General features: G+C 46.0%; 3 protein-coding genes and 2 pseudogenes across 8 annotated transcripts; 2 read left to right on the top strand and 3 right to left on the bottom strand.

Annotated features, from left to right (window-relative positions):
* Window positions 1-37,214: 37,214 nt before the first annotated feature.
* On the top strand, window positions 37,215-66,745 carry SLC2A1 (solute carrier family 2 member 1). The gene is made up of 10 exons (XM_082616394.1): window positions 37,215-37,482; window positions 49,160-49,255; window positions 61,356-61,516; window positions 61,671-61,911; window positions 62,577-62,739; window positions 62,826-63,013; window positions 63,241-63,345; window positions 63,777-63,878; window positions 65,079-65,282; window positions 65,649-66,745. Exons 1-10 carry the CDS (start codon window positions 37,465-37,467, stop codon window positions 65,847-65,849), a joined length of 1,479 nt encoding a protein of 492 aa, XP_082472520.1. The 5' UTR covers window positions 37,215-37,464; the 3' UTR covers window positions 65,850-66,745.
* ZNF691 (zinc finger protein 691) lies at window positions 42,172-122,543 on the bottom strand. 4 transcript variants are annotated; one of them, XR_014293604.1, is made up of 6 exons: window positions 122,498-122,543; window positions 116,892-118,025; window positions 116,217-116,294; window positions 87,848-87,907; window positions 71,850-71,912; window positions 71,069-71,139 (listed from the first exon to the last, which is right to left on the bottom strand). XR_014293604.1 is itself a non-coding variant. In XM_082616395.1 (2 exons), exon 2 carries the CDS (start codon window positions 118,014-118,016, stop codon window positions 117,159-117,161), a length of 858 nt encoding a protein of 285 aa, XP_082472521.1. In that variant the 5' UTR covers window positions 118,017-118,025; window positions 122,498-122,543; the 3' UTR covers window positions 116,532-117,158. The 4 variants fall into 4 exon arrangements, 1 of the variants encoding a protein (XP_082472521.1); XR_014293603.1 differs by lacking the exons at window positions 71,069-71,139; window positions 71,850-71,912 and adding an exon at window positions 42,172-44,702; XR_014293605.1 differs by lacking the exons at window positions 71,069-71,139; window positions 116,217-116,294.
* LOC309801515 (protein BEX3-like) lies at window positions 71,905-73,713 on the top strand (annotated as a pseudogene). Its single transcript has one exon. The product of its transcript is annotated as a protein BEX3-like (transcript).
* A 3,486-nt stretch (window positions 122,544-126,029) lies between the features above and the next one.
* On the bottom strand, window positions 126,030-136,273 carry ERMAP (erythroblast membrane associated protein (Scianna blood group)). Its single transcript, XM_082612129.1, has 8 exons — window positions 134,754-136,273; window positions 133,906-134,097; window positions 133,005-133,037; window positions 131,926-131,982; window positions 129,307-129,327; window positions 129,188-129,214; window positions 129,054-129,080; window positions 126,030-126,819 (listed from the first exon to the last, which is right to left on the bottom strand). The coding sequence occupies exons 1-8, from the start codon at window positions 134,848-134,850 to the stop codon at window positions 126,095-126,097; spliced, it is 1,179 nt and encodes a 392-aa protein (XP_082468255.1). The 5' UTR covers window positions 134,851-136,273; the 3' UTR covers window positions 126,030-126,094.
* A 5,073-nt stretch (window positions 136,274-141,346) lies between these two features.
* Window positions 141,347-142,224, bottom strand: LOC309800914 (peroxiredoxin-1-like; annotated as a pseudogene). Its single transcript has one exon. The product of its transcript is annotated as a peroxiredoxin-1-like (transcript).
* Between the last annotated feature and the right edge of the window lie 1,499 nt (window positions 142,225-143,723).

The following is a 143,723-nucleotide window of genomic DNA, read 5'->3' as shown; positions in this document are numbered from 1 at the left end:
GCGGAATTTGATGTACAAGAGCACTCAAGTACACAAGTCTGCGCTCCGGAATGTCTTATCTAGGAGTCAACCCAGATGGATCTGTCTCCAAGCAGCTCTTTACGCAAGATCGTCCAGTCCACATCAAAGGAAGGGAGAGGCGCCGATATAGGTTAGAGGGAGACCAAAGCCTTCTCAAGCCATCCGTGGCTCCACCTCTGCACGTACCCATGCCCAGAGGATGCCCTCGTGGGCGCTCACAATCCCGCAAACACACAGGTAGCCCCGCCCGCGCATGCGCCTGTGTGTTGTCCCCACAGACCCGTGTTCCCATCTGATTTCACACATGCACGCGTACGTTCGGGCGGGGAGCCACCCAGATTCTGAAAGTCAAGGAGGGCTGGAGAATGAACCCTAGAATGATCCTTTGGGATTATCGCTCCTATTCACTCCCCAGACCCTCACTTTGTGCTCCATGCAAGGCAATCCTGGGGCAGGTGGGAGAGGAGAATTCGGCCAGGCTAGTTGGAGATCAAAAGCACTTTGGGAGGGAATGTCCTCTGGATGGGAGCGGCTGCCCTCTCCCACCACACCAGCCCAGTGCAGAGGGACCTCCCATCCCCCATCAAAGCAGGCCAGAGGACCACCCAGGATAGGTGTGAAAGCCACAGAAGAACTGGGAGCTAAGAGACTAGGCCCCCTTCCAGTTGTAGGGGAGGGGAGGGAGTGGCTGCCTCACTTTTCTAATCATTACAGTGGGGAAGAGGGCTGTTCCCTGTGATTGGGGCCCCTCCAGTTCTGCCCTTCTGCTTTGGAGCTGATCAGCAGACCGAGGGAGTGGGGCCCTTGTGCTCACATACACACACACTCCCCCCATCCTTGCAACCTGGCCTAGAGCCCCCATTCCTGGAGGAGGAACCCTGGGAGCAGCAGACAGAAGCTCTGAGGCAAGGCGCCAAATAGCCTGGTATAGTCTCCCCTTTGTCAGCTAGAGAGGAGTGAGACCAGGCCCCTGCCCTGCGGGTGTCTAGACCATGAGTAACAGGCACGTACACACATGCAGGCGCCTGGCTGCAGCCCAGGTGCTGAGGGCTCAGGACCAGTGTTCAGAGAGGGAGGGAAGACCGCCCCCCTATCCAAACAGGCACAGGGCTGGGTACACAGGTACACTCAATACTATCTGGTGACTGAATGAAAGAACAAATGAGTGGGTGAATTCAGTGGATAAATGAATGAATGTCTGAGGCCATTAATTTATTTGGGTGGAAACCCCTCGGCATGCCCAGGCTGGGACTTTTTGTGGATCGTCACTGGTCTTGCCCTAGTATGTGTCATCACCCCAGCAGGCTACAGCTCCCCCAGGGGCCAGAAAACCCTTTGCTTGAGCCCCAGCCTAAGGCCCGACATTCACAAGGTTGCCAAGCGGTGCTCGCAGTGGGTGTTGATGTGTCCACCTCCCCACCAGACTGAGAACTCTTCACAGGAGTCTTCAGTATCCGGCTCAAATTCCTTCCCATCCTCCACCCCAGTGTCCCCTCCAGTGAAGGGCCAACTGTGCCAAAAGAGAAGGACCTAGAATGAAGGCGGGCCTGGCCACTTCCTGGCTGGGTGGCCTTAGGTAGTCATTTCTCTCTGCGAGCCTTAATTTCCCTGTCTGAAGAATGGAGACAAGATGCCTTCTTTGGAAAATAAAGAAGGCCTTCTTTGCTTTGCTTTACAGGATGTGGGGTCACCTGCAGCACCACCCCTCTCTGAGCGCCCTCACTCAGCACCCAGCGTTCTTTGTTCACCTACACACCTCTTACCCACCGCTCCCTTTATATCTGCCTTTGTACCTGCACTAGCAGTTCCCCAAAGACAGGAATTGGGGCTCCCTCTGTCTCTCTGGGCCCTCTATTGCCCAGCAGTGCCCAACACATGGTGAAACACGTGACAGTGAGTGGAAGAAAAGGGTCCTTGAATGGTAAGTGATGAGTGAAAGCGTTTTGTTAACCAGACAGGGCTGTGCGAATATGAGGGCTTTGGTCATTATGACAGTAATTTAAATCATAGAGGTTCAGGACATGAACATATCTTACAGGTTAACTGAATCCTCCGTTAGAAAGATGAGGAAACTGAGGTCCAGAAAAGACTGCCAGAGATCACTCATGGAGGATGTCCTGCTTGAACCTCAACTAAAAAAAAAAAAAAAAAAAAAAAAAAAATCTCCTAACTCCCAGGGGAGAAAGGATTCCTCCATGGCCCCTCCCCCAGGCCATTCTCCTCAGACCACGCTCCCTCCCCTGCTGGGCTCAAGCCAGCACAGACACAGGGAAGCCCTGAAGAAAGGGCCCAGTCTTCCTTCCTCCCGTGACTGCCTTCTTCCAGACACCTGAGAGTCATGAGTGTATCTGGGGTTCTTGAGGGCTGAAGACGAGGTGCTGCTGTAAAGAAGCTGTGAAGTCTGAGTTTGCACTTCAGTGGAAGGCAGCGGCAGTGAAAGCAGCGTGTGTGGAGGGGAAAACTGGAGGCTTAGCTCCGAAGTTCCCAGTGGAGCCCGGGGCAGTGGAATCAGCATGGACTCCAGAGCCAGGCCAACCTGGTTTTGAATCCTGACTCTGACGCTCAGCTTGGGGGGGGGGGGTCACTTGGCAAGTTACTTCATCCACGAGCCTCAGTTCCCCTCACCTGTCATGTAGGAATACTAATCTCTACCTGACAATATAGTTGAGATGATTCAATAAGAACATAAGCATTTTGGCATCGGGGACAGGCAGCACAGCCACCACACCGGCACTGCCTACAGCCTGTCCCGTCTCCTAGGAGGGGTTTCTTTCGGACCACAGATCAGCTTGCCCACAGTGAGTGGGAGGAAGCAAATCGGAGCTGCTTAAACACAGGCCAGATCACTTAAAGGGACCCGCCCTCTTTGCCAATCTCCCAGCTTTCAAAGGCCTCTGTCCAGCAGTGGATCAAACACCTAGTAACTCACCCAGGGGCAGAGTGGACATGTATAGTTATAATCAGACAAAGCAGTGAAGTTGTTTGAAAAGAAAAATAAAGACCACCATAAGAAGCTTAAAAAAAATACTTGATCTACTTGCTTCTGAAAGGTCTTTTATAGGATTTCTGACCTCCTGGGGCAGATTTCTTCTTAAGGTATTACATGGAGGATCTCGAGACAGGCATGGGAGTGGATGATAAGAACCAATGAGGCGCATTTTCCATCGTGAGGATGTTACATATACATCACCAGTATATGCTTCAGCCACGAATGTATATCCTTTCTACAGGAAAAAAGAATTACACAGAAAGCTTATGACCACCACCAAGAACCATCTAGAGCCACCACCTTGAGGACTGGATGGACAGAATTAACTTCAGGACCAATCAGACTAGTTAAAGAGGGGCACCATGGTGCAGTCATTGCTTCACGGTTCCCTGCAGAAATTTTGAGGAATGGCCCAGCAGGAATGGCATGAAAATGGGGTGAGAAACTGTTGAAAACAGATGAAACTGACTTGCCACCTTAACACATTTACTTCTTGCTGACCTTCTCCCAACCTTCCCGAAGCCTAGGGAAAGTCTCTTCTTAATGGTGTTTCTACCTGAGATAAAACCATGACAAGAAAACTTGTCTGGTTAAATGGCAGTCTTGGGAATGATCATGTATGGCTCTGAGGATCTTGAGTCTCTCTGTTCTTGGACCAGTCTATATCCCCTTTTGCTTCTTCATTAGAACTGAAGAATACTGGGGACTGGATGTAAGCCCCAGTAATTTTTATAAGATGGAGGAGTTGGTAATGCCAGGGAAATATGCGTTCACAGACTAAAATAACTAAACACCTAGGGAGTTAAATCACCTAAGAAAGAAACAAACTGCTTCCATGTCTTGGCTATTGTAGATGGTGTTGCTATGAACATTGGGGTGCACGTGTCTTTTCACACCTTTTTGAATAAATGTCCAGGATATGTATCCAGGGGTGGGGTTGCTGGATCATATGGTAGCTCTACTTTTGGTTTTTTGTGGAACCTCTGTACTGTTCTCCATGGTGGCTGCGCCGGTTTGCGTTCCCACCAGCAGTGTAGGAGGGTTCCCTTTTCTCCACACCCTCTCCAGCATTTATTATTTGTAAGCTTTTTGATGATGGCCATTCTGACTGGGGTGAGGTGATGCCTCATTGTGGTTTTGCCTTCCATTTCTCTAATAATTAGCAGTGTTGAGCATCTTTTTATGTGCCTGTTGGCCATCTGTGTGTCTTCTTTGGAGAGGTGTCTATTTGGGTCTTCTGCCCATTTTTTGATTGGGTTGTTTGTTTTTTTGACGTTGAGTTGTGTGAGCTGATTGTATATTTTGGAGATTGACCCCTTGGCAGTTGCATCGTTTGCAGATATTATCTCCCATTCCATAGGTTGTCTTTTCATTTTGTTGATGGTTTCCTTTGCTGTGCAAAAGCATTTAAGTTTGATACATGCACCCCAAGGTTCATAGCAGCACTATTTACCATAGCCAAGACATGGAAGCAACCTAAGTGTCCATCAACAGATGAATGGATAAAGAAGGTGTGATATAGCTAGTGGGAAGCAGCCACATAGCACAGGGAGATCAACTCAGTGCTTTGTGACCACCTAGATGGGTGAGTTAGGGAGGGAGATGCAAGAGGGAAGAGATATGGGGACATATGTATATGTATAACCGATTCACTTTGTTATAAAGCAGAAACTAACACACCATTGTAAAGCAATTATACTCCAATAAAGATGTAAAAAAAAAAAGTAAAAAATCAAAAAAAAAAAAAAAAAAAAGAACATAAGCAGAAGTGTCTGTTATGGACTGGATGTGTCTCCCTAAAATTCCTATGTTGAAACCCTAACCCCTAGTGGGGCTGTATTTGGAGATGGGACTCTAAGGAAGTATAATAATTAAGGTTAAATGAGATCATAAGGGGGCCCTGATCTGATAAAGATTAGTGTCCTTAAAAGAAAAGACATTAGGGAATTCCCTGGCAGTAAGTACTGTGGTTAGGACTCCACGCTCTCACTGCCGAGGGCCCGGGTCCAATCCCTGGTCAGGGAACTAAGATCCCACAAGCCGTGCCCGTGCGGCCAAAAGAAAAGACACTAGAGAGCCTCTCCGCCACCCCCGCCCCAAGTACAAACAGAAGAAAGACTATGTGGTGGGTGACATGGCAACAAGGCTGCTGTCTACAACCCAGGCAGAGAGCTCTCACCAGAAACCAACTACACTGGCACCCTGACCTCAGAGTTGCAGCCTTCAGAACAGTGAGAAAATTAATTTCTGTGGTTTAAGCCAAAGAGTCTGCGGTATTTTGTTATGGCAGCCCAATGTAATACAATGACTAAAGAAGTAGGAGGCCATAATTGTTCTCCCTCTTGACATCTCCAGTTTCCCCTCTACTCTCAGGACGGAATAAGGAAAGAGCCTGCTGCTCCTTCCCACACAGTTCAGAGGCCACTGGAAGGAAGGTAGTGGTGTCGGGTGGTGAAATTGGTACCCCAAAGATATCCACATCAAATCCCTGGAACCTGTGAGTGTTCTCTTATAGGGCAAAAGATGTGATTAAGGTAAGGATCTTGGGAAGAGGAGCTTATCCTGAACTGTCCAGGTGGGCCCTCAGTGCCATCCCAACTGTTCTTATAAGGCAGAGGCAGAGGGCCGGAGAGAGGAGAAGACATACATACACAGAGAAGGGAGCACGAGGACAGTGGGAGATTGGAGCCATGTGGCCACAAGTCAGTGAACGCCTGCGACCACCAGAGGCTGGAAGAGGCCAGGAGCAGATTCTTCCCCAGCGTCTCGGGAGGTAGCGGGGCCCTGCCAACACCTTGCTTTCGGACTTCTGGTCTCCAAAACCGTGAGAATACATGTCTATTGCTGTAAGCTAACCAGCTTATGATACAGCAGCCACAGGTAACTAAGATAGGGTTATTGGTCCTGCCTTCAACTCAGCCAGCCCCCTGCCTCTGTACCTTTCATCTCCTAGCCACATCTGGACCTGGACCTCCCAGGCACTCGCCCACTAAGCCCTAAAGCCCAAACCTAAGTGGGATGGGACACCTGCCACCCACAGCGTAGGCTGAGTCACAGCTGCCACCTGAATCCACTGGACTCAGCACCAGTTCTCTGCGCCATCAGACCCCAGTAGGAGTAGGAGGTGGTGTGCCTCCTGGGGCCAAGCATGGGTTAGTGGGGAAAAAACACTAACTTGGGAAAGTCAGGGCGTCTGTATTTAAATTCTGCCTCTCTATGAACTTGAGCAAGTCACTTGAGCTCTCCGGGCCACAGTTTTCTCATCTGTTGATGCCTGGATTGAAGTGCGTGATTTTCCCGGGCACGTGCAGTTCTGACTGTGAATAAGCAGAGAAAAGGATGGGAGGGTTTGGGAGGGAGGAGGAAGATAATCAGTGCCGAGCGTAAACGTGTTCAATTCTATAAGTGGGGTTTGGGTTTCTCTCGTGGATTGGATGAGAAGCAGTGTCACACAGGGATTCGAGGCTTGGAAGGAAGGAGCACTTGGGGTTAGAGGTCTGCATGAGAGGTGTCCATCAAAGGCCCACCCTGTCACACCCCTTTCCAGGGAGGTTGCTCGGTCTCCAACCCCCACAGCCCAAGTGGGTACATTCAGACCGTGGAACTTTGTCTCCTGTGGACAGAACCAACTGGAAGAAGGGGGCACCTGAGGAGAGGGCTGCCCGGCAACCAATGACACGGAGGGAAAAGATGAGATGGGCCACCACATTGTCGTACTTGGGAAGTTGAACTGGGAAACATAGGAAAATGTGATAGGAAAATGGAGACAAAGAAGTCACACTATAGAGAAGTGCAGAGATCCGAGCCTGGTCAAGCCAGTGACTGAAAAGAGAAATTAAAAGAAGTGAGTTAGTAGCCAGCAGAATGAAGTGAAGCAAACTGGGATGGTAGTCAAGTCAAGTTAATGTTAAGTCCCATTAACACACTGGGATGTGTTAATGTTGAGCTGTGAAAGTAAAAGTCCATGCACTCCTGCAGCTGGCTGTCCTAAAGGGTTCTAGCACTGGAGGGGAAAGGCCTCAGACTTAGAATTAGTGAGAACTCTATTTATTCAAAGTGCACTGCAGGGAAGAAGGAAGAAATGCTCACCAACCAGAATTGAGGACTACCACGCTAGTTTCTTTTCTTTTTTTTTCTTTTGTGGGATCTTAGTTCCACGACTAGGGATTGAACCGGGCGAAAGCTCAGAGTTCTAACCATTGGACCACCAGGGAATTCCCAACCATGCTAGTTTCTTAACATATCAAATCTACAGACTTCTAAGCTACTGGGACTGAGTTCAGCAGGGTCACAGGATACAACATCAATATTCTAAATTCAGTTATATTTCTATCTACAGCCAATAAGCAATTGGAAACTGAAATTTTTAAAACAACTTTTTAAATAGTATCAAAAAACCGTCAAAGACTAGGTGATACATTTATCAAGATAGATGCAAGATATATATATTAGTTATCTATTGCTACATAACAAATTATCCCAAACTTAGTGGTTTAAAACAACATACATTTCCTATCTCAGTTTCCAGGGATCAGGAATTTAGGAGCAGCTTAACTGCCAGATGGTCTGGCTCAGGGTCTCTCATGAGGTTGCAACCCAGATGTTGGCCAGAGCTGCAGTCATCTGAAGGCTTGATGTGGCTTTTAGCAGGAGGCCTCAGTTTTGCATCACATGAAATGTTCCATAGGACTGCTCACAACATGACAGCTGGCTTCTCCCAGAATGAATGATCCAGGAGAGAAAGGGCAACCCAATTAGAAAGCCACAGTGCTTTTCATGACCTAGTCACTGAAGTCCCACACTGTCCCTTCTGCTTTATTCTGTTAGAGCAAGTCAAATCACTAAGTCCAGCCCATACTCCAAGAGAGGGAAATTCATCTCCACCTCTGGTAGGGAGGTGTATCAAATAATCTGTGAACTTATTTTTAAAATCACCATAACCAGTACACTGGAAACAATAAAACATTGCTGAGATAAATCTTTAAATGGAAAGATAAGGCATGTTGGGCTTCCCTGGTGGTGCAGTGGTTAAGAGTCCGTCTGCCAATGCAGGGGACACGGGTTCGAGCCCTGGCCCGGGAAGATCCCACATGCCGCAGAGCAACTAAGCCCATGTGCCACAACTACTGAGCCTGAGCTCTAGAGCCCGTGAGCCACAACTACTGAGCCCACATGCTGTAACTACTGAAGCCCACATGCCTAGAGCCCACGCTCCACAACAAGAGAAGCCACCGCAGTGAGAAGCCCGCGCACCGCAACGAAGAGTAGCCCCCACTCGCTGCAACTAGAGAAAGCCTGTGCACAGCAACGAAGACCCAACACAGCCAAAAATAAAATAAATAAAAAATAAATAAATGAAAAAACAAAAGCTGATGACAAACAAAAAAGAAAGATAAGGCATGTTCATGGATGGGATGACTCAATATTGTTGAGAAATCACTTCTCAGATTGATCTATAGATTCACTACAATCTCAATAAAACACCAGCAGAATACTTTTACAGAGATTAACAAGCTAATTGCCAAATTTATATGAAAATGTGAAGGTCCTAACATAACCAAAACAATTTTGTAAAGGAAGAACAAAGTTTGAGGATTATGCTACCTGATTTCAAGACAATATAAAGCCACAGTAATCACTTTGATATAGGGATGGATATTGATGTGATATAGGGATAGATATATAAATCAATGGGCTAGAACAGAGTCCAGAAACAAACCCACACATATGTAGTCAATTCATTTTTTATAAAGGGACCAAGAGAATTCAACTGGGAAAAGATAGTCTTTTCAATAAATGGAGCTGAAACAATTAGGTATCCATATTCAACAAAACAAATCTCAAACATCATGTCAAATACAAAAATTAACTCAAAATATGTCAAAAAATTATAGGAGTTAACACTATAAAGTTTCTAGAAGAAATGTAGGAGAAAATTAGTTTTATCTTAGTTTAGGCCACTGTTTCTTAACTTGGGGCAGTTTTCCCCAGGGAACATTTGGCAATGTCTGGAGACATTTTTAGTTGTCACAACTGGAGGGGTGATGCCACTGAGTTAGTGGGTAAAGGCCAGAAATGCTGCTAAACATTCTACAATACACAGGACAGCCTCCTACAACAAACCATTTTCTAGCATAAAATAACAACAGTACTGAAATTGAGAAACCCTGGGCTAAGCAAAGATTTCTTAGATAAGACACAAAAGTCAGAAACCATAGAATTTGAAAAACGCAAAAATTAAACTTTACCCCAAAAAATAATTTCTGCTCTTTGAAAGACACCATTAAAAAAGCAAAAGGCAAGTCACAGATGGGTGAAAGCATTTGCAAAACATATTTCTGATAAAGGACTTTTATCCAGAATATATAAAGAACTCTTACAACTCAAAGTAAGAAGATGACCAGTTTTTTTTAATAGGAGAAAGATTTGAACAGATACTTCACCAAAGAAGATATATGAATGGCCAGTAAGCACACAGAAAGAAACAAGTCATTAGAGAAACGCAAACTTAGATCACAATGAAATGCCATTGCACATCCATTAGAATGACTAAAAAATTTTAAAAACTGACCATACCAATGTTGGCAAGGATGTGGAGAAACTGGAAGTCTCATAAGCTGTTGGTGGAGATGTAAAATGGAACAACTTTGGAAAATAGTTGCTTGTAAAGATAAATATACACTTACAACCCAGTAATCCCATTCCTAGGTATCTACCCAAGACATACTTACCAAGAGAGGTATTTACCTAGAGACTTACAAGTGAATGTTCATAGCAACTTTATTCATAATAGCCAAAAACTGAAAGTAACCTAAATGCCAATTAAGAGATAAATGGGTTAACAATCTGTGGTACATCCATACAATGGAATTTACTCAGCAATGAAAAGAAACAAACTGCTCAAGAATATGGATGAGGGACTTCCTGGTGGCGCAGTGGTTAGGAATCTGCCTGCCAATGCAGAGGACCCGGGTTCAATCCCCGGTCCGGGAAGAGCCCACATGCCGCGGAGCAACTAAGCCCGTGCGCCACTACTGAGCCTGTGCTCTAGAGCCCGCAAGCCACAACTACTGAGCCCACGTGCCACAACTACTGAAGTCCATGTGGCTAGAGCCTGTGCTCCACAACAAGAGAAGCCACCGCAGTGAGAAGCCCACGCACCACAAGGAAGAGTAGCCCCTGCTCTCCACAGCTAGAGAAAGCCCGCACGCAGCAACGAAGACCCAACGCAGCCATAAATAAATAAACAAATAAATAAATAAATAAAATGGGAAAAAAAAAAAGAATATGGATGAATCTCAAAATCATTATGCGGGGTGAAGGGAGCCAGACACAGAAGACTGCATATGGTATGATTCCATTTATAAGAAATTCCAGGAAATTCAAAATTACAATGATTAGTAGTTGCCAGGGGCTGGGAGGAGAAAGAGGGGACTGACTTCAAAGGGGCACAGGAATATTTTGGGGTGACAGAAATGTTCTGTATCTCAATTGAGGAAGGGTTTACACAACTGCATACATTTGTCAAGACTCATGATATTTTATACTTGAAAGTGAGGAATTTTTATTTCTATAAGTTGTACCTAAACAAAGACTATTTTTTAAAAACTACAGGCTAGTAGTTAAACTAGTTGAGAGTCCGCCTGCCGATGCAGGGGACACGGGTTCGTGCCCCGGTCCGGGAGGGTCCCACATGCCGCGGAGCAGCTGGGCCCATGAGCCGTGGCCGCTGAGCCTGCACGTCCGGAGACTGTGCTCTGCAACAGGAGAGGCCACAACAGTGAGAGGCCCGCGTACCGCAAAAAAAAAAAAAAAAAAAAAGAACAACAACAACAAAACTACAGGCTTCTTTTTATAACTTCTTTTTATACCACCTCCAAGATTCACCTTGGGGTCAGCAGTGGAGGAGGAGCCTTATAACACCAGGTAGGAAAAACGACAACTTGGGGAATTTAGCCAAGAAGAGGAAAGGGCACTTAGCACTCTAATTATCAAAAATTTTAAATCTGAAAGGAGTTCTAATATACTGTACATTTGAAAGAGTTTACTGTTTTTTTCAGGTAAAATATATATGGGTTATAGTGTTTGTCCAGTGAAGATTACCCATCAAAGATCTATAAAGGGGGTCACACAGCTTGTCCAGGGAATAAGTCATTTAAGAATCTCTTCGTTCATTGAGATTTCTGACGTTTAGCACCTGACATGGAGTTCTGCTGATGAGAGAGGGGCTGCATTCCTCATTTATAGGGGCCCACCTCCACGTAGAGTTCCTGAAGCCCATGCTATAGAATCTTTGTAATAGGGGATTTCACTCACTGCACCGTACATACTCTTATACAAATGCCCCCTTTGTCCTTTGTTTCTTGACACTAAAAGCTTTTCACTAGAAAAGGACCAGGGCTTCCCTGGTGGCGCAGTGGTTGAGAGTCTGCCTGCTGATGCAGGGGACATGGGTTCGTGCCCCGGTCCAGGAAGATCCCACATGCCGCGGAGCGGCTGGGCCCGTGAGCCATGGCTGCTGAGCCTGCACGTCCGGAGCCTGTGCTCCTCAACGGAAGAGGCCGCAACAGTGAGGGGTCCACATACCGCAAAAAAAAAGAAAAGGGCCAGAGTTCTAGTTTATGACTGAGGATTAGGTTAAGATTAAATTGAGGACTGTGCTCATGGAAAACCTAATAGATATTGCTCCTAAAACTGTGTCTAACACACAGTGCCAGTATAAATTGGTCACATAAATAAATGAATGAAAACTGGTTTAAACAAAAGGAATGTTAGTTGGCTTCAGGTGGCTCAAATTATATCATCAAGAATGAGGAAGGGGTCTCTCCCTCTCTCTGCTCTGACTTCTGCAGTGTCAGTCAAAGCCTTCCTACCACCCACCATCATTCTACTAAAAGCCCCCTTGTCCCTCCCTGTACTGTTCTATAAAAGGGAGTCTCCCTGGTAGCCCTTTCTCAGGAATCAGAAAAAGTCTCCTTGTTTTTCATTGTCTCTGCCTTGGTTGGGGCCAACCCTCGACAACGGCTGTGGATATACGGATTGGCTAAAACCAATCAGAACCTATTATCCTTGGTGCTGGGGAGTGAACTGCTTCCTAGAGACGTAGGGAGAATGGGTGCTTGGTGGTCAAAAATGATAAAAGTCACAAGGAATTTCAGGGTCTGGACTGGAGTTCCAGGAAGGCTCCGGCTTACACTAAAACAGTAAAAAGGTTGTGTTTTTTTAGATCAAGATAAGTAGGAAAAAAACATGTCACACTTTGCACCCTGCAGCCTACTCTTCAGACTTTGCCTAAAAACAAAACATCACCTAAGAGCTGTTCTTAGTGGTGTTTCTTATGTAGAAGAATATAAGACCACATGTAAAGATTTAAGGTTGGGATCGGGGAAAGGGAAAACATTTTTTATGTACGTTATTGAATTATGGTGGTAATAATACTTTTTCATAAGGATAAAAAACATGGAAAAATAAAAATCCTTAGATGTGTGAGGATAGTCAATAATGTACAGGGGTTGATTGAAAGCAATTTAAATTTTTTAATTTTGTCTTCCACAAATATCACAATGTTTGTATAATCATAAGAACCAATCAGAACAGAGTTTGAATTAGATTAGGGGTAAATGCTGGGGTGAGGACTCAGTCAGATGACATTTCCTTGGAGAAGTAATTTAACTGCTCTGAGCTTCAGTTTCCTCATACGTAAAACAGAGTTAATAATATAGCATCACCTCACAAGACTATTGTAAGGGTAAAATTTTAAATTCCATATAGTGTTTAGCACACAGTACCTTGTGCATAATAACCCACTTAATGCACACTGGCAGTCAGGATGAAGATACAGGGTCAGGGATACTGTGTAAAGACCAGACTGGCCGTGACTGCTCAGAACTGGCATCAGATGTTTTAAACAGTTTCACTGAGGTATAATTAACATTCAATAAAGAGCACATGTTTAAATTATACAATCTGACAAGTTTTATCACACGTATACACTCTTGAAACCATTGCCGCCGCCACCAAGATAACAAACATATCTGTCACCCCCAAAAGTGCCCTCTCATCCCTCTACCACCCTCCATCCCAGGGAACCCTTCGTCTGCTTTCTGTCACTGGAGATTAGTTTGCATTTCCTAGAATTTCATATGAATGGAGTCACACACATTATGTACTCCCTCTTTTTGGCTTGTTTTTTTTGGTCTGACTTCTTTCATTCACCTTATTTTGAGATCCATCTATGTTGTTGCATGTATGAACAGTTCCTTCTTTTTCACTGCTGAGAAGTACCCCATTATATAGATATATCACAATGTGTTTATCCAGTCACCTGTTGGTGGACATAAGGATCGTTTCCAAGTTTTGGTTATTACAAATAGAGCTTTCATTTACCAGTCTTTGGGTGGACATTTGCTTTCATGTGTCTTGGGGAAATACCGACGAGTGGGATTGCTGAGGTGTAATGTTAGTATATATCTTTACAAGAAACTTCCTGGCAGTAAATGTGGTGTTCCAAGTGTGGAGTTCCCTTGGAGAGGGTTGGGAGGCTAGGGGTAAGAGTCAGGGGTCTCTCACACCCCCTCCCCACCGTCTCAAGCTCTCTGTTCAAATCTGGTATTCCAAAAGGGCCTCTCCCTGCATAATGACACCCTGTCCCCATATGTGGGTGGGCATCAGAATCTCCTGGGGAGCTTTAAACATGGTCCCACCTGAAACCTACTACTGAAAATATTGCCTGGTGAGGCCAGGTATCTGTGTTTTTTAAAAATGTCTCAGGTGATTCTGCCATGTAAAACGGCAAAGGAACTCCCCACCTACTGGAATGAGTTTAAACCCCCAGGCAAAGCATTCTGCACCCAATGCCGCCCCCCCCACCCCAGAAGCCTCATGCCTTGCCCCTCACCCCAGACATGCAGCCTAATGAAAAGGCTCCATATTCCCAGACATGCTCAGGCTCTCTCACCACCAAGCTTTCACTCATCTCTCTACCTTCCCCCTTCTCTACCCAGGGAACTTCTACAAGTCCTTTGAGACCCAGAAAAGGCCACTCCCCCCTACCCCAAGCCTTCTACACCCATCCCCCAGCCAGGCAGAAATTTTGTCTTCCTCCTGAGTCTCACAGCACCACCCCCACCTATATCATAGCATCTGTCACTCACTCTGCCCTGTAATTACTGTCAGCCCTCCAGTCCACGGACTCTGCATCCACAGCTCAACCTACAGCGGATCGAAAATATTAGAACATAAAAATTCCAGAAAACTCCAAAAGGCAAAACTTGAATTTGTCATATGCTGGCAACTACTTACATAGCATTTACATTGTATTAGGTATTATAAATAACCTAGAGATGATTTAAAGTATACGGGAGAATTGCCAATAAGTTATGTGCAAATACTATGCCATTTTGTATAAGGCACTTGAGCATCCTCTGATTTTGGTATCCACAGGGGTCCTGCAACCAATCCCCTGCGGATACCAAGGGATGACTGTATCTAATAATACCTCTGCCAGACAGTTTGCATCAGCAGCCTTGCTTAAGCTTTCTAAGAAACCTTTGAGGTAGGTCATGGTGACGATGATGCAAAGACTGATTAGGTGAAAAGTCTGCTACAGTCCTTCTGCATATGCTGCTAGACCTCACAACAGACAGATGAGGTAGGTACTGTTATTATCAGGCCCATGTTACAAATGAGGAAACTGAGGCCCAGAGAGTTAAGTGGTAGAGCCAGGATCTAACTCAGGAAATGCTCCAGCCCTTTTACAGATAAGGACACTGACACTCAGGGAAAAAATTTGCCCAAATTCAACATTTTCTTAAGTAGCACAGTCACAATTTGCACCCAGGAGCCGCTGATCCCACAAGGCCCCTGTTTAAATCTTCTACTTAGTAATCCACAGGCCAAGCCCTTCTTTTTTCCTGGTCCTGGAACAAGGATTGTTTCCAGTTTGGGACTATTACAAATAGGGTTGTTATGAATATTCATGCACAAGTTTTTATAATGCTTTCATTTCTCTTGGGTAAATAATTGGAAGAGGAATGGCTGAATCACATGGTAGGTATACACTTAACTTTTTAAGAAACTGTTTTCCCAAAGTGGTCAAACCATTTCACACTCCCACCAACAACATCTGAGAGTTCCAGTTGCTCCACATCTTCACCAACACCTGGTATGGTCAGTCTTTTTGATTCTAGCTACTCTAAAAGACCTGTAGTGGTATCGTATTGTACTTTAATTTGCGTTTTCCTAATGACTATGATATTGAGTTTCTTTCCACGTATTTATTAGCAACCATATATTTTCTTTGGTGAAGTGTCTGTTCAAATCTTTGCCCACATTTAAATTTTTGTTTTCTTAGTGCTGATTTGTGAGAGTTCTTTATGTATTCTGCAAACAAGTCTCTTGCCAGATATGTAGTCTTTGTTCTCCCAGTTGTGGCTTACCTTTTCATTTTCTTAACAATGTCTTTCAAGTGGTAAGTTTTAATTTTGATAAAGTCAAATTTATCAATTTTTTTATGGATGGTGCTAATTTATCTCAGCGATAGTTTATCATTTTTACTGTATAGATCTTACATATATTTTGTCAAATTTCTCCCTAAATATTTCATTTTTTTGATGCCACTGAAATTTTTTAAATTTCGATTTCAGACTGTTCATTGCTAATGTGTAGAAATGTAATTGTTTCATATATTGATCTTATAGCCTACATTCTTGCTAAACTCACTTATTAGTTCTGGTGCCTTTTTTTTGGTAGATTCCATAGGATTTTCTACAAACGTAATCATATTGTCTGTAAAGATAGTTTCACTTCTTCCTTTCCAATCTTAGTTGCCTTTTAAAAAAAAAAATTATTGTACTAGCTATTTGGCTGTTCAAAGTTGTCCCACAGTTCACTAAAATCTTGGGGATTTTTTTAAAGTATTTTTTCTCTCTGTGTCTCATTTTGCATAGTTTGTATAACTATGTCTTCGAGTTTACCGATCTTTTCTTCTGCAATGACTGATCTGCCATTATTTCCATCCACTGTATTATTTATCTCAGACATTGTAGTTTCCATCTCTAGAAGTTTTATTTGGATCTTTTTTAAAATTAAAAAAAAGTTTTTAATTTAAAATTAGAAGTGCCGCTTTTTTTTTTTTTTTTTTTTTTGCGGTACTGGGCCTCTCACTGCCGTGGCCCCTCCCGTTGCAGAGCACAGGCTCCGGACGCGCAGGCTCAGCGGCCATGGCTCACGGGTCCAGCTGCTCTGCGGCATGTGGGATCTTCCTGAACCGGGGCATGAACCCGTGTACCCTGCATCGGCAGGCGGACTCTCAACCACTGCGCCACCCGTGAAGCCCTTGTTTTTGTTTTTAAATTGATTATGTCTCTACATAGGCAACCTTTCTTCTGGTTAAACATATGAAATACATCTGTAATAACTATTTTAATGTTATTATCTATTAATTCTACCATCAGTGTTGCTTCTGGGTCAGTATCAATTGATTGATTATCTGTTCATTATGGATGGTGTTTTCCTGCTTCTTTGCATGCCTAGTAATTATCGATTGGATGCCAGAATCTTACCTTTTTGGGTTCTATATAGTTTTGTATTTCTATAAATAATCTTGAGTTTTGTTCTTGGAAGTAATTAAGTTACTTGGAAACAATTTCATCTTTTTGATAGGTGGGACCAGAAATGTGTTTTGTTAGGGTTACTTTTTCCCCAGTACTCAGCCAAGACCCTTCTTAGTACTCTAATTGATGTCCCTTGAATTATGAGACTTTCCACTCCAGCTATCAGGCTATGAGGAACAGGCTCTATTTCTCAGGCTTGTGTGAGCCCTGAGCACTATTCCCTCTTATCCTTTTGGGTGGGTCTCTCTGCAGCCTCAGATAATTTCTAGTTGATTAATACTCCGCTGAAGGGTGGAGGGGTACCCGCTGCAGATCTCCAGGGCCCTCACTCTTGCAGGCTCTCTCCCTACAAATTCTAGCCTCTCTGGCATTCCCCAGGTTCCCAGTTATGTCTCCTTAATTCAGGAGACTGTCAGGCTCTGCCTGAATTCCCCTACCCCTGTGCCATGGCCTGGCAACTTTCTTCAAGCAGTATGATCACTGTTTGTCATTGCCTGATGTGCAATGTCTTGAGTGCCATTTTGTGTGTGTGTGGGGGGGCTCTTTTGTTGTTGTTATTTCAGATGGGAAGGTAAATCTAGTCTCTGTTACTCCATCTTAATCAGAAGCAGAAATTCCTGTCATCAGAGTTGGTACCGGAATTGGTCATGGTTGGCTGTGAGCTGCATCTAGGAGGTTTTTCCTCTCTTACACCATGTGGCACAGCTGGCCCCAGGGAAGGGCTGATCCTAGTGTGCTCTCAAGCTCTCAGGCACTGGGTGCCAACCAGAGCAGTAGCCAGGAAGAGGAGGTAACCAGTATGCCCCATGGGAAGTCGAGCTGGGGTATTTCATTATAACTTTGTCAACAAAATGATTCCGCACTGAGGTTCCAATGCCTTCCCCTCCTTCTGCCATCCCAGCTGGAGTCTCTGACAACTCTGACCTCTTCTCTGGTTACTGGCTAGGGCTGGAAGGGGTTGGCACCTGCAGCCTCCCAGCTGGCAACATTAACTACTACTTAGCAACAACAGTAAGAATTTCCTTTTTTAAAGCAACTGCCATTTTCCTGACCGTGGGCTACTTAGTAAGAACCTGAGGCTGGAGGATATAAAGAGACCCCCCTAAGGTCACATAGCTAGAAGGGGCAGAATCGCGGTTTAGCACTTACCTCCAGAGACCTGGTGTCTTGCCTGCCAGGAAAGAGCCTCCAATTTGGCCCGGGCTCCTGTGTCTAGTTCTGACTTGTGTCTGCCTCTGGGCCTGAAGCCCTATCTGGAACCTGCTTAGTTATGGGAGGTGACATGGGGGGAGATGGGTGGGACACACACTGGCTTTGTAATCAAACAGACCCAACTTCAAATCCTACTTTCTAATGGTGTGAACTTGAGGGAGTCACGTACTCTTGCTAAGCCACAGGGATCGCTACTACAAAATCAAATAATGGTATTACTTCACAGTATTGAGGTGAGGATTAAATGAGATATTTCTTAAAAGTACTTACTAGAGTTCCCTGGTAGTCTAGTGGTTAGGATTCAGTGCTTTCACTGCGGTGGCCCGGGTTCAATCCCTGGTCAGGGAACTGAGACCCTGCAAGCCAGGGGGCGTGGCCCCCCAAAAAAGTTTCCAGTCCAGCATGCAAAGAGCTTGGAAGTCATCGCTCCATACTAAAAACAAGTTAAAAAGCTGGATAAACTTTGAAAAATCAACAAGTCTTCTTAGACTTGTCAGAGAAGTGAGGTCACAGGGCAAACCACTGCACTGAAAATTGGAGAGACAGACAGGTGAATGCAGGGATTCACAATCTGCCACAGTAGAAACCTATGTGTAGACACTTCCACAAAACTAGCACTGGATGGGAAAAGCTAAGCTGTCATTGAAGAACTGCCGAAGACTCCGTGCAGACATGGAGAGTTTAAAAGCCCAGGTGGGGGCCCAAACACAGGGGGACCCCACATGTTTGTGAATTTTACCTCCGGAGCTCTGCCCCTCTGCTTCTGGCAAGGGCAAGGGAAAAGGAACATTCTGCTCTCCTTAACAAGACCTGCCCTCAGGAGAAACTATTTTACCAATGCCTAACCTATTGGAGTTTTATCAGAGCCTAACCTACATGGAAGGGCAATACCCAACTCCAGCCCCCTCCAGCCATCCTATCCTGTCCCACCTAAGGGGGGGAAACTGAGAAGCACTTATGAAGTTCACAGTCCAGGGGTGCAGGTTCTCTAAAAGACAGAGATCTAACCATAGGGCTACAGAATGCCTCTCATCCCCCATACCTTTACCACCATATCACTAAAGGTCTATTTACTGGAGTGCCCTCTACCCAGTACATCATATCCGGCTTTCAGTAAATAATTACAAGGGATACTAAAAGGCAAACACAGTTTGAAGAGAAAGAGCAAGCATCAAAACCAGACTCAGACATGACAGGGATGTTGGAATTATCAGACTGGGAATTTAAAACAACTATGGTCAATAGATTAAGAGCTCTAATGGAAAACGTAGACAGCATACAAGAACAGATGGGCAGGGAATTCCCTGGTGGTCCAGTGCTTAGGACTCCACACTTTCACTCTCCAGGGCCCAGGTTCAACCACTGGTTGGGAAACTAAGCTCCCAACAGCATGGCCAAAAAAACCCCAACCAGATGGGCAGTGTACACAGAGTTGGAATTCCTAAGAACAAAAAGCAATGCTAGAAATCAAAAACACTATAACAAAAATGAAGAATGCCTTAGATGGGCTCATTAGTAGACCAGGGACAGCTGAGGAAAGAATCTCTGAGCTTGAGGATATTTCAATAGAAACTTTCAAAACTGAAAAGCAAAAAGAAAAGACTGGGGAAAAAATGGGACAGAATAGCCAAGAACTATGAGACAACTACAAAAGGTGTAACATACATGTACTGGGAATACCTGAAGGAGAAGAAGAGAAAGAAGCAGAAGCAATATGTGAAGGAATAATGACCGAGAATTTTCCCAAATTAAGGTCAGACACGAAACCACAGATCCAGGAAGCTCAGAGAACACCAAGCAGAATAACACCCCCCCACCCACCCAAAAAACAACAACCCTGCACCTATTATGTTCAAACCACAGAAAATCAAAGATAAAGAAAAAACCTTGAAAGAAGCCAGAGGAAAACAACACCTCATCTGTAGGGGAGCAAAGATAAGGATTACATCCAAATTCTCATCAGAAACCAGGCAGGCAAGAAGAGAATGAAGTGAAACTGAGTGCTGAGAGAGAAAAACCACAAACTAGAGTCTGTATCCTGTGAAATTTCCTTCAAAGTGAAGGAGAAATAAAGACTTCCTTAGACAAACAAAAATTGAGAGACTTTGTTACCTGTAGAACTGCCTTGCAAGAAATATTAAAAGAACTTCAGAGAAAAGGAAAATGATGACAGGTCAGAAATTTGGGTCTGCATTAAAAAAGGAAGAGTATCAGAGAAGGAATAAGTAATAGTAAAATAATAATAAATTCAATTTTTTAAATTGATCTTAACAGATGAAAGTTTCAAAATAATAACAGCAACAATGTGTCTGATGATGATAACATGTGTATATGAAATGAATGACGGCAATGAATATAAGGGATGGGAAGGAAGAATTAGAAATATTTGTTATTATAAGGTACTTGCACTACTGTAAAGCAGAATAGTGTTATTTGAAAGTAGACCTGGATTAGTTGTAAATGTACATTGCAAACTCTAGGGCAACCACTAAGAATATTTTTAAAAATTATAATTGATATGCTAAGAAAGTAGAAAAAATGGAATCATATAAAATGTTCAACTGAAACAATAAAAGGCAGAAAAAGAGTGGAAGACAAAAATAGGAACAAAGAACAGGGCAATGAATAAAAAACTAACAAATATGGTAGATATTAATCCAACTATATCAATAGTCACTTTAACATCAATGGTCTAAATATACCAATTAAGAGACAGAGATTGTGAGAGTAGATCAAAAAACAAGACCTAACTATATGTTGCCTTCAAGAAACCCACTTTAAATATAAAGATACGTGTAGATTAAAAGTAAATGGATATGCTTCCCTGGTGGCACAGTGGTTAAGAATTCGCCTGCCAATGCAGGCGACACAGGTTCGAGCCCTGGTCTGGGAAGATCCCACGTGCTGCAGCGCAACTAAGCCCGTGTGCCACAACTACTAAGCCTGTGCTCTAGAGCCCGCGAGCCACAGCTACTGAAGCCTGTGCGCCTAGAGCCTGTGCTCCGCAACGAGAGGCCACAGCAATGAGAAGCCCGCGCACCGCAACGAAGAGTAGCCCCCCGATCGCCACAGCTAGAGAAAGCCCGTGTGCAGCAACGAAGACCCAACGCACCCAAAAATAAAAAATAAATACATAAAAAAAAAAAAAAAGTAAATGGATAGAGGAAGATATTCTATGCTCACCCTAATCAAAAGTAAGCTCGAGCAGCTATATTGATTTCAGACAGAGCTAACTTTAGAGCAAGGAAAGTTATCAGGGATAAAGAGGGGCATTACATTGTGATAAAGGAGTCAACTCTCCAAGAAAACATAATAATCTTTAATGTGTATGCACCTAACAAAAGAGCATCAAAATACATGAGGCAAAAACTGATAGCACTGCAAAGAGGAATAGATGAATCCACTATTACAGCTGGAGATTTAATATCCCTCCATCAGAAATGGATGGATCCAGCAGGCAGAGAACCAGTAAGGACACAGTTGAACTCAATAGCACCATCAATCAGCTGGATATAATTGACATCTATCAACTACTTCATCCAACAAGAGAAGGATACACAGAATACACATTCTTCCCAAACTCACATGGAAAATTCACCAAGATAGACCACATCCTACCCCATAAAACATACCTTCACAAATTTAAAACAATAGAAGTCATACAAGATCTGCTCTCAGACCACAATGGGATTACACTAGCAATCAGTAACAGGAAGCTGGGCGGGAAGTCCCAAATTACTGGGGGATTAAACAACACACTTCTAAATAACACATGGGTCAAACAAGAAATCTTAACAGAAATTTAAAAATATTTTGAAATAAATGAAAATACAACTTATCAATACATGGTAGCCATCACCATTATCCTCATTCTCTGGCTGCAGCCCTGCCCCAGTCATAGCTGAGCTCACCATGATTATCACGCACTGGATCACTCAGGTCCCAGCTCTGGGGTCTAGCTAGTTTACTGCATCTTGGTCTTGCCAATTGTCATTGCTCTAAAAACTCGGCACACCTTGAGCTGGAGTCCACCTGTGTTATCACAGGTACAGAAGAAAGTTAATTAGGGACTTCCTTATTGCAAGCATTTCTACAGGCAGCTAATGTCGTAATCTAACAATGGAATGGGCCACCTGGTCAGAGAGTAAGAGCTGTGTTTCAGTAGAGACGTCCTAACAGTCAGAACAGCTGCCAGCCATGCTGTTATAGAGGAGATGCCTGCACCGAATAAGGTGTGGACTCCAGGACCCTCTATGGTTCCTTCCAACTGCAAGATGTGGCGGATTCTAAAATTCTCCATGAGTCTCAGAATCTACAATCCTTAGGCTAGATTATGCCAAGATTCTTCTTCTAAGATTATTTGATTTTAAAGTTCTCTGAGTCTGGGGTTTCATAAGTGGTACTAAATGTGATGAGGTATACAAAAATTATTACCTAACACATGGCCCAGAAGTCCTTTTGGGAAGAGAAGGAATTATCTTTGTGGAGGAAATGATTTGATAAGGGTAGAGACCCCATAGAGAGCCTGGACTCCTGAGGAATGAACTGGAAGGGAGAGAGGGAGTGGGGTGGGGGGGAGATGTAAGGTGGGGAAAGGGAGCACATGACCCATCATACTCTCTAGATGCCAGCAGGCTGAGCTCCGTAAGATGTGTTCCTTCTCTGGAGCATTCCAAAACCCCTGTAAAGTCTACTCTCAGTATTGCTTGGGAGGAGTGATTTTGTTTTTTATATGAAATCCAAATAAAAGTGTGAGTTTTATCACATTCAAGTCAGTGTGGTTCAGGACAAAGCCAGCATGGTTTGCTGGGGGAAGAGGGTACGGGGATTAGTGTGAACCCCCTGACATTTAGCAGGCTTCTCTGGAGAAAGTGGGGCCTCCCTGTGTGGTGGGGCAGGCATCTAGGGGTCAAACGGCATCTAGGGGACTCCATTCCTATCAAAGTCTATGTGGATGGCTCTCTCTAGAGGCATATAGTGCACGACCTGAGCAACTGAATGTGACAGCCCTGGCCTGAGGCATTAGAGGAAATTTCACCTCCATCTGAAGAAACAAGGAGACTCACCCAGCTAATATTCAGGCTCTATGTTTTCTTTAGGTTCTATTCTTAAGATTGTAAGATCCTAGGGTTCTATGACTCCAAGAATCTAAGAGTATAACAGTTTTATAATTCTAAGGCAACAACCACTACCACCACAGCCAATGCTACTGTGTTACCACATGCCAGGCACTGTGCCAGGCACTTTACCTGTATTATCTCAATTAATCCTCAAAATCTATGAGATACACATTATTCTCTCCATTTTGCAGATGTGGAAACTGAGGCATGGAGAGTTAAGTCATCAGTCCCAGATCACAAAGGCAGGACTGAAGCCAGGTATTCTGACCATGGAGGCTCCTTACCTGTGCCCTCTACTGCTGGCATTCCTTCAAGCATCCTTGTCCCTCACAACCCTTTTGCCTATGATCTGAGCATTTTTCCAGCTTAGGCCCCAGAGATCTGGAAAACAGACCTGAGATCTGAGATGTGTTGAGTTGAGCTGGGTCCTGTTGAGTTGTGTTGTTATGTTACAATAGGTTGTGTTGTGTTTAGTGTGTTTGTCTGCCTCCATTGTACTTTGACAGGGCAAAGACTGGATCTGATTCAGTCCAGGGACTGGCACACTGTGGGTGCTTAGATAAATGCCTATAATACAAGTGACTAATTGGCCAAGCGGGCTCTAGGTAGTGAGCTCTTCCAGCCATACACCCTGAGATCATCACCCTGTGATTGTATCCTGAGGGGGGGCTGGCGAGGTGGGCACACTCCCAAAGGCACCTGAGCAGGTGAAGCCAAGCCAGAATTCATCCTCAAAGAACCTTGGAACCAGGAGTACGCCAGATCCGTGAAGACTTCGGGTCCCTAGGCCAGGAGTAGATGGTAACTGGAATCAAGATGAAGAGTCTGAGGGGAGCCTTATGTGAGGGGGCCAGGCATGGGCAGGAAGACAGCCCCAGGTGCCCCCATAGTCCATCTTCACAGGTAGCCAGAGAAGGGAGGTGGTCCAGGAAATAAAGGTGCTGGAGCATCCTATGCTGCTTTGACTTGTAGCTTCTTCTCCCTTCAGGACCAGGGCACCATCTGACAGCCAGCCTGGCTCATGGGAACTCTTCTCTAGGGCTGGACCTGGCCCTGACTCCTATGTGTGGACTGGGGTCCTGCTGTGGACACTCTTAAGTCTCTAGACACAACCCAGCTGCATCTGCTGACCTTGAGCCTGCTCAAGCCCAAAGCCCAGGAGCTCTTGGAGTTCCTGCCTGCCTCAGCCTCTCTTTGACCTCGAGCCCTGGAAATGCCCAGCTGCCCTGAGTGGGGCCAGCTCTGCAGCCCATCTGCCCCGTGCCCACCTCAGTTCTTCCACCCAGAGGTGCTCCCGCCTGCTGAGCCACCTGCCCTTGCCTTGGCTGCTCCTCCCTGGACTATGTCCGGTCCTCTTCACTGGCTGCTCGGCCCGGCCTCTCCTTCTCCGGCCCATTCACCCAAATCAGCTTCCACACCACGTTCTGAGATGCAAATCTGACCGTGTCCCTCCCCCGCTCACAATCTTCCAATGGCTCCCCATTGCCTATGGCAGAAAGTTCTAGTCCCTTAGAGCCCTGCATTCAAGGCCCTTCATGGATGGCCCCTCTGAGCTCTCCAGCCTCCACTTCCTCTGTCCCTTGGCCCTTCCCGGTGCCGGAGTCATTGCAAACATCACTCCTTTACACGTGCCGTTCTCACTGCTTGGCATGCTCTCCTTAAGTTCCTGCTCATTCGTCAAGGATCAGTCTTGCCTTCGTTCCTCCCTGGGTTTATAGCAGCCTGCGCACAGCTCCACGGTGGCCATAATCACCTTGTATTAGAGTATTAGAGCTCTTTGTTTGTTTGTTTGTTTTTCTTTTTTGCGGTACTCGGGCCTCTCACTGTTGTGGCCTCTCCCATTGAGAGCTCTTTGACTGTGTTTGTTTCCCTACCCGGTGGGAGTTCCATGTGAGGCCCGATTGTGCCTGCAGCTTCATCCTCACTGTCTGGCACATGGTACCTACGTGCTGAACGAATGAGGGAAGAAATGAACGGATGGCAGTGAGTGACAGTGACAGTGACATCCGCAGCACCCACACTGGTGACGGTGAGGGTGGGGCTGAGGTTGGCAAGGGATGATGATGAAACAGAAGAACAGAACAAAAGCATGAAGCCACAAGGAGACGGCTCCAAGACAGAGGCAAGGAAGTTGCTGCAACATGGTTCTAACTCCATCTCTCTGCATGGGTCCATCCTGTACCGGAGCTGTGTGCTCTGAAATCCTGGGAATCCCTGTCATTTCCTCCTGTTTGTTATTTCTGCTGCCCCTGTGAGGAAATGCTCCGTGAGTTGCTCAGGCCTTACCCAAGGCTGTTGCCTTCTCTGTGGGCGGGGTTGAGGTGAGGGCTGCACAGATCACCCCCTCTCCTGAGCACCAGGACCCTCCTGGCAGGGGGTATCCCAGGGATGGTCTGGGAGTTGGGCAGGCAAGGCCTGAGCCACCTGGGACAGGAGACTGGGCCTGTGAGACGAGGGGAACCAGGAAGCCAAGGGGCCTGGAGGATGGACCACTGCTGCTGCTGTTTGAGCCCCCGGGTGGGTTTCCTGTCCCAGCTCTCTTGTGCTCAGCCACATTCCCAGTGCACTCCAGGCTAGCCAGCTGAGGGAGTCAGGACTGGTGGAAGGTTCTCTAGGGGGGCACGGAGTGTCCACTTCGTTCACCCTGTACCTCCATGATCCAGCACCATGCCTGGCAAGTGGCAGGGTGGGGAACTAAAAAACTGTATTGAATGGATGGACAGATGGATGGATGGACAGATGGACAGATGGGCAGAGAGAAAGAAGGTTGTCCTTCCTGGAGCTAGAGGGCTATAGGGCAGTAGCATCTCTAGGGTCCATCCCTGGTGGCAAATGTGACCATCAGAGTGTGGACTTCCTTGGGGAGGGGTGGGAGGCTGGGGGTCAGAGTCAGGGGTCTCTTACACCCCCTTCCCATCTTCTCAAGCTCTCTGCTCAAATCTGGTATTCCAATAGGGCCCCTCCCTGCATAAAGACACCCTGTCCCCATACGTGGGTGGGCATCAGAATCTCCTGGGGCGCTTTAAACAGTATAGAGTCCTAGGTCCCAGCTGAGGCCTGCTACTTAGAATATCGCCAGGTGGGACCATGGATTCTGTGTTTGCTTTTTGTTTCGTTTTGTTTGGCCACGTCACCTGGCTTGCGGGATCTTAGTTCCCCGACCAGGAATAGAACCCCGGGGCCCTCAGCAGTGAAAGCGGGGAGTCCTAACCACTGGACCGCCAGGGAATTCCCGGACTCTGTGCTTTTTAAATGTCTCAGGTGATTCTGCCATGTAGACAGGCATAGGAACTCCCCACCTACTGGAGTGAGTTTAAACCCCCAGGCAAGGCGTTCTGCACCCAGCACCTACACCCTCCCCCAGGCAGCCTCATGCCTTGCCCCTCACCCGAGACACGAAGCCTAATGAAAAGGCTCCACATTCCCAGACATGCTCCGGCTCTCTCACCACCAAGCTTTCACTCAAGTTCATCTCTCTGCCTTTCCCCTCCTCCACCTGAGAACTTCTACACGTCCTTTCTTCGAGGCCCAGAAAATGCCACTTCTCCCAGGAAGCCTTCCACACCTATCGTCCAGCCAGGCAGAACTTTCACCTTCTTCCTGAGTCTCACAGCACCTCCTACCATCTACATCGTAGCACCTGTCACTCTGCCCCATAATTACAGTCGGCCCTCCAATCCACAGGCTCCAGATCCATGGCTCAACCAATAGCAGATCAAAAATATTCTGGAAAAAAAATGGCAGAAAGTTCCAAAAAGCAAAATTTGAATTTGCCACATGTTAGCAACTATTTACATAGCATTTATATTGTTAGGTATTATAAGTAATCTAGAGATGATTTACAACATGTGGTAAGATGTGTGTAAGTCATATGCAAATACTATGCCATTTTATATAAGGGACTTGAGCATCCTCCGATTTTGGTATCCACAGGGGTCCGGGAACCAATCCCCTGTGGATACCAAGGGGCGATGTATCTAATAATGCCTCTGCCAGACAGTTTGCATCAGCAGCCTTGTTTAAGCCTCCCAGGAAGCCTTTGAGGTAGATGATGATGATGATGATGATGATGATGATGATAGCAAAGACTGATTAGGTGAAAAGCTTGGAAGCCTACAAATGCTGCTAGACCCATAAATCTTCACAATAACTGGGTGAGGTAGGTACCATTATTATCAGGCCCATCTTACACATGAGGAAACTGAGGCCCAGAGAGGTGAATTCACTTGCCCTGGGTCACACTGATAAGTGGTAGAGCCAGGATCTAACTCAGGGAATGTTCCAGTCCTTTTACAGATAAGGACACTGACGCTCAGGGGAATATTTGCTCAAACACACCATTCTCATAAGCAGCACAATTATAATTTGCACCCAGGAGCCTTTGACCCAGAGCTCCATATTCCCACATGGCCCCAGTTTAAAACTTCTGCTAAGCAATCCCCAGACCATGCCCCATTCCTGGCCTGTTCCAGGCTCCCTTCCTCTTCCCACAACCTCCCAGAGACCTGCCCTCTCCTCTTCCCAGACTGGCCTGCCCTCTGATCTCACTTCTACCCAGCCTGCCCCACCTTGAGTTCCCTGGAACACCCAGCCCTTGCAGAGGTCACAACTCAGCTGGCAGGCAAAGGTCCAGCCCAGCTGGCAAGCTTTTCCCTGCAACTTCCCCATCCGCATTCCAGACGGAGCAGGCTGAGGCAGTAGGGGGAGCAAGCCCCCTCCTCTCCCTGGGCCTCAGTTTCTCCATCTGTTAGGCAGACAATAGCAGGGTTGAAAGGAGGCTCTGGTGATCTTGGGGTAAAAGGCTTCGTAAACATTGGTGGTCCAGCCCTGACTGCCTCACTCCCGAGTCCTGGTTAGGAGGGTGGCATCCCCTGTCGACCTGGAATCCACCTCCGCCACCTTGGCGGTTACCTGCCCTCCTAACATCCCCGCGCCCCTGCTAAAGAACAGGATCACAAACAAAGCATATACAGGGTGCTTCACAGAGTAATAGCTCCATAAGTAAATAGCAGCAGTAATTAAATGAAGGACCTTGCCTCCCTCTGTGGAGAGAGCAGACTAAAGCCGAAGTATGGCTGTTCAGTCAGGCACCTTTCTGGAGAACTCGATGGGAAACTTGGCTCTCCAAGGTCGGTCCCCAGCACAGCCATCCCACCCACTAAGCATGACTCGAACCATCCAGAGGGTGACGGCAGGTTGTAACTGCAGCTGTTTTGGACACACGTTGCACAACTCTTTCACATGCCCTTTTCTCCTCCAATCCTTTACAAAGCCTGTAAAAGGAGCTGGCGTGGGCTTTGGTTCCAGGCTGACCTGAGCTCATTTCCAGCTCTGCCACTTATTTGCTGCATGATCTTAGGAAAGTTATTTCTCTTCTCTGAGCCTCACTCTGCCTCATCTGCAAAGTGGGCACAATACTCCCAACCTTTGAGGGTGCTGTGAGAGTTACAAGGATCAGGCACAGAGGAAATACATAATAATCCTTATAGCTCTATTACTCCCATGTTCTAGATGAAGCAGTTGAGGCTCAGAAAAGCTCTATTGTTTGTTCCACAGCTAGTGAGAAGCAGGGCTGACTCTGAGTCCAGGACACCTGCTTCCACACAGGAAGATGTCCCCCAGTTCATGAATTTGTGAGGCCAGGAGGTATGGCTCTGGATGCTCAAGGCCAAGGGCCGATCTCAGGGTCCTGCTTTATATGCCTCACCTTACAACCATCATTAGTCATAGCTGGCCAGGTTCCAGGCCTCAGCGTCAGGCCCTCTAGAGTGGGTCAGAGTGGAGAGGTTCAGAGTCAAGATGGGACTCTCAGCCACAAGGCCAGGCCTCTGGGAACCAATAAAAAGAACACCCAAGATAGACTAGTGCCCCAGCACCTTCTATAAGCCACTTTCCAATACTGGGTACACAAGCTGGAATGGCAGCTGTTTGAGGGGAGGGCTCTAGAGCCAAGCAGTCAGGGCCCTCCCTCGATGACATGGCCCCCGCCTTCCAGCCTCAGCAGCAAACGTCTGTTGGGCTCCTGCCACATGCAGGGCACTCACTGTGCGAGAGGCATAGGTGCACACGACGTATAAATTTCCATGTGTGACTTTAGGCAAGTCATATCGGCCTCTCTAGGCCTCAGCCTTCTCATCCGTAAATGTGTTGAAAAGCACAATTCTAATGTCTTTCCAGCTCTCACACCTACAAGTCTAAGCTAGGGTCCCAGCATGCCAGGAAGAGGGCATATATAAAAAGCTCTAGCAGGGGCATTGGACTTTCCAAACACCTCCCTATCCACTGTCTCCTGTGAGCCTGCCAACAGCTCTGCAAGGCTGGACTCATTAGGCCAATCTTAGGGGTGTGGAAATGGGAGAGGCAGAGAGGTTAAGCAACCTGCCTGGGGGTACACAGCTGTTGAATGGAAGAACTGAAACTTCAATCCAAGTCTGAGCCAACTGCCCACTGGGAGAAGGATCCAATTACCCTTGACATTGGTTATCACAGTTTTGTTGTTGTTATCACAGTTTAAAGACAAGGACAGGGCTTCCCTGGTGGCGCAGTGGTTGAGAGTCCGCCTGCCGATGCAGGCGATGCGGGTTCGTGCCCTGGTCCGGGATGATCCCACATGCCGCGGAGCGGCTGGGCCCGCGGCCCATGGCCGCTGAGCCTGCACGTCCAGAGCCTGTGCTCCGCAACGGGAGAGGCCCCAACAGTGAGAGGCCCGCGTACCGCAAAAATAAATAAATAAATAAATAAATAAAGACAAGGACTGTTTAAATGAGGCACCTAGAGTAGTCAAATTCAAAGAGACAGAAAGTGGAATGGTGGCTGCCAGCGGCTGGGGACAGGGGGAGTGGAGAGTTATTGCTTAATGGGTAAGGACTCTCGGTTTGGAAATATGAAAAAGTTCCAGAAATGGATGGGGGTGATGGTTGCACAACAGTGAGAATATATGTAATGCCACTGAACTACTATACACTTAAAAATGGTTAAAATGGTAAATTTCATGTTATGTGTATTTTATCACAATTTTTTAAAATGAGGACACTGAGGTCTAGCAGGGTAAAGGTCTAGCACTTATTATGACAAGGCTTCTCAACCCAAAGCTAGAAAGGTCTTGGAAGTCACCTGTTGCAACCCCCTCATTACGAAACTGAAGAGACTGAGGCTTAGAAAGGGACAGTGACTTGCCTGAAGTCACCCAGCAAACCGGTAACCGCCCAGAGTGGAGTAGAACCACTGCCTTCTGAGTCCAGGGATGTCCGCCTCCAGTGCTTTCCCTTTCTTAAGAGCTAAACTGCGTGGGTTTGGGGCATTAATTTCAAGCCTCAGTGAGGAAGGGAGGGCTTCTCCAGGCTTTCAGTGTCTCACTTTCCATCTTCTAAAGTGTGAGTCAGCTCCGGTATAATGTGGTGAGTCAGCCGGCTCCTCCGTGATGAATGTACATGTGACTGCCAGGTGGCAACCAGGTGGGGCTGGGAGTGGGGGAAGTGGGCACAGCGGATGCTGGCTGGGCCATGGCCGCTCACTCAGGAGGTGAGGTGTGTGCTTTCTTTTGGCTCCAAATTGCTGCATGGTGGTATCTGGAGGTTAAGAGGTCCACGTCTCACACCTTCCATTTGCTACCCAATTCCTCCTTTGGTGTGACCTCAAGCAAATGGCTTTAACCTTGGTGTGCCTCGGTCTCCTCACCTGTCCAATGGGCACATGAATAAATCTGATCTTGACCTCCGCACAAGGTGTGGGGAGGACCCAAGGAATGACACTGAGAAGGTGTTTTGCATGGTTAAAAAGTTGAACCAGCATAAACGGCATTGTTATTTCACTTCTCGGGAGAAATAAAGTTCTAAGAACAAAACAGAGCTCAGCCAGGCTATTTATTTGCTTTTCCCATCAGTCCTTGGACTTCTTAGGGTCTGAGAGTCTCTGGTCTCCTTGCTCTTCCCCAGGGCGCCAACCTTAATGGAGGGCGTACCGTGGACTAGGCCCAGGGACAAGCCACTGAACCCTCCCCAGAGCCCCACAAGGTCAAGATTATTCTGAGCCCCATTTTACAGAGAGAAAAGTGAGGCTCACAAAGAAGAAGCAACTCATCAAAGATGGCACCACCGGAAGGGTAGAGCTGGGCCCTAAGGCCAGACTTGCGGACTATTCCAGCACTGGTCCTCTCTGTGGGTTCAAGGAGGAAAGCTCCTGGGGTCTGCATCAGGTCCCCTGCTTCCAACAATACACGGAAATCGAAAGAGGTAGATCCCTGCCACCCTAAAGTAAATCAGGCTTTGAGAATGTGAAACACTGGAAAGAATAACAATAGTTACCATTTTTCAAGAATCTATTATATGCCAGTCACCTGACAGTCATCTTCTCACTTCATATTCTCACCAAATCTTTGAGGCAAGTACTGATATTATTCCCATTTTACAGGTGGGGAAATTGAGACTCAGAAAGGCCGAGCAATAAGCCCAAAGGCACACAGCTAGCAGATCTGCCTCCCCAGCCTGTATTCCACCCACCGTATATCACTGCCAGCCTCCTCACTCGTTCGTTCTTTGCTTCATTCATTTATTAAACATTTAGAGCCTCTTCTCTGTGCTATAAGTAACTAGCTGGACAGAGGGAAGACAGGGATGCCTGAGCCCCTACCCCAAGGAGGTCATTATCGGGAGACAGAAACGGCTCAAATAACCAACCTCAGCGGTAAAGAGCCAGGCCCTGGTGCACTGCTGATGCTGGCGCTGGGCCAGGTGACGGAGCAGGTGCTACAGGTTAGAGTTTCTGTTTGTTTATTTTTTTTAATCAAGGTGCTAGAACTCATACCTCCTACCTCTGTGATCTTGGGCAAATCACTTCACTTCCCTAAATCTCAGTTTTCTCTTTTAGAAAATGGAGAGAAAAAGACTCATCTCACTGAGGTCTTGTGGGGATTAAATTAACTGGAAGAAGCCAGGTACAATTTTGGGTGCTGGGGATGCTGGAAGAAGCAGACAGCAGTCATTCCCTTGGAACCACAGAAAGAATTTTTTTTAAGTCAAAAAATTTTTTTAATTGAAGCATAACATGCACACAGGGAAGTGTAAAAACTGTAATTGTCCAGCCCAATGAGTTTTCACAAACTGAACACACACATGTAACCAGCACTCTGATTACAAAACATCACCAGCAGGGGCAGGACTAGGACATGGCAAGTGAGACACTCACCTCCTGAGTAAAATTTAAGGGGGTACCGAAAAGCTCAGCCATCAAGATAAATAACGTTTTAATGCAATTTTTTTTTTTTTTTTTTTTTTTTTTTTGCGGTACGCGGGCCTCTCACTGTTGGGGCCTCTCCTGTTGCGGAGCACAGGCTCCAGACGTGCAGGCTCAGTGGCCATGGTTCACGGGCCCAGCCGCTCCGCGGCACGTGGGATCTTCGCGGACCGGGGCACGAACCCGTGTCCCCCGCATCGGCAGGCGGACTCTCAACCACTGCGCCACCAGGGAAGCCCCAATGCAATATTTTTAAAAAATCAAAACTAATGCAAGAAAATCCATGATGACAAAATATTAAACTTTTAGATAAAGACAGGATTAGTAACAATGTTGTGTTGAGTCACATTAAAACTCAGGGCAAAAGGGAAATATCAGTAATATTGATCCTGCCTCACCTGCCTCACCCTAGTCCCAGCCCCGATTACCAGACCTCCTGAGGGTCATTCATCCCTCCAAGGGTAACTAATGCCCAGACTTCTAATCCTATAAATAAGTTTTGCCTGTTTTTGAACTTTGCATACATGAAATCACACTCCTTTGCATATGGCTTCTTTCACGCAACATTGTGTCTGTGAGCTGTAGCCACGTTGTTGTGTGCCAGGGAAAGATGCTTAAACAAGGAAATGACCATGTGCTGGCTGGATGTTTGACAGAGACCATGGAGGTGGCAGGTGGGAGGACGGATGAGCAGAGCTAGCACAGGACCAGTGGAACGGAGAGACGGGGATGGAGTCCAGTGCTATTTTGGAAGGGCAGAGTCCACAGGATTGGCTGGATATTGGGGATGAGGGAGAGAGAGGAGTCAAGGAAGATGCCAGGACTCTGGCTTGGGCTATTTGGTGGATAGAGGAACCGTCTCTGCAGTGGGGACCAGGAGGGATGGGAGAGGATAATGAGTTTAGACTTAAACATGGTGAAGGCCAGGTACCTATGGGGCATTCAGAGGGCTGTCCTGGAGGCAGCTGGACAGACAAGCCTGGTGCAGGAGAGAATGGGGGGAAGGAAGTGTTCCCTCAATATCCCCCAGCATCCGGCGAGCAGGTGGTGGCCCTGATGAGAGTGTGTGCAGAGGGACGGGGAGGGGCTTGTGAAAGGATAAAGGAGGGAAGCTGAAAAGTTCTCTGAGAGCAGGTGGTATGAACTGGTGCGCAAATCAGAATAAAAATATTAAACATACAAAACTGTCCTCCCTGGCCCATCAGGACTTCCAGGAGTCCAACACAGTGTGTACCTGCAGCCTGTAAGGATCGGGGTTGCAGAATATCCTGCGGATCAGGGGCTCTCCGGTCCCAGTCCCTGCCAGCCCCACTTGCATCAGCTGCAGCTGACTCAGCAAAGCCTTTTCTCCTGGCTGCCAGAGACACTTGCCTTTAAAGGCAAAAAAAAAAAAAAAAAAGTGCCTTTCCCCGGGCAGCCCTTACTCACTCCAGACTCGGGACCTGCTGCTACCACCCCCTACCCCCTCACCCCGCCCCGCCCCCAGCGCGCACAGCGAGCCCAGCGCGGCTGGGGACCTGTAGCGTGCAAGCGTGCGCGCAGGCACGCACCAGGCCGCCGGCATCCATCTGGCCACCTGGCACCGCCCCGCCAGTCCCAGGGAGCTCTTTTCCTCCGACTGGCTAGGGCTAGAACTGCTTGGAATCCAAAAGTCCGAGTTCCTTCCTGGGCTAAAGGCAGCCTCCAGCGAACAAAGCTGCCAGTGTGAGAGCAGCCTGGGGAGGTGGGCACTTGGTCCTTCCAAGCGGAGCCCAAGGGCTCCACCCCAGCCTCCTCACCCTCCCCTTTAAAGCCTCGGGGTAGGGAAGGCTTGAGCGTAGTCTGAGACTTCCTCAGGTCGTTCCCCGCTCAAAAACCCTCCATGGCTCCCCACTGCCCACTGAATAAAGCCCTAACTCCTATACCTGGTATTTGACCCCTCCTCAGCTTCTTCTCCAATCAAATTCCCCCTAACTTCATCTCTTCTTGCTCCCAATCCCCTGCACTCCCGCCTCAGGGGCTACTTAGCCTGGCTCTCTGGCTTAAGCTACACCTCCATGAGCCCGCTCTGGGCATTTGCTTTCTCTTCCCAGGCATCCCAAACTTCCAGGCTCACTTCCTTAGGCTTTCTCTGGTGCTCCCTCTCTGGTTGCAGTTAAATCCGGTTGCCCAGGACTCAGCCATCCAAAAACTAAACTAGCCCACCTGTGAATCTAATATCTGATCAGTGTCAATAGCTTCTGATGAATTTACCTCTATACTGTACCCTCCAGGGATCACAAAGCTTTTACACAAAGAACATCTAGAAATGCAATTTCAAGCAGATAATGGGAGTCTGTTGGGGCAGGTATGATGGGGTAGGGCGAAGGTAAAACTGTTTTTCTAGCCACTCTGCTCTGTCTTCAAGTCCCACCCTGACCATAGGAAGGGGGTTTGATTGGACTTCTGACATCATGAATTAATACTGTTTATTTGGATAAACTTTTATACACAATCCGTTTTCCTCTGGCCAAGTCAGGAGGGGACCGTTACACCCATTTTACAGATGTGAGTCTTGAGGCTCAGAAAAGAGAAAGGATTTGCTTGGCGATGTTTGACAAGTAAATAGCAGAGCTGGGACTCAGGAGTCCAAATCCAGGGCTCCATCGTCAGTCTCTGAGTGTGGTCTAGAGATTCTTTCTCCCCTTCAGCAGTCACTCTCTGCCTGTCTACTGTCTTCGCACATGTTCTTCCCCTTGCCAAGGATGGCCTTCCCTCTGACCCACCTGGTGAACTCATATTCAGCCTTCTAAACCCTGCTCAGCCTGCCCTCTCCCTTTCCTGAAGCTCTCTCCACTCCCTCTCCTTCCTCTGTGGTACAAGTTCTCTCCCATACACATTCTTAACCATGCACACCCAACTTGGTACTGTTGCTGTGCATCTCGCTGCTTCATCCTCTCCAGTTTGGGGGCTCCATAAGGCTAGCAACAGGCTTGCCTGCCTCTGTCCCTGGGGAAGTGGCCAGCACAGGGCTGGCCTGGAGAAGGAAAGGGAGCCTGATGGTGAGTGTGCCCCATGAGTTGGGTGGGGTGTACCCAGAGCTGGGAGGAGGCATACACAGTAGACTGGATGTGCTCAGAAACAGGGAGCGATGGAGAGACTTTGAGCAGGGACGTGGCAAAACCCAAAAGGTACTTAAGGGAACACTGGTGTTGGCAGGAAACAGGCAGACTAGCTGCTCATATGTTCATTCATTCCTGCCTTCTTCCTTCACTCCTTCACCCCTGTGTCTCAGCTACAGAAGCCATCCTCAAGATGCTCAGTCTGGAGGGAGACAGAAAAGACAGCAGCACACTAAGAAGCATCGAAGGGTAAAGGAGAGAACAAGCTCTTGGAGGACTCAGGGACACTTCCCGGAAGGTGCCCCATTCTAGGGGTGCTTTGTGTCATCAGAAGCATTTTGGCTTGGTGAGGTGGAGGTGGAGGGAGTCAGGCAGAAGAAACGATCTGAGCAAAGGTACAGATGTGGAAAGTGCTGGTGTGAGGGGTGAGGCTGAGCCTGTAAACTGCTGCCCTGAGGGCCTTGCTAGACAGGCTGGACCTTGCTGCCTCTATGGCAACGTGGGACATACAAACAGGAGAGGGTCAGCACTAGAGGACATGAGGCCAGAGGCACTGGAGGCCCTGCAGACAGAAGGAAGGGAAGGAGGATGAGATGGCACAGAAGGTGAAATCAACAGGACTTAGGGGCCCTTGGCACCAGAGGAGGAGAGAGGTGGCCCTAAGCTTTCCAGGCTGAGCAGCTGGGAGACCAGAGAAATAGGAGCCATGGGCAGGGGTGTGCCCAGAAGGAGCAGGCCTTCCCTTCCAGGGCTTCTTGGTCAGCCAGGGTGCCCCCTCCCAAGGCCAGCACTGGACCCACAGCCCAGACAGAGGACTCCAGGGGTCATGAGGTCAGCTCAGGCTCCTCCTTCCCAACAGAAAGTAGCCCCTCCCTGGGCCCCTCCATAGGGAAAGGGACCCTCAAACTAACCTCAGGATTTTGTCCAGACCTTTGGACTGGGGGGTCTTTCCTTTCACTGTGTCTCAAGTAAGACACGGGTCTAGAAGAAGAAACGAGGTGAAATCAGATGAAATAAGGTGAAATAATACCACTACCACTAAAGGGGGACTTACCGCGAGTTAAGCATGTGCTGAGTATTTCATGAGCTTATCTGGACATTGTATCTCTCATGATAGCACATGAAGTTGGTAGTCATGTTCATTCCGTTTAACCCAGAAGAAAGCTGAGCCTCATAGGCCAGCACCTTGCCTAGGATCACTCGAGGGCTGGTCTACAGTGGAGCTGGTTCAAACCCAAGTTCTCCTATGTTCCTACCGTTCATATTTTTCACACTTACCTGTCACCATAGAGTCACATGTACTGTCAGGAGTGGAGAAAGGCTTCACAAAGGGGGTGATATTAAAGTGCAAAGAAGAGGTGGGCATAGGTTTCCAGGCAGAGGGCCCAGCCTGTGCTAAAGCAAGGCTTGGCTTACAAACAGGAATGCGGGGATGGAGAGGGGAAGGGAGAAAATCGCGGAGCGAGACCTCCCGTAGTCTAACAAATACTTAAATACCACTTACCACGTAACAGAAGCTGTTCTAAACACTTTACAAATATTAACTCACTTAATCTTCATAACAAACCTATGAGGTGGTTCTATCATTACAGCTAGTTTCCCGAAGTTATCCGGTGGCGGAGTGAGGACTCCAGTCCTTGCTCTTAAGCGCTACCCTATGCCGCTCCTATTTTGTCTCACAGCCGGTACGAGCTCCTCCATTTTGCTACAGGCCGCCGAGGCTCAGAGAGGTGCGCACACTTGCTGAGGGTCACACAGCGAGGGAACTCCCGGGACCCAGAGAGCAGGGAAGACCCTCAGCCACAGCGAGGTGCCCGCAGGGCGCCCTCCCGCCCCACTACCCCGGCCCTGGCCCCCTCCCAGCGGAGCCCCGCCCCGGACGTGCCCCAGTCCCCGCCCCCAAGGCTCTGCCCACCCCTCCTCCCCCGCGCACCCCAGCCGCCCCAGCCAATGGCTGGGGTCCTATAAACGCGAACGTCCCAGCGCTCAGAGGTAACCCCAGCGAGCGTTCAGATCGTGGGCCGCAGGTCCCAGGAGCTAGCTCGCTAGGGAGCGGGAGGCCAAGCGACCAGAGTCGGAGTCAGAGTCGTAGTCGGAGTCTCGGGACCAGAGCCGGAGCCTGATCCGCAGAGTGCAGCCCGCCCGCCCGTCGCCGCCCGCGCACCCGGCGCTGCCAGAGCCTCCGGCGCAGCGCGGCCATGGATCCCAGCAGCAAGGTGAGTCGCGCGCCCGCGGGCCCTCCCCGCCTGGAACAAAGGCGGAGACCCCCGGTCACCCCTCCGCCGGCCTAGGCCTCCCAGTGCCTCCCCGGCGGCCCGGACGCTCTGTGCGCCCGGGGCCGGCGGCGCGCCTCTCAGAGCCATGCTCGGCGCGGGCCTTGAGCGCAGCGCCCTGCCGCTGCCGGGGACGCGGGCGGGGATGGGGTCGGGATCTGGCGGGCGCGTGGGCGCCGCGTGCGTTGTTGGCGCCCGCAGTGAGCAGCTAGCTTCCTTCCGGGGGCGCCGCGCCGTCCACGCGGCCCGGCAGGGCCGGGGGACCCAGGGCCCGGGCGCGGCACGTCGCTCACGATCTCCTTCTCAGCGGCCCTGCTCCGACTTCTCCCGGGGCGGGGGAGGGGGCCCGAGCGCGGCGCCCATTGGCTGAGCCGGCCGAGCCCCCGGCCGGGCCCCGGCCCGGGCGCTTGGAGGAGGAGGGACCCGCCCCCGCTCGGCCGGCTCGGAACAGATGCTCCCTTTTCCTGGGCGCCCCACTCGGCTCGCGGCCTGGTGTTGGGCGTTTTCCGCGGCCTCGCGCAGTCCCCGCGCCGGTCCTCCGGGGTTCCAAGGCGGAGGGCACTCTCTTAAGGCCCGGGCTCCAACCCCAGGTTGCCTGGCTACAGGGTTGAGGCGAAAAGCCTGACTTCCGAGGCCCTTCTTTCCGCGTAGTGCAGGCCCCAGAGCTTTTGCCAGGACCCGGGGAGATGTGCTCTGAGGTGGCACGTTTCCCTGCTCGGGCGGAGCTGATGGCAGGACGGAGAGTGTACCCCAGGGGCCTCCGCCGCGATCCCGGGGGGGCCGAGGGTCGGGAAGGGGCCCCTGGCTGGAGTGGAGTGGGAGTAGCGCGCTCCAGGGAGCTGAGGGACGCGGGACTGAATAGATGAGGACTCTTCCTTCCCCCGGGAGCAAACAACTGCCTAGATACGATCTCTTTTTTTCATCTGTAAACGGGCTTGTCCTACAGGGGATCTTTGTGACTTTCCCAGAACGGTTCCTTTCCGACAAATATTTATTGGTCCCCACCTTGTGTGTTGTAGGGCATTGTTTCTTTCCTCCCTCCCTTCCTCTCCTTTCTATAGAATATTTTCGAGTGACTTTTTTCTTTGAAATTCGGCAGGGAAGGCACGAGGATGTCCGTTTTTCCACCTGGCATGGGGGGTTAGCACTGAACTCTGTACTGCCCTTCCTATGGGCTGTGGAGGTGTCCGGTGGAACTGAGCAAGGTCTTGGCTGGGCGGAGAGGTGCGTGACGGTGACGCCAGGCTGTACCCTCAGCGGGAAAAGGCTCCTTTATGCCTGATGAATTCAAACAACTTGCTTCACCACCCTGCCCTGGCCTGAAGGGAGACCCTGAGCCCAGAACACATTTCCTGACAGTCATAGGTGAGCCATTATGCTGGGATATAACAAAATAAAAATAAAATGAGAAGCTATTTTAGCTAGTGGTAAGAACGTTGCCACTGCAAAGCTTAAATATTTGCTGTGTTACCTCAGGGCTCTGGCAGGTCACTTAACCTCTCTGGGCCTCAGCTTCACTGTCTGTAAGAGAGGGAAAACTTTTTTCGCTCCTTCAAGGGTAAGAAATGTCTGTTCAGCATGTGATGCAGGACCTGGGTGTTCATCTGTTGAGTGGATAAGTGAATATTCTGAGAGAAGACAGAAAAGTGGAGGAGAAAGTCAACAGTCACTTGTAGTTCACTAGGCTCTGGGCTCAAATGCTTTTCAGTGTCACTGACCCTCCATATATAGCTCTGCTGGTTCAGGGGCCTAGAGCTCGGAGAAGGGAAGTAACTTACCTGAAGTCACACAACTAGTAAGTGGCTGAACTGGATTTGAACCCAGGCCAATCAGAAAGGGCTTTCTGTCTACACTATCCCTTTTCACCATAGACTTGCTTGAATTTTGAGCTGAGGGGAGAGGGTTTGCCTAACTTCGAGGGTGCCCATGTGCCAGCCAGTTCTGTAGCAGGTAGGTGTTTTTCATGCAGTACCCTCCAAACTTTTTTTGTTTTGTTTTGTTTTTGTTTGTTTGTTTTGTGGTACGCGGTCCTCTCACTGTTGTGGCTTCTCCCGTTGCGGAGCACAGGCTCCGGACGCGCAGGCTCAGCGGCCATGGCTCACGGGCCCAGCCGCTCCGCGGCATGTGGGATCTTCCCGGACCGGGACATGAACCCGTGTCCCCCGCATCGGCAGGTGCACTCTCAACCACTGCGCCACCAGGGAAGCCCCCTCCAAACTTCTGATTGCCGGCTCCATCAATAAATAATTTTGGAGCACCTCCTTCCCTGTATTTATAAATTCATGTATGTGCACTGTTATAATAATAGATTATATGCCTACATAAAGTAGAAATTTCAAAAGACAAATACAGATAACAGTTATAGTAAAACATTTTTTTTTTAATTTTTTTTTTTTTTTGCTAAACTTTCTATGGATCATCCTGTATACATTCTAGAAAAAAGCCCTTCCCTTTGGAGCTGCTGATTCGATCAGCAAGCCCAGCCCTTATGTGCAAGAGGTTAAACTGAGGCCTGGAGAAGTTATATCACTTGCCCAAGGCCTTAAAACCAGGTGTGTCTAGTTCTGAAGTTCCTTCGGCTATGTTCCTCCTCATCTCCTCAGTTGACTCAGCTGACTTTCCTGCGTTCTGTCGTGCTCCTCTGCGGCTCATCGTGCTGAGTTTAACTGAGTAGGAAGTAGGGAGGAGACAGGTTGAAGACCCTCCTGTCCCAGCCAGCGCTTTGCTCATGCTCCGTCCTGGGCAGCAGATGAGGGTGAGCCCTGCCCCCAGATGTCTCACCCAGCCCTTTGTGAAGAACTCCCAATGAGTCCCTCCTGGCACCCCAGTCGTGCCCCAGGACTCTGCCACTCCGCCCTCCAGACAAAGGAGAAATGAGAAATCCGTGGGGTTCCTCAGCCCCTCAGTGGTACGGAAGAGCATAGGCTTTTGAAGTCCTGCATTTGTGGTTTTGAATTCCAGCTTAGCTCAGTGGCCACGTCTGCAGAATGATGTCATTTTCATCATTAGAGTGTCTGTATAAGAATTCGGAAATAAATGTGTCTTGTCTGTCCCCATGGGTGCTCCATAAATATCCCTTGCTTCTCTGGATTCCCGTGATGCACTGCACCTACCTGGGCCCCAGGTGACCTGCTACCTGGGTTGCAGCCTCTGTCCAGGAGTCTGGCATTTGGGCAACATGAGCTTTTGGGGAGTCCCAGGATGCCCGGGCTGTATCGCTTGGTCGGGTAAATCATTAAAGTTCCCGCTGGCTAGTTCTCCAGTAGGGGTTTTGTCAGGAAGCTGGTTTGCAGAGTAGCCCATGGGTGAGAATGCCAGGCCCAGAGATGGGTCAACTGATGTGGCTGCCCTGCCTCCCCTGTGAGGGTGATAACAAGTCATGATGACATCACAGCCCAATGGAAAATGACTTTTCCAAGGTCACATACTAGCCTCCCACCACAAAACACCTGCCAGCCTTTCTAGGATGGCATAAGAGGATAAAAGAAAGTCCCCAGCAGGAAGGGACCTTCCAGTGCATGGCCCAGCCCTCTGTTTGACAAATAGGAAACTGAGGCCAGAGAAGGAAAGAGGCTTAGCCAAGATAAGGCTGTCACAAAAAATTTGAGATGTTCTTCAGTATTTTTTTTAAAAAACATGTTTTTTTCTGCACATCCCTGTCCTATGTGCCACCTTCCACTCACTCCAAATGAGCAGGAGTTCCCAGACTTTCCAGCCTCTTTCTGGGTGCAGTCTAATAGCTGGATTAGATATAATTTGACAACTGAAAGCCTTCTGTGAATGGAAACAAAACACATCCTCATAAAACTATGACTTTGGGGAAGTGGACATCCTCAGAGCCTCGCTTTTCTTCCGTGTAAAATGGAGGTTCACTCCGCATGGTAGTTGTGGCGAGACTGCCCAGTGCCCTCAAGCAGGGTGGTGGCTATTTTCAGTGGAATGACCCTTTGCACGTCCAGTTTGGGTGTACGGACATCGTAAACATCTCCGTGATGATCCCTGTCCCATGCTGAGCCATTCCGGGACCAACCCTACCTGGCCTGGAGCTGGGTCAACCCCCAATCCCCCTGTAATCAGCTTGTGACTTCGAGGAGCTCAGCTTTCCCCATTGCCTCCTGGTCACAGGATGTCAGGGCCTAGAGCTCTGCTCCAGCTGCAAGGGTACAGGCATCCAGTTCTCTCCCCCTGCCACCCTGGCTGGCAGAGCTGGGGAGGCCTGGGACAAAGGGAGACCGTGCAGCGTTGGCTTGGGACCTGCAACCTCCCCCCTCCCCCACCTCACTCCTGGGCAGAGAGGTGACAAAGCCACTCAGTTTGGTAACCTGCATCCCAGAATGGTAGAGGTTGAGAAGGCTCCTGGTTGGACCTATGGGCTCAGAGAGGCTGTGTCTAGGCCTGGTCACTAAAACAAACCTCCAGTTGTTACCAGCCTCCTCCGTGGGAGGCATGGAGTGGAGCCTAAGGCTCTGCCATCCAGCCTCCAGGCCAGGGAGGGAGTAGCTCAATAGCTAATGCATAAACATTGGGGTTTTGCAGTAACGGAGCAGGGCTCCCAGACCTTGAACTCGTGCAGAATGAGGGCAGTGTTCACCCTTTCTAAGACTTCAGCACCACCACCTTGCTGGCTTTTGCTTCCCCAGGTCCTTGGTACCCTGGAAGGGGAGAGAGCTATCGCCAGACCCCAACTTAACGAGCCTTTGGCTACTGAGGCCTCTGCTGGACAGGACATCTGCCCAGAGCGCCTAGCCCAGAGTTCACCCCCACTATTTTGGCACTGGGGAGTGAGGAGGAAAGGGCTCCACCAGAAACAGCTCTACCATTTGACCTCAGACCAGCCACAGCTCCTGTTGGAGCTAATTCCCTCAACTGTAACAGGGATTATACCTACCTCTCTAGGTCAGGTTGCAGGGTTTTTTTTTTAATTACAGAAGTACTGTAATGGAGCCAACTATAGAGAAGCATGCAAAGTAAGAGAGTAAACATCTTCTCCCAGTTGTAATGGTTTGGTGTTTACCCTCACAGACCTCTTTTTGTGCATGTGTATATGTGTGCCTATAAATGGAATTTACTGTAATTGGATCGCGCTTTCTACATAGTTCTGTGCAGTCCAGTGCAGCCCATCCTGTTCACCTACCAATACTTGCAGTGTTTCTGCAAATATAAGGAAGTGCCACTATACAAGTTCATTGTCTCTTCCTTCCTTACACAAAATGTACATTGTATACATTGTTTAGTACTTTGCTTTTTTACCTGGCACTCTTTTCATATCAAGTACATACAGATGTGTTGCATTCTTTCCAATAGGTGCATAATATTCCATTACAAAATGTCCCACCGTGATTAAGAATTAAGTGATTGTCCTCATCACTTTCTTTCTTCATACCACTCACCACCTGATGTATTTTAGGTATTTATTTTCTACCCTTCCACCCTACCCCCTGCTGCCAGCCCCCAACTAAAATACCAAATTCCATATGAAGCAGGGATTCGGTTGAGTTTATTGCTGAATCCCCATTGACTAGAATAGCGTTGGGAACATGCACTCAGGTATTGTCTTTCCTTAGTAATATAATTTCTTATTCGTAGGAAACCTCTCTTATGGAGAACAGGAGGTCTTAGGGGAAGAGGATTTTTCAAGGTCACGCAAGTGGGGTACTTAAACTTGTCTGCTGAGAGTGTTGGGGACCTTTACATATTCCCATGGTCTTATCAAATTAATCTTATCATAGTCAAATTGGTGCCCACCTCTCCACTGAATGGGTACCTCTCTGGGGTGTCAGCTTCTCCAGGTGCCCGGGTGCTGACTCAGGGAGTCATTTGTTTGCATTTAACACCTTTTTGGAAGATGATTTGGTTTTGCCTGGAAGGCTTTGAAAAGTCCTGTGCAGCTCGTGTGTTGGGTATGCACTTGGCAATTCAGAGCACCTGGGGCTTAAAGCAGAGATGGGCAAATTTTTTCTGTAATGGGCTAAATTGTAAGTAAATATCATCAGCTCTGTGGGCCATATGGTCTGCATTTGTAGCACAAAGGCACCCATAAACAATATAGTCTTCACAAACAAGTATGGCTGTGTTCCAATCAAATGTTATTAATGGTAACAAATTTGAATTTTTTTTTTTTTTTTGCCAAGCCACACGGCTTGTGGGGTCTTAGTTCCCCAAGCAGGCATTGAACCTCAGGCCCACGGCAGTGAAAGCACTAAGTCCTAACCACTGGACTGCCAGGGAACTCCCCTGAAATTTGAATTTAATACAGTTTTCATGTATCACAATATATTAGTCGTCTTTTTTTTTTTTTTTCCCAGCCACTTAAAAAATGTAAAACCCATTCTTAGCTGGCAGGCTGGATTTGGCCACAGACCACAGTTGACCAACCTGGGCTTAGAGCAAAATCTACCCAAGCAACCAAGAGGTTTCTGAGCCTTGGGCCTGGGCTGTCCTGGCTCAAACTGGGCAAGGCCCAGCGAGTTGCTGGAATGGAATTTGACCTACATAGGAAGGAAGGAGCAGATAGAAACCTTGCTTCCTTTGGGGATGAAGCAGGCGAGGACATGAGCAGGAAGGGTTTGGCAGCAGAGACCCCTCAGTTTGAAGCTTCCAGCAGCCGAAGGCCTCCTGATCATCTGCCTTTTCCACTCTGAGTCTCACATTTTCTCATCCGTGAAGTGGGAGCCATCTTTCCCCCAGAGCCTGGTGATGGTGGTTAAATCAGGATGTGGATGCAGCCCCTGGCACGTTGCCTAGGGCCTGCCCGGTGCTGCTGGTGCTGATAAAAGCGGCAGCTCCCTCTCCTCTCTGCTTTTAAAGACTGATGAGCACCTTCTGCCTCCAGGGCCTCTGCGGGGTGCAGGGGAGGCTCAGCCATGCAGAAGTCCTGACATCACTGGAGGACTTGAAGAAGATGGCTGAGAGGAGTAAATGCCTGAGGTCACCTGAAGGTCAGCCTTCACATGGTTATTACTCTTCTTCTTGAAAAGACCTGACAGGCTGGAAGAGTTCAGAGGGTAAAACGCCTTGTCCAGGAATCCAAAGAACTCAAGTCCCAGAATTGGCTTTTGTTTGCTGAGTATCCTGGGCCCCTACCCTCTGACCTTAGGCTCCCCATCAATCTCATGAGGGTATTACAGCAATTCTGCAGTTTCTTGGGCTTCTTTTTTCATCTCCTAGAATTTTGTTCAAATGAAATCTTAGAAAATTAAATTAAAAAATAAATTAATTAATAAATAATAAAAAGGGAGCTGTCACGGATACCATAAACCCCTGCTCCACCCTGCTTAGAACTGGGGACCATGCAGTTACAAGGTCCTTGTCCCATGCTCCAGTGCACCCAGGGCTACTCAGGAGCTGTGGGAGGAGGAAAGGATGTGAGTGACATCTGGCTCATCCCTGCTCCAGGACCCTCCTCCCATTGGGAGTAACCTACCTCTGAATGGCGTGGCCACATGCCCTCCCTCAGCCAGTACTGACTGGGAGAGCCAGGAGCTGGAGTGCGTGCCAGGGAAAGGCCCGGCCCACGGACGCAGGTCGAAAGGCCACGCACGGTGCTTGGCAAGTTACATGACCTGGCTAGGCCACCCGGCATCCCCGTGTGTGGGAGGAGAGGTTCTGAAGCCAACACTTCATCAGTGGCTTCCTGGGAGAAGGAGAGCTCTAAGTGGGCCTCAGGACCCCCAGAATTGGGATGGGGTGGTGAGGGGTGAGGGCATGAGAGCCTCCTCGTGCAGGACCCTGAGCCCAAGCACTTGCTGAACTGAGAGGCCTGGGGCACCCCTAGGAGAATCAGGATTTGAACTCGGGTCAGAGGTCTTTCCTCCACAGCCCTGTGGGTTGGGGTGGGGGACTGGAGAGTTACTTTTAGGCTGTTTCCAGCTCTCAGGGCTGATGTTCCAGTACTCATCAGGGGTTTGCTACATGGTCGAGTTCAAATCTGTTAGGATGAACACTGTTCTCAGAGAACAGATACATGCAGAGCCAGTTTTGCCCAAAAAGCTAATTTCAGAAGTGACAGGTTTGCTTTGTATACATATTCAGCGCTGCACCCTACTCTGGGCACCCTAGGTACCATTCTTAAGGAGTTCCCAGTGTGGTGGGTGGACAGCAGATGGGTATTCCCAACTGCCTGGAGCAGAAGCTGGAGACTGTAGAGCACACAGCAAGGGCAAAGGCCTGGAACAGCACGGGATGTTCTAGGAGGTAGCCCCATCCCCAGGGGTGGTGATAGGGGGCCCTGGTCACAGATTCTGGACTCTCCCTTGCTCCTCCACCCCTATAAAAGGCTTCCACAGAAAGCCGTGAGCTGTGGGGCTCGTACCCCTTCTTTAAGGCATCACCAACGGGTCCATCAGCTTGGCACCTAAATATATACATGTTGAATCAATGGACTTCATCACCGCCTTTCAGTTCCAGCCAGGGGACTGGTGGGGGCAGATGGTGCCATGGGGACTTCCCATTCCTCCTTGATTCAGCGAACACCTGTCGAGTGAACCCTGCCGGCTCCATGATGCAGAGCTTGACAGCAAGCCTTAAGGGAAGGCACTCTTATCCCCATTTCTTATGTGAAGAAACTGAGACCCAGAGTCAGGGCTACCACTTATCCCAACTCCAAGGTGAGGGAAGCAGCTCGATGCCTTTCAGCCTGGGTCTCCTGATTCCAAGTCCTGTTGTGAGCACGCTGGGGGCGGTGGGGGCGGTGGGGGCGAGAGGTGGTGGGTGCTGCTTGCCTACCCAGGAGCGGGGGCCATGCTCCTCCCCTGGATCTAGCATCCAGCTACACTGAGCACCCCGTTAGATCCGGCCTTGCAGAGCGCCCCCTTCTTCCCCCTGCACGTACTGTTCTGTCTACCTGGAATGCAGTCTTGCCACCGCTTCTCCACTTGGCAGACTCCCTGCATGTCCTTCACGGCCCAACTCCAGTGTCACCTCCCAGGAACCCGCCTTTGATTGATTGTCCCAGGCAAAATTACAAGTCTGTCCCTGCAGGGCTCCCGCAGTGCCCCGGTTGAAGCTCAGACCACACTAGCCTCCCCTTCCCAATGGACCTGATGCCTCTTCCTTGATGTCAGGCCCGGGGCCCGGGGCACGAGTCACTGAGCCTTTTAGTAGTTCTTGATGCAGCAGCCTTCCTGGGTGGATGTGGATATAACCCAGCCGGTGGGTAGGCAGGTTTTCTAAAGCAGAGTTTGACCTTGACCTGCCAAGTGGCAAAGTCCAGCAGAGGGCTTTGTCCTTGGCTCCCAGCAGCCCCCACTCTCAGAGGCACAGCTGCTCAGCAGGGCCCCAAGACTGACTTCAGAGGCCCAGAGACCCCTGGCACACCAGAGCCAGACTGGAGACAGGGCTGTAGTAATAGTACTGCCTCCCAGCAGAGCCCCTTCTGCGAGGGCATTCATGCAAGGGCACGATTTTTACCAGATCTGCATATCATATGTATCATTTTTCACTTCTATTTTTATTTAAATTGCTGTGTTCTAAATAATATGAAACCACAGGGCTTGTAAAAAATATTTTGAATAGGTGATACATTCATGTGGTTCAAAATTCAAAAGCGTACAAAGGGATATAAAATGGAAATTCTCCCTTCTACCCTGCCTCTGCCACCCAGATCCCCAAGGTACACTGTTACCTTTCTTGTGCATTCTTTTAAGGAAGTAGATGTGTATATTCTCCCCCATCCTAGCTTTTTTTTTTTTTTTCCCCACACAAAAGGTAGCATACAACACACTGTTCTGAAGATTTGCTTTTTACTTAATATAACTTGGGGAGTATGCCAAATCAGTACCTAAAGAGCTTTCTTTGTTAAGTACTCCATTATATAGCTATGCCACATTTTTTCAAATCATAGGTTTGCATTGCTAGTTTTATATTTATTTGAGTGTGTACTAGAAAAATATATACCTTGTATACCATTAGTATCAGACAATGGCCAACCTCAAGGCCAACCCTGAGCCGTGACACATGTGACTCACCAGGCAGAAAGTCCCCACATGGGGGTTCAACAGCCGCTGTCATGCCGTCCTTGTGACATCCTCTTACTTAATCCCAGTGGTCACCCAAGGAGTTGGGCTTTGCCGGGGTCCACCAGAGGAGGCCTGTCAGGTGCTCACCACCCACTCGGAACCAACAGCCTTGGGTCTGAAGGCTCCCTAAGGAGTTGAGAGGGAGGCTCTGAGGGGTGCTGGGCAGGGTGGGCCGTGACAGACAGGATTTACAGGGAGTGCAGCCCGCTGGGAGGAAAGCCCCAGCGTCTAGGATGAATGTCCAGAGTTTGGCCAGGAAGGAGCCTGTGGGAAGGAAGGATCCAGCTCTCCCTTGACAAGGAATGGGCTCTGAACTCCTGCTGGCTGAAAACTTCCTCTTAGCCTCTGACGTGAGAACCTTAGCTTTCGCAATCGTTGGCCTGACGGCTTCTAGAGAATGAAAAGACCATACTAGGAATGTGTCTGATTAACAGCTAAGCCCAGCGCTATCTGTGAGGATCTTGAAGTCAGGGCTGCTTCTGGGTTCCGGGGTCGGGGGAGACCAAGGCCATCGCCAAGCTGAGGTTCTCCCCTCCACAGGTAGGTGCGGCTCAGGATCTGTGCCTCCACCCCTCTCCTCCAGTGCCCAGCCCCGTGTGGTGCACCTGGTGAATGCCCGCCCGTCATTTCTTTGGCATCCCTCCCCCCGGGCCCCGTTCTTTCGGTCAGTTAAGGGCCTGCCTTAACTGTCATACATCTTGGCTTCTTCATTTTAAAAGCAAACGAAAGTCCTCTCCCTAGCAGGGCACCTTGCTCTCCCCGGGCCCTCCTGCCTGCTGGCCTCCTCCCTGCCTGCCGCCTCCGGCCCTTGGCTTCCAGGTGACAGAATCCCACTGCCCTTTTTCTCCCCCAGCCCTTTGCCCATTGGAAACACCTTGACCCAGCACTCTTACTCGCCTTGTGTCATGTACTTTTCCAAAGCACATTCCTGGCTGGTATGTCATCTGTGTCCCAACAACCCTGGGAAGCTCGTGGTCTGGGGATGGTTGCCCCGAGCTTCAGCCTGGCTCTCTGCAGACCCCTGAGTAAGCTGGAACTTGTCTCTGCCTCAGTATCTGCCCTGTGAATGGAGGCGAGGGTTTGCAGACAAGCAAACAGACGGTCCAGGAGGAGTGGGGAAGGGGACTCACCTGCTGGAATTCACAGAGCAAGGAGGCAGGTGGGCTGGAATTAGAAGCCAGCATCTTGGGCTCCAAATCCAGGGCACTTCGCCCATCCATGCCACTCCTCCCACGTAATTGGGTCCCCCTTGCCTTGGTTCCTGGGCCTCCCAGCCAGAGAGTCTGGAGCCACCTCAAGCCCAGGCATGGCTTCAACAGGGGAATGAGACCCTGGAGAATGCCAAGCCCTGGCTACAGAGAGGGGGAAGACCCTAATTACCCTCTCTCCCCAGGAATGAGTCTGGCCAGCCCAGTGTCTAGAAGTTGGCAGGGCTGGTTTGGGCACCTGAGGTTGGGAAGTGGCCAGGTTTCTTCAGAGAAGGGCTGGTGTGGTGCCAGGAGTCAGGCAAGCTATCTGAACAAGGGAACCTGCCAGCCCAGGCCCTGCCCTCTAGTAACCTGGGCCTGACGTGCCTCTAACAGTGTGGGGTTTTCTCTCCGCAGAAGCTGACGGGCCGCCTCATGCTGGCTGTGGGAGGGGCAGTGCTCGGCTCCCTGCAGTTTGGCTACAACACTGGAGTCATCAATGCCCCCCAGAAGGTGAGTGCTGTGCCATCCTAGGCTTCTCGAGACCAGAGGGCTCTGCTGTGCACCCCTGCCCCCATCACACACACACGCACGCTCACCCTGCCTCTTGGACGTTGGAGTCATTTACATCAACTCACCATCTGCCTTACCAGCCAATATTCTGGCCCTGAACGGGTTAGAGACTCTTAGCTTTGGCCTTGGAATCTTGGGGCCCACAGATCCACGGGATCTTTATAAGTCATCTTGACCAACCTCCCACCCGACACAGACATTTGTAAAAATTGAAGCTGTGTTCGGTGTAGTGGTGCTGCATTCGTGCAGCCCTCTGGGGCTACAGAGGGCTTCCATGGTGCTTTTCTCACCTGCTCACACCGAGCCCTAAGGCAGGCAGGCAGCCGTGCCCACTCCTACCCTGTAGGTGCGGGCAATGGCCAGAACCTGCCCAGCATGACCAGCTAGTCAGGGATGGAGCTGGTATACGACACCAGTCTGCCTTGGCGCCCTCCCTACCAGGTGGTCCCCGAGCCCGTGCTCTCACCCATCCACACGCAGCACACTCCCTTGTAAGGGAGCCCGTTCTAGGCTGAAACTGTCTACCTCCCTGGAGGACCCGGGCCAGGCAAAGCAAAAACGGCGTCTTGCCCTAGGGAACTGGAGGGGTGCAAGTGTGCGCTTATTCCCTTCTCCCCACAGCACAACCCAGATCTGTCCTCACGTGCTCACCGGAGTGTCAGGACTGGGAGGCGCCCCAGTGAGGGCCTCCAGCGTAGCCAGCCCACTGCTCTGGGGAAGAGAGCAGAGGACGGGGGCGGGAAAGGAGACTGTAACGAGTTCCTTCTCTGCGCCAGGCCTGTTGTGTACATTCATAAGGTCGGGCGGTGATTTCCATTTTATACACCGGAAAACCGAGGCCCAGGGCAGGTGAAATGACCAATGGGCTCAAGGTCACATAGCTAGGGGATGGTGGAGTCAGAAGCCAAACTCTGTTGTTTACACAACCTCAGGCTGTCTTCTGGACCAGCCACCTGGTCAGCTTAAAAGTCTGTACCTTCCTGGGCAGGACAAAATGAGAGTGGACCATCCTGTCAAGGCCACATTCATGGTCCAGACAGGTGAGGCCAGGAAGTGAGTGTGGCTGCTTCCCGAGGATTGGGGCCTGTTTGGGGGAGCTGGGCCTCCTCCAAATAGGCGGAGGGTGGCCATGGGGGCCACGCCCGATGCTGGGGAGCAGGTCCCCAGAGCGGCCAGGCCTGCTGAGTCATGCTCAGCTGCAGCGGACGTGATGGGGTTTTTCCAAGCTTGCGGGAAATGGCAACCGTGGGCCCATGCTTGAAACAGTTCCCAGCCCTGCTTTTGCTAAGTGCTCTGAGCAGATCTTGCCAAGCTGTGTGCCTCGGAGCTGGCTCCCTTTGGGAATCCTTACAGATGCAAAGTGTGTACAGTCTTAGAGAGAAGTTGAGTTCTCCACTTGATTGCACATCAGTAAGTGTCCCCTGACACTTACAGAATCTGACATCATTGGTCTGGGATGCTGTCTGGGCATCTAATTTTTAAAGCTCCCCAATTGATTCTAATGTGCAGTCAAAAGATGAGAAGCACTGGATTATGTGATCACAGTCAGGGGTGATCACTTGACTGTGATCACATAGTGAGTTATGCACAGTGACAGAACTAGGACTCTAAGAACAGGATAGAGGTGTTTTCCAGAAACCGAACAGGGTTGTGGTAAGCAGGGGCCCACAGGTGGGGATAAAATGCCCAGAGGAAAGAAAGTCTGTGTGTCACTAGGGTAAATGGGAGGAGGGAGAAGGATGGGAGGGCGACAAGGTAAGCCAGGAGCTGCCCACAAAGGGCTCTTGTGGTCGGTAGTTTCATCTGCAGAATCTTCAGCCACTGGCACAGCGAGAATGGGCACGTGGGCACCAATGCGTAGGCCGAGCTGGGGAGTGTGGACTTCAGAAGTCCACTGAAGAGGATAGACAGGATCAGATTTGCATTTTAGGAAAATGATTCAGGCGTCTGGTGCAGTGGGATGGGTCTCAGAATGTGAAACTAGAGACAGGGAAATCGTGAGAAGGCTGTTGTTGTAATAGGGGTAGAAAAACCAACACCGAGTAGGAAGAATGGGCAGGAGCTGGTCATCAGTTCAGCCTGAGGATGAGAGAGTGGGGTTTAAAACTGGCTTCTAGGTTTCTGGCTTGGGCGATGTGGGTCTGGGGGCAGAGCAGGGAGGTGCCGTGGGATATGCAGGAACTGAGGTTTGGTGACACAGCGGACAAGCACTTGGACACGGGGGTCTGTTTCTTTGGAGGGTAGTCAGTGGGAGAAGACCGATAGGTTGGTCACCAGTATCCATAGTGATAGAGAAGGATCTCCCAGAGGGACTGCAGAGTAAAAAGAGAAGTAAGGGTCAAGCCCTGGAGAGCACACCCACTGACGGAAGATCCTGGGAAGGAGGAGGAGAGCTGGTACCTCTACGCCAGGAGACGAGACCCTTCTGAGCCAGAGGAAGGATGGAAGCACCTGAGGATGAGCGTCCATGGCCATGTCCTTCGTCCCTAGAGCAGTGCCCGTCCATAGGAACAGGCACTCGGATGTGGACGGAGTGAAGGGATGCTATCCGGTGCTCCGGAGGCTGACCTGGGCAGATCAGCTCCATATTGCCCAAGGCAAAAGACCCTCCAGTGACCCTGCCGTGGCAAAGGCTGTCCAAGTGGAGTCCTGTGGGTAGAGAAGGGAGATGGGGGAAGAGCAGAGACAGCCCTTCCAAGGGACTCAGTAGAAAAGGAAGAAAGAAGGGTGGTCGCCAGAGGGGTTGTCTGGCTCAGGTTTTTTTTAATACGAAGACTTCTTTTTTTTTTTTTTTTTGCGGTACGCGGGCCTCTCACTGTTGTGGCCTCTCCCGTTGCGGAGCACAGGCTCAGCAGCCATGGCTCACGGGCCCAGCCACTTCATGGCACGTGGGATCTTCCCGGACCGGGGCACGAACCCGTGTCCCCTGCATCGGCAGGCAGACTCTCAACCACTGCGCCACCAGGGAAGCCCAAAGACTTCATTTTTTTTTTTTTTTTTTTAAATAAATTTATTTATTTATTTATTTTCATTTTTGGCTGCGTTGGGCCTTCAGTGCTGCGCGTGGGCTTTCTCTAGTTGCGGCAAGTGGGGGCCACTCTTCATTGCGGTGCGTGGGCTTCCCATTGCGGTGGCCTCTCCTGCTGCGGAGCAGAAGCTCTAGGTGCGCGGGCTCAGTAGTTGTGGCGCACGGGCTTATTTGCTCCGCGGCATGTGGGATCTTCCCTGACCAGGGCTTGAACCCGTGTCCCCTGCATCGGCAGCCGGACTCTTAACCACTACGCCACCAGGGAAGTCCCGCAAAGACTTCATTTTTAAACGGCTTGTAAGGAATCAGCAGAGGAGGAGAGGGTGAAGATAAGGAGGGGGGTGGTCCTTCAGGAGGCCGGTGGTGGTGGAGCAGAGGCAAAGGGGTTGCATTTGGCCGGAAGGGACTAAGACACTTCCAAGGGTGCAGACGTGGACAAACCCAGAGTGATGTTCTCGAATTCTTGGGACTTCCCATCTAATCAGAAACAGGCGAAAGGTGAGAATTACAGCGGAAGATGGGCGGGGCAGTGGGCAGGGGGTCCGGGCAGCACAGAGGGCCCAGCGGTAAACATTTATAGGAGCATTTCCGAGCACCTGTCCAAAGGTCACTTGGGCAGCCGGCCTCTGAGGACCTAGGCGAGAGACCTGCGTGGCGTTTCCAGGGTGTGTCCTCAGGCACTCCTCCGCCTGTTTACTCTTGTACTTTACAGACACTTCTCATAAGCCTGGCCGTAGTTTTCCCAACCGGGAGCAAACGTGATAAACTTAACATGTGAAGAGGGGAGAGGACAACACTAGAGGAAGAGATGAAAGCGGGGCTCAGAGCCGACGGCCGTGCCTCGGGAAACACAAGCCATTGTCCTGGGACAGCCCAGTGATTGTGCCAACACCGTCACTCAACGTGGACTATGCCAGGCACTGCCCTAGATGGGGGGGAGAGAGAGAGCCGAGAACACAGCAGGCTCACCCTGGCACTCAGGGAGCTGCCTGACACATGGTCAGAGCCGGGCCCTGTCCCTGCCCTCCAAAGATTCAACCATCCAGAGTGCAGGGGCGGGGTGGGGAGGGGAGACCCCTTGGGAAAAGCCGTAGTATTATTATTATTTTTTTACATCTTTATTGGAGTATAATTGCTTTACGATGGTGTGTTAGTTTCTGCTTTATAACAAAGTGAATCAGCTATACATATACATATATCCCCATATCTCTTCCCTCTTGCGTCTCCCTCCCACCCTCCCTATCCCACCCCTCTAGGAGGTCACAAAGCACCGAGCTGATCTCCCTGTGTTATGCGGCTGTTTCCCACTAGCTATTTATTTTACATTTGGTAGTGTATATATGTCCATGCCACTCTCTCACTTTGTCCTAGCTTACCCTTCCCCCTCCCCATATCCTCAAGTCGATTCTCTAGTAGGTCTGTGTCTTTATTCCTGTCTTACCCCTAGTTTCTTCATGACATTTTTTTTCTTAGATTCCGTATATATGTGTTAGCATACGGTATTTGTCTTTCTCTTTCTGACTTACTTCACTCTGTATGACAGACTTTAGGTCCATCCACCTCACTAAAAATAACTCAATTTCGTTTCCTTTTATGGCTGAGTAATATTCCATTGTATATACGTGCCACATCTTTTTTATCTATTCATCCGATGATGGACACTTAGGTTGTTTCCATCTCCTGGCTATTGTAAATAGAGCTGAATTGAACATTTTGGTACATGACTAACGGAGGGCTTCTCGGTGCTATGGGAACGAAGAGAAAGGAATGACTAATGCTGGGGGTAGGGCTGATGGGAGAGACAGAAAGGGCTTCGTGAAGGAGTTAGCAGCTGTGCTAGACCTTGAGGGCAAATCGGGCCCCAGAGGGAAGGAGGGGCGGGTATCCCAGGCAATAGGAACGGCTTGTGCAGAGATGCGGTGGCATGAAGTGTTCCACTGATGGGGAATTGCTAACGGCCCGCGCTGAGCAGGCCAACCCCCCCTTGTCTGTCTAGAGGCACTTACTTCCCTTAGGAAACTGCACTGTGCTGGCCAGGTTGGCCTACTTGCTAATGGAGACCTTGCCCCACTAGAGGTGAGGGTGCCAGTACTGCTGTTAATTACCAGAACCTTGGTCTCCTCCATAAAACAGGCCCCAAAGGGCTTCCTCTTGGAAGTGGTTAATTAATCATAACATTATCTTAAATGTTTACAAAGCACTTCCTAATAAGTAACCTCCTCACAGCAGCCCCACAAGGTGGGTGGGGCCGGGGTTATCTTCCCCTCATAAAGGAGGCACCGAGGCTGAGAGAGGTCACCTGGAGAGTGAGAGGCTGAGTTACAGATGGACGCCAGGCCTCATGCCTGATGACGACATCCCTGCCAGGCCTCCGGCCTCTGCAGGGGAGGAGGGGAGCCCAGCCACACAGAGAGCAGATAAATGAGCAAGGGCATCCTGACCATCATACTGAGTGGAGAGAACTACCTCTCCCCTCCCCAAATGGCTGAGCTGCCAACAGAGGTGACTAAAGGCCATTGAGGAACCATGAGTTCCTGGCCAAGGGACAGTGTCAGGCATGTCTGAGGCATCCTCAGAAACCAGACCACTTGGGCTGGAAGGGGCCTGACAGTCCGCAGGCTCAACGTTCCTTGTTTGCCAATGGAAGAACTTGGTCTAGAGAGCAGGCAAGGTCTGCCCAGGACGACCTGCTTGGTGAGTGAAAGTACTGGAGGCAAGACGGGCTTCCCAGCCCAGGCTCCAGGCAGCCTCTCCTTATCTCTGCCTAGATCCAAAGAGCTCTGGGCCCCCTCTCCCCTTCGCCCATCTCCGCTTATACGGACTCTCACAGCTTACAGCTCACTTGTCACGTGCCAGGCATTGTTCCAAATGCATTAGAAACAATAATTCAATTGTCCCATATAATATAACCCCACTAGGGAGACACTATAATCCCTGTTTTATAAGAAACTAGGGCACAGAGATGTTAAGCAATTAAACCAAGGACACACAGCTAGTAAGTGGCAGAGCTGGGATTTAAATCCAGGGAGTCTGGCTCCAGCCTGTGTCCTTGACCACCACAGAAGAAATGGCAGTTACACTTACAGGCACCGAAACCCCCTTTTACATGCCAACAACTGCTACCCTGCTGCTCTCTCCTGCTCTTACTTCAAGCTGAGTCACGCACAGACATCCCAGTTTCCCACACACAGTTGCACAGCCTCTTACACCACGACACCCTGCCACAGCTCCGTCATCTCTTAAGCCCCTCCGGTTCATGGCCTGCTTATCAATTAGTGACAATGCTTTCTACCTCCAGCCCTGTGCTGGGACCCAGATGAACCAGACTGTCCCTCTGTTGGAGTTTAGTCTAGAGGGAGCACACAGTGCCTCATAGTTAGCTGTCTGGGGCAGTGATGGAAACATGGACAGGCTGGTGTAAGCAGACAAGGGGGAGGGAGAGGGTACCTGGCCCATAGAGGAGGGTTTTTTTCAACACCATAGACATTTGTGGCCAGATGGTTCTTTGGCATTACGGAGGCTGTCCCATGCATTGTAGGATGTTTAGCAGCATCCCTGGCCTCTACCACTGCCAGTGTAACAACCAAAAATGTCTCCAGACATTGTGGGGGGAGCAAATTGCCCGTTTGGGAACCACTGCAGTAATGAAGAGGTTATGAAGGCTCTCCAGAGGAGGAATGGCGCATTCTCTGGAAAGTGACCAACAGCTCACCAGGCAGAAGGCGAAGCAGCAGCAAAGCAAAGGTGCAGAGGTGGGGGGTGCCCAGGCAGCGTGGGGGCGTTGCCATGTCGGGTGGGAAGAGACACTTCATCCTGAGGGTGGTGGGGAGACAAGAAAAGCTGTGAGCAGGGGAAATGAAGATCCTTCTGTTTGCAGGGGAGACCCCAGAGGCCAGGGACTAGTGAGGAGGTCAGAGCAAAGGCTTGGAGAGAAGCCCTATCAAGGCTCTTCCAGAAAAGCAGCCAAAGCAGCCAGGGTGGTCCGATCATCTGCTCTGGGGTTGGGGCCCAGCTTCTAGCTCCATCTGGCTGCCTGGGCCTCTTCACCAGGCCCCAGGGAGAGGCCCTGAGGAACCCAGAAGTTATCTGTCCAGCCCCACCTGTATCATCTGTCTCCGGAACTCCCAGCTGACCCTGGGGCGTGGCTGAGTTGCTATGGAGACATACCACCTGGGCTGAGGGGCGGGGGCAGCCCCAGCTGTGGGGGAGGGGTATGTAGGGAACAGGAAATAGGGGTCAAAGCCAGGCTGAGGGGCTGAACTGGACAAGCTGGCCCTTTCTTCCTCCCGACTGGATCTCAAAGCTTGGGCGGCTGTTTAACCCCTTCATCCCCACAGTATATCTAAGAGAGAGAAGAAAGGGTTGAGAGAGAGCTGATTCCCTCTCAGGATCTAGAACAGGGGGCCCCAACCCCCGGGCCAGGGACAGGTACCGGGCCGCACAGCAGGAGGTGAGCGGCGGGCGGGCGGGTCAGCCGCTCCCCACCGCACGCGTTACCGCCTGAATCACGCCCACCGCCACCCCCGTCCGTGGAAAAACTGTCTTCCATGAAACCTGCCCCTGGTGCCAAAAAGGTTGGGGACCGCTGATCAACGAGACCAGGCCTCTCCAGGGAAGACGTGGAGAGCAGCCAGAAATTCCAAAACATATACCCCTTCTCTTGGCAGTGGTCTGGAATTCTAGAACACGGCTTGGCAGGGGGACCAAATCCAGCTAGCAGCCTGTTTTTGTATGGCCTATGAGCCAAGAATGGGTTTTACGTGTTTAAAAGGTTGGGGGGGGAGGGAGGGAAGGGAAGAAAAATAAGCAACAGAGGCCATATGTCGTCAGCAGACTCTAATATTTTCTATCTAGCCTTTTAAATAAATTGTTTATATCAATCCCTGATCCAAACTTTGACTTGTATGCTCCCTGCTGACAGGGGACTCACTATCTGTAACATGGGTAATCTCATCCTCTGAAGCCTAGAAAGCTCTTCTTTCCCTTGAGCTGAAGTCTGTGCCCTGGGGCTCTGCAGACCTGCTGGGTCCCTCGGCCTGGGGCAGCCAGCAAGGTCTGAAGATCGAGCTTTACTGCCCAAGGCAAGCCTCTAGTTCCTTCAGGTTCTTTCTTGTACTATAAATTCCTAGGTTAATGCTTTGTCTTGCAGTAATTTAAAAATGGAACTCTGTCTTTAATGTTCCTCTCAAGAAGATGGCTTCTCTCCTTGAGAGAACAGTGACACAAGGAACAGCTTACTCCATGTGCCAGGCAGTGGGCTCCGCCTCACACCCACAGCCTCACTACAGACGCTGCCCTGACACAGAGGAAGTCAGAACTTCCGCTCTAGACAGGCAGACGTGTGGTCCTTCAGCCACAGTTACCCAGGCAGGGAAGGGAGGGGGGAGGACAGACACGACACAAGCCTCTCCCCACCCTCACCCCCAGGAGAACTGCTGGGATGAGGAATAGCTCTTTACTGGAAACCATTCAGTCCAAGGGATGGCAGCTGCCCAGGGCCATCCTGCTTCTCCATGCTGGCCCCTACAGTGTCGCCAAGTGAGCCTCTGCCCTCTAGGTTCAATGAGGGGATGCTTGGACAAAGAGCTCTAATAGCCCCTCGACTTCCAACAGGCTGATGCCATGGCTGACCAGGGCCTGCCCTTTCTCCCCAGCACGCGTGCACTCACACCGACCCTTGGCAGGGAGAGGGGTTGGGAATGGGCTGGGAAGGGAACAGAGACAAACGGAGGGCTGAGCCTGGTCCACTTAATGTCCAGGGCTTGACTGCCAAGTCAGGGAATAATGGGAATCGGAATCTGGCTTCGGTGGATGGGAGGAGTCAGGAGCAGAATCCAGGTGAGAGCCAGGGCAGGTGCTGCGTGAGTAGAGAGGAGGACCAATTAGGAGGTAGAATTTTATGGACAGGACCTGGTGAGTGACTGCATGTGGGGCAGGGGCAGGATCAAGGGTAGCTCCCAGGCTTGTAACCAGAGTGTGAGGAAAGAGCATTCAGAAGCAGCATGTGTGAGGCCTCGCCTCAGACGTGAGCCGGGGCTGAGGAGGCCGCCGGGAAGCTCGCTGCGGAGACCGGGCCTGTGGGATCCTGTTAAGGGAGGAGAGCAGTAGGGAGGCTCTTCTTCCATGACGGGCGCGCAGCCACTGCTGGATGATGCTCAAGGCAGCGGCTGGGTGCAAGAGGTGACCCCAGAACTTCTCCCCACGCAGGGTTCTCCTGTTCTCCAGGGACCCACCGCCTTTCCTGGGCCAAGGGCCAGCTTCACCCCCCACACAGGGCATGGACCCGAGGGGAGAGGACAAAGAGCCCACACACCGCCCGCAGGAAAGGAAAACCACACTTAGCTTCTGCCCACAACTCTCAAGCACCAGATCAAGAGGCAGGAACCCAGTGGGCAACCTCGGCTTGGCCAAGAAGTGCTGCTGGAGGGTGAAGAGGATGAGCCTGGGGCCAAGGTGGACAATGCTGGCTGCTCACCGTCCCTCAACCCCATAAAGTGGTCTAAGCAGCAAGGGGCTCAGGAGCCATCAAGGAGCTAGCCGTGGCCAGGGTTTGGCCCCTCTGACTTGTTACCACATGCAGGAGACTTAACTGGGGAGGCTCTGGTAACACCTCACTTACACAGGGTTCCTCAACATCTCCAGCCAGATCCCAAGGAGAGGGTTAAAGACCTCAGCTTCACACCCTTAAACCCATTTAGGTAGTAAGCACTTACTGCCTAAATACTACACGTATTGGCTCTGCATACAATTCAGACAAGTTCCATTAGCCGACTTGGCAAATTTTAAAACGAGATGTGGAGAGTTCTGTGAGACAAGCATCTGAAACACAGGGGTCAGGGGGTGAGCCTGAGAACTACAGCACGCAAAAATTAAGTGTCATCTGGGGCAAACACCTCTCCTTGCCCCTGTAGAGAGCCCCAAGGACATCAGTGCCCCGGAGCCTGCTTGTAGGTCTGGTTGCTCAGGGCGGCAGAGTGTGAGGGACAGGAGGGAGAAAGATTTCCAGCCAGATGATGGGCCCTCCAAGGGGTGAGGGCCATCTATCTGGGCAGGTCCCTTATCCAGGACAGCTTGCTCTCTGCAGAGCCTGATAAGTGGAGCATCACTGTTCCCAACCAGTCCTCCTCTGGGGTTGGTTTTGTCCCTTGAAGAACACAAGCACTTTGTGTTTGTTTTGTTGAAACCTGCCTTCTCTGACCCTGGCAGAAGCAAGGGCTGCTAGGAGGGAAGCCTAAGGCCCTTTCATTGCTCCTCCATCCACTTGCTAGGCGCCCCTGCACCAGCTCTGGGACAGGCCCTGGGGTGAATCCACTGGGGTCCCTGCCCTCAGGGAGGACAGACTCTTGGGACCCTCTGAGCCGGATCTCAGAAGGTTTCTGCGTGGGAAGGCAGGTGGGCCCTCCAGGAGGAGTAACCGTGGAAGTGGGGGAAAGGGTGCATAGGGCAAAGGTAGAGATGCTGGGAGGTGGGGAGGTGGGACTGATGTCTGGCAGGAGCCTTGACTTTGAATTATGGCACGCAGGCTCTGTTAGCCTTTGTCAGTGACCTGCACTGCCCTTGGGTCAGTACCGGAGCGTGGTGGGGTCCCTCAGCTCAGTGGTGGTACCAAGCACCGTGTGAGCACTGCGGTGTTTCATTAACTCCCCGCAACACTATGAAGTGGATCTTGCTAATGTCATTCGAGATGAAATCATTTGCCCTCGGTCACACTGGAGATGAGTGGTAGAGCTGGGTCTGAACTTGGTTGCGTCCAGGTTCCTCACCCCTGAGCTGTCCAGCTTCCCTGGGACAGACAAGTAGATAACTCAGTGGGCATTCCTGGGACTGCGGGCCTTGGCTCCCCCTTTGGCAGTTGTGGCTACCCACAGCCTCCTCTTCTGCCAGACCCCTGGAGCTTGGGAGGGTTACGGAGGGCCAAGAGCTGTGCCAGTGGAGATCGTACTGTATGAGAGGCTGCATATTGCCTGGTGCACACAAACTTGCAGTGGGGAGGGGTGCCAGATAGGTTGGGCTCGCATGGAGTTGAGTTTGAGCTGCAAGTGGGGAGGGGAAGAGGGGCATGCAGGTTCGTGACTGGCTGAAGTCGGGACTATTCAGATTACGTGAGCGCGAGTACGTGTGTGTGTGATGGCATGTGTACACAGGAGGCTGTTTCTGGGTATGGTGGGCCTGTGGCTGCGCATGTGGCTGGGTGGGTCTGGCTTGTCCCGAGGCACTGGGCATGTATCTGTGTCGCCTGAGAGGAGGGGTGAGTGTGAGCAAACAGAACCAGTGCTGCCCGCCTGCCACATTCCTGGGCCTGGGCCAGCCGGGCCCTCCCTTTGGTGGGGGCAGGGCTAGCGGGAGGCCTGTTCTAGGACAGGTGTCTCCAGTTCCTGGAACTGCTTCCTTGTCTGTAGCTTTCCCTGTACCGCCCAACTGGGCATCTGGGAGAGGGGACGAGGCCATGGGTCCTTCAGAGGGGAACTCCCAGGCCAGCCAGGAGGGGCTGGGCCTGGGGGATAGGAAGTGGCGGCGTGGGTCTCACAAGCATTTGTGTGCAAGTTGCTCACACCAGGCCTGCGTGCAAAGTGAGCCTGCCCTTCCCTTCCTCGAAGGGCCTCTGTCCAGCTGTATTTCCTCCCCAGCAAGGGGGATTGGGGAGGGGCATGCGGGAAGAAGCACTCTGTCTCTGAGCCTCTCTCTGCTATGCCTGAACTTCCACCACTGTTCACTTGCCATCATCCCCAGAAAGTCCTGTTGAGCGCGTGAAACTACAGGGCACTGGAAACCACCCCTGGGGGAGGTATGAGAGCCGGCACCACTCTCCCTCGGTGGTGTGGGTGGCTGAGGCCCACAAGAGGGGCGGCACCCGGCGTAAGAAAGCAGCGAGTTTGGGGCTGGGCCTGGTGCTGGGCCCCTGGGCCCCCTCTAGCATCCCGTGACAAAATGGTCCTCTTTGAGGCGGGGAGTGCAAGGGAGAAGGATGACTGGGTCCTGGCCTCGCCCACCAGGCTGCTTCTGCTCCTGCAGGTGATTGAGGAGTTCTACAACCAGACGTGGATCCACCGCTATGGGGAGCGCATCTCGGCCGCCACACTGACCACGCTCTGGTCCCTCTCTGTGGCCATCTTCTCCGTGGGGGGCATGATTGGCTCCTTCTCTGTGGGCCTTTTCGTTAACCGTTTTGGCCGGTGAGCAGAAGGGGTCCTGGCCCTGCCCAGGGAGTGGGAGGTGGGGGGCCTTCCCTGGCTGTCCTAGGGTCTACCTATGACCCAGCCCCTGGGGCCTCCAGGGGTGTCCAGGGACCTGCCTGACCTGTGACCTCCTCCCCGTCCTGCCCCCCAGGCGGAATTCAATGCTGATGGTGAACCTGCTGACCTTCGTGTCTGCTGTGCTCATGGGCTTCTCAAAACTGGGCAAGTCCTTTGAGATGCTGATCCTGGGTCGCTTCGTCATTGGTGTATACTGCGGCCTGACCACTGGCTTTGTGCCCATGTACGTGGGGGAGGTGTCCCCCACAGACCTTCGCGGGGCCCTGGGTACCCTGCACCAGCTGGGCATCGTCGTCGGCATCCTCATCGCCCAGGTAAGCCCCCACCCATGGCTCCAGTGCCTCAGGTGTGTGTCCAGATTCAACTCCTCACCTGGCCTTCCACAGCCCTGCAAAGGGCAGCCTCGTAGACACATCCTAGGCGCAGGCCCCGAGCACAACACTGCTCACCATTCTCCCGGGGGCCCCCGGTGGGAGAGCAAGTCCAGATGCCTTGACCCTTCTCATCCCAGCCCACTCAGCCTTGCGTCCTTTCTTCTCACCGTGGGGATCCAACCACAGGGCAGCCCACTGGTTCCTCAACACGCCGGCTCCCTCACACCTACCTCCACGCCTTGACGCCTGTATATATATATATATGCACTCCCCTCTCTCAAGGCTCTCCCTGCCCCATCCCTAAATCGTCCTGTGGCAAAGTAGCAGCCCCCATCCCCCTGCCACACACGTCTGTGGCCCGGCCATCTTATCCCCCACTAATGCCGTGAGGTAGGTCCTACTTCCCCCTTGTCACAGATGAGGAAACTGAGGTTCAGAGAAGTTAAGCCTTACGTTAGTGGCAGAACGAGACTGAGAACTACAGCCCTCTCTCTAAAGCAGCAGCTGCCACAAAGCAGGCGAAGAAGGCCCCTGGGTGGATTGGGGCCGCGAGTGGGCCCAGGGCAAGGTGCTCACAGCCGCTGCTCGGGCCCTGCCTCCCCCAGGTGTTTGGCCTGGACTCCATCATGGGCAACCAGGAGCTGTGGCCGCTGCTGCTGAGCGTCATCTTCATCCCAGCCCTGCTGCAGTGCATCCTGCTGCCCTTCTGCCCTGAGAGCCCCCGCTTCCTGCTCATCAACCGCAACGAGGAGAACCGGGCCAAGAGCGGTACGGCGGGCCCTGCCCCTCCCCGCCCCCCGCCCCGGCCTCCTCCCTGCTCTGAGCCACCCCCGCCTTCCCTCCGGCCCCCCCAGTGCTGAAGAAGCTGCGCGGGACCTCGGATGTGACCCGCGACCTGCAGGAGATGAAGGAGGAGAGCCGGCAGATGATGCGGGAGAAGAAGGTCACCATCCTGGAGCTGTTCCGCTCGGCCGCCTACCGTCAGCCCATCCTCATTGCCGTGGTGCTGCAGCTGTCCCAGCAGCTGTCTGGCATCAATGCTGTGAGTGCCCTCACCCACCCTTTCCTGTGGCCCCAGCCAAACCCTGCGGTCAAGTGTGTGCTGTGGACAGGTCCCACACTTAAAACAACAGACGAGCCCCTGCCAGAGGAGCAGCTGTCCTTTAGGACCAGAACCCATGAGGGCACTGGTGCAGTGTCCCCTTCATTCTTTACTGACCGTGTGCCCTGCCCCCACTGGCTGAGCCCCGCCACTTCTGTGTCCCGTAGGTTTTCTATTACTCCACAAGCATCTTTGAGAAGGCGGGGGTGCAGCAGCCTGTGTATGCCACCATCGGCTCCGGCATCGTCAACACAGCCTTCACTGTTGTGTCGGTGAGTCTTTTGCATCGTTGCCCACAGCCAGTCGGCAGCTGGGGTCCAGCTTGGGGCCTCAGGGCCTCATGACCAGACAGCAGCCTTTACTGCGAGCCAGGCACGCATCACGGGCTCCCTAAGTGCTCTCTCATTTCATCTTTGACAACTTGTCAAGTTCATTACTCTATCAAACAGCTGATGACACTGACGCTCAGAGAAGTGCAATGGCTGGCCCAAGGCCACAGCCAGAATGCTCAGCTGTCTGGCTCTCGGGGGCCAGCTCTCATTCCCTCAGATCCTATGTAGTCCCCGAGCTGAGCCCCAGGGAGGAGGCATCCATCTCTGCAGTGCCACGTGGCTTTCCCAGCACTGGGGGCCACCCTCCTGGAGGAAGGGGTATGTTCAGAGGGGCACCAGGCAGGCTGCACTGACATCCTCTCTGCCCACAGCTGTTCGTGGTGGAACGAGCTGGCCGGCGGACCCTGCACCTCATAGGCCTGGCCGGTATGGCAGGCTGTGCGGTGCTCATGACCATCGCGCTGGCGCTGCTGGTGAGTTGCCTCGCTCTGGGGGCAAGGCGGCAGGTCGGGGGAGCTCACGTGGGCATCAGACCCTAAAGTGCCTGTCTCAGCCCCAGGCTGGCGAGCAGCACTGGAGGCCAGGCTGGGGGGGTGCTGCCCTCGCCCTGGTTCTGCACCCCTCACAGTCCCAGGCTTGGGCCTGACCTTCTGCCTCTTTAGGCTGGCTCCTTCCATCCCCCTCCCATCCTGTCTTCAACCGGCTCCTCGCTGCTTGGTGCTTTCTCACCACCGCACCTCCAGCCCCAGACTTCAAGTTCCCTCTCTCCAGGAGCTACTTTGCCTGATACTAAATTTTTCAAAGTCTTCGTCTGCATCTTCAATTCATCTTCAGAACAGCCCTAGAAAGTAATGCCCTCCTCACCACAGAGGCATGGAAACATGCCTCATCTCACTCAGTCCTCACGACGTACAGGTGTAGTTCAGTCAATATTCCCATTTCTCAGGTGAGGAAACCTCCCCCAGTGAGGTTAGTAATGTAGCAGATAAAGGACGAAGCCAGGAATCAACCTCAGGTCAGCTGGCCCCAAGCCTGTGACTGTAATCTCTGTGATAATCCTGTCCCAGGCACTTCACACACAACACTTGATTGTCCAGCATCTGGGCAAGGAAAGCACCAGTACACTCATTTTACAGCCGAACCAAGGCTTACGGAGTGCGGTGATGGCCGAGAGGCCTGGCAATACCGTAGGCAATGAGCAGCGGATCTGGGATCTGGAACAAAGCCCATGTAACTCTTCTACTGCAGCGTCCTCGAGAATGATGATACGTAAAACCACATGCCTGCTCTGTGCCAGTCCTGAGTAGGGCACCTTACAAGCCTTCTAACACCCAGCCCCAGGAGTGTTCCTCCACATCCTCCTACTGTAAGCAGACTGCTCCACAGCCAGAGCTGTGGGTCGTCAGGGACCTCTTCTTAGGACCTTCCACATGCAACTACATGACCATTCTGGGAGGGCAGACCATGCAGGACTTAAACTGTTTTGTTCAGATGAGGAATCCGAGACCCGGCACAGGGTACCTAAGTCACACGGCAAATCCAGGATCAACCCTGGCCTCCTGCCTTCCAGCCTAGAGCTCTTAGGCCTGCCCTGGGCTGCCTTTGCAGTTTGTTTCTTCTGAGGATCCAGCACAGCCCAATCTAACTTTTCTCCCCTCTCTCATCCTCAACAGGAGCAGCTGCCCTGGATGTCCTACCTGAGCATCGTGGCCATCTTTGGCTTCGTGGCCTTCTTCGAAGTGGGCCCCGGCCCCATCCCATGGTTCATTGTGGCTGAACTCTTCAGCCAGGGCCCTCGCCCAGCTGCCATTGCTGTCGCTGGCTTCTCCAACTGGACCTCAAATTTCATTGTGGGCATGTGCTTCCAGTATGTGGAGGTGAGAACTCCCAGAGTCCCCACACTCAGCATTTCTCTCCTGCATGCAGGACCCCATAGTACTGTGCAAAATGCTGTCCCTGCCGTTCTTACGGGAATCATGCTGGGGAGGAAACAGGCTCAGAAGCCCAAGTCACACAGGGTTCTTTCCTTACCTTTGAATTTTCTGTTCTGCTCTGCCGTGGGAACCTGCTCCTATCACATGCCAGGTGCCGCAGAGTCTAATATTAACATCCCAATGCTCCTGGGTTGTAGGTGGGTGTTCCCTTTTCCAGATCAAAGGCCCAGAGGTAAAGTGACTTATCCAAGGTCCTACGGCCCGATGTAGGGTCAGGTCTCCAACCGAGTGTTTCTGTGTATCTTTCAGCAACTGTGTGGTCCCTATGTCTTCATCATCTTCACCGTGCTCCTGGTTCTGTTCTTCATCTTCACCTACTTCAAAGTTCCCGAGACGAAAGGCAGGACCTTCGATGAGATTGCTTCTGGCTTCCGGCAGGGGGGAGCGAGCCAAAGTGACAAGACACCCGAGGAGCTGTTCCACCCCCTGGGAGCTGATTCACAAGTGTGAGGTGCCCCACACCACCAGCCCGGTCTGCTCCCAGCAGCCCAAGGATCTCACGGAGCACAGGCAGCTGGATGAGACTTTCAAACTGACAAGATCTCAGCAGAGCTGGGCCTGGGGCTCCTTCCTTCAGCCAGTAGTGATGTCCAGAAGAATATTCAGGACTTTTAATGGCTCCAGGATTTTAACAAAAGACTGTTGCTCAGATCTATTCAGACAAGCAACAGGTTTTATAATTTTTTTATTACTGATTTTGTTATTATTTTTTTATCAGCCAGAGTCTCCTTTATCCACATCCCTGGCTTCAACCTGAATGGCTCAATGCCTAAGGGTGGGGACCAAGCCCTGCCTAGACACTTGCCTTCTTTGCCAAGCTAATCTGTAGGGCCGGACCTATGACCCAAGGACACACTAATTGAACTATGAACCATGAGTCTTCTACCCCAAGAGGTGGCTCTGGCCACTCCTGTGGGCCTAGGTCTCCCCACCTAGGGATCAGGCTCCAGGATCAGGCTCCATTAGGATTCGCCCATTCCTGTCTCTTCCTACCCAACCACTCAAATTAATCTTCCCTTGCCTGAGACCAGTTGGGAGCACTGGAGTACAGGGAGGAAAGGGGAAGGGCCAGATTGGGCTGCCAGGTGCTAGTCTCCTTTGCACTGAGGGCCAGACGATCACCAAGAGAGGAGGGCCACGGGAAACTGAGAACTCACTATTCAAGAAGACGTGAACACTCCTGCCCTGCTGTGTATAGTTGGAAGATATTTATATATATTTTTTGGTTGTCAATATTAAATACAGACACTAAGTTATAGTATATCTGGACAAACCAACTTGTAAATACACCACCTTACTCCCTCTGTATCTTACCTAAGCAGATATAAATGGCTGGTTTTTAGAAACATGGTTCTGAAATGCACATGGGTTGAGGGTAGGCAGATTTGGATGGGAATGGGAAAGAAGCAACTATTAGAGCGGCTTCAGACTTTTTGACTCCAAGATTCAGTCACTTCCAAGCACCTTTGATCAACACCCTCTACTGCTTAAAAATCTGTTTGATCTCTATTACCTAGAGAAAATCTAAAAATCTTGGCATTCGAGGCATTCCCATTTTCCTTCACGTATGATAGCTGGTATTCAAAAAAATGACAGCTATGTGCTGACCTTGATGCTCAGGCCTTGATATGCATTATCTTGAATGTGAGGTAGGTACTATCTCTGTACATTTGACCGGCTCAAAGAGGTTAATGTGCCTGAAGTCTCACAGCAAATATGCTAAAACCCCTGCTTTTAACAATTATACCGCAGGAATTCCCTGGCGGTCCAGTGGTTAGGACTCGGCGCTTTCACTGTGGTGGCCCAGGTTCAGTCCCTGGTCAGGGAACTAAGATCCCGCAAGCCACGTGGCCAAAAAAAAAAAAAAAAAAAATTATACTGCACACCCCCCACCCTATACCCCACTCCTCCCCCCAAACCCCCAGCCCCTCCAAAGCAAAATGAACCACGTTCACTGCATGGGCAGAGCGAGCTGTCAAGCTGCCTTCTCCCATCTAATTCAGAATGCCCCCTCTGATCCAGCTTATAGGCTACTGCACACCCTCTAAAGACTTCTAACCCCCTTCTCCCAATCCCTGAATTTCAAGAGCACTTCATTTGTTCCTTTCCTGTGGCACTGTATCTTTATCACATGTCTTTTATCACCACCTTTATCACAAGTTCCTATTTCCCCCACTAGTCTCAATTTCATGGAAAGAAGTCAGTTTGGGTCATCTGGGTCTTCAGTACTAAATACAGTGCTTGGCACAGAGCAGGCACTCAGAAAACAGTTGAAATAAAAGCACCAAGGATATTTGTCCCTAGAGGCTCAGCTGACAAAATCGGGGGTGGGGTGGGGTGGATATGCCTGTCGAAGCCTTCATAACTGCACACAGGTTAAACTATAAAATCTGCTTGCCATGAAGCGGAGTTATATGGAGAGGGTGAGAAGGGAAAACGAGTACATCGTAATTGGCAGCGCCTGTGTATTATCATTAGGTACAGAGAATCTGAGGAGTTAGCCATCCCCATCTCACATATCAGGAGTGAGGCTCGGAGAAGGGTAGTGCCTTGCCTGAGCCTGGGGGCAGGGTGGTTAACCGATGAAGGGCTGGGACCAGGTGCGATGGAGGAGGCCTTATCACATGGCCCCAGCAGGCTTCTGTTGAAAGGAGTTAGCTCTTTAAGCTTCGCAGGGGCCCCGAGAGGGGTAATGCAAAGAAGAGTCAGGGGCCCAGGGTGCCAGGTGCGCACTCAGGGCTCTTAAAATCCTGTGGTGGCACTCTGGCTGCTGCTCCCACCGGATGGAAGGAAACGGACTAGGGGTGGGGTTGGGGCGGAAGGGGCACGCTAGAGGCCAGAGCTTAAGGATGCAAAGCAGATGGCGCCCGAGGCCCCAAAGCGGGGCGGAGTCCGGAAGTATCCCGGCCCCACCCCAGCCCAGGGCTCCACACCCTGGTCTGAAAATGCCCGAAAACCCACTCCCGGGTTCCCGCCCCTCACAGGGCTTGCACCAACGTGCCGGGGGCCACCATTTCCCAAACTGCTAGGTGCACGCAGGCGCCGGAAGACCCAGCCCATCCCAGCCTGGGCCCACAATGCTCCGGGAGGCACAGCTTCCGGTCCCTTGACGCCTTTTCTCTAGGGACTGCAGTCCATCGCGGGTGTAGAAGATTTGGGGCCGGGGCGATCTTCCAGCTCCCCCAGACCGTAACAGCGGTGCTCCAGGGACCCCTCAGCAGTCGCGCACCCACCTAGTTAGCCTCCTTTGCCGACTGGCGGGAGAGGCGGGGCTACGCGGTTTCTCCACCAATCAGAACCGCAGTGTTGGGCTGGTGAGGGGCGGGCCCCAGGCTCCCACCAATCACAGCCTGTCTGCCCTGGGCGGCGGTCCAGGAGCCTCTGAGGGACACTAAGCATGTCTGTCTTGTGGGAAGTGCGTTTGCTCCAGGAGCTGGCGACCGTGGCTGGGTTAGCGCTTTCATCCTAGGGAATGTAGCTCACCTGGGACACCTTATCGCGCATAAGGTGACGTCTACGGTTTGTGACGAAAAGGGGTAAACAGGTAACGGGGCTGCTCCCAGACTCCCTTCTTTTCCAGTGCTTAGCTCACTGACAGTTTTGTGAGATCCTTTGCATATCTTGGGCTCAAAAGTCTCCTCTCCCTGGAAACCTGCATCAGGTTCCCCCGCTGGACCCCACACTGTCCTGTATTTCCTCCATCAAAGCCCTCTCCACACTGTACAGTTGACTGTTATTCCACCAGTGGGGAGGCAACTGCTAACTCATTCCTTTGTCGCCAGTTCCCACCACAGACTGATCAGGATTGTTGAGTGAATTTAGACCTAAAGAAGTTCCACGATCTGAGCTCTTCCACTGCAGTTTTAGGGAGAAAATCCAACAATTCAGGAAGTGTTCTTAATAATGGGGAGAGAATATTCATTCTCTTCTGTGAAAACTACATTTTAATGCCCTCTTTCTCATTCTATGATTTTTATTTCTTAAGTCGCCTACAAATCTGACCCCTTCTGTCCACTGCAATTGCTGACCCTAGTTCAGACCACTCATCATCTCTCTGGGGATCACTGCAGCACCTCCTCACTGTTCTCTCTGCTTCCTGTCTCTTTCCCCTCATTCTCCACACTGCAATCTTGGTGATCTTTCTAAAAGGCAAGTCTAGGGCTTCCCAGGTGGCGCAGTGGTTGAGAGTCCGCCTGCCGATGCAGGGGACACGGGTTCGTGCCCCGATCCGGGAGGATCCCACATGCCGCGGAGCAGCTGGGCCCGTGAGCCATGGCCGCTGAGCCTGTGCGTCCGGAGCCTGTGCTCCGCAGCGAGAGGGGCCACAACAGTGAGAGGACCGCGTACCGCAAAAAAAAAAATAAATAAATAAAATAAAATAAAAGGCAAGTCTAGTCATGTTTCTCTTCTACTTAAACATGGGTTTCCTGGGTCCCCATTTCCCTCAGGATAATGTCCAGCGTTCTTAGCCTGGAAATTCAAGGCCATTTGCAATCAGTTTCTAGCTCTCAGATGCAGCCTCCCCTCTCACCCCTGCCCCCCCACCCCACCACAACCATCCTCAACCATCCTCCAGGCATTGATCACCCTGTCCTCTGACCTCCACATACTCCTTCCCCTGTGGGTCTTTGGGGTTCCCTCCGCACACGCTGTTCTCCCAACTACTCTTGTGTTCCACCAGGTGACCATACCCCATCACAGCCCAAGGAGTTGGCTGAGGAAGCTCCTACTTGGGGGCTGGCTCACCTGTTTCTTGGGACATTGCTGCCAACTAGTGGCTGTTGTGTGAATGTTTAGGTCAGGGCTGGTTTTAACCTCAACCTTTCATGGGTTCAGAGAGAATTGACTGCTTTGGCGATAACCCTTCACTGGGACTATTACAATAAATCCATTTGGTAATCCCATCCCCAGCACCCCAGAATGACTTCCTAAAGCAGTGTCTGAGCACATTACTCTACAGCTTAATGCTCCCCACCGTCTCATGGTAAAGTCCAAATTCCATAACCAAGCAGTCAAGATCTTTCACATTTGGGTCCTTGGAGACCTTATCACCCAAATGCTCCTTTAACACCCTAAGATCCAGCTAAGCTGATGTACTCAGTGTTCCTTGGACAGCTCCTCACCTAACTATCTAATCTTAAAACTTTTTGTTCAATCTCCTTCTTTCTCCAGGTCTGCCTTTGGTCTCTTCATAAGGCTGTTTGATCTCAAAAAAGACCAAATTAACAGTCACTTTCTCTGTGAAGCATTTGTTCATTCCTTCAACTGTTACTTAACTGAACACACACTCTTTGCCAAACTTTCTCCTCAGCTGTGTGGTGTCTTGAAAAGAACATGGTTTCTAGAGTCAGACAGAGTTGACTTCAGATCGAGGCTCTGCTACTTAGCTGAATAACCATGGGTAAGTCACTTCACCTTTCTGATCTTCAATTTCCTCATCTGTTGTGATATTAAGATGAAATAAGATAATGTGTGTGTGATGCAGGTGTCAGTTAGAGTTACTCCATATTCCCCCTTTCACCCCCTTCATAAAGTCTGGTACTCACCCCCCAGGTTTCTGTGAATTCCCAGGGATCTCTTCCCTTCTCAAGGTCATCTCTGGCTCTGATGGTCGGCATCTCCTAAACCACCTGGTGCAGGGTTCCCAGTGCTCTTTCCTGTCATGGAACCCATATCTTTTCATTCGTTTCACTTCATTCATTTATTGAGCACCTGCTGGGCGCCAGGCATTGTTCTAGGGCTGGGGATACAGCAGCAAACAAAACAAAGATTTGCCTTCATGGAGCTTACACTCTGGTGGGGAAAACCCAGTAATCAACAATCAACAAATGTATAATAAAGTATCAGATGGTGATTTGTGTTATGGGGAAGAAAAGGCAAACCAAAGAACAGAAGATGATGGATGTGAGGGTGGGGTGGGTGGCTTGATTTTAGATGAGATAATTTGAAGGTTTCCCTGAGGGAGTGATATTTGAACAAATGTGAATGAAGTAAGGGAGCAAATCATACACATAATCTGGGGGAAAGGCTTTTCTAAGCCAAGAGAACAGCAAGTCCAAAGGTACAAAGGCAGGACCATGTCTAGTGTGTTGAAGGACAAGCAAGGAGACAAGGATGGCTGGACCAGGGCGACAGGGAGATAAGGGCAGAGAGGTGGCAGGATGCTAGATCATGTAGGGCCTCATATATCACATGAGGACTTTGGGTTTTGTTTTGGTTTTTTTTTTTTTAATGTAAGAAGAAACTTCCCAGTTCTGATACTTTGTTTGTGTTCATTATAATATGCAGTTATGCTCAGCAGGTTAGTTTTCATAGTTAGTGAGCAAATCCACCCTCCTATGACATACTTTACAACTTGGAGGGGACCTATATTGCAACACATAGTTTTCTATAATGAAAATATAGTTGTAAGGTGAAAACAACCCATGGAAGATAATTATGAAAACAAACCTCTGACTCTTACAGAAATTTCATTGCCTTTCCCAGTAACGAGTCTTGGAAATTTCTACTGCTCTGCAAGATAGAAATAAGTATAAAGAATAAGTACTAAGTTTCACGGCGGCGCACTTGTGGCGGGAATCGGGAGGAGCAGGAGATAGCAAGGACAGGCCCGGGGAAACGAAGAAATGGAGCAGCCTGTGCAAAAAGGAAAGGAAAACCGCCCTTTGGGAGGGGGCGAAGGCCACCAGCCGGCAGGAAATAATAGACGGGGACAGGCTCGCCAACTTGCCCCTAATTTCTGATGGGCCATACCCAATAGGCAGGTCACAGTTGGGATGGGTGGAGATGGAGATCATATGGAAATGTTCATGAAGAGATGAGCGAAATCAGGAGAAAACTTAGGGAGATGCAGTTGAGGAATTGTCTACATATCCTTATGGGGGAGCTCGCTAATCACCATGACCATCATGATGAATTTTGCCTTATGCATTGACTCCTGCCATTTTCCATGAGATTAATACTGTGATTCCCACTGTTCTCTTTTTTCTTGCATTTTCCTGATACGCCTTTTCTGATCCATTTGCTGTGAACCTTACGTAATTTCCATGTCAGGTGGGTTCTGTGTTACCAGCTTCTAATTGGAAATTGCCTTGGCACCCAATCTAAGTTTCTGTCAACAGTAGAGTTTCACCCATTTGCATGGAAAATGTGAAGTTAATAAAGCAATTAAAAAGCAAAAAAAAAAAAAAAAAAAAAAAAAAAAACCAAAAAATAAGAATAAGTATAAATTTAACCTAAACTTTATAAAAATTGGGAAGTAGATATTCTCTCTCCTCCCTCCTTTCTTTCTAAGCAGAGGGTACAAGATCTATTGGTGTTTTGAACTTTCAAAAGCACTTGTGTCAACAGGCTTCACTCAGAGTTTCTCAGAAAGTACCATTGATACTCGTGGCCTAGGGTTTAAAATCTAATTTTAAACGAGGAAACTCAAAGTACTCGGGGCCTATAATTTATTTCCTTAAACCCTACTGCAGACTGTGGTTGTAACTATGGCGTGTCTTATTTCCCCTACCTCCACCCCAGCCTGTTGACCCCCCACCTTGACGTCTGGTTCCCAGGGGTAAACCCTCAAAGAAGCTGAGGGTAGAGGTTAGAAGTGTGGGCTCTGGGGTCACATTGCCCAGGCAAGAATCCCCATCACTTTTTGTTTGTTTGTTTTAGAATGAATTTATTAAAGAATAGTCTTAGGAAGGCAACAGTGTTTGATTTGTCATTAAAAAGAAAGTTCTGGGGGCTTCCCTGGTGGTGCACAGGTTGAGAAACTGCCTCCCAATGCAGGGGACACGGGTTCGAGCCCTGGTCTGGGTAGATCCCACATGCCGCGGAGCAGCTAGGCCCGTGAGCCACAATTACTGAGCCTGCGCGTCTGGAGCCTGTGCTCCGCAACAAGAGAGGCCGCGATAGTGAGAGGCCTGCGCACCACAATGAAGAGTGGCCCCTGCTTGCCACAACTAGAGAAAGCCCTCGCACAGAAACGAAGACCCAACACAGCCATAAATAAATAAATAAAATTTTAAAAAAAAGTTCCGTTTCTTCATGATGTATAATAAATGTAAGAGGGTACAGAGTTATAAGCTTCTTTCTACTGGAATTCTCTGATAGTACAGCATAGTGTAGTCATTTCTGCAATGCTAGAATAAATTTTTTAAAAAGTCTCCTATGCTTCTCTTCGAAAAGAGATGAACAATAACAGGATGGCATTAAAAAGCCAATTTTTTTCCTATTCATTCTGTAGTATTGGAGCCAGTGTTTTTACCATCACAGGCTACACTTTTTAAAATTATTTATTTATTTATTTGGCTGCTCCGGGTCTTAGTTGCAGCACATGGGATCTTCATTGCCACACGCAGGATCTTCGTTGCGGCATGCAGGATCCTTAGTTGCAGCCTGCGGGATCTATTTTGGTTGCTGCGTGCGGAAACTTTAGTTGCGGCATGTGCAACTCTTAGTTGTGGCATGTGGGATCTAGTTCCTTGACCAGGGATCGAACCTGGACCCCCTGCATTGGGAGCACAGAGTCTTAGCCACTTGTCCACCAGAGAGGTCCCACTCACAGGCTACAGTTTTCACCTTATCAAGTTCTGTCACCTCTCTGAATTCAACATCATTCAATACAAAAGTCCATACATTATCACAGAATCTGTACGTATTTAGAGAGCCCTTCAATCCTGCAGATAACGTTTCAGACGTTTGAAATCTCAGTAACTCTTTAGGGAAGGTAGCCAAACATACATAGGCCTGGAATTGACTCTGTTCCTGACCTTCTGTACCAACACTGAATATATAGCCTTATCAAACTTAAGTAAAACTTGAAGGGCAAGTTGGGGGGTGATCTGTTGAGATTGTATGAGCTCATTGAGGCTCTCCTGAAGACTGTTTCCCAAAGTGGTATTTCTGTGCAACTGATGTGCCATGGCTTAGGAGGGAGAAATTCTTTTTCTTATTCAGGCTTACACTGATGTCCTGTGGAAGAGGCGCTTCCTGCCTCGGAGAGAGCCAAGAGAAGCTGCACGGCCAGAAGTGCAGCAGGACCACCCTCCCCCTACCTCTCCCATCACCTTCTATTGTCTTTTTACAGAGGTGGGAGTGGAGGCTGACAGAGGACACAGTTAATAACACCTACCCCACAGAACTGTGAGGATTAGGCAAGACCAAGTTGGTATACTCTTAATGTGGTGCTTGATTGTAGAAATGGTAAAAATTAGGAGCTATTTTTATTTTCTGATAACGTTATTTCTCCATCCCTGTCATATTCTTTGAGCTCTGCTTACTACTGGCCAAGATTATAGCTAGCTAATCTTCCTAACTAAATGCCTACTGAGAAAAAGCCAGGGTGAGTGAGGCTTCTCCCCTATCTCTGCTTGGAGGTTACATATATTTATGGCCACAGTGATCCCTGGTAGCCAAGTTTCTATCTTTAATACCAGTAATGGCTAGTATTTAGATAGCGAGTGCTGTTTGTCAAGCACTGTCCTAAATCTGTGACATGTATGAATGCATTGGATCCTTACAAACATCATAGGAGGTGGACACTATTATTATTATACCCATTGTATAGATGAGGCAACTGCACTTGGGCCACCAACATAGACCACACTCCGTAAGTGGCCTCTTATTTCCATTCACACCTATGGGTGGACATGGCCTCTTTTGCAATCAAACCAAGAGAGAAAAACAGTCTTATCTCCCGTTACTCTGCCTGATAAAAAGGCAGTTATTATTTCCACTTATTGCTGAACAAATCAAGACACAAAGAAGTCAAGCAGTTCTTTTCTTGTCACATCATCATCCCCAGGGGCAATGCTATATGCCGTCTGCCAAGCACAACTGCTTAAGCACATGAAGTGCAATGGGTAAAGACATTGATTTTGAAATAGAAAGCACAGCATTTTAATCTAAGTAATGCTGCATATTGACTCTGACCTCTCTTAGACTCAGTTTCTTTATCTATGAAATGATGATAATAAGTGAATCTACATCACAGGTTTGTGAGTATTGAATGAGGAAAGACTTATAGTACCTGGCTCACAGCAAGTGCTCATTCAGTGGTTACTATAATCATTTTGTTTGTTTATTTGTTTTTAATTCTTTTTTAATTGAAGTATAGTTGATTTACAATGTTGTGTTTTATTATTATTGTATTATTATACAGCCAACCTATGCTGGCTCCCTTAAAAACCAATTAGAACAAAAGCAACTTGGTCAAAATCTGTACATTTGTTTGTTCTTTTATTTTGGGGCAATAGGTGCTGGAGCTTGGGCAAGCTTTAGCCTTTCATTTCATACTTTCAAAAATCATGTCTAACTCTTTGAGACATATTTTCAGAGGCAGGCCCTATTAGGGGTATTTTATATCAGGACATTTATGGAAAAAGGTATATTGTTCTCTGAGTAAACTGAAATAACTCCTCAACCAAGTTGACTTCCTCCACACTCTTCTCATTTCATCCTTCACACTCAGGTCTGGGATTATGGCTCCTCCCTGCTGGATGGCCTTGATGACTGCACACTGCAGAAAGAATACCTAGCCTGCCATTTAAAACTCTGTACTCTTTGGCCTGCTTTTTCTTACACCCTTACCTCTGCTAATACCCCTAGGAATCTGTAACCTTTTTTGATATAAAGTCTATTTTGTCTTTTTGCTCTCTTTTGCTTACTATTTCCATGGAATATCTTTTTCCATCCTTTCACTTTCAATCTACTGTATTTGTGTCTTTGGATCTAAAGTGAGTCTTTTCAGAGGAATGGATAAAGAAGATGTGGTACATATGTATAACAGAATATTACTCAGCCATTAAAAATAATGAAATAATGTCATTTGCAACAACATGGATGGACCTAGAGATTGTCATACTGAGTGAAGTAAGTCAAACAGAGAAAGAGAAGTATTGTATGACATCCCTTATATGCAGAATCTAAAAAGAAATGATACAAATGAACTTACTTACAAAATAGAAACAAACTCACAGACATAGAAAACAAACTTATGGTTACCGAAGGGGAAAGTGGGGGGAGGGATAGTTAGAGAGTCTGGGATCAACATGTACACACTGCTATATTTAAAATGGATAACCAACAAGGACCTTACTGTATAGCACAGGGAACTCTGCTCAATGTTATGTGGCAGCCTGGATGGGAGGGGAGTTTGGGGGAGAATGGATACATGTATATGTATACTCCAATATAAAATTAAAAGTTTAAATAAATAAATAAATAAAATAAAGTGAGTCTTTTATAGACAGCATAGTGTTGGATTATGTGTTTTCTATCCATTCTGCCAGTCTCTGTCTTTTGATTAGAGAACTTAATCCATTTACATTTAAAGTAATTCCTGATAAGGAAGGACTTACTTCTGTCATTTTGCTACTTGTTTTCTATATGCCCCATAGCTTTTTGTCCCTCATTTTCTGTGTTACTGTCTTCTTTTATGTTTAGTTGATTTATTTGTAGCAAAACATTTGCATTCCTTTCTCATTTTCTTTTGTTTATATTCTATAGTTCTTTTCTTTGTGATTATCATGGGAACTACATTTAACATCCTTAACTTATAACATTCTAATTTTAATTTATAACAACTTAACTTCAACAAGATGCAAAAACTCTGCTCCTTTCCATCTCCATCCCCACCCCTTTTGGTTGTTGATGCCACAGAATTACATCTTTATACACTGTGTGCCCCAAAACATAAACTAATAATTCTTTTAAATTCATTAGTCTCTTAAATTACATCAAAAATGAAATTTGGAGTTTCAAACCAGTTACAAGAATACTAGCTTTTAGACTAATTGGATTTTTTTCTTTAAATGTATTAGTCTCTTAAATCATGTTGAAAGCGAAATATGCAGTTACAAACCATTGTTACAATAATACTAGCTTTTGTAATTGCCCATGTATTTACTTCTTTTGAGATTTCTATTTCTCTATATGGCTCCAAGTTACTGTTTAATGTCCTTGCATTTCACATTGCAGGACTCCCTTGAGCATTTCTTACAGATTAAGTATAGAGATTGATTTCTTCAGCTTTTGTTTATTGGGGAATGTCTTAATTTCTCCCTCACTTTTGAAGGCCAGTTTAGCCAGATATAGGATTCTGGTTCACAGTTTTTTCCCTTGAACACTTCAAATATGTTGGCCCACTGCCTTCTGGCCTCCAAAGTTTGTCATGAGAAATCTGCCAGAAATCTTATTGAGGCTCACTTTTGTGTGATGATTTGCTTCTGTCCCGCTGCTTTTATATCTCAGTATGAGTCTCTGAGTTCATCTTACCTGGAGTTCATTGAGCTTGTTAGATGTTTATATTCATATTTTTCATCAAATTTGGGAAGTTTTCAAACATTGTTTCTTCAAATATTCTCTCTGCCCCTTTCTCTCTCTCATCATGCTGGGTCTCCTGCAATGCACATAATCAATCTGCTTGATGTTGTCCCACAGTTCCCTTAAGCTCTGTTCACTTTTCTTTTTTTTTTTTGCGGTACGCGGGCCTCTCACTGTTGTGGCCTCTCCCGTTGCAGAGCACAGGCTCTGGACGCGCGGGCTCAGCGGCCATGGCTCACGGGCCCAGCCACTCCGCGGCATGTGGGATCTTCCCGGACTGGGGCATGAACCCGTGTCCCCTGCATCGGCAGGTGGACTCTTAACCACTGCACCACCAGGGAAGCCCTCTGTTCACTTTTCTTTAATCTTTTTTCTTTCTGTTCCTCAGACTCAACAATTTCTATTGTCCTATCTTCAAGTTCACTGATTCTTTCTTCTGCCTGCTCAAATGTGCCTTTGAATCTCTCTAGTGAATTTTTCATTTCAGCTATTATAACTTCTGGCTCCAGAATTTCTTTTTGGCTTCTTATTAGGTTTTCTATCTCTTTATTGATATTTCCATTTTGCTCATAGATTACTTTCTTGACTTTCTCTACATCTCCCTTTAGTTCTTTAAGCATCTTTAAGACAAGTGTTTTAAGTCTTTTCTAGTAGATTCGTCATCAGGCTTTTTTCAGAGACAGTTTTTGTTGGTTTTTAAATTTTTTTTATTTTTTGAATGGGCCATGATTTCTTGTTTCTTTGTATGCCTTGTGATTTTTTATTGTTGTTGAAAACTGGACATTTGAATCTAATAATGTGGTAACTTTGGAAATCATATTCTCTCCCATCCCCAGGACTTGATGGATTTGTTTGTTTTTGTTTTATTGTTGTAGGCTGTCTCTATGCCACGGATCAGCCTGAGATGTAAACTTAAGGTCTCCTCAGGTCTTTCCTGGACCTGCATCTTTCCCTGGGTATGTACAGTCACATTCTAATTTTCCCCAATATGCAGTTGTTTTTGAATCTCCTAGTCTTTAATGTCTGGGCTCCAAGAGGAGAAAAAGAAAAATGAAGGGCAGGAAAAGGGTACTGATCCTTTAAATCACCTGGAAGTCACTTGAACCAGAGGGGGAGTGGCTTGTGACAGTGGGGGAAGATACAACAACAATAGCTGCCCTTCTCTTTGTTTGCACCTCTGTGATCAGAAGCAGCAATCAAATGCCATTTACAGCAACATGGATGGACCTAGAGGCTGTCATACTGAGTGAAGTCAGACAGAGAAAGACAAATATCTTATGATATTGCTTATATGTGGAATCTAAAAATATGGTACAAATAAACTTATTTACAGAACAGAAATAGAGTCACAGACATAGAAAATAAATGTATGGTTACCAGGGGGGAAAGGGGAGAATGGATAAACTGGGAGATTGGGATTGACATATACACAGTATTTTTTAAAAGATTTTTTAAATATTTATTTTATTTATTATTATTTATTTTTGGCTGCGTTGGGTCTTCGTTGCTGTGCACAGGCTTTCTCTAGTTGCAGCAAGCGGAGGCTACTCTGTGTCGTGGTGCACAGCCTTCTCATTGCAGTGGTTCTCTTATTGCAGAGCACAGGCTCTAGGTGTGTGGCTTCACTAGTTGTGGCACGTGGGCTCAGGAGTTGTGGCTCGCAGGCTCTAGAGCACAGGCTCAGTAGCTGCTCTGTGGCATGTGGGATCTTCCTGGACCAGGGCTTGAACCTGTGTCCCCTGCATTGGCAGGTGAATTCTTAACCACTGCGCCAGCAGGGAAGCCCCTATATACATTATTATATATAAAATAGATAACTAATAAGGACCTACTGTATAGCACAGGGAACTCTACTCAATGCTCTGTAATGACCTATATGGGAAAAGAATCTAAAAAAGAGTGGATATATGTATATGTATAACTGATTCACTTTGCTGTTCACCTGAAACTAATATAACATTATAAATCAACTATACTCCAATAAAAATTATTTTAAAAAAAGAAAGAAGCAGCAGCAATCAGAGCACAGATCCCCAATATTTGGAGGACAGTGTTCTTTTTATTCACCATGGCTCCCACTAGCTCTGTGTAGGTTACTCCAAGAAATGTGTGTGTTGCCTGCCATGAGGCTGGAGTGGAGGATGAGTACCTGCTACTGTGCTAAGAGCTGAAATTGACCAAAATTAACTGCTATTTATCATCCAAGCCTTCCCCTGGAAGTTGCAGGCTTTCAGTAGACTCCAGCCAGATCTCCAAAATAGTTACATCAGACAGATTCTGCCAGTTAATTGTTGTCTTGGTGGGGAAACAGATTTCAGGTGCTTCCTACTCTGCCATCTTCCCAGAATCCTCCCTCTGTAATTCTTTTTATATTGAATACATCGTTGGATTCCATTCACTAATGTTTTGTTGAGAATTTTTGCATCTATGTTCATGAGAGATATTTTTCTGTAGTTTTCTGTATTTGTAAGGTCTTTGTCTAGTTTTGGTATTCGCATAATGCTGATATCATAGAATGAGTTAGGAAGTAGTCCTTCTTGATTCTGTCTTCTGGAGGAATTGTAGAAAATAGATATAATTTCTTCCTTAAATATTTGGTAGAATTCACCAATGAAGCCATCTGGGCCTGGTGCTTTCTGTTTGGGGAAGTTATTAAATATTGATCAATTTCTTTAATAAATATAAGCCTCCTCAGATTGCCTGTTTCTTCTTATGTGAGTTTTTTTTTTTTTTTTTTTTTTTTGCGGTACACGGGCCTCTCACTGTTGTGGCCTCTCATGTTGCGGAGCACAGGCTCCGAACGTGCAGGCTCAGCGGCCATGGCTCACAGGCCCAGCCGCTCTGCGGCATGTGGGATCTTCCCGGACCGGGGCATGAACCTGCGTCCCCTGCATCGGCAGGTGGACTCTCAACCACTGCACCACCAGGGAAGCCCCTTATGTGAGTTTTGATAGTTTGTATCTTTCAGGGAATTGGCCCATTTCATCTAGATTATTAAATTTGTGGGCATATAGTTGCTCATATTCCTTTATTATCCTTTTAATGTCCATGGGATCAGATGCCCCCTTTCTCACTTCTGATATTAGAAATTTGTGTCCTCTTTTTTCTCAGTTAGCCTAGCTAGAGGCTTATCAACTTTATTCATCTTTTCAAAGAACCAGCTTTCGGTTTTGATCATTTTCTCTATTGATATCCTGTTTTCAATTTCATTGATTTCTGCTCTAATTTTTATTATTTCTTTTCTTCTGCTTACTTTTGATTTAGTTTTCTCTTCTTTTTCTAAACTTCCAAAGGTAGAGTTTAGATTATTGAGTTTAGAGTTTAGCTCTTTTCTAATATATGCTATTCAGTACCATCAAAGCACTTCTTTTGCTACATCCCACAAATTTTGATAAGTTGTGTTTTTCATTTAGTTCAAACATTTTAAAATTTCTCTTGATATTTCTTCTTTGGCCCGTGTGTTGTTTAGAAGTTTTGTGTTATTTAAAGTTTATTTAATACTTTAAATTCCATGTATTTTGGGATTATCTAGCCATTTTTCTGTTGTTGATTTCTAGTTGAATTCCACTGTGGTCTGAGAGCACTCACTCTATGATTTCTATTCTACTCCTGAGTGCTCCAAGCCGTGCCAGCTTGGGAGAAGGGCTATTGTGAGTGAAATGAAATGGTTCCTCTTATCTGTTTCAATGTAGCTGTTCTTGGCTTTTAGTTTGCCTGGGTACTGTGAGTTTCTTAACTGGTTTCTGGAATTCTCATAAAGGCTTTTGGGACTGTATATTATTGTTATGTCAATGTCTCTGTTGGGGAAGGGAATCTGAGCTTCTTATTTTACCATCTTGCTGTCATCACTCCTCTTAGTCAGATTAATTTTTGGAAAGAGTACACCTGGAAGCTGAGGATCTTTACATTGATTCCCTTTAAGCTAAATATGCTCACATACCTCTTGGAAAGTTTTTGTGAACCCCCAGGGGTATGCATACCCAGTTTGAAGACAACTTTTCTGGAGGGTCCAGATTAGTATGCCTCTGGCTTCCTTTGGGATTGTGTTTTCTAACTCTGCCCCTGTTGTGCTGACAGGGTGCCAGCTCCCTATTCAGGTTCTCTTCCATCCCCTACCTGGGGCATCTGGGTCAAGGGAACTCTCTGGCAGGCCTTGAGTGATGAATGATGGGCAGCCGTCCTAGGCCCATATGTAACAGCAGCAGGGTTACCATTTGACCAGGAGGGCAGGCTATTCCCTCTTCACCCTCAAGAAGTTCTCCATGTTTATCTCAGACCCACATACACTGAGAAACGAGTATCATGGTGGGCTGCCTTCTATCACTAGCCTCTCCCTCCAGCAAGACAGGAGGGAAAAGGAATGAGCTGTTCTCTCATAGAGCCTGAATGACTCCTTCTCCAGTTCTACTCCTGTTTTCCCACACTTCCTATGCAAACCTTGGCTTCTGAATGACCACAGTCAGGTTTTCAGAATGGGTGCAGTTTGATAAAGATGTCCTTCCTCTGAACAGCCAAAGTAAAAAGTGTGATCAACTCTATTTCACAAAGTCTCAAGCTCAGGCACCCTGCACACCCTCCCTCTGGAACTAAGTAGTACCTTTTCCATGTCTGTAGACAGGCTGTCTCTGGGACAATGCTCCATTCCTTTGGGTGTCTGGAAGCATGGTCTCTGCTTTGTCCCAATTTGCCCCATATGTCTGTGGTTTTGTGGGTATCTGGGGCTATTTGTGACTAGGTTCTTCACACTCTGAAGTGGTGGTTTTAACCCTGAGCCAGGACCTGGGCATACTCTGGGAGCCTTTTGACCTGCCTACTCCCCAAGCCCCAGGCCTTGGGTATAAGTAACTTGATGGGGGTGCTCAATAAATGGAAACTAAAAACCTTAAACCCAATCAACATTACACTTGATAACCCCAACCCTCTCCAGGACTCAACCCATTACCAAGGCCTATATGGTGGCCCATTCTAACATGGATCTGGGCCGAAACCAAATCACAGTATCCAACACCTTCCATCTGTCTCTTCCTCTAGGCTGGTTGCTCCTTGAAGGGCACTGGAACACTGTCCCCAACAGGAATCAGCCTAACACAAAGAAGTTATCAATAAGTGTCTGGTGAATTTGACTTACCTTCCTTATACTACATAGCTACCAACCACAATACCATAAAAACACTTTCCCATCTTCCTTATTTCTCTTCTGAGGTAACAAACCCAGGCTCCTGTAATCTGGGTTTCATTCATTTAGATAAATGCCTGAACAGCTTTTATTTTGGTCACTGATGAAAGGAAAGACAGATATCCCTGCTCTCAAAATGCAATAACGGGAAAAATAAAGGATACACAGTTAAGTTATAGTGTTGTATCGTGATTCCTGGCCAAAAGGAAGAGAGGAAGAGACTATGTCAGCAGTACATGTGAATGATATAGTGAGGTACTTAAGTAAGAGAGAAGTTTGCCCACTGTAATGGACATCTGTTTTTGCTGCCTGTCATCCAATCACCCTTCTGTAGGACTGCTCCCTCCCTACTCTCAGCCCACGTGTTTGTGGTGGATTTGACTCCACCTCCAACTCTAGGGGTCAACCTGAGACCCCAGGCATGGCCATTTAAAACATCATATTTTCTCGGTCACAGTAATTAGTTCCAGAATAGACCCATGAGCTAATGAGAGTCAGTGAGATGCAATGATTCCTTTGTGGGAACACTGGGAGAGAGGCAGCCACATTTTCTAGCTGTCCTTGAGCCCAGAGGGATAGCACCAGTCATCTTGCACCACAAGAAAGCCTGTGTCTGAATGGAGTCAACACAGACAGATGGACAGAGAGAAGCAGAGTTTGAGTCTGTAGCAACCCTGCCTGAAGCCAGAATTTTCTGTCATATGAGCCAGTAAAGTCTTTCCTTGAGCTGAAATTGACCACTTAGCTGTGAAGTCAACCTATAATGCATATGAGCAGACATTGATTAAGTCACTTCAAAATAGTTTACTTTATTATTCCAAAGTCATTTGACTTTTCAGGAGGTTGATCCATCAGGGAAACCACATGCACACTGGTTAAGAGCACAGGCTTTAAAGCCACACACGCATGGAGTTGATTCCTGTTTTCTTAACCTTTCTGAGCTTCCATTTCTTCATCAGTTAAATGCAGATAATAATAGTGTCGATGTGATTTTTTTTCATGTCTGAGGGCAGATTTTGTGAGCACAAAAGACTACAGCATTTTACGTTCTAAATCAATATTAAATTTTTTCATCTACAAACTCAAAACCTTGGCTTTATTTAAAACTTAAAAGTTCAACTTACAAATATATTATTCTATTTATAAATTGATTATATTTATATAAAAATAATGATTAGGCTTAAGGGGATCTTTTATTATTGTTCGGGTAACTCAGGCAGAACAATTAAACTCTGTTAAACAATCCCATTTTTAAATTTATAAAATGTAATTTCATTAAACATTGTAAACTGAATATAAACTTCATGTACTCTCTTTTCATTTTACACCCATCATATGCCTGCTCAATCAAGTTTCATCTCTAGTAAGCAAATTCTTCCCAAGTACTTAACGAAAATTTGTTACATATATATAAATAACATATAGATCAGGATTTCTCTGGTGGTGCAGTGGTTAAGAATCCTCCTGCCAATGCAGGAAACACAGGTTCAAGCCCTGGTCCGGGAAGATCCCACATGCTACAGAGCAACTAAGCCCATGTGCCACAACTACTGAGCCTGCGCTCTAGAGCTCGTGAGCCACAACTACTGAGCCCATGTGCTGCAACTACTGAAGCCCGTGCACCTAGAGCCCATGCTCCACAACAAGAGAAGCCACTGCAATGAGAAGCCCGCACATCGCAACGAAGAGTAACCCCCACTCACTGCAGCTAGAGAAAGCCTGCACGCAGGAACGAAGACCCAAAGCAGCCACAGTAAATAAATAAATAAATAAATTTAAAAATAAATAAATAACATATAGATCTAGTAGATCTAGTATTCTAATATTATTTACATGGGAAGTCCCTGGCGGTCCAGTGGTTAGGACTCTGCGATCTCATCACCAAGGGCCTGGGTTCAATCCCTGGTCGGGGAGCTAAGATCCCACAAGCTGCACGTCATGGCCAAAAAAAATTTTTTTTAAATAATATTATTATTTACAAACAATTATATTTCCTTACATTTCATAGGTCTAATCTACCAAACTAGGCTAATCTCTTAGATTCTTCAATATGCCATATTATTTCAAAATTACATTTTAAGTACCAAACACATACACACAATTATTTTAAACACAAAAGTATTTATGTGATAGGTTTGATTTATTTATCATTTCTGTATTTATTTATTTATTTATTTGGCTGCGCTGGGTCTTACTTGTGGCATGTGGGATCTTTAGTTGCGGCATGCGAACTCTTACTTGCAGTATGTGGGATCTAGTTCCCTGACCAGGGATTAAACCTGGGCCCCCTGCATTGGGAGCACGGAGTCTTAGCCATTGGACCACCAGGGAAGTCCCCATTTCTATATTTAATTCTAAGCCTTTTCAGACTTGAAAATCCACTTATGCACTGAGAAAGAAGTTCTACCATCTCCAGGGATTTCAGATTACTGGGTCAACAATTCACAGTCATGATAGAGTTACCATCTAGGGAGGGGTCACATTGAGGTAACCAGCTTAACAGTTCCTGGCTGTGATATAGTTACCTCCTTAGGAAGGCTGAGATTGACACCTTAAACAAGTCAAGGCTATTGGGTTGACAATTTATTAGCACAATAAGTCATTATCAGTCAGAGATTTGACACCTGAGCTTTGCAGGCTTCAGGATGACTCTATCTGAGCCACATGTGGATACACTGAGACCTTTTTACAGTCTCCACCACAATGTGGGACTTCTAGTCCCTATCCTTCTCCTGGGTTCAAATAACACCCTTCTGTAATTCATCTGCTCAGAGTGTGCAACCTCACCCACCTTGCAAGAAAGGAAACTTACACCACAATTTGAATGGATTCTTGAGTTCTCTTAAGACATTTTAATGCAATTGTTCTTTAAAAACTACTGAGGCCTTTCCACCCTTCTTCCAAGATTCAGATGTAATTGGTCTGGGTGCAGGCTGGGCATCAGGATTTTTCAAAGCTCTCCACGTGATTCCAGTATGCAGCCAATATTGAGAACCACTGTTACGCCTTCTCCTCTAGCTCTAAAGACATACTAATTTTATTGCATTGGCTCTTGACTACCTCTCGTGCCTCTCTTTGTCGCAAGTTGTGTTGATGACAGTAAAGTTATAGAAGAGTGATTAAAACTTAAGGGCCTAGAATTAGACTGCTTTGGTTGATCTTGAGCAAGTTTCTTACCTTCTCTGTGCCTTAGTGTCACTATCTGTAAGATGGGGATAATAGTTATACCTATCTCCTAGGGTTGTTTTAAAGTAGAATTAAGTGGCATTTATACATGTAATGCTTACTGAACAGCTCCTGCATATATTAAGTACTCAATACACATTAGCTATTCTTATTATGATTATTTTTATGCAAATGATCATATAATCTGCAAATAAATCTCTTCCTTTCCAATCCTTAGAGTTACTCTTTCATTTTCTGGTCTTATTGTATTGGTCAGGACCTCCAATATCACACTGAACATTAGTGGTGATAGAAGTACCCTGCATCCTATTGGCCTACTTCATTACCACTATTAAAGGAAATACTTCTAAGGTTCATAAGCATACTTGTACTTTAATGTATGAGGTTTGATGGAGGTTTTGCTACAGATGCTCCTTTTCATATTAAGGAAATTCTTTTCTCACTTTTTAAGAGGCACTGAATTTTATTGTGTGCTTTCCTTGCACTGAGGGCAACAATCATATAGTTTTCCTCCTTTAAGCTATTAAGGTGAATTTCACTTGTTGAAAGGACAGCATTGATCAATGGGGGGGAATTGAGAAGGGGAGTTTATTATATAGCAGGTGGGAAAAGCATCAAGGTTAACTACCAAGAAATAAATTCACTAAGTAAATTCAGGAGAAGCTATTCAGATGAGTCAGACCTTATGAAGAGAGAGGAGAAAAACAAAAAGTATGGAATGTTTCCATTTTTGTGACCACAAAAGTGAGGGTTTCAAGAACACAGTGGGTGATTAGCCAAGTAAGATTAAAGTTTCTGTAAAATTTCTGTAATTTTGCATTGCATATCCTTTCTCCCTTGCTGCCCTTGCCTTTTGCCAACTGTAGTAGGTGCATTTTTTTTTAGTTTTTTCTTTTTGCTTTTTCCCCCAACTTATTATTTTGAAAAATAATCCCCAGAAAAGGTGAACTTATGGTATAATGAATTAATAGTTTATCCATTACCTAGATTCACCAGTTGTTAACGTTTGGCTACATTTTATTTACCTGGGTATCCATCTATGTACTTTTTTCTCTTTTTGCTGAACCATTTGAAAGTTCCAGACATGACGACACTTTATGCCTGAACACCTCAGCATGTAACTCTTTAACAAGAACATCCTCCTAAATATCTGCAATACCATTATTACATCCAAGGAATTTAACATTAATATATTTAATATACAGTAACAGTAAAATTTCATCAATTATCGCCAATTTCCTTTATAACTTTTTTCTTATTTGATCTACGATCCAATTAAGGATCCCTCAGTGCATTTGGTTGTCAAGCCTTTTTCGTATCCTTTCATCTTTATCTTTATTCTAGAACAGTACACATACACGTGCATGTATGCAATGCACACACACATAGGTGGTCTTTCATGACTCTACTGTTTTTGAAGAGTCCAGGGAAGTTGTCTTTTAGAATGTCCCACAGTCTGGATTTGGTCACCTTCCCCCCAACAATTAGATTTAGGTTAATCATTTTTGGCAAAAATACTATATGTGTGATGATGTGTACTTCCCATCACATCACATCAAGAGGCACATAATGTCAGTTTGCCTTGTTATTGGTGATGGTAAATTTGATCATTTGTTTCAGGTGGTATCCATCAGAATTCTACTTTAAAGTTACCTCTTCCTCTTTATAGTTAATCAATTAACCTATGGAATGATACTTTGAAACCATGTAAATTTCCTGTTCTGCAACAATCTTTCACCCAATAGTTTTAGTATACATTGATGATCCTTACCTGAATCTATTCATTACATGATGGTTGTAAAATTGTGATCTTCTAAGGCAAAAACACCACCTGCAAATGAAATAAGTGGAAGTTAGAGATGTTAACTCTACCTTGGGGTAAGATCTGGGGAGGCACCTACAAGGGATTTATGCAGAAGACAAAGACATGATGTCCTGAAAGAAAAACATTATCTTGAGCCTTTACACCCAGGAGAGCTTCTGGGTTCTGGATCCATAAGACAGGTGTTTTTCCTGTCAGCTTCAACCTAGTTAAAGTTAATAAATCATGCAGTTGCACATCTGTTTTATCTGTATGTTGAAATCATTAGCCTTGCTATATGAATGAACCCCAGACATTCATTCCCTGGTCCTCCATATAATTTGGCCTGGATCACAGTAACTGTAGTGGCTTACTGCTTGGATTGTTCTCCTTGCCTGTGCTATTTATTGCCTACAAAGAAGTAGTGGGGCTAGGTTAGGAAGCCAAAAGCACCAATAGTTTTTAATTTTCAAAAATCCTTACATTCCTAGAATAAGCTGTACTCTGGTTGTATGTAATACATTATTTTTAAATTTACTACTGGGTTTAAATTTTAATACTGTATTCAGAATTTTCGCTCCATGTTCACAAATGAGGTTGTCCATTCTACTGCCCTTAAGTGGTCTTGGTATCAGTATTATATTAACCTCTGAAAAATGAGTTGGATAATTTCTCCCCTTTGGAATAACATGTATAAGATAAGAATTATCTGTTCCTTTGAAAGTTTAGTAAAGATTCACCAGTAAAACAGTCTGGCTTTAGTGCTTTTAATGAAAAGAATAGGTAAATAAGTTGTGGCATTCCCCCAGTACAACAGTATTCATACAATAGAGTGGTGAAAATCAAATGCAGCTTCATGCAATAACATAGATAAATCTCAAAATGATGAAGCCATCATTTTTGTTATTTTTTTGTTTGTATGTTTTGCTATTATAGGCAATGCAGCTATAAACATTCTTCTACATGTCTCTTGCTGCCCAAGTGCAAGAGTTTCTCTAGGAAATATACCTCATAGTAGAATTCCTAGCTTGTAGAGTGTATGCATTGTTCAACTTATTAAGGTAACGACATACTATTTTCCTAGGAAACTTTTCCAGTTTACACCAATATCAGCAACACGTGAAAGTTCCCTTTAGTCCATATTCTAGCTAACATTCACTATTATCTAACTTTTGCATTTGGTGGCTGTGTAATTGGGTTTTATTTTGATTTCAACTTTCATTTCCCTGATTTCAGATGAACTAGAAAATTTTTTCAAATGTTTATGGATTATTTATGCTTTCTCCTAAGTGAAAATACCACTCATTTCTTTGTCCAGTTTGCTAATTGAATTGTCTTTTCTTATGGATGTATAGAAGTAACTTATATAGCCTACATATTAAATCTTACTCAGTTTTATGTGTTGCAATTATTCTCTCAGTTTGTAGCTTATCTTTTCACTCTCTTTATGTGAATCAAAATGCTTAATATAAATGTAGTCAAGTTTATTGATTTTCTTCCTTTTGGTGTGTTCTTTTTTGAACATTAAGAAATGTTTTCCTATCTTGCAGTCACAAAGACAATTTCCATACTGTCTTCTCTAATAATTTTCTATTCATGTTAAAGTCTTTAATACTCTAGGGATTGACTTTTATGTATATTGTAAGATAGGGATCCAATTTTATTTTCTCCCTAATATATAATCAGTTGTCCAAACACCATTTATTTTAGAAAGTCTGGGGGTTGTTTCTTTTTAATTTTTTTTTGAAATAATTTTAGATTCACGGCTAGTTGCAAAGATGGTACAGAGGCCCTGTATACCCTTCACCCAATTTCCCTCAGTGGTTATTGAGTTAGAAAAACCCAGTCTTCCTCCTGTGTTTCTCCTTTACTTTCACACCACTACCACACTCACAACACTTCTGACACCAGATGTGTGCATGTGGCGGGGGGATAGGTTCTTCACAAGCAATTCTCTGCAACACCAGCTGGTTGTCCTACAGCTTAACTCCATTATGACACAATCAACGTGGAGACGCATCAAATCCCACAGGTTAAGGGCTCATTCCCATGAGTCTTCCCCCCCCACACACATGCTTTAGAGGCCAATGGCAAATAGTAGGACCCCAGATTAGCCACAACTCTGTCTAACTTAGCTACAAATTGGAGGTTCCCATGACTTCCTCCCCCTTGGATTCAGTTATTTGCTAGAACAGCTCACAGAATTCAGGGAAACACTGACTTAATGTTTACCAGTTTATTAAAAGATATGATAAAGGACACAAATGAATAGCCAGATGAACAGACAGATACATAGGGCGAGGTCTGGGAGGGTCCCAAGCACAGGAGCTTCTGACCCTGTGGAGTTGGGTTGCATCACCCTCCCAGAATGTGGATGTGTTCACCAACCTGGAAGCTCCACAAACCCCTTCTGTTGAGATTTTTATGGAGGCTTCCTCATGCAGGCATGATCAATTATTAACTCAATTTTCAGCCTCTGTGGCAGGGGAGGGGGTGTGCAGGGGTGGGGGGGCCGGATCCCAAGCTTCTAATCATGGCTTGGTCTTTCTGGTGACCAGCCCCCATCTAAGAGCCATCCGGGAGTCCACCCAGAATCATTTCATTAGAACAAAAGACCCTCCTATCATGCAGGAAATTCCAAGGGATTTAGCACCCTATATCAGGGATGGGGTCAAAGACCAAATACTGGAACAAAAGATGTTCCTAGTGCTCTTATCACTTAGGAAATCACAAAGGTTTTAGGAGCTCTGGACCAGGAACCAGGGGCAGAGACCAATATATATATTTCCTATTATCTCACAGTTATATCTTACATAATTATGATATACTATCAAAACCAGGAATATTAACATTGATACTATGTATGTTTTATTTATCACATGTACATATTTGTGTAACCACCACCACAATCAAGATACAAACCTACCACAAAGATCTCCCTTGTTCTACTGTTTATAGTTACACACACAACCTGTCCTCAATGGTGTTTTTATTCTCTTAACAGTGTCTTCCAAAGGTCAGAAGTTTTGAGTTGAAAAAGAAAACAAACAACCCAATTAAAAATGGGCAAATATTCAAACAGACACTTCACCAAAGATGATATATGGGTGATGGACAAATAAGCTCATAAAAAGGTTTTCAATGTTATTAGTCATTGTGGAAATGAAAATTAAAACCACCATTGTACACTTCTGTAAAACAGTTTGGCAGTTTCTTTAAAAGGTAAATACACACCTACTATCTGATCCAGCCATTCCTAGGTATTTACCCAAGAGAAATGAAAGCATATGTACACACAAAGACTTCTACAGGAATGTTCTACAGGAATATTCATAGTAGCTTTATTTGTAATAGCCAAAAACTGGAAACAATCAAAATGTCCATCACTGGGTGAATGGATAAATACATAAATGTACAGCTATATGACAGAATACAACTCAATAAGTATGGATGAACTATTTATGAACCCTACAGCATGCATGAATCTCAAAATAATTGTGCTGATTGAAAGACAAACAAGAGTACATACTGTATGATTCCATGTATATAAAATTACAGAAAATGCAAGTGATCTACAATGACCACAGCAGATCCAGTGGTCACGTGGAACCAAGCAGAGGGTGAAGATGAGAGGGAGGATCACAAAGGACATGAAGAAATTTGGGGGATATTGGATGCGTTTATTATCTTGATTGTGGTGATGGCCTTACAGGTGCATATGTGTGCCAAAACTTAACAAACTGAAGACTTTAAATATGTGTAGTTCATTGCGTGCTGATTTTACCTCAATAAAGCTGTCAAAAACAAGCAGCCCATTAAAGATTTATTTCTTACTCATGCTCCATGTGCATCATGATTGCTAGTAGTATTTTCATTATCCTCACTCTAGGACCCAGGCTGATGGAGAAGGTACCATCTGGACAGTCCTGATTGCCATGGTGGAGGAAAACAAGGGCATGCGGCAAAGTACATACTAATTCTTAGAGCTTCCACCCAGAAGTAACAAGGCCACACCTAACTTTTGAGGCTTTACTAGGTTCTCATAGCATCAGGATCATTATATGTTTCTGATGAATTATAATTCATCATTATGTGGTCCTTTTTAACCCTAATAATACTTTTTCCCTTATAGTCTGTGATTTCTCATATTAATGTAGCTACACACTGGCTTACTTTTGGTAAGTAATTGCCTGGGATATCTTTTTAAATTCCTTTACTTTCGATCTTTCTGTATCCATACATCTTACTTATTTATTTTTTATTGTGGTAAGACCATTTAACATGAGATTTACCCTCTTAAATTTTAAGCTTACAAATGGTATTGTTACCATAGGCACTGTGTTGTACAGGTGCTATGTTGTACTGCTGTTACTAAGGTAAGGCACTATATTTGTCTTTAGAACTTGTTCATCTTGCATGATTGAAACTTTATACCCATTGAACAATACCTCCCATTTCCTTTGCACCTAGTAACCACCATTCTACTCTCTGTTTCTATGAGCCTGACTTTTAGATAAATGGAATCATGCAGTATTTGTCCTACTGTGACTGGCTTATTTCACCAAGCATAATGTCCTCAAGGTTCATCCATATTACTGCACATGGCAGAATTTTCTTCTTTTTTAAGGCTGATCAATATTTCACTGTATTATATACTGCATTTTCTTTATCTAGGCTACATTAATGGACATTTAAGTGGTTTCTGCATCTTGGCTATTGTGAAAAATGCTGTAGTGAACATAGGAGTGTAGATATCTCTTTGAGATCTTTCTATTATTTTAGATATATACCCAGAAATGGGAGTGCTAGATCATATGATAGTTCAATTTTTAATTTTTTGAGGAATCTTTGTACTATTTTCCATAGTGGCTGCACCATTTTTATATTCCAACAGTGTACAGGGGTTCCAATTTCTCCACATTCTCACTTTTTTAAAAATAAATTATTTTATTTATTTATTTTTGACTGCATTGAGTCATATCATATATATTTTTTCAGATTTTTCCCATTATAGGTTACTACAAGATATTGTACATAGTTCCCTGTGCTATACAGTAGGCCCTTGTTGTTTATCTATTTTATATATAGTAGTATATAACTGTTAATCTCAAACTCCCAGTTCATCCCTCCCTCCTCTGCTCTGCCCCCTTTGGTAACCATAAATTTGTTTGCTATGTCTGTGAGTCTATTTCTGTTTTGTAAATAAGTTCATTTGTATCATTCTTTTAGATTCCAGATATAAGTGATATCACATGATATTTGTCTTTGTCTGACTTACCTCACTTGGTATGATAATCTCTAGGTCCACCTATATTGCTGCAATGGCCTTATTTCATTCTTTTTATGGCTGAGTAATATTCCAATGTATATATACCACATCTTCTCTATCCATTCATCTGTTGATGGCCATTTAGGTTGCTCCCATGTCTTGGCTATTATAAATAGTACTGCTATGAGCACTGGGGTGCATGTATCTTTTCGAACTGGAGTTTTTGTCTTTTCCAGATATATGCCCAGGAGTGGGATTGCCAGATCATATGATATCTTTACTTTTAGTTTTTTGAGGAAACTCCATACTATTTTCCATAGTGGCTGCACCAATTTACATTCCCACCAACAGCATAGAAGGGTTCCCTTTTCTCCACACCCTCTCCAGCAGTTATTATTTGTAGCCTTTTTGATGATGGCCATTCTGACTTGTGTGAGGTGATACCTCATTGTAGCTTTGATTTGCATTTCTCTAATAATTAGCAACGTTGAGCATCTTTTCATGTGCCCATTGGCCATCTGTATGTCTTCTTTGGAGAAACGTCTATTTAGGTCTTCTGCCCATTTATTTATTTATTTATTTATTTTTGCAGTATGCGGGCCTCTCACTGTCGTGGCCTCTCCCGTTGCGGAGCACAGGCTCTGCACGCGCAAGCTCAGCGGCCATGCCTCATGGGCCCAGCCACTCCGCGGCATGTGGGATCTTCCCGGACCGGGGCACGAACCCGTGTCCCCTGCATCGGCAGGCGGACTCTCAACCACTGCGCCACCAGGGAAGCCTCCAATTTATTTTTTAAATTTTTATTTATGTATTTAGTTTTGGCTGTGTTGGGTCTTCGTTGCTGCACGCAGGCTTTCTCTAGTTGCACTGCACGGGGGCTACTCTTCGTTGCAGTGTGCAGGCTTCTCATTGTGGTGGCTTCTCTTGTTGCGGAGCACAGGCTCTAGGCACATAGGCTTCAGTAGTTGTGGCACGCAGGCTCAGCAGTTGTGGCTCGTGGGCTCTAGAGCGCAGGCTCAGTAGTTGTGGTGCACAGGCTTAGTTGCTTCACGGCATGTGGGATCTTCCCGGACCTGGGCTCGAACCCACATCCCCTGCACTGGCAGGCAGATTCTTAACCACTGTGGCATGTGGATTCTTAACCACTGCACCACCAGGGAAGTCCCTTCTGCCCACTTTTTGATTGAATTGTTTGGTTTTTTGATATTGAGCTATATAAGCTGTCTATATATTTTAGAAATTAATTCCTTGTCGACTGCATCATTTGCAAATACTTTCTCCCATTCTGAGGGTTGTCTTTTCGTTTTGTTTATAGTTTCCTTTGCTATGCAAAACCTATTCAGTTTAATAAGGTCCCATTTGTTTATTTTTGCTTTTATTTCCATTACTCTAGGAGACAGATTCAAAAAAGTACTGCTGTGGTTTACGTCAAAGAGTGTTCTGCTTATGTTTTCCTCTAGGAGTTTTATAGTATCCAGTCATATTTATGTCTTTCATCCATTTTTAGTTTATTTTTGTATATAGTGTTAGAGCATGTTCTAATTTCATTCTTTTAATGTAGCTGTCCAGTTTTCCCAGCACCACTTACTGAAGAGACTGTCTTTTCTCAAATGGATATTCTTGCTTCCTTTGTCATAGGTTAACTGACCATAAGTGTGTGGGTTTATTTCTGGGCTTTCTATCCTGTTCTGTTGATCTATATGTCTGTTTTTGTGCCAGTACCATACTGTTTTGATTACTGTAGTTTTGTAATAGGGGAGAAGTCAGGGAGAGTGATTCCTCCAGCTCTGTTCTTCTTTCTCAAGATTGTTTTGGCTATTTGGAGTCTTTCATGTTTCCATACAAATTTTAAATTATTTGTTCTAGTTATGTGAAAATGCCATTGGTAATTTGATAGGATTGCATTGAACCTTAGATTGCCCTGGGTAGTATGGTCATTTTAACAATATTGTTTCTTCCAATCCAAGAACCCAGTATATCTTTCCATCTGTTTGTGTTGTCTTCAATTTCTTTCATCAGTGTCTTATAGTTTTTGGAGTACAGGTCTTTTGCCCACTTAGGTAGGTTTATTCCTGGGTATTTCTTTCTGATACAGTGGTAACTGGATTTGTTTCCTTAATTTCTCTTTCTGATATTTCATTGTTAGTGTATAGAAATGCAACAGATTTCTGTATGTTAATTTTGTATCTGACAACCTTACCGAATTCACTGATGAGTTCTAGCAGTTTTCTGATGGCATCTTTAGGATTTTCTTTTCTTTCCTTTTTTTTAATTGAAGTACAGTTGAGTTACAATGTTGTGCAAATCTCTGCTGCACAGCAAAGTGACTCAGTTATACACATAGAGATGTGCTTTTTATATATTCTTTTCCATTATGGTTTATCACAGGATATTGAATATAGTTCCCTGTGCTATATATACATTAGGACCTTGTTGTTTATCCATTCTAAATGTAATAGTTTGCATGTACCAACCCTAAACTCCCAGTCCATCCCTCTCCCTCCCTCCCTCCCCCTTGCAAACCACAAGTCTGTTCTCTATGTCTATTTCTGTTTTGCAAGTAGGTTCATTTGTGCCATATTTTAGATTCCACATGTAAGTGGTATCATATGGTATTTGACTTTCTCTTTCTGACTTACTTCACTTAGTATGATAATCTCTAGTTGCATTTCGGATTTTCTATGTATAGTATCATGTCATCTGCAAAGAGCGATAGTTTTACTTCTTTTCCAATTTGGATTCCTTTTATTTTCACCTCTAATTGCTGTGGCTAAGACTTCCAAAACTGTCAAATAAAATTGGTGAGAGTGGGCATCCTTGTCTTGTTTCTGATCTTAGAGGTAATGCTTTTGGCTTCTCACCATTGAGTATGATGTTGGCTGTGGGTATTATTGGCTCTCTTGTCAAAGATCAGGTGACTGTATGTGTGTGGGTTTATTTCTAGGCTCTTTATTATGGTCCATTGTTCCATGTGTCTGTCTTTATACCAACACCTTACTATTTGATTAGTGTAGCTTTATAATATATTTTGAAATCAGAAAGTGTGATGCTTCCAGCTCTGTTTTTCTTTCTCAAGATTGCTTTGGCTTTTGGGGATCTTTTGTGGTTCCATGTGAATTTTAGGATTTTTTTTTTCATTTCTATTTAAAATATCAGGATTTTGATGGGGAAAGCACTGAATCTGTGTATAACTTTGGGTAGTATTAACATCTTTAAAATATTGTCCTCCCCAATATGAACATGGGATATCTTTCATTTATCAATATTTGCATCTAATTTCTTTCAGTGATGTTTTGTTTTTTTCAGTGTACAAGTCTTTTGCCTCCTTGGTCAAACTTATTCCTAAGTATTTCATTCTTTTTGATGCTATTGTAAATGAGATTGTTTTCTTAATTTTCTTTTCAGTTCATTATTCTAGAAATGCAACTGGTTTTTATATACTGATTTTTAAATTCTGCAGCTGTACTGAATTTATTACTTCTAACAGTTTTTTCATGGTCTTCAGGGTTTTCTACATATAAGATCAGTTCATTTGTAAACAGAGATAAATTTACTTCTTCCTTTCCCATGGATGCCTTTTATCTATATTTATCTGTCTATCTATCTATTGATATATCTATCTATCCAGTTTCTCTGGCTAGGACTTCAAGTATATGTTGAATAAAAGTGTTCAGAGTGGGCATCCTTGCCTTGTTCCTAATCTTAGAGGAAAAGCTTTAGTTTTTCATCACTGAGTGTGATGTTCCCTGTGGGCTTTTCATATATGGCCTTTAATATGTTGAGGTACATTCCTTCTATACCTGGTTTTTTGAGTGTTTTTATCATGATAGGATGTAGAATTTTGTCACATGCTTTTTCTGCATCGAGATGCTCATGTGATTCTTGTCCTTTGTCTATTAGTGGTATATACATTTATTGATTTTCATATATTCAACCATCATGTATCCTGGGGATAAATCCCACTTGGTCATGATGTATAATACTTTTGATATGATGTTGAATTCAGTTTCCTAGTATTTTGTTGAGTATTTTTGCATCAAATTCATGAGGGATATTGGTCTATAGTTTTCTTGTAGTGCCTGTCTGGCTTTGGTATCAGGGTAATGCTGGCCTCATAAAATGAGTTTGGATGTGTCCCTCCCTCTTCAAGTTTTTGAAGAATTTGAGAAAGACTGGTGTTAATTTTTCTTTAAATATTTGGTAGAATTCTTCTTTGAAGCCATCTGGTCTTGGACCTTTTATTGTTGGGAGCATTTTGATTACAGATTTAATCTCCTTAGTAGTATTGGTCTGTTCAGATTTTCTGTTTCTTCATGATTCATTCTTGGTACATTTTATGTTTCCAAGAATTTATCCATTTCTTTTAGGTTATCCAATTTGTTGACATATAATTGTTCACAGAGTCTCATATGAGTCTTCTTATTTCTGTGGCAGAAGTTGCAGTGTCTCCTCTTTCGTTTCTGATTTTTATTATCTGTGTCCTCTCTTTTTTTCTTACTTAGTCTAGCTAAGGTTTTGTAAATTTTGTTGCTCTTTTCAAAAATCAATTCTTAGGGACTTCCCCTGAGTGGCACAGTGGTTGAGACTCCACGCTCCCAATACAGGGGACCAGAGTTCGATCCCTGGTCAGGGAACTAGATCCCACATGCATGCCGCAACTAAGAGTTCGCATGCCACAACTAAGAGGCCTGCGTGCTGCAACTAAGGAGCCAGCAAGCTGCAACTAAGTAGCACGTGAGCTGCAACTAAGAAGCCAGTGAGCCACAACTAAGGAGCCCACGTGCTGCAACTAAGGAGCCCACCTGCCACAACTAAGACCCAGCACAACTAAATAAATAAATATTATAAAAAACTCTTAGTTTTGTTGATTTTTTTCTATTGTTTTCTAATCTCTATTTCATTTATTTCTGCTCTAATCTTTATTAGTTCCTTCCTTCTGATAAGTTTGGGTTTAATTTTTTTTTTTTTTAGTTCCTTAGAGTAGAAATTTAGGTTGCTGATTTGAGCTCTTTCTTCTTGTTTAGTATACACATGTCCTGCTATAAACTTCCCTCTTAGTACTGCTTTTCTTCATCCCATGAATTTTGGTATGTTGTGTTTTCATTTTCTCTCAAGATATTTTCTGGTTTCCCTTATGATTTCTTCCTTGACCCATTTGTTGCTCAAGAGTGGTTTGTTTAATTTCCACATATTTGTGAATTTTCCAATTTTCCTTCTGTTCCTGATTTCTAGTTTTATTTTATTGTAATCAGAAAAGATACTTGGTATGATTGTTTTGTGGCCTAACATGATCTATGCTGGAGAATGTTCCATGTGTACTTGAGAAGAATGTGTATTCTGCTGATGTTGAATAGATAGAACATGATAGAATATTCTGTTTATACCTGTTAGGTCTGTTTGGTTTATTGTGTTGATCAGGTCTTCTATTTTCTTATTGATCTTCTGATTGTTCTATCCATTATCAAAAGTGGGGTACTGAAATATCCTACTATTATTGTGTTACTATTTTTCTCCTCAGATCTGCCAATGTTTAGTTCATATATTTCAGGGCTCTAATGTTAACTGTGTGTATATTTATAATTGTTATATCTTCCTGGTGAATGGACCCTTTTATCATTATATAATGTCCTTCTTTGTCTCTTGTGACAGTTTTTAACTAAAGTCTATTCTGTCTGATATAATATGGCCACTTCTACTCTCATTGGGTTTCTATTTGCATGGAATATTTTCCCTTCTTTTCACTTTCAGCCTATGTATATCTTTACACATAAGATGAATCTCTTGTAGACAGCATACAATGAGTACAGGGTTTTTTTTTTTTAATCCATCCAGCCACTCCATGTCTTCTGATTAGGGAGTTGATCCATTTACATTTATTTATTTACTTGGCTGCGTTGGGTCTTCGTTGCTGCGCGTGGGCTTTCTCTAGTTGCGATGAGCAGGGGGTCTACTCTTTGTTGCAGTGCATGGGCTTCTCATTGAGGTGGCTTCTCTTGCTGTGGAGCATGGGCTTTAGGTGTGCGGGCTTCAGTAGTCGCAGCACGCGGGCTCAGTAGTTGCAGCGCAGGGCTCAGTAGTTGTGGCTCATGGGCTCTAGAGCACAGGCTCAGTAGTTGTGGCACATGGGCTGAGTTGCTCCACAGCATATGGGATCTTCCCAGACCAGGGATTGAACCTGTGTCCCCTGCATTGGCAGGTGGATTCTTAACCACTGCACAACCAGAGAAGTCCCTCCATTTACATTTAAAGTAATTACTAAAAGGAAAGGACTTACTATTGTTCATTGTTTTCTGCCTGTCTTGTGACTATTTTGTCCTCTTTTACTCTCTTTCTGCCTTTCTTGTGTGTTGTTGACTTTTTGCATTGACATTCTTTGATTCCTTTCTTATTTTCTTTTGTGTATCTTCCATAGGTATTTTTTGTGTGTGTGGTTACCATTGGGCTTACACAAAACATCTTATAATAATCTGTTAATAATAATGTGTTTTAAGCTGATAACAATTTAACTTTAATAGTATATATAAACTCTTTTGAGATTGGATCAAGATGGTGGAGTAGAAGGACGTGTGCTCACTCCCTCTTGTGAGAGCACCGGAAGCACAACTAACTGCTGAACAATCATCAACAGGAAGACACTGGAACTCACCAAAAAAGATACCCCACATCCAAAGACAAAGGAGAAGCTGCAATGGGATGGTAGGAGGGGCGCAATCACAATAAAATCAAATCCCATAACCGCTGGGTGGGTGACTCACAAACTGGAAAACAATTATACCACGGAAGTCCACCCACTGGAGTGAAGGTTCTGAGCCCCATATCAGGCTTCCCAACCCAGGAGTCTGGCAACGAGAGGAGGAATTACCAGAGGATCAGACTTTGAAGGCTAACAGATTTGACTGCAGGACTTCGACAGGACTGGGAGAAACAGAGACTCCACTCTTAGAGGGCACATGCAAGGTAGTGTGCACATCAAGACCCAGGGGTAAGGAGCAGTGGCCCCATAGGAGACTGAACCAGACCTACCTGCTAGTGTTGGAGGGTCTCCTGCAGAGGCAGGGTGTGGCTGTGGCTCACCGAGGGGACAAGGACACTGGCAGCAGAAGTTCTGGGAAGTACTCCTTGGCAGGAACCCTCCCAGAGTCTGCCATTAGCCCTACCAAAGAGCCTGTAGCCTCCAGTGCTGGGTCGCCTCAGGCCAAACAACCAACAGGGAGGGAACTCAGCCCCACCCATCAGCAGTCAAGTGGATTAAAGTTTTACTGAGCTCTGCCCACCACAGCAACACCCAGCTCTACCCACCACCAGTCTCTCCCATCAGGAAGCTTGCACAAGCCGCTTAGATAACTTCATCCACCAGAGGGCAGACAGCAGAAGCAAGAAGAACTACAGTCCTGCAGCCTGTGGAACTAAAAGCACATTCACAGAAATACAGACAAAATGAAAAGGCAGAGGACTTTGTATCAGATGAAGGAACAAGATAAAACCGCAGAAAAACAACTAAATGAAGTGGAGTTAGGCAACCTTCCACAAAAAGGATTCAGAATAATGATACTGAAGATGATCCAGGACCTCAGAAAAAGAATGGAGGCAAAGATCAAGAAGATGAAAGAAATGTTTAACAAAGACCTAGAAGAATTAAAGAACAAACAAACAGAGATGAACAATACAATAACTGAAATGAAAAATACACTAGAAGGGATCAACAGGAGAATAACTGAGGCAGAAGAATGGATAAGTGACCTGGAAGACAGATGGTGGAAATCACTGCCATGGAACAGAATAAAGAAAAAAGAATGAAAAGAAATGAAGACAGCCTAAGAGACCTCTGGGACAACATTAAATGCACCAACATTCGCATTATAGGGGTCCCAGAAGGAGAAGAGAGAGAGAAAGGACCCAAGAAAATATTTGAAGAGATTATAGTCGAAAACTTCGCTAACATGGTAAAGGAAATAGCCACCCAAGTCCAGGAAGCACAGAGTCCCAGGCAGGATAAACACGAGGAGAAACATGCCAAGACACATAGTAATCAAATTGACAAAAACTAAAGACAAAGAAAAATTATTAAAAGAAACAAGGGAAAAATGACAAATAACATACAAGGGAACTCCCATAAGGTTAACAGCTGATTTCTCAGCAGAAGCTCTAAAAGCCAGAAGGGAGTGGCACAATATATTTAAAGTGATGAAAGGGAAGAACGTACAACCAAGATTACTCTACCCAGCAAGGATCTCATTCAGATTCAACAGAGAAATCAAAAGCTTTACAGACAAGCAAAAGCTAAAGGATTCACCACCACCAAACCAGCCCTACAACAAATGCTAAAGGAACTTCTCTAAGTGGGAAACACAAGAGAAGAAAAGGACCTACAAAAACAAACCCAAAACAATTAAGAAAATAGTAATAGGAACATACATATCGATAATTACCTTAACTGTGAATGGATTAAATGCTCCAACCAGAAGACACAATCTCCCTGAATAGATACAAAGGCAAGACCCATCTATATGCTGTCTGCAAGAGACCCACTTCAGACCTAGGGACACATACAGACTGAAAGTGAGGGGATGGAAAAAGATATTCCATGCAAATGGAAATCAAAAGAAAGCTGGAGTAGCAATGCTCATATCAGATAAAATACACTTTAAAATAAAGAACATTACAAGAGACAAGGAAGGATACTACATAGTGATCAAGGGATCAATCCAAGAAGAAGATATAACAATTATAAATATATATACACCCAACATAGGAGCACCTCTATACATAAGGCAAATGCTAACAGCTATAAAAGAGGAAATTGACAGTAACACAATAATAGTGGGGGACTTTAACACCTCACTTACATCTATGGAAAGATCATCTAGACAGAAAATTAATAAGGAAACACAAGCTTTAAATGACACAACAGACCAGAGAGATTTAATTGATACTTATAGGATATTCCATCCAAAAACAGCGGATTACACTTTCTTCTCAAGTGCACATGGAACATTCTCCAGGATAGATCACATCTTGGGTCACAAATCAAGCCTCAATAAATTTAAGAAAATTGAAATCATGTCAAGAATCTTTTCCGACCACAACTCTATGAGATTAGAAATCAATTACAGGGAAAGAAAATGTAAAAAACACAAACACATGGAGGCTAAATGATACGTTACTAAATAACCAAGAGATCACTGAAGAAATCAAAGAGGAAATAAAAAATACCCAGAGACTAATGACGACGAAACAAAAACATGACGATCCAAAACCGATGGGATGCAGCAAAAGCAGTTCTAAGAGGGAAGTTTATTGCAATACAATCCTACCTCAAGAAACAAGAAAAATCTCAAACAATCTAACCTTGCACCTAAAGGAATGAGAGAAAGAAGAACAAACAAAACCCAAAGTTAGTAGAGGAAAGAAATCATAAAGATCAGAGCAGAAATAAATGAAACAGAAACAAAGAAAACAGTAGCAAAGATCAATAAAGCTAAAAGCTGGTTCTTTGAGAAGACAAACAAAATTGATAAAACTTTAGCCAGACTCATCAAGAAATAGAGGGAGAGGGCTCAAATCAATAAAATTAGAAATGAAAAAGAAGAAGTTGCAATGGACCATAGTAATACAAAGCATCATAAGAGACTACTACAAGCAACTCTATGCCATTAAAATGGACAACCTGGAAGAAATTGACAAATTCTTAGAAAGATATAACTTTCCAAGTCTGAACCAGGAAAATACAGAAAATATGAACAGACCAATTACAAGTAATGAAATTGAAACTGTGATTAAAAATCTTCCAACAAACAGACATCCAGGACCAGATGGCTTCACAGGTGAGTTCTATCAACATTTAGAGAAGAGCTAACACCCATCCTTTTCAAACTCTTCAAAAAATTGCAGAGGACGGAACACTCCCAAACTCATTCTACAAGGCCACCATCACCCTGATACTAAAACCAGACAAAGATACTACAAAAAAAGAAAATTACAGACTAGTATCACTGATTAATATGCATGCAAAAATACTCAACAGAATAGTAGCAAACAGAATCCAACAACATATTAAAAGGATCATACACCATCATCAAGTGGGATTTATCCCAGGGATGCAAGGATTCTTCAATATATGCAAATCAATCAATGTGATACACCATATTAACAAATTGAAGAATAAAAACCATATGATCATCTCAATAGATGCACAAAAGCTTTTGAGAAAATTCAACCCCCATTTATGATAAAAACTCTCCAGAAAGTGGGCATAGAGGGAACCTACCTCAACATAATAAGGGCCATATACAACAAACCCACAGCAAACATAATTCTCAATGGTGAAAAACTGAAAGCATTTCCTCTAAGATCAGGAACAAGACAAGGATATCCACTCTCACCACTATTATTCAACATATTTTTGGAAGTCCTAGCCATGGCAATCAGAGAAGGAAAAGAAATAAAAGGAATACAAATAGGAAAAGAAGAAGTAAAACTGTCACTGTTTGCAGATGACATACTATACATAGACAATCCTAGAGATGCCACCAGAAAACAACTAGAGCTAATCAATAAAGTTAATTGTAAAGTTGCAGGATACAAAATTAATGCACAGAAATCTCTTGTGTTCCTATACACTAACAACAAAAGATCAGAAAGAGAAATTAAGGAAACAATCCCATTCACCACTGCAACTAAAACAATAAAATACCTAGGAATAAGCCTTCCTAAGGAGGTAAAAGACCTGTACTCAGAAAACCATAAGACACTGATGAAAGAAATCAAAGATGACACAAACAGGTGAAGAGATATACCATGTTCTTGGATTGGAAGAATCAATATTGTGAAAATGACTCTACTACCCAAAGCAATCTACAGATTCAGTGCAATCCCTATCAAATTACGAATGGCATTTTTTTACAGAACTAGAACAAAAGAGCTTAAATTTGTATGGAGACACAAAAGACCCTGAATAGCTAAATCAATCTTGAGGGGAATAAAACGGAGCTGGAGGAATCAGACTCCCTAACTTCAGACTATACTACAAAGCTACAGTAATCAAGGCAATATGGTACTGGCACAAAAACAAAAATATAGATCAATGGAACAGGATAGAAAGCCCAGAGATAAACCCACGGACCTATCAACTAATCTATGACAAAGGAGGCAAACATATACAGTGGAGAAAAGACAGTCTCTTCAGTAAGTGGTGCTAGGAAAACTGGACAGCTACATGTAAAAGAATGAAATTAGAACACTCCCTAACACCATACTCAAAAATAAACTCAAAATGGATTAAAGACCTAAATGTAAGACCAGACACAATAAAACTCTTAGAGGAAAACACAGGAAGAACACTCTTTGACATAAATCACAGCAAGATCTTTTTTGACCCACCTACTAGAGTAATGGAAATAAAAACAAATATAAAGAAATGAGACCTAATGAAACTTAAAATCTTTTGCACAGCAAAGGAAACTATAAACAAGACGAAAAGACAACCCTCAGAATGAGAGGAGATATTTGCAAACGAATCAACAAAGGATTAATCTCCAAAATTTATAAATAGCTCATGCAGCTCAGTATTAAAACAAACAAACAATCCAATAAAAAAATGGGCAGAAGACCTAAATAGACATTTCTCCAAAGAAGACATACAGATGAAAAGCTGCTCAACATCACTAATTTTTAGAGAAATGCAAATCAAAACTACAATGTGGGGCTTCCCTGGTGGCACAGTGGTTGAGAATCTGCCTGCTAATGCAAGGGGACACGGGTTCGAGCCCTAGTCTGGGAGGATCCCACATGCCGCGGAGCAACTAGGCCCGTGAGCCACAACTACTGAGCCTGCACGTCTGGAGCCTGTGCTCCACAACAAGAGAGGCCACAATAGTGAGAGGCCCATGCACCGTGATGAAGAGTGGCCCCCGCTTGCCACAAAAAGAGAAAGCCCTCACACAGAAACGAAGACCCAACACAGCAAAAATAAATAATAATTAATAAACTCCTACCCCCAACATCTTCAAAAAAAAAAACCAACTACAATGTGGTATCACCTCACACCAGTTAGAATGGGCATCATCAGAAAATCTACAAACATCAAATGCTGGAGAGGGTGTGGAGGAAAGGGAACCCTCTTGCACTGTTGGTGGGAATGTAAATTCCAGCCACTATGGAGAACAGTATGGAGGTTCCTTAAAAAACTAAAAATAGAATTACCATATGACCCAGCAATCCCACTACTGGGCATATACATCCAGAGAAAACCATAATTCAAAAAGACACATGCACCCCAATGTTCATTGCAGCACTATTTACAATAGCCAGGTCATGGAAGCAACCTAAATGCCCATTGACAGACAAATGGATAAAGAAGATGTGGTACATATATACAATGGAATATTACTCAGCCATAAAAAGGAACGAAATTGGGTCATTTGTAGAGACGTGGATGGACCTAGAGACTGTCATATGGAGTGTAGTAAGTCAGAAAGAGAAAAACAAATATGGAATATTAACGCATATTATGTGGAATCTAGAAAAATGGTACAGATGAACCAGTTTGCAAGGCAGGAATAGAGACACAGATGTAGAGAACACGCATATGGACACCAAGGGGGAAAGTGGGGGGGCAGTGGTGGTGGGATGAATTGGGAGATTGGGATTGATATATATACAGTAATATGAATAGAATAGATAACTAAAAAGAACCTGCTGTATAAAAAATAAAAATTCAAAAAAAAAACTCCTTTGCATCTCCCCACCCCTACTTTATACTGATGTCAAATTATATCTGTATATAAATTGTATCCATTAACATAGTTTTATAGTTATTTTTATGCTTTTGTCTTTTAAATTCTATACTGAATTAAAAGTGCTTTTCATAACACCACTACAGTATTATAGTATTTTCTATTTGTCTATATTTTTATCTTTACCAACAAGCTGTATATTTTTATATGCTTTTTTGTTTCAACTTGCAGACTCCCTTTAGCTTTTCTTATAAGGCAGGTCTAGTGGTGATGAATTTCCACAGCTTTTGTTTATCTAAGAAAGTCTTTGTCTTTCATTCTGAAAGACAGTTTTTCCAGATACAGTATTATTGGTTGGCAGGTTTCTTTTTTTCTTTCAGCACCTTGAATGTATTATTCCACTCACTTCTGGTTTGTACAGTTTCTCCTAGAAATACATCAGTAATCTTATGGGAGCTACCTTGTATGTAACAAGTTGCTTTTCTATTGCTGCTTTCAAGATTCTCTATCTTTGACTTTTGACAGTTTGATTATAATGTGTCTTGGTGTGAGCCCCTTTGGAGTCATCATACTTGGAGTCCTTTGAGCATATTCGATATCTAATTCCTTCCTCGGTTTGGGGAGATTTTTGACCATTATTTCTTCAAATATGCTTTCTGTCCTGTCCTCTCTCTTTTCTCTTTCTGGAACTCCCATAATGCATATATTGGTATACTCTTATGGTGTCCCATAAGTCCCTTAGGCTTTCTTCACTTTTCTTCATTCTTTTTTATTTTTGTTCCTATGACTCTAAATAATTTCAAGTGACCTTCTTTGGGTTTGCTGATTCTTTCTTCTGTTTGATCAAGTATGCTGCTGAACCCCTCGAATAAGTTTTCAATTCACTTATTGTATTCTGCAGCTCCAGAATTTGTTTGGTTCTTTTTTATAGTTTCTGTCTCTTTGTTGATATCCTCATTTGGATGGGCTTCTGTGAGGGGAAGACCTTTAATAATTAACCTGACTAGAGATTCTGGGGAATCTCTGAAAACTTTTTTGGTGGAGACGACTTCTCTGAGCTTGTGCAGCTAATTTTCCAATTAGAGAGGTCTGCTGGTTTCTTTTTCAGGTTTCTTTTTCATAATCTCTTGCTCCCTCTGGTGTCTGTCTGTGGTACTGAAAGTTCTCTGGTGCTACAGCGTCAAACCACCTCACTCAGCAGCATCCCAAACTATGTTGTGCTTAGGGGCATCCGAAGTATTTTGGCTCCCCATCAGTACTGCAAATCAAGAGAGACAGAAACCAGTCCCTCGGGCAACCCTCTGAAAAGCCAGAACGTTGAATGCATATTCCACTCTTCTTCCCACCCTCACCCCAACCCCTTGAAAAACAACCCAAGTTGAGCTGTGCCTGCTTGTGGGTTTCTGGAGTTCTCAAAAAGATATTTTGGTCCATACATTGTTGTTAAGCTGGTGTCTCTGTTGAGGACTGACATTTGGGACTTCCTATTCCACTATCTTGCTGAAATCACTGCCTTATCTCTTTCTTGTAATATGGTATTTTATTTTATCTAAAACAGCATCTAATTTTGGAGATGTTAAAATGTGGAGGGAAAATGACCAATGGCAAGAGTAAGACATCATACATAGTAAGACGAGCCACAGTCTTGTTATGGCAGAAATTCACCTCTAAGTATTAGGATGAAAGATTAGGGTGCTGTAATAAAGAGACCAAATAACACAGTGGCTTGGAGTACAAAAAAAGTGTGTTTCTCTCTCACTAACAGTTTTTAAATGTGTATCCAAGTGAATGGGGTAGCATTGCTACATGCTAAATTCAAAAACCCACTTCTTTTTATCCTGTTGCTCTGCCACCCACTAAGATGCAATATCTGGGACATACTTATACTAAAAATGATTCATTGTTTATCTGAAATTCAAATTTAACCGGGTGCCTTGTGTTTTATCTGGCAAGTCTACACTAGGACATTGTATAGTCTGCAACCATCAAAGCTGGGCTCCTGCAAGTTACAGCTGGTAAAAAGGGGAAAGAAAATGATGTGAAGGCATGCCTGCTTTCTTGAGGGTCTAGGCCCAGGAATGTCATATACCATTTCTGCTCATTTTCCATTGGCAAGAACTTAAATTACAGGATTATACCTAACTACAAAGGAGACTAGGAAATGTTAGTTAGTTAAGTGCCCCCAATAAAAAAGGTGAACAGATTTTGGAGGACAACCAGCAGTCTTCATCATAAGAAGCTGATCTTCTGTGTCCTTTATTTCTTCTTTCCCTATCTATTTTGCCTTATATTTTAGGGGCTTTTCTTGATGTTATCTCCCAAGTGATTTCTTGAATATCTTTTTAGCTATCATATACTTAATATCCAAAAGTTATTTCTAATTTTCCAATTGGTCTCTTTCCACTAGCAACCTTTCTTGTTCTATGGAGGTAGTTTCTTCCCAGATCTTCCTGAGGATATCATTAGAGTTTTTAAAGACTCTACTGTGCCAGAGAGCCCAGAAATAAACCCACACCTTTATGGTCAATTAATCTACAACGAAGGAGATGAGAATATACAATGGCGAAAAGACAGTCTCTTCAATAGGTGGTACTGGAGAACTGGACAGCTACATGTAAAAGAATGAAATTAGAACATTCTCTCACACCATATACAAAAATAAACTCAAAATGGATTAAAGACCTATATGTAAGGCTAGAAACCATAAAACTACTAGAAGAAAACATAAGTAGAACACTCTTTGATATAAATCATAGCAATATTTTTTTGGATCTCCTAAGGCAAAGGAAACAAAAGCAAAAATAAACAAATGGGACCTAATTAAACTTAAAAGCTTTTGCACAGCAAAGGGAACCTCAACAAAATTAAAAGACAACCTACTGAATGGGAGAAGACATTTGCAAATGATACGACCAATAAGGGGTTAACATACAAAATATATAAACAGCTCATACAACTCAATATCAAAAAAACAACCCAATTTCAAAATGGCCAGAAGACCTAAACAGACATTTTTCCAAAGAAGATATACAGATGGCCAACAGGCACATGAAAAGATGTTCAACATCATTACTCACCAAAGAAATTAAAACACAATGAGATATCACCTCACACCTGTCAAAAAGACTACAAATAACAAATGTTGGCAAGGGTATGGAGAACAGGGAACCCTGTACACTGTTGGTGGGAATGTAAATTCGTGCAGCCACTGTGGAAAACAATATGGAGGTTTCTCAAAAAAACTAAAAATAGAACTACCATATGACTCAGCAATTCCACTCCTGGATATATAGCTGAAAAAAACAAAAAAACCAAAACAAAATCCCACTAATTCAAAAAGATACATGTACCTCAATGTTTGTAGCAGCATTATTTACAATGGCCAAGGTGTGGAAACAAGTTAAGTGTCCATCAACAGATGAATGGATAAAGAAGATGTGGTATATATATACAAAGGAATATTAGCCATAAAGAATGAAATTTTGCCATTTGCAGCAACATGGATGGACTCAGAGGGTATTATACTTACTGAAATAAATCAAATACTGTATGTTATCCCTTATATGTGAAATCTAAAAAAATAACACAAATGAATGAATATAACAAAACAGAAGCAGACTCACAGATACAGAAAACAAACTAGCGGTTACCAGTGGGGAGAGGGAAGAGGGAGGGGCAAGATAGGGATAAGGGATTAAGTTACTAACTACTACGTATAAAGTAAATAAGCTACAAGGATATATTGTACAGCACAGAGAATATAACTAATGTTTTATAATAAGTTAAATGAAGTATAATCTATAAAAATTCTGAATCACTATGTTGTACACCAGAAACTCATATAATATTATAATCAACTATACCTCAATTTTAAAAAAAAGATTCTACTGTGCCATTACAACTTTCTGTTGTCCAGAGTCACTTATTCTGTTTATCTTGTCTCTCTCTTATGCTTTTAGTTGTCTTTATAATTCTGGTCCTCCTGGTTGCATGTTTATGAAATAACAGACCAACAATCTTAGTAACTGAGCTGGTGTCTTCTGTTGCTGTATATTTCCTCTGTTTCCCTGAGACAGAACATGAAGGACTTTTGGCAGTAGGGTTTTCTGGCAGGCATTACTGTAGGGTGAGTGTGTGGGTGATTGTTGGGGGAAAGGGTGAGGGGAGGGTTTATAAATGTCACAATAACAAAAGTTTTACTCTGGGCTGTCAACACATTAAACACCCTAGATTTCTCCTGGGGACTTACTGTATTTCTATAGAATGAGCCTTCTTGGTTTTGCTGTGTGTGTGTGTGTGTGTGTTTTGCTTGTCTGGAAGTAAGCGCCAATCACTCTCCATTTTGAAGGTAAAGGGGTTAGGGGGTGACTGGTACAAGCTTCTGCATAGACAGACCTTCTACAAATGCCCTTGTTTTTAGGTCCACTTTTCATGTCTGTCTCAGCACTTGCTGGTTATGAGTTCAGAGCCTCTCTGGAATCTTGCCAGGAAGACTGGCTCTCACTCCCATTGCCTACCTTCTGGGCTATGGCTTCCTCCACTCTGTTGAGCAACCAGTGTACTGTCATTTACTTCTAGAAATTTGTTGAAGTCTCTACACTTGCCACCCCTCTTCCCTGCCATTCTCTTTGCTGTTATGTGTTTATATTCCTATTCTGTCATTTTAATGAAGGTCTCAAAAGGAAGGGGAAACAATCACTTGTGCTCACACTACTGTCTTGAACTTTAGTATGTTTACATGCTTTGCAAATCTTCAAGGGTATTTATTTGTTTGGATTTTCTACAGCTGCTTTTTTTGGGGTGGGTGTACCACTGTTAAGTGGTGAGACCTTGTTCTGCTGAGCCCCTTGATGTGTTTTTGTATACAAATTAGTATCAGAGGCTGAGGAAAGCTAAACAGCTTTTTATAATAGAGTAAAACAACCTGGAATTTCCATGGCAATCTGGAGGAGAAGGGGTAAGGACAGCAATGGGAAGAAAGAAGAGCAGGGACTTCCCTTGTGGTCCAGTGGGTAAGACTCTGGACTCCCAATGCATGGGACCCGGGTTCAATCCCTGGTCAGGGAACTAGATCCTGCATGCTGCAACTACGAGTCTGCATGTCGCAACTATGAGTTCTCATGCCTGCGCATGCCGCAACGAAGACCCCGCGTGCCGCAACTAAGACCCAGCACAGCCAAAATAAATAAATAAATTTTTTTTAAATAAAAAAAGAAGAGCAAGTTAGTCACACACCATGATGTGACCTCTCCCCAAGATTCCCAATCTCTTCAAGGGATTCTAAATGCACAAAATGCTTGGTATGACAGAACTTCTCAGGGAACCCATGAAGGTGCTTAGTTCTGTGATAAGGCAAATGGGGACAAAACAGATGATAAAATAAAATTCATATTTTATGGTAAGACAAGAAAAATTAAAATAACATTTTTCTTTTTTCCTCCTCCCTCCCCTTTAGTGTGTGTTGTGCACCTGCACTAACCAGACCTCATTAGGAGGTAACATTCCTTCTTAATCTCATCAAGGGTCATAACTCCTTGGGAGATAACCTTCCTTCTTAATCTTGTAAGGGCCCATGAAGACCCATGACCCACTACTTGCTTTGTACACGTAGATCTGGATTGTGTAAACTGTCAACAATACGTCACTTAATACACAGTCCTCTGTCCCAGAAACTTATATATAACTGAGCTTTGACCTCTAACGGGTGGAACAGTTCCCAGAGCTTTCTGAGAGGCTGTTCCCGGGTCATAATACCCAGTTTGGCTCTAATAAAATTTTCCATTTCTTTCTTAGATCGACTGATTAACTTTTTGTCAACACAGAGAAGGACTGCACAGACCACAGGAACCTCAGGCAAGAGACCGTGAGAGCATAAGGGCCAGGAATCTGCAGAAATTGTGGCGGGTTTAGACTCTCCCGTGCTGTGGCTTTGGCAAGGCTCTGAGGCAATCAGAGAGCTCTCTGTGGGTTGGGAGGCCCCAGCTGGCACCTGGCTTCTATATACACGTTCCCGACTTACTTGCCCCCTTTAGTTCATACTCGTGTTCTTCCTAGAGGGTGAATGCGATCATGCCATCCCTCGGCTTTAAAATTCTCTACTGTCCACAATCTGAAATTCTTTATCCTGGCATCCAACACCCTTCATGACCTGGCCTCCAACTACCTAACAAGCCTCATCTCCTCCTCACACGGGACAATCTTCACTACCTCAAATGTTTCACCGTTCCCTAAAACACTAAGGCTTCCCTTCCATCGGAAATAGCCTTCCTCTTCTTTTTACCTAGTAAACACTTACTCATTCTCCAAGACCAAATTCAATCCCTCTCTCAGCCTTCTCCTCCCCTGCAGAGTTAGCCATCCCACCTGTGTTCCCCCAACACCTTGTTCAGAAGGGAGTTTCTCTTCCTCTGAGTTCCTTGCAGGAAGGACTGTGTCTTACTCACTTTTGGGGCCCAATGACTAGTACAGGCCAGGTTAGGGCCCTCCCCGGGGCTCCCACAGCCCCCAGGGCACAACTGTAATGACACCTATCATCCTGCCTTGGAACTCTGGGTTTCAGTGCCAATCTCCTGCACTCAAAGGGAGAAACTTGGGAAAACAGAGTAGAAATTACTTTTTTGAGAGGGAAATTTATACTTATAAAGGAAATCTCCATTTGTTAAGGGTGTCTACCTCGCTGCACTTGAAGGAGATGACTAAATCATGAGAATGTTACCAATGGAGAAGCCAGAGGCTTAATCTGCATAACAAACCTTTACCTTTGTTTACCCTGCTTTTCCTGGTAACTTCCCATAACTGGCTTCCTCTCCCGCCCTCACCTTTCTTTATTTCATATTTGGCTGAAGATGGTTTAGGCCACCTGGGCAAGTTAACTCATTTTCCCTGGGTGTCTCCCAGGTATACGTGAGGTATACACATGAATAACCTTGTTTTTCTTTTGTTAATCTGTCTCTTGTTACAGGGGTCTCAGCCAAGAACTCTGAAGGGTAAAGGGACAGTTATTTTTCACCCCCTACAAGGGGGACAGCTACCTGGGACCAAGAGGCTCCCCCCTCTCCCACCTGTCACTAGCCCGCTACTGCAGGTGAAGGAGCTCTGTGGGCTGTACCCTGGTCTGGTGTCTCAACCCAGGACTTGAGAGCATTATTGGTGGAAATTAAACCCAGGGTGGGAGCCTCAGGCCAGTAGGCTGAGGCCCTGGACAGTGTCCCAGAGCAGGGGGAAGAGAACGTCCTGCAGCTTCTCAGAGTCAGGTGAGGAGAAAGAAGAGCAAGCCCCCGCTTGTCCTCGGGTCCCGAAACACCCTGGGGACAAGAGCAGGACACTGCACTGCCCTGGAGATGCCCTATGGAGAGGGAGAACAAGAAGGCGCTTCACGGGGCTCCAGCTGATCCCTCTGTCCTTGTCCAGACTTCTCCCCAGCAGACCTTACCCTCAGCAGCTTTGCCTTGGCTCTGTACAGCCCACCTTTCCCAGGAGCATCAACTCCTAGGCCCAGCCAAACAACCATGAGAGAGATGTGACAGAACTACCTCCTTCTGGGATGGGACCACTCTAAGGCGTAGCGGGAACTGACAGGGAGCGGGGCTCCAGGGAGCAAGGCTTAACGACCATACGACCATTAAGAAGGCATCAGTATGAGGCCTGGGTTGGTTACAATCCCAGGTGAGCCACCTAGTAGTGTGGCCTTAAATGAGCAAGTCACTTGATCTAACTGAACCTCAATTTCATCATCTGCAAAATAGAAACAATAATTACCTTGCAGAATTGTGAAGATTTAGAAATTAGGCCCAATAGTAAATGCTGTTATAATCACTATTTTCCAACACCCAGATGTGTGTAGGATTGGCTCCAGGCCTCTCTTCCAGGCTCTGACAAAAGCAATCCTGTAATTTGCCTGCACTACTGTATTGTGATAGTGAATGGGAAAGAAGTTATGTTACCCAAACAGTAATGGGTTAATGTCTCCCTGTTGACTAGAGACTCTGGGGAAATGCCTTGATTCCAAGGAGTGAGTAGTGGATGGTAGGCGGCAAGGCCTGTGGGTAAAGGTGCACGTGGGTCTCTCCTTTCATCTGGGATCTCATAGCAGAAGGAACCCAGAACTTTCAGAGCAGAAAGAGACCAGGCATGACTGCCTGTTCCAACAGAAGTTGGGGTCCAGGGGCTCTGCCTTTGGCTGTACTGATGTCCCTTGTACCTTTCCTATCACGGGGGAGAGAGTTCAGGGGTCAAGTTCCTCCAGTGCTGAGGAAAGAAAGAGGGCCTGAACATAGGCTAAGTGTGCACAGCTTTTCCCTTCTCCCTGCCTACCCCCAACCTCCCTTCCCTGTTCTGGACCCTGTCGGGCATCCAGTTAAAACTCCCTTAGTTGAGGCAGGGAGAACCCCCTGCTTCCTGACACATAATAGCCGCTTGATAAATGTTGGTGGATGGAACTGAATTGCATGAAGGCCATAAGGTTGATGGGAGGGAAAGGGCTTCATGTGAATTCAGGCCAGGGGCAGGGAGCCTGCGGGTGGTCACCACACCAGGATCAAGTGCTGGGAGTTGATGAGGGCCCCACCCTTCTAGGTTTGCCTGCTGTTGAAACCTGACAGCCACCCCACATCAGAGAACACAGGAGCCACATCTTCACTGTCAGTATTCCTAGTAAGTAGGAGGAAGACAGAGAGGAAGGAAGTGGGGAAGGAAGAAAGAAGGGGAGAGGAAAGGGAGGAGAAAGGGAAGAGGAAAAGGGAATGAAGGAGAAAATAAAGGAAGCTAGCAAAAAAGGAAGTCAGAGAGTGAATAAATGGACTAGTCAGGACTCAATAGCCTGGACCAACACAGAAAACCTAGCCTATGAACTTGGTCAAAAAAGGGCAAATGAGATCGGCCAGCAAGTTATGTCCCAAGATCAAAGCAGGTCCTGGGCCTCATTGGCAGCAGACTCCGAAAGAATCACAGCAGTTGTCACTAAGGCTCTGGGTCTGGAAGGATTACCAAGCTCCCCAGACTGAGAGGAGAACAGCAGACCTAGCTTGGTAATGAGCAAAATGAAGAGCTGCCCTTGGAATCAGACACACCTGATTGGAATCCCAGCTCAGCCATTAGGTCAGGCCATTTAACCCCTCAGAATTTCCTTATCTTGACAATGGGGATACTACTACTTTGCAGACAAGTCATGGAGATCAGAAATAATGGTGTATAATAACTGGCATTCAGTAGGTGTTAGATGGCAACTTCTTTTTAAAGTTTTATTTATTTATTTATTTTGGCAACATGGCATGCGGGATCTTAGTTCTTCAACCAGGGATCGAACCTGTGCCCCCTGCAGTGGAAGCATGGAGTCTTAACCACTGGACCTCCAGGGAAGTCCCTGGCAACTTCTATTATAAGGGAGCAATTCCTACATGCAAGTTGGGTGGCTATATGTTTAAAATATTTTGTATGGAGATTTTCAAGGAGCAGGAAAATGTATATGAAATAAACTGAATCAGCTTCGTAAACTGAAAAGGATCCTACAAAATGTCAGGAAATTGTTTGGGAAGTCGTCTTTTATGGTTAGAAAAAATACAGGCTTTGGGTTTGGGTGGAAGTAGGTTAGGTTCCTGACCCTGCCACTGACTTGCCATGTAAGCCTGTTTCTGCATCTGTCAAATGTGGGTAATTCTTACTTCACAGGGTTGTTGTGAGAATAGGATGATGACTGGCATATCCCTTCCTGGGTAGGTGGCAAGATCCCGTGCAACAGGTCAGGTCATCAGCAGTGCCAGAGTCACATTCTGCCAACTGGCTACAAATGAGGAGGGCCCCTCACTCTGGAAGAGCAGGGCTCCAGATTGGCAAGAGAGATAGAGAGGGGTCTTTTGTATTTGTTGGAGGCAATTTGGATGAACACTAAAGCTCCATGCAGAAAACACTGAAAACTGCCATGTGGAGCCTTCAGAAGGGCAGAAAGCCAGGCGTGATCCCTAACAAGCTATATCCCTAACAAGTAGTTCAGTTAGGAATTGAACTACTGCTACTAAGGGCAGACCTTAGGTTCATCTTGTCCCACCCTTCACCCCCTATTCCCTGTCACTGTCATTTTTCCTAGGCACCGACTAAGTGTCAATCAATAATCAATCTAAAGTTGAAAAGGTTCTCATGTTTGGCACTGACATCCCACAGGGCAAAGGGTCCAGGGCTGTATCAAGAGGCCACGCTAACTCCCACTTACAGGGAATCACTTGGTCCCAGGCCAGCCCCCTAAGTGGCTCCTCCTTCAGAAGCCAGCAAGGTGAATGCAGTGAAAGAGCATCAGCTCAGAATCAAGGGAGGCCCAGGTCTGAACTCTGGCTCCACCACATACCTGCTGTGCGACTTCACAGCGAGTGACTTCACCTTTTCTCACTTGTCTCATCTTACTCCCTTGCGGTTGCTGCGAGAACTGAATGAGATAAAGAATGTGAAAGTGACCTGCAGAATCCAGGGCATCGAGTGGATGCTCAGTTAATATTACTTCCTTCCCTTTCCCCTTCCTCCTCACAGACCTCAGAGTCAGCTGCTTCCTTTTGCTTTTCAGAGCAGCCACCCATTCTTTCTTGGAATTCAACTCCCTTCCAGAGTGGCTGTGGTGCAACCACCTCCCCACTTCTTCGATGCCCCCAAATAAGTACACGGGTCCTTTTCATTAAAGGGTTTTACTGCTAACCCTGGGGAAACAGATGCACGTTGGGGCGGGGGTGACAAGTCACAAACAGGAGGGAGTGTGAGGGTCCCTGGATCATGGCTCCTTGAGGGCTTCCCTTTCATTCCGAAAGTAGGACCTCAGACCTCTTCTCTGGGCCGCGGGGGCCCCTTTCTCCCCTGCTCCTCCCAGCCCACCTGAGGCACAGCAGGTGGGAACGAGTGGACCACTGCAGTGTGCCCTAAGTGGTCCACATACTATACAAAGGACCTCCAGACAGTGATGTCCACCTCACAGATACTTCCTCAAAGGCCAGGGGACGGTTGCCCAAATGATATGAGCATGTCCTAAGCCTACCTTATTTCTCTTTCACCCCAAGGAGGTGAGGCCAAGACGGGGTCCTCTGACTTTCTACCACAAGAAATCGGCCTGGAAAAGAAGTGAAGATTTTTACTCAGAGTCCCTTCTCAGGACTTCCTGGAGATCCTGGCTTCAGAGGCAACAGAAAACCATTCTCCAAAGTGGGAGGAAGGGCTTGAGGTCAAGGGGGCAGCAGGAGATCCTAAAGATCTTTCTGCACTAGGTTGGGGTCCCACGCTCTGCTCTCTCTCTTCCTCGCCCTCTTCAGCTGGAATCTTTCCCAGCCTGCTCTCCCCGGTGAGTTTTCTGGTGGCGGATGAGATTGGAGCTGCGGGAGAAGTGCTTCCCGCACAGCGTGCACCGGTAGGGCTTCTCGCCCCTGTGGGTCCTCTGGTGCGCCCCAAAGTTGGAGATGTCGCTGAAGGTCCGCCCGCACTCGGCGCACTCATAGGGCCGCTCGCCCGTGTGGGTGCGGTGGTGCACGCCGAAGCTGGAGCTGTTGCTGAAGCTCTTCCCACACTCGCAGCAGATGTAGGGCGCCGGCTCCAGGTGGGTCCGGTAGTGCACGGCCAGCGCCGAGCTCTGGCTGAAGCTCTTGCCGCAGATGTCGCAGCGGAAGGGCTGCCTGCCCAGGTGGTCCTGCTGGTGCGTGGTGAGGTCCGAGTGCCGGCGGAAGCTCTCCTCGCAGTTGGGGCACTTAAAGTGCTTCTCCTCCAGGTGGATGCGCTCGTGCCGGATGCGGTTGGAGCTTCTCGAGAAGCTCTTGCCACACTCAGAACACTTGTAGGGTTTCTCGCCTGTGTGGATCCGCTGGTGTGTTCTCAGGTTGGAGGTGTTATTGAAGGTTTTGCCACACTGGGCACAGATAAAGGGCTTCTCATCAGCCTCGGGCCTCGGATGAGCAGAGAGGTCCTCTGGTTCTCCAGCGGGGACAGGGACGTCCTGCGGTGGCTTCTCTGGATAGAGCCCTTGTGGCCCCTCCGACAGGCTTGCTTGCCCACGCTCTCTCTCCCCACCTGGGATCCAGGGACCCTCCGAGTCGTCCACTCTCCGTGGCTTATGACCCCGTTCCCCGTCCTCGGGCAGGTGCTGTTCTGGGCTCTGCTCCTTCTCACTGCCCATCTCTGGACCCTGAGAAGGAACACAAATGGCCAACACCTTTATTCCTTGGGTCAGGCCAGACCCCAGGGGATCTTTCGTCCTGGTGGAAGGGGTGGGTATACACCATCCCTATGGAACCATCCGTGAGAAATAACCTCAATTAACTGGAATACTTGGATAGAATGCCTTTACTTACTTTCAAGTGACAAACTTCCACAGATATTTAAAGCTACCCACCAGAGCAAAAAGAAGGCCCCAGCTTTGTCCACCCCCAAAAGATATCTGTATGATTTGCATAAGGTCACTTTTCTTAATACCACTAAACAATGACAGTCTAGACTCTAATTCACCTACAAGTAAAGGAGCTTCCATTTGGGGATGAGTTCAATTTTTCTGCCTAACTGTTAAGTTAAATCTTTTTTGAAAAGCCTTCCTTAAAAGTATCCACCTATTTGCCTGCTTTCAAAATGAAGATAACAGAATCTCTAATTCTTGAGGCTCTCCTACTCGTTTACAAGGCCCAGCTCTGAATCCTCTTAAGTGTGCACTCCTTCCCTTCCCCAGACCTCACCATAGTCTAGCAAATAAAGGCTCAACATCTGGGTCCTCCAAGACCCACTGAGGGCCTGGGCTGTGTCTGTTCTGATTGGTCAGTACCCACTTCCACTCAAACACCACACAGCAGTGCATACACAGACAGTCTCACACATAGACTCACACCACACACAGCCATACTCACATACCAAACACACTCAGCCACACTCACAACACACATACATATCACGCAGTCACACATACACAGTCACACACGTACATACCACACACACCCCTCCCACACAGAGCCACACTGGAGGCCATACAATTACACACCATACACACATCCAGCTATACTCACACACCACACACAGTCTCCCAGACACACATTCCCTGCCCCCCTCCCACACACAGTGCCCAACACAGGGCCTACTTATGCAAACATCAGCAAATGCTTGTTAAGCTGCACAGACTCCTTTGAGTTCTGACAGCCAAGGACAGGGAATGAGGGGAATAAAGTACTGATAAGAGGAGAGTGGTATTTCCTCTGAACCTTGAAGAAATAACAGCATTTCAAAAGGCAGAGTGGGCTGGTGGAGATACTGTACAGAGTGACATGAACAAAGGGATGAGGGAGGGAAGCACAGACTGTGATGGGGCATTGATGATAGAAAATGAAAGCTTCATAATTGCTCCAGGTGGGGTCCGGTAATGGAAGGGACACTGACTAAAGTTAGGGTTGGATCCCTATAGTGACACATACTGTCTTTACAACTCCGCAAATTACTCAACCACTCTGAGCCTCAACTTCCACATCACTAAAATTGTGACACCAACAGACACAGCAGGACTTTGTTAGGGAAAGTGCCTGTAATATGCTCAGTGTAAAGTGTGGCAGTACTAGTCATTCAGTACATGACAGCTGCTACTACAATTGTTGAAGAAGCTACATGCTAGCCCTGTGAAGAAGGCAAGAATGAAAAAGATCCCTTACATGATCTTGTTAGGAAAGAAAAAGATTCAATTAAAAAATGGTACAGTCGGGGCTTCCCTGGTGGCACAGTGGTTGACAGTCCGCCTGCTGATGCAGGGGACATGGGTTCGTGCCCCGGTCCGGGAGGATCCCACATGCCACGGAGCGGCTGGGCCCGTGAGCCATGGCCGCTGAGCCTGCGCGTCCGGAGCCTGTGCTCCGCAACGGGAGAGGCCACAACAGTGAGAAGCTCGCATACCACAAAAAAAAAAAAAAAAAGGTACAGTACATATAATCTAAAATGTGAAATACGGACAGTACCTTAAATCTTTAAGGAGTGGGAGGGTCAGCAAACTTTCTGTAAAGGACCAGAGCGTATATGTTTAGTAAATTTGGGGGGCCATAGGATCTCTGTTGCAGCTACTCAACTCTGCCATTGTATCATAAAAGCAGCCATAGAAAATCTGTAAGTGATTGGGTGTGTCTGTTTTCATAAAACTTTATTTAAAAGCAGGGCAGGGATAAAGATGTAGACATAGAGAATGGACTTGAGGACACGGGATGGGAGGGCGAAGCTGGGGTGAAGTAAGAGTAGCATTGACATATACACACTACCAAATGTAAAATAGTTAACTAGTGGGAAGCAGCATCATAGCACAGGGAGATCAGCTCGGTGCTTTGCGATGACCTAGAGGGGTGGGATAGGGAGGGTGGGAGGGAGGCTCAAGAGGGAGGGGATATGAGGACATATGTATGCATATGGCTGATTCACTTTGGTGTACAGCAGAAACTAACACAGCATTGTGAAGCAATTATACTCCAATAAAGATCTATTAAAAAAAAAACAAGAGGTGAAGTATAATTTACCAATCTCTATTAGAGAGTGCTTTTTCAAGAATCTAGATAAGTGATGTGAAAAATAGGCTTGCTTCACTTTCAAAAATGCAAAAAAAAATCAGAAACAATTTATTCCGATACTTATTCACTGCCTCCTGACCATCCTTTTAAAAATTACAACCCCTCCAAAAAAATAAATTTAAAAATTACGACCCCTTCCCCTTCACTCAGTCCCCCCTGCCCCACAGCACTTCTCAACTCCAATCTGTTTTTTATGTCTATTATTTAGTATCGGCCTCCCCCTGCAAAACATAAGTCCCATGACGGCCAGGTTCTTTGCTTTATTCATTAATATAACCCCAACTCCTACAGCAGTGGCAGTCATACCTAGTAGATCCTTAATAAATATTTGCTGAATGAACTGAATGAAGGCCGGGCCTGTCTCCAGAACCCATTTCATGCCTACTTGTGTCTATTCTCACCCACTATTCCTTAGCAATCTCCTAATTCCTGCCCACTTCCTCCTTTATGCACCCACAGAATCTTGTACTTGCTTTTACAGTGATTTGCAATTATCTGTTTACATGTCTATTTCCACTACCAGTTATAAGCAACTTGAGGGCAGGGACTGGGTCATTCTGGTAATCTCTCCAGCACAAGGCCTGGTGCTCAAAACTTTTTTTAAGTACAAGTGAATGGATATGATCTAATTTACTTCCTACCATTGCCCATCCCACCTAGGGCTCCAACATCTGTCTTTATGCAATGAGCTACATGGCCTCCACTCACTACCAATCCTGCTATCCTGAGAACCCACAATATACCAAGCTGTGTCTCTACCCAGGGCTGAATGCTGGGTCAAAAAAGAGCAAAAAGATTTACGATTATAGTCACCACCCTAAAAGAGTTTATGGTACAGTGCAGTGAAATAGGCCATGAACTCCAGAAACTCATACAGTGTAGAAGGTTAAGTTCCAGTGGAAGCAGGGAAATTGTAATTTGCCCAAGGGCACACAGCAACTTACTGGCAGAACTGGGAGCCATGCCCATCACTCCAAAGCCAGTGCTTTTAAGCACTACACCAGTATCGGAGGAAGAGGAGAGAAAGAGGGAAGGAAGAAAGGAAAGAAGGAACAGTGCCACGGTAGTTCTGATAACACAGGCGTATCTCCCTGAAGAAATCAGAGATGAGCAGCTTGACAGAAAAGGCGGTCTTTGAGCTAGGACTTGCAGGATGGGTGAGCAACACTGGGACTTACCGAGATGGGGAGCCCACCATCTACTGAGAAGACAGTGGCAGGTAAAGTAAAGAGGGTCTTATAGTTCAGAGATTTCAGAGGAGAAAGGGGCCCATGGGGCTTGTCTTCCCAGGAGGCTCAGAGGTACAGGAGGACCAAAGGTGGAAGGGACTGAGGCAGTGGAAAAGGAGCCAGGTCTAAGAAGTTAGCGCCAAGAAGGTGGGGTTGTTGATTCCTGATGCTGAAAGTCAAAGGCCTGGGTTAGAGGGACGAGGCCAAGCTGGAAAGCGGTCTGAAGGGCCGAAGTTCGGGGTCTTTAGGATCAAGTCGAGAGCTGGCGGGGGAGGAAGGGGAGAGAGGAGCCTGGAAAGATCAGGGAAACTGTGTTAAAGAACTGGGAATTGTACAGGGGAGGTGGATAAGGGGTGAGAGATAGAGAAGGACCAAAAGAGTCAGAGGGTCCGAGGAGACTGGTCAGGGGATCCGGCCCAAGAGGCTGGGTCGTGTGCAGCGGGGCGGAGTCTGAGTCTGAGTCTGAGTCTGAGTCTGAGGGCACGAGCGTTCTAGAGCACAGGAGCTGGGTTCAGACTTGCCGGCGGGCTTGGGGCCGGAGCGGTGGGAGAAAAGGAGAAGCTGACCCCAAAGGTATGGTCAGTGGAAGCGGGGCTGGACTACTCAAAGGCCAACAGAAGGGCGGGAAGGTAGGGGTTTGGGGCCAGCACCCCGGTCGTGCAGGCCGGGGGAAGGGGTCAGGAGTTAGGGCGGAGGGCCCACAGGGGCCCGTTTGCTCCCCACTGGGTCCGGGGAGCAAAGCCACAGCCCCAACTGCCCGATGAGAGGGAAGGGGCCACGTTTAGAGTTCCCCGCGACGCCATGCGCGCCCACCCGCAACCGCTACCCCGGGCCCGACGCCGACCAACCTAGCTCCAGCCGTACGGTCAGCGACAGCACCGCCTCGGGGGGCCGGGGGAAGGAGTCGGAACCGGAACCCTGAAAGGATCCGCCCTGCCTCTCCAGGACTGGTTCCTGAGGTTTGCCCTTCCTTGCTATTGGCTATGCTGGCTGCCACAAGGCAAGAAACTCGGGCAGAGCCGCCAGTAACCTTTGGCCTCGGGCGTGGCCTGCTGGGAGTTGTAGTCCTGTGGAAGATGGTAGCCGCAGAGAAGAAATTTGAGTTTAGAATTTAGTGGTGGAGACTGGATTCCCTCTAAGGTCGTTGGATTTCCTTCTGCGCTCTGGCGTTAAAAGCCCAGCGTTCAGGGCCACCGGTCTGGGAAGTTGTAGAATATGTAGAGCTAACTAACCTACATGACCTCCAAGGGGTTATGAATTCAGAGCTGCTTCTTTACTCTGAGTTGGCGACCCTTGATGGTCCTGTAGACCTCCCGCAAAGCCAGAGTCCCGCGCCTCACTGGAGGTAATTTAAAGCCAAAGGATTGTGGAACTGGAAGGGAGTCTGTTTATTTATACTGATGTATAGTTGATTTACAATATTGTGTTAGTTTCAGGTGTACAGCATAGTGATCTGGGGTAGTTGTTTGCAGATTATATTCCATTATATAGGTTATTACAAGATATTGTGTATAATTCCCCGTATGATACAGTAAATCCCTGTTGCTTATCTATTTTTTGGATACTAGTTTGTATCTGTTAATCCCATACTCCTAATTTGTCCCTCCCCCTGGAAGGGAGTTCAAAGATCAACTAATCCAATACATTTGACAGAGAAGCTAAACGTTCTCTGTCCAAGGAACCACCTCCGGTTTCCCAAAGCCCCTGCGTAGGGTGTTTTCTGAGTGCTGTTTAATTAAACTTGACTGTTGTTCATCAGTTCAGACACAAGACCACTAAGGCATATCCAGGATTAGGATTTTTTTTTCAGGTTTAACTTTAAAAAAAAAAGTCTAATCAAATATGTATGCCAAAATTCTACACGCCTCTCATATCTTCAAGGTATTTCAGTGCAAAGAGAAAACGGTATTGTCTTCAGAGCTCGATACGCTAGATTTATACTCCCAGTTCTACTACCTAGCCATTTAGAGCATTATTTCCTTATTGTAAGGATTAAATGAGTCAGGACTTCCCTGCTGGTCCAGTGGTTAAGACTCCATGCTTCAACAGCAGGAGGCATGGGTTCGATCCCTGGTCTGGCCTGCATGGAGTGCACTGTAGCCCAAAAACAAAAAAGAAGAAGAAGAAGAAAAAGAGTTAACATATGTAATGCTTCTGCCTCCATAAATGTCAGTTCTCTTTCCTGCCGGTAAGTTTCCTTGGGTGCAACCAATGTGAATATGTGAATTAGTTTTAAGACTGGGATATTCACAAAAGTATGTTTGAAATTTAATATGGATGAGTGCAATGTAAATACCCCGTACACACTATTACTTTATAAACTGATATAAATGAACTACTGAGAAGGCAGATGCAGAAGTAAAACCATGGCTTTATTTTTAACTGTGGTTAAAGCTTGCATGGGTGGAATCAGGCTGTTCAAAACCAATCCCATAATGTGCTCTTCTCTTACCAGCCCAAAGCCTTTCCCCACAACTTCTCATTCACAATGAAAATAAGAGCATGCCAAACAATGGATAACAAACTTTTATTTAAGGACTATACAAAAGCAAACAAAAAATTCCACTCAGGAGCTGTGATAGTTAATTTTACTGGGCCATAGGGTGCCCAGATATTTGGTCAAACATTATTCTGAGTATTTCTTTAGGGGTTTTTAGATGAGATTAACATTAAAATTGGTAGATTGAATAAAGCAAATTGCTCTCCCTAATGTGGGTGGGCCTGATCCAATCAGTTGAAGGACTAATGGAACCAAATAGCTGACTACCCCCCAAGTAAGAAAGAATTCTTCCTGCCTGACAGCCTTCAGACTGAGTCATCAACCTTTTTCCTACTTTAGACTCAAACTGAAATATTGGTTTTTCCTGGGTCTTAAGCCTGTCAGCCTTTAAACTGGAATTTCACCATGGGATCTCCTGGGTCTTGGGCCTTCAGACTTGGATGGGAACTAAACCATTGGCTCAGCTGGGCCTCCAACTTGCTGACTAACCCTGCAGATCTTGGGACTTGCCAGCCTCCATAATGGTGTGAGCAAATTCCTTATAATAAATAAATCTATATATTCTTCCTGCTGTGTGTGTGTGTGTGTGTGTGTGTCTGTATACACACACATAAAATATATATTCTCTTTCTCTGGAGAACCTTAATACAGGCACTAAGAGAATTTCTGACAGACACATAGAGCCACTTTCTGTTGGGCAGAACTGTGTACCCATCTGCAAACTGATAGCCAACATCACCACAAAGAGGTCAGATCACATATGTGGTGTGGCTTGAGAGTGATTAGGGTCCTTTCTGAAACCCACACCAAAAAAGCAAGTTCATTATTTTATCCTCACACCTGGTCTACCAACTTCCTATGTGAGATCTATACTCTCTGATCTAAGAGGCTGTTTGCTTCACAGATAGTCAAGTTTTCCAATATTATGGTCTTATAGAACAAAAGCTTCTACACTGGTGGTTAAAACTGCCACTTTTTCTAGCTGGGCCTCTCTGAATCCCAGAGGGGATTCAAAAAGGCCAGTGCAACAGATGGCCTAACCCACTGCTGCCTTTTCAAGGCCACACACAGCTGATCTGCTCTGTTTGAAGCCATACCTCCCAGCTTCCTAATTGCGCTCCTGAGGTTTTTCAGGATTACGGCTACCACATTTAAAGTCCCCATACCTGTTTATCACCAAGTTAGCTTTGAAAACATGTACGTTAGCACTGAATGTCACCAAACTATGCTGTAAACAGCATCAAGGAAATAGAAAAGGGTGGCTTTTTTTTTTTAATTCCTCTGGCCTTCTGCCCTATATTCCAGAAGAAAGAAGGAAGAGTGTGTGATCCAAAACATATTTACTTTTAAAAAGCTGGCTATGGGGGCTAGAGGCCTGAACAGAGAAAAGGAGAAAAGCAGTTCTTGACGGGATAAGTAAGAAGTCAGTACTGGTCATCATAACTTCATGACTACAAGCCTGAGTGCAGGATGAGGCAGGATGAAGTGCTTTTAAACAGCCCCTCAAGTAAAGAGCCCCTGTATATCAGTGACACACATTCAACACCACCACCTAAACCTAATCTTGATTGTTCATTTGGTTTTCCTCCCGGTTTTTTTTTTTTTTTTTTTTTTGCTCGCACCACACAGCTTGCGGGATCTTAGTTCCCCAACCAGGGATTGAACCTGGGCCCTCAGCAGTGAAAGCACGGAGTCCTAACCACTGGACCGCCAGGGAATTCCCATCTGGTTTTCAAGAATTCTTCCAGGGCAATGCAAACTTCAAGTCCCCAGAAGGAAGACATGGTTTAGAACTGAGCCCTGGGAGAAAGTTGGTACAAGAGAAACCACAAAGGGGCCTGGGGGAAAGGAGGAGAGACGCTCCAGAATCAGGTGGTTAGGCCAAGAGACTGAAATCCAGGGCACTGGGCTGGAGGGTCCGGGGAGCAGGTGATGAGGCTCATCCCTAAAAAGAAGGAACCTTGAGCCCCTGCAGGGCTGGGCCAATGTCAGTGGGCCAGGACAGGATCATATCTGTGAGTGGGAGGAGCTCTGGTGCCTGAGCGGGGAGCAGAAGAGGGTCCACCTGCAGGGCCACATCTCCATTAGGAAGGCCTTTTTCTTCTGGCTTGGGGACAGTTGATTCTTCCGGTTTTTGGAGTTTAGAACAGATGATTAGAGGTGCCACGTTCTTCCCTCCATCATGAAGGCAAGGTTCAAAGAAAGGGCGAAGGGGGCCAAAGAAACTGTGGGTGAAAGTAAAGATGTGGGACTGGTTGGTCACGTTGTAGAAGGAAATGATTCCTGCTTCATAGTCCAGAAAAATCCCCACACACCGCGGGGGCTCTTTCAGGCGGAAGGAGGTCTGCGGGGATGTTAGGGCCTCGTACTCATTCCCGCGATTCTGTCGCAGGAGCCAGTGTCCATTGGCGGGCGAGGCGGTGACCTTCCCCTTCCTGCTCACTGACTCACTACACACCCCCAGGGCCCATTTGGTCTTGTCTGCCACAGACACCTCCCAGTAGTGACAGCCAGCTGTGAAGTACTCAGAGCCCAGGACACTGACTACGAAGTCAAATCGCTGAGGGTTGTTGGGCACAGGCTGCCTTGTGTCTCCAAGCTTCACACACTTGCGGTCCTCAGACAGGATGAGTTTGGGATGTGCTGTGTCTGGGTCCAGGGTCACCATCACTGCAGAGAGTCACAGAGAGGTGACGTTTGAGATGGCTAGGTCTCAAGGGATCTTTGAATAGCTCTGGAGGGAATAATCATCCCTAGGTCTGCAACCACTGTCATCGGCCCATTTTAGTTTATGGTGCCCTCACCTTCACATGTCCTGGAACTAAAGAAAACTGTCTTCCAGTCTCCTAGATCTGCTGGTGGTCTACTAAGTAAAAGAGGAAACATTTCTCACCCATCTGTGAAGCTGCCTTAATCCTTAGGAAATACTGCCTTTGTCTTTGCTGGTCCAAAGGAATCTAATGCATGATAATAAACAGGCTTTGATGTTAGACCCTGTAGCTAGATAGCATGTTTTGAGTCCCAGCTCTGCCACAAGCTAGTTATGTGACCCTGGGCTTGTTATGCATCTCCAAACCTTAGTTTCTTCATCTGTAAAGTGGGAATAATAGCAGCACTGAATAATATGCTGGAGAGCTGTTGTGCAGATTTGATGAGCTAATGCATGAGATAGTGCCTTGTTCACACAGTGAGTGTGTGACGCTCATTTTCTTAGCTAAAATTATTGCTTATAATTATCATTTTAACATGGTAATATAGAGAGACTTCCCTGGTGGCACAATGGTTAAGAATCCGCCTGCCAATGCAGGGGGCATGGTTCAATCCCTGGTCCAGGAAGATCCCACATGCCACGGAGCAGCTAAGCACGTGTGCCACAACTACTGAGCCTGCGCTCTAGAACCCACAAGCCACAATTACTGAGCCTGTGTGCTACAACTACTGAGGCTGCATGCCACAACTACTGAAGCCTGTGTGCCCTAGAGCCCGTGCTCCACAACAAGAGAAGCCACCACAATGAGAAGCCCACACACCGCAATGAAGAGTAACCCCTGCTCACTGCAACTAGAGAAAGCCTGCATGCAGCAACAAAGACCCAATGCAGCCAAAAATAAATAAAATTAAAAATGTTAAAATAGAGAGATGGATTCTTCCTTAAAATTGTGGATTATGAGGGTCACAATGAGTCTCCCTCCTTCCCCAAGTATGGAAAACAGGCTCTTCTTGGAGAGTTAAATACATGAAATGTGTACTCAGTCAAAGTAGTGGGAATGAGTCAGACTGTGAGAGTGAAAAGTATTTATGTTCCCAGAATTCCAACCAAGGTGACCCGGTGTTTTCTCAAGTGGCCAACTCATGGATTATATTTTTCCTGCCTGAAGGAAGACCCTGTGAACAGAAGGGGGATGAGCAGCTTGCAAAATGGAGAAGGACTGCAAAGCAGTGAAAATAACAGGTCTCGTTCAAACAGCAGCAAAACATGCAAACTAGGAAACAATTGAAAAGAGATGTGCAAGTCTTTTTGAATAAAACTATGAAAACTTTTCTTAGTCTACATTGTTGAGGCATCTGCCCAACTCACTCTCTTCTCTGAGAATCACCACCCACCAAGGAAACTGATTTTCAGAGAAAGAAGGATGTGGCAGATGCATAGAAAGAAGAGATAGGAGCACTGGCTATCTATCTATCTATCCAACAGCGGGAAAAGAAGGACTTCCCAACCTGAAAGCACAGAAAAGACTACACAGGAAAAGATGAATAGATTGGACTACAGAAAAATAAAACACTCATGCATCCAAAAAAAAAAAATACAATGAGGAAATTAACATGCAAATGAAAAACTCAGAAAAATATTTTGTGAAAAATAGGACCAAGAGTTAATATAGAAAAAGTCCCCACAAATCGAAAAGTAGCCAGAATAGGACAGGTGCAGACAAGCCAAAAAGATAAAATACAAGCAACCAATGAACTTAAGAAAAATCTCAAAAATCATAGAAAACCCATAAGAAGAGTAAACCAAATATTTATCAGTGTTCTAAAAGGGAGACTTTCTGAATCAAAGATTTTTAAAATTTGATAAGCAGATAAACAGATTTGACTTAATTTTTTTTTTTTTTTTTTTTTTTTGCGGTACGCGGTCCTCTCACCGTTGTGGTTCCTCCCGCTGCGGAGCACAGGCTCCGGACACGCAGGCTCAGCGGCCATGGTTTACGGGCCCAGCCGCTCCACGGCATGCGGGATCTTCCCGGACTGGGGCACGAACCCGTGTCCCCTGCATCGGCAGGCGGACTCTCAACCACTGCGCCACCAGGGAAGCCCCTAAATTTTTTTTTTAATTACAGTCTGCCTTCCAAAGGAACAGAGCAATGGACTCTGAAATGTGGATCCATTAAACTGGTGCAACTTACCAAAGTGTAGCCGGGCCCTTCTCCAGCCTGAAAGACAGAAAAAGGGATTGTTAAAGTGATGGAGAAATGGAGACCTCCTGGTGCAGGTGGAGTGGGGGCAGGTAGAGTGGGGGGACAGGGAGAGTGCACCTCACCTGAGTCTGCTGCAGCTCTCTTTAACTCTACAAAAGAAGAAACAAGGGGAGTGAGCTTTCACTGGAAACATAGAATCAACATAAGTTGGTATAGAAGTTATAAGAACAGGGGAACTTACTCAGTTCACGCCGGAGTTTCTCTAAAGAATAACAATTTGACAAATCAGAATGAGGGCTTGTACAGGCCTGTGATGCTCCAGTCCCATCCCAACCACATTCCCAGAGCAGATTCCCACTAGCAATACCCTGAACTTTCCCCATGACAGTGTTTCCAACAGCAATGGCTCCCAGCCATGGTCCTGGGGTCCCCAGAGATACTGCAGAGGGTCAGCGAGTCCCTATGGGAGCCAAACCTGGCTTGCAGATTGAATCAACAACACATCTCACACATGTAAGTGATGGCAACATAAACGTATGTAGATGTTGCGGGAGAAGAATAAAATATAAGTTCATTTAAAACTATTACTAATTTCCATTAGATTTTCTTATGCATGTTTTCTCAGTGTAAAATCAAATAGACATGTCATGTCTGAGGATTTGGGGTTCTTGTTGTTATGAAGAGGTTCTCATACATGAACAGGTGGAGAAGCCCTGTTCCACATATTCAGTTGAATGAGGATCCATCTACCTTGGATCCCACCGAAGGGAACGTCATGCCTGAGTGATACAAGTGTCTCCCAGATGTCTTCACCTATGGAAGGTATCTCTCTTCTTGCTAAAACATTTCCCATTTAGTGGCTACATAACAATCGTGCAGGAAAGAGGAGCACAGAATATTTGAGGAATAAGAGGCCTTAGGGAGCCAGGAAATTCCCAACCCTCATGCTTGAAGTATCCTTGCCCCCTCTCTTCTGCCCCAGGAGGTGAATCTGAGACTCTCATCATAAAGCAAAGATGTCAGCAGAAAGAGGTTTGTGGCACGGATGAGGAGCAGAACTTACTGAGGGCTTTATAGAGACGTCCTAAAAAAACAGAGAAAGAGGCATGACTGAGCAGATCCTGCCACTTTATCCCCAGGGCCCAGGAAGTCTCATCACTCCACCCCCATGCCCCCCAGCCCCCAAACCCCACCCCCCGCAGAAAGAAAGATGACAATCCTATCAGCCCCCAATACAGTCACATTCCCCTAAGGGCAGACTGGGGAATTCACCGGTGCTGGTGCCACTTTCCAGATGACCTGGACTACCCTGACTTTGGTTCCCCTTCCCTTCCTTTTGTCTGTCTGGTTTCATTTCCACTGTTCATATGAGTGTTTCCAATATGTTTGTAACTGAGTGTCCATGAGTGTATGCCTTGCCGCCCTTTTATAACTGCTTATAATATCTATGGTGTAAAACTAGCTGAAGGCCTACCACTGGCTTACTGATGTGGACTGTTATTCTCTACACTAACCTCCCCCCACCCCGCTGAAGTACTGTGGAGAAACACAAATTTGGAGACCCCAGAAGGTCTGGGACATGTGCATATGCTTCTGTGCTTTGGGGGAGTACTTGCAGCCTCTCTGGAAGGGTCATCTGCCCACATTTCCCCTTAGCACTGGCCCTGCCACAGAGTTGAAATTATACATTTGAGTTCACTGCCAGGCCCTGTGCTAAGGGCTGGGCATATGTTAGGTGTTGGGCATTGGGGCAGTGAAGCTGAATATGATATGGCCCCTAACAAGATAACAGTTTATTTTTACCATTCCCACTACCAACAGCCTCCATTTAGTGTGTCCTGTTTTTATGACGTAGGCCCTGAATCCACTCAACAATATGAGGTGCATATAATTATTATTCCCATTTTACAGACTGGTGGTCTGAGGCTCAGAGGGGACATGGAAATTTATCCAGATTATCCAGCTGGTAAGTGGCCAAGGAGGCAGGATTCAAACCCAAGTCTGCCTGATTCCTAGTTGGAGGCCTTCCCCACTACACCACACTGTTCCTTCCCTTCTAGGACATGACGATCATTGTGTCCCTGAGGTGTGCACCCGCATGCTTTAACTAGCCTGGAGCAGATGTGAGGGGGGAAGGGAGGAGATGCCGAAATCACTGCAGGTGGAGCCATTTCTGAGCCAGTGACTTGTCTTCCCAGCTAGACTTTCAAAGGGCAGAGCCCCACTTGCTTTTTGGTACCTGGGGTGTCTGTCTTTTACCCTCAGTGGCCCAGAGCAAACATTCAATTAATGAAGACAAAATGGCAATAAGGGAAAGGTTTCAGGCACTGTAGTAGGAGTTTTGTGGGTTTTTTTTTTAAGTTGTCTCTTTTAATCCTGAAAATAATCGGGTGAAGAGATCTATTATCCCCAATTTACAAATGAGGAAACCAAAGCTCAGAGCAGTAAAGCGACTTAACCCAGCCAGTAAGTGGCAGATCTGAGCCAGGTGCTGCTGACTCCAGAGCCTATGCCCCTTCCACTGTATCATACCACCTCTCTCAATGCAAAGATTGTATGAATCCTCCTATAATACCATTTTAATATATGTTAAAATAGTATATGAATCTTCTTTTTAGGTTATTGGTGGGAAAGCCAATGAAGGAACCTATGAATTTTGACCCCAGGCATCCCTTCGGCCACTGCTACCAACCCTATAACCCCTTGATATTAGAAAATAAATTCCAATGGTATTAACAGAGAATATATGTGTGGTGTGTGTGTGTGTGTGTGTGTGTGTATACACATACACCACATATATATTGTATGTATAACAACCATCAGCATTTATGTAGGAGAAAAAATGTTATTTGTTCCCTACCCCTTATTCTATATATATAATTACCTTTTTCTTTTGCATGGTCTGAGAGAAGATTTTCTAGAGGAAGGAAAGTAAAATAAAATGAGATTCTGTGACATTATCTTGAGGGTCCCTGCTTCCTATTGAGTTTATGGGCTCTTGAACCTGTCCGCCTCTATCTCCACCTCCACCTCCCTGATCCAGGCCCTCATCTCTCTCATTTGGATGCCAGAAATAGTGGCCCAAATTGCCCTCAAATTCTGTTTTGCTCCCTCTGGTCTCCTCTCAACAGAGCAGCCAGAGAGAGCTTTCTGGAAGCACAATTCTGGTCAGGATAGCCCATTCGCAGCTTCTCCACAGCTCTGAGGAGAAAGACGAAAACCCTTCATGGGATCTGCAAGGCCTCACATGCTGGTCCCCGCCTAACTCTGCAGCAGCACCTTCTGCCACCTTTCCCCTCACTTTTGCACCATATTTCTTTCTCAAGCTGTTCTGCTGTGGGTGGTTTCCTATTCCCTCTTCCCCCATGCCTGTCCATCTCCCAGATCAAACATCACTGGGAACATCATCTGGAAACTCCTTTGCCATCCCTGAAGTTTGGTTGCTTCCACCCAGTCACCGTCTTCCCAGCCTTCAGAACTTCCTTTTGTGGCTTCTGTACACATTTATTTGTGTAATTATTTAATGCACGTATACCTCCCTGACTAGACAGAAGGTTCCAAGAAGGCAAAGACCGTGTCCGCTTTCACTCACTGTGGTGTCCCCAGCATCTGGTATAGTCTGCACCACTTAGCAGAGAATTATCAATTATTTGTTGAATGACTAAACGGGTCCCCTACCTTAGACCTACATGACTCCCCCAGGATAAGATCAAGCCATGAGCTCAGAGACAAAATCACCAAACATACTGGAAGGCAAGCTATTACAAGGAAGAGTCAGCAGAAACTGGGAACAACAGGTTTTGACACCACCACCACCATCACCACCCAGCAGATGCTGGGATCTTCAGGTCCGGAATTTACATTAGTGGGCCCTGGGGACACAAAAATGAACAAAACAGAGAAACAGAGAAACATACCTGCCCAACCCAGGACACTCACCTACCTCCATTGCGTGTTCATAGAGAAGCCTCTCTGGAAGGGAGAGAGAGAGAGAGAGATGTCAGCTCAGCTTAAGGAAGGGCCTTTTCTAACAGGCAGAGCTGTCCAAGGGACCACAAGCTGCCTGAGCAGGACTTTGCTCCTTGTCACTGTGGGTGTGTGACCATTAGAAAGGATTAGAGGATCTTCAAACCATCAGACAGGGAAAGGAGTGTTCAGTTATGTGACTTTCAAGGAAGGTCCTTGGCAACCCTGCGAGCCATGAAATGCAACCATATTAATGAGGGTTTTAGCCAATGGATATGATTGGATTTCTTTCTTTTTTTTTTTTTAAGATGTTGGGGGTAGGAGTTTATTAATTAATTAATTTATTATTATTATTATTATTTTGCTGTGTTGGGTCTTCATTTCTGTGCAAGGGCTTTCTCTAGTTGTGGCAAGCGGGGGCCACTCTTCATCGCGGTGCGCAGGCCTCTCACTATTGCGGCCTCTCTTGTTGTGGAGCACAGGCTCCAGACACGCAGGCTCAGTAGTTGTGGCTCACGGGCCTAGTTGCTCTGCAGCATGCGGGATCTTCCCAGACCAGGGCTCGAACCCATGTCCCCTGCATTAGCAGGAAGATTCTCAACCACTGCGCAACCAGGGAAGCCCTGGATTTCTTAATTAATTAGAAGACTGACATCATGCCAGTCTTCTAATTAATTCACAGCTCTGCCCGGGAGCTTTCTGCACTTTCTTTGATCCTCTCTTCAGTGTGGGTCCCCAGAACACAGCTCTACCAGTTTTCTCCCGGACAACCTATGGATAACTGTTAGGTCTCTGTCTGCTTCCTCCCAGCCTTCTCCTAGAGAGGCTTCAGTACCAATTCCTGCCAGCCTGGGCTCCCTTACCACTTAGTTACCTTTTGACCTTCTTTGCTTCCAGATGATGTAAATGCCCACCATGATGAAAATCCCCAGGACAGGCACGATCACAGCAAGAGCCACTGCTGATGAGGAGAACCTCCCTGGAGATGGGGCTGAAACAGAAACTACCTGTGACCACCCTCGGAGAGCTTCTCCATGGCAAGGGCCCCACCTCGAATGGCAGGTGACTCAGGCACATCCCAACTGCCTCCATCACCTTGAGAGAGACCTCCAGCCAAATTGGTGAGGCTCTCTGCTTCTCTCAGTGACTCAAACCCCAGATGACCCAGGAATGACTTTAAAGTGAGATGTTTATCTCTCGGGATTGGTTTCAATGGTCCTGACTGAAGACAATGAGTCAAACTCAGCATTTCAACCACAATCTCAATGGTCAGAGACTGCCTGAGACTTTGGAGAACTGGAGGTGCTTCCTCAGGAACCGCTACAGTTTTCTCATGAGCACCCATCTGCTCCCCCTTCAAATCTTCACTCTGAGATAGAACAGCAGTCAGCGAACTCTTTGCCTGAGCCCTATCAGCAGGGGCAAAACAATTTCTTTGGTGTCACAGCAGCAAGCCGAACGTCTAGACAGGGGAGAAAGAAGGACGGAAAGAAGAACTAACGAAGAAAATAACAGCAGGAGAGGCTCTAGGACAAGTGGCAAACAGCCTAAGCTGGATGTGAGTTCTCGCTCAGCACTGCGTGACCCCCGGAGAGAGACTGAGGCTCGCCAAGCCCGGCCCGCCCTCTGGAACATGCACCCAAGAAGAAATAAGGCCTTGGGCCTGGCCTCCTTATTCTTGGAACCCCTTTTGTCAGATGTCCCAGGCAGGGAAAGAGGTACAGAAACTCTCACCTGACACATGCAAAGGTAGCTGGAGGAAGACGAGTGTGATGAAGCATCTGGAGAGCCAGGAGCCTGAGGAACTTGCCATCTTCATCCAGACTAGGAGGACAGACACAGGGAGACATCAGAAAGAGTTGGCGAGCTTGATGGGAGAAAGGGTACCACCCAGGAGGTAGGGCAGAGATGGGGGCTGCATTGGGTACACTCTGGAGTCACAGGCCAGGTATTGAATCCTAGCTCTGCTGCTTACCTCCATGTGGCCTGAGTCTCTGGGACTCAGTTTCTCCATCTTTGAAACGGGTGTAATAACTGTGCCTCCTGGCAGAATCATTGTGAGGATTGAAGGAGGTAAGTGCTCAACACAGAGGCTGGCATCATGGTTAAGTCTATAAATGCCATGAGTGAGCACTGCAGGGTGACACTCTGAGTGTGATTTAGAAGGCACAGGGAGGAGGAGTCTAGAAGAATGAGAACCTATACCCAGAACTAGCCAGGTAAACACGGGAGGACTGGCTTCTTTTTGCATTTAGTGTCCCAGGTCAGGTTTGGGAAGTGCCTATTGCAAGCCAATCGTGGATCCACAATGTAGCCTGGAGCTCTTCCCTGACAGCTTTTCAAGTTTGACTCTTGAGAAACAAGAAACCAAGGCAGTGAAGTTCCTCCATTTCATTATGAAGGCACTAATCCTACAAGTTCAGGGTCTGGAGTTAGAAAGACCTGGGTTCAAGTCTTAGCTCCACCCGTGTACTAGTTCTGTGTCCCTGAGAAAGTTGACATCTGTGGGTCTTCAGTTCTTAATGTATAAATGGGGAACCTTCTTCACAGGCAAATGTGAGGGTTCAAGGACATGATGCATGTACAGCACTTGCCACATATGCCTATTGTTCTTATTACTAAACTAAAGGAGGACGATCGTCCCTGGGAGGTGTGGGTCACTGTGTGCACTAAGCACAGGGAGACCCTAAGGGATCCCCTCCTGTACGACTCTTTCCCCTCCTACTTGCTACTGTCTGAAATTCCTTGAGCAGGAAACAAATCTTTCATGCCACCCCTGGGGTTGAAGTTCAAATGCAAATACTCGAGGAAGAGAGAAACTGTCTCTTACATTCTCTCCAAGACTTCAAATCCTTTCCAAAGGAGAGGGTTTTGGGAATTCCCTGGCAGTCCAATGGTTAGGACTTAGCACTTTCACTGCAGAGGGTCTGGGTTCAATCCCTGGTCAGGGAACTAAGATCCCACGAGCCGCGTGGCACTGACAAAAAAAAAAAAAAAAAAAGAGGAGAGTTTTTTTGTTTTTTTTTTGTTTTTTTTCTTTTTGCGGTATGCGGGCCTCTCACTGTTGTGGCCTCTCCCGTTGCGGAGCACAGGCTCCGGACGCGCAGGCCCAGCGGCCATGGCTCACGGGCCCAGCCGCTCCGCGGCATATGGGATCCTCCCAGACCGGGGCACGAACCCGTATCCCCTGCATCGGCAGGCGGACTCTCAACCACTGCGCCACCAGGGAGGCCCGAGGAGAGTTTTATGGAAGTCATAAGGCCAGATCTCTGCAGGTCTTGGAAGATGGCGAAGTGGGGCTTGGAGGAGGTGGGGCAGTCAAAGCAAGATGGGGAAACTGAAGATGGACTCCAGCTTTGAACACATTTCCAGTTCTGTTTTTCTCACAGCAAACAGCACACTGCTTTAGGGTTGTTTTCTTTGTTTGTTGTTTTAAAATCATGATGCATGCATACAACAACCCCTCTAATCCCCTGATGTTGCAAATGACAACATAACACTAGGACATTGTAAGGTTAGGAATACGGTTAGGATGGTTTTGTTGTTGTGTTTGTTTGTTTGTTTGTTTTGCCTCGATCCCACCCACTTTTCCTGCAGGTTAACAGCTACGCAGAAAGTGAACAAGACAAGTTAGGTAAATGAGAAAGGCTCTCTACCTTATCAATTAAGGTTGAAGGTGGAAGTAGGCAGGGCCCTGGATGCCCTGGAATTACCCCAATCCTCAAACCCTCAATGAGAAGGTATTTTTGAAACACAACCTGGGTAGCCACGCCCAGAATGATGTGGAGCTGCAAGGTGAACCAGGGCTGCCTGAAATTTAATAAGAGGACACCCCCAGGGCCCCATCTTCCTAGATTCAGATAGTTCATTAAGTGATTAAGAGGATGGACTCTGGAGTCAGCCTGGGTTCAAGCCCTGGTTCTGCCATCACCTCCCTGGTGTGACCTTGGACAGGCTAGTTTACTCCAAGTCTCCTCTCATTCACACATGAAGTGGAGTTAATAATAGTACCCACCTCGTAGATAGGGCTATAGTGAGCATTCATAGAAAACATGCGGTGCAATGGTCTGCACCAGATACTAAGAATAAAAAAGCAGGGCTTCCCTAGTGGCGCAGTGGTTAAGAATCCACCTGCCAATGCAGGGGACATGTGTTCGAGCCGTGGGAAGATCCCACATGCCACAGAGCAACTAAGCCCGTGCACCACAACTACTGAGCCTGCACTCTAGAGCCTGCGAGCCACAACTACTGAGCCCACACACCACAACTACTGAAACCCGCGCACCTAGAGCCTGTACTCTGAGACAAGAGAAGCCACCGCAATGAGAAGCCCATGCGCCCCAGGAAGAGTAGCCCTCCCCAGCCCTACTCGCCACCACTAGAGAAAGCCCATGCGCAGCAACAAAGACCCAACACAGCCAAAAATTAAAAAAAAAAAGTTGGAAATAAATGAGGAATAATTAAAAACTGACAATGTGGGTTGTTAAAATACAAATAAATGTAATATATATTTCTATTTTTTAAAAAAAGCAAATGAAGTCCTTCCATCCAATTGTCACTCTGAGTAATGAGGGCAGTTGAGGTAGCTTCGGGAGGAGAGCTAGAAAGGATGACACCAGATACAGGATTTTCACTCTCCAGTATTAGAGAAATGCAAATCAAGACCACAGTTAGATATGCTTTGTCTTCCTTCAAATTATCAAATATCAGGGGGAAAATACGCAGAGTCAGCACACATGTGGGCAAACTGACTCCCTTGTCCATTTCTAAACAACTTTCACAAGGAAAATTTAGCAATAAGTATCAAAAGGTTTACATGTAGGCAAGAGTTTTTTAGCCGCTCCGCGGCATGTGGGATCTTCCCGGACCGGAGCACGAACCCCTGTCCCCTGCATTGGCAGGCGGACTCTCAACCACTGCGCCACCAGGGAAACTCTCAACCACTGTGCCACCAGGGAAGCCCTAGGCAAAAGTTTTAATCCAGTTATTTCACCTCCAGAAAAGAATACTACAGAAATAAATAAGGATGTGCATAAGGATTTGATGGTGCGGATGCTCATCACAAAGTTATTTATGAAAAGAAAAAATTGAAGACAACCTAAAAGTCCACGAAAATGGGAATGATTATTTATGGTACATTCTTGCAATGAAATACTATGCAGTATTTCATAATCACATGATAGAACAATCTTTAATAGCACTGGGAAAATTTCACTATATCCCAAACAATAAATTTTTAAAACGATGCATAGGATGATACAAGTTAGGCAGAATATGCTTGGAAAAAAGGCAAAAATGTAGATATTAAGCAGTGGTTATTTCTGAGGGTGGGAGAGGGGAATGAAGGTGATCTTTATGGTTTTCCCTGTGTATTTTCTAAATTTTCTACCTTGAACATGTATAACTGTGATTATCAGGAAGCAAATATATTGAAAAAAGGAGGAGGATGACCAAGAAGGGAAGGAGAAAGAGGAGAAGAAACAGAGTTCACTTTGGGCAAAGGCACACACAGTCCAGGAGGCAAAGAAGCACAACAGGAAGTGCCTCCCGAGGACCAAAATCAGAAGCCACAGCCACAGTTGCTTTACAGCATCTCTTCTCAGAGCTTTGAGTGGAAGATTAAGTGCTGCCAAATCTTTTATTTCCTATTTTCTTACATGGATGTAATAACTCTCTATCTGGTCACCGTACTGATCTCCAGATCTATTCTTCTGATCTGGTTGGCCAGGATGGCCTTCTTCCATCATGTCTTCAGTTAATTTATATTATAATATATCAATATTATAACAATCAACATTATGCTACTGTAAGATTGAATTAATACTAAATCATAAATATATTTTTGAGTTATTTATATTGTTCTATATCCATAATGGCTCCAATTTATTGCACCTGTAGGTACTCTACATATATTTCTTTGCTATTGACAACAACCCTGAAAAATAGGTATTACTGTCCTCATTTTACACTCAGAACAAGGCAATCTTGCACATATCAGGGTGTCACGCAAGCAAACTGACGGGATCCTTTCTGGAAGTAGGTAGAATGTAAAACATGGATAAATAGATGAGTGAATGAATGAATGCACAGCCTTGTATCATGAGTTACAAAATGCGCACATCACTTCCTTACTTCTCAGTGTGGTTATCATGAAATTCCTTTATGAAGAAAGCTCCCCTAATAAATATAAAGCATAATTTCACTTCCTAAAGTTCAATGTACATGACACAATTTGGGGACCATTGATATCCTAACAATATTGAGTGTTCTGGCCAATGAACATTTTATCTCTCTACTAATTTAGGTCTTCTTTAATTTCTTTCAGCAGTATTTTATAGTTTTCAGTGTATAGATCTTGCACATCTTTTGTCAGCTTTATTCATAAGTATTTAATATTTTGATGTTATTATATTTAAATTAAGTTATTAATTTTAATTTCTGATTTTTCATTACTAACATATAAAAATACAATTGATTTTTGTATATTTCATCTTATATCCCTGACCTTGCTAAACTCATTTACTAATGCTAGCATTTCTGTAGATTACATAGGATTTTCTGTATAGAAGATCACATCACCTATGAGTAAAGACAGTCTTACTTCTTCCTTTTTAATCTGAATGTCTTTTATTTCCTTATCTTGCCTTGTTGCCTTGGCTCCTTGCCTTGTTCCTGATCCTAGGGAAAACATTCCTTTTTTCACCATTAGGTATAATGATAGCCATAAGGTTTTCATAGATACATTTTATCAAGGTCAGGAAATGCCCTTCTATTTCTAGTTTTCTGAGAGTTTTTATCAAGAATGGATGTTAACTTTGTCAACTGATATGTCTGTATGTATTGAGATGATCACACAATTTTCCCCTTTTTTTATTGAAGTATAGTCGATGTACAATATTATATGAGTTTCAGTTGTACATCATAGTGATTCAAAAATTTTAAAGGTTATATTCCATTTATAGTTACTCTAAACTATTGGCTATATTGCCTTGTTGTACTATATATACTTGTAGCTTATTTATTTTATACATATGATTTTTTTATGTTTCTGAAAGAACTGAGTTTATTTTAAAGATTGCATCAAGTTTGAATCTCAGTAAACAAAGCCATGTCTTCATTATATGTTGATTTTGTCAAAGAGCACAGACTTGCATGCATCAAATGATATGATAAAGTACTTTAAAGTAAAAGGTGTTTGCTTTTAGGACTGTGGAACTAAAGTATCGATAAAAAGTTAACGTGGAACTAAAATACAATATATATGTCTTCTGGGTGATTTAGGCCATAATGTTTTGGCTTCTTAGAAGTTTTCAAAATTAACAGTTTTTAAATTGATTCTTTTATCTGATTTTTATTAAATAAAATAATATTTAATAATATTAAATTATACTGAAATTATATTATTATTAAATATAAAAGGATTATTATCCTCTTATCTGCTATTCGCTGGAATAGAGGTATAGAAAAGATTAACGTACTCATACAATATACGCCTAAGCTGAAACAAAAAGGTCAAATATCTGAGAGATAATGGCATTCGTGATCACAAGTTGTTTTAAAAGGGGAAAAATGAGTTCCAACCTATTTCTTTTTTGGCCATGCCACACGGCTCACAAGATCTTAGTTCCCTGACCAGGGATCGAACCTGTGCCCCTGGAGTGGAAGCGTGGAGTCCTAACCACTGGACTGCCAGGGAATTCCCAGTTCCAACCCATTTTAAAATAGTTCATTAAAAGTCTGAGCTCTTTGCAAAAGGGTGCCATTTTAAACTTATCTGCCATCCTACTTCCATAACATTTATAAGCATATTTCACTGGGCAAGCAAATTAGTAACATGATTGCATCATAGCTGTGTAGTTAATCAAGAAACTTGTCAACTGAATACAACTTTGTGTGTGTGTGTGTGTGTGTGTGTGTGAGGTCATCTGTTCTGACCACTGAAATATGCAATGAAAGGCTACATTTAGAAGCTTAGAAAACCTGTGGTTCAGTACACAGAAGTTTCAACTTCAAAAGAATAGGAATGTTATAATTACTGTAGGAAATTATAATGTCTGAAATATCATAAACATTATTTGCTACTACTTTTTAATCACAACGATTTCACATCAGAAAAGTACATATTTTTGTTCACTAAAACTAATGAGGCAATTTGGCAACAAGAGACAGATTCTTTCTTTCTCACTCTCCTTTCAGAATTACACAGTGTAGAGCTACAGATATACTTAAGCTGCAGTAAGTAATAATACCAAAAAAGGGAACAGGTGTTTGCTTTTCAAAATCACTGAAGTACATAAAATGTCAGCAGAACAACAATACTATTCCATGACATCTACTTAAAATTTTATGTTCATCTCCCATTCTTCTCATCATAACGTTCACATTTAAATTATGTATTCATTTTGATTGTTTGCATGTTTTCAGCTCAGACTATTCCCCCCAGAGGAAGAAAGGCTGGCCTCCCCAACACCTGCAGGAAAGGCCTGTCCTGTCCCACACCACATCTGGGCTGAGTGTAAGGTCTTGTATTTTAAGCATGACAATGTACAAAAGAGGTTTTGTTTTATGGCCGCCTACTACAGCCTGGCCCTAAAATGGCCCAGTGCTCACTTCTGCTTAGAGAAATATTCTTTGCTCTTCTGGACATCAGGCTTAATGGTGTCACAGCCAGGCTTCCAGCCACCTGGGCACACTTCCCCATGTTTGTCAGTTAACTGGAAGGCTTGAACTAGTCTCAGTGTCTCATCCACAGAGTGGCAGACAGGAAGGTCATTTATGGTGATCTGTCAAAGGATACCTTTATCATCAATAGTAAAAAGGCCCCTGAATGAGATGTCTTTGTCGGCCTTTAATACCCCATAGTTCTGAGCAATATTGCGTTTGGGGTCTAATATCAAGGCAGTGTTCATGGGTCCCAGTCCTCCTTGTTTCTTGGGTGTGTTGATCCATGCCAGATAACAGAAGTGAAAATCCACAGAAGCACACATCACTTGGCAGTTGAGTTTCTTAAATCCATCTGCCCTATCACCTTTATGGGGCACACAAAGGTGAAATCAAGAGGGTAAAAGAATAACCCAACACATTTTCCTTTGTAGTCAGATAAGCTGATATCTTTTAACTGACCATCTGGCATAATAGATGTTGCTTTGAACTGGGGGGCAAGGTGCCCAATTTTGGCATTTCCTGAAAACATATTGCTATCAGCAGTTCTCAGACAGAAACCACCAGGACCAGTCAGGAAGAAGACAGGCCTCTGCTATTGATTTCTAATTTAATTCTGCTGTGGCCAGAAAACATACTTTGTATGACTTGAATCCTTTTAAATTTATTGACTTGCTTTGTGTGCTAGCATATGGTCTATTTTGGTAAATGTTTCATGTGTATTTTGCTGTTGTTGGGTAGAGTGTGACTAATGTGATATGAGATCTTAGCTTTTTTATTAAAGGTGTGAATTTCCTTCCTCATAATCTCATCCAAGAAGAGCAGAGAGTAAGCTAGTGGCAACATTCCCCAAAATCTAAGGCTAAATAAAACCAAAAGGTAAAGAAAGGCTTATATCTCTAGTGAATTGAGGACTGGAGTCAGATGGCTTGGTTTTAGTCTTGGCTTGGTCCCTACTATCTGTGTGACTTTGTAACTTGGAGCAAGTCACTTAAACTCTTAGGCCCTGATTTTCCATCTTTAAATTGAGAGATTCATTTACATTTGCTGAGTTCATTGTAAATTGGGAAACAACAAGAAGTAAGGAAATGTATTTGCCTTTTGATCCAGTGAGAAATAGTCTGGAAATCTACTCTAAGGAAAGAATCTGAAATACAAAAGTTTACATGATGTCAGTAGTATTTGTATAATAGTGAGAAACTGGACCATCTATAGGTACATTGATAAGGAAATGACTAAGTAAATTATGGTTCATCTAACCTATGTTTCAAATGAAAGCTAATGATGTGTTAAAAGCAAAATACAAAATAATACATTTACAATGATTATAACTACATTACAGAGTGTGTAGGAAAGGAACTAAAAGTAAGTCCTATAAAATATGAATAGTTGTTAATAATTAAGGTGGTTGGAAATATGGGCAATTTTTTCTCATCTCATTTCCTAACTTACTGATAAAGTGTAATATATTGATGAACAAATGTGCAACATGAAACTAAATTTAGCAACAATGAAATTTATTTAATTAAAGAATTTTGACAACTTGAAGCTTTAAATTCCTTTCCAGCTCCAATATGCTATAATTCTGCTTCATGAAAAGGAAAAATAACATTTCAAGAGTGTTTGTCTAACTTTCAGTTCTCCACTAGAAATAACCTAATTTGGAAACTTGATGCTTCAGATGACAAAATTACTGAGTTAAGAGGAGGATTAGTCAGATTCTATTTCTGAGAGTGCCTTCCATGGGCAGAACAACAGTGAAAGAGAACCATGGTATTCAATGGAAGTTTCCAAGCCAGGCGGGGCAAAGAAACCAAAAAACAGGAGAGGAAACTAAAAGATGGTAGAAGGGAAACAGGGTAGAAGAAAAAGACTGAAAAAATAAAAGGGTGAACAGATGGTGAGTGAGAGTTTTCCATCATCAGCTGTCTAGATGCCACCTTTGCTGTAAGTCACCTGTAGGACACTAGGTCCCAAAATTGTTATATATAAATATATATTTTTTCATTGCTGTATATAAGATTTTGATTT

The sequence above is a fragment of the Mesoplodon mirus genome (genome assembly GCF_964341445.2).
Source record: "Mesoplodon mirus genome assembly, chromosome: 3".
In the NCBI taxonomy this organism is placed as follows: domain Eukaryota; kingdom Metazoa; phylum Chordata; class Mammalia; order Artiodactyla; family Ziphiidae; genus Mesoplodon; species Mesoplodon mirus.
Note: the sequence above shows the minus strand (reverse complement) of the source record. Positions and strands in the feature narration are given on the sequence as shown.

Bases quoted from the DNA above. Each gene is read 5' to 3' on its own strand.
- ERMAP (XM_082612129.1), bottom strand. From the start codon at position 134,850: ATGAAGATGGCAAGTTCCTCAGGCTCCTGGCTCTCCAGATGCTTCATC. The intron at 131,983-133,004 runs GTGAGTGTCCTG...TCCTTCCTCTAG, and splicing joins TGAACACGCAATGGAGGTAG to AAAATCTTCTCTCAGACCAT. The intron at 129,328-131,925 runs GTAGGGAACAAA...GTTATTCTTTAG, and splicing joins TTATATATATAGAATAAGGG to AGAAACTCCGGCGTGAACTG.
- ZNF691 (XM_082616395.1), bottom strand. From the start codon at position 118,016: ATGGGCAGTGAGAAGGAGCAGAGCCCAGAACAGCACCTGCCCGAGGAC.
- SLC2A1 (XM_082616394.1), top strand. The intron at 49,256-61,355 runs GTGAGTGCTGTG...CTGCTCCTGCAG, and splicing joins TCATCAATGCCCCCCAGAAG to GTGATTGAGGAGTTCTACAA. The intron at 61,912-62,576 runs GTAAGCCCCCAC...TGCCTCCCCCAG, and splicing joins TCGGCATCCTCATCGCCCAG to GTGTTTGGCCTGGACTCCAT.